This window comes from Aquarana catesbeiana, linkage group LG01 (assembly GCF_042186555.1).
Source record: "Aquarana catesbeiana isolate 2022-GZ linkage group LG01, ASM4218655v1, whole genome shotgun sequence".
NCBI lineage: Eukaryota > Metazoa > Chordata > Amphibia > Anura > Ranidae > Aquarana > Aquarana catesbeiana.
The window spans coordinates 563,688-707,866 of NC_133324.1; the positions used below are offsets into that span (position 1 = coordinate 563,688).

A 144,179-nucleotide genomic window follows, 5' to 3' on the forward strand; every position below is an offset into this window, starting at 1 on the left:
GTGACAGACGCCATGTTTAGGGGTCGTTTTCAGTCCACCTGCTGGCCCTCCTGGCCGACAGGTATGTGCTAGGAGTACTACCTTATGGTCCTCCGACCAGGAGGACCACGTTGCTGCAGCCTGTGGGTGGGCCCAGAAGCCTGTCTGGGGTCTACCACCGCGGCAGAGGAATGGTCCTAAGCTGTCTGTCCTACGGGAAGAAGCTGAACAACCGAGAAGATTCTAGGAGAGGACCCGTCATGGAAGGATCATGCAGAGTGCTGGTCTGGAGAAGGGCCTGGTGACTCAGTTGGAGGACGTATCCTGAAGTAATCCTACCAGACAGTACTGCAGGGTCGGCTTAAAGGTTCTAGTGCTGTGTTTGCTGTCCATCGTAAACCATTACATCCTGTGGCAGAGGATCGTACGGGTTTCTATTCCGATCAAGTCTGTGCCAGAGACTTTTGTTCGTGCTGCGTACTGGCTGCTAGACAAGTGAGAGAAACCTATCCAGACGGGCAAAGATTCAGCTCTAAATAGAGAGTACATTCATCTACAAGATTCCAATTCCTAATACTACACTAAGAAAAGGTATTTGAACTTCCCTGCAACTTTCCTTCTACCTCTTTCCTGCTACTTCCTTCAATTACGTTTATTAAAGCATTTGAAAACATACTCAAGTGTCCGGTGCCTACATTGTCTGGTATTAAACTCAACGGGACCCTAGACCCGGTTCTGGTGAAATTAAGGTAACGAAGGTGACAGTAACAGCCCGCTTTGAACCAGCAGCTCCACCGAGAGTTATTGCTACATGTGGGGGCTCGTCCGGGATTGTTAGCCGTCAACCTCCCGCAACCCTGAGAAGTATTTCACCGGGAGTTTACGTTCGAAGAAGTTTCTGTACTTTGTCATTTTTTTTAGGAGAAGAAGGGGTTAAAGTGCAGGACTTTATTTCTGACTGCGTAGGCTGCGGGTGAGAAGTAAAAGCCCGGGAACTACGTGATCAGAGGAACAAGTGGGAGGAGCCTAACCTACTTGTTACCGCGTGGGACGCGTGTGTGTGTGGCGCCAGAGAAGAAGAGAGGCCTCGTGATCGCGCTGAGAAGATCAGAGTGCAGCCATGTCTTCTTTTTCGTTGATACCGCCAATTATGGGACCGAAGATGTTCCCTATGAGTGCCGCTGCGGGTGCTATGCTGCCCGGAACCCTGGTGACAGATACCAGCATTCGTTTGAAGCCGCAGGGGAGGTTTGTGCTATACACAGTTGGAGATATTGAAGGGCTGGGCATGCTTTGCCACAAGTGTGAAGGACTGGCTATACATCTCCGTCCATTTGTCCGTTGTTTGCAGTGCGGAAAATATTTGTTCACAGTGGAGCAACCTACCATGTCGCCCCATGCTTATCGTGTGGATTGGGCTACAGGAATTGCCACAGTGGATACTGCCATTACTGCTGGAGAGCAACAGGCCGTGATCTCGTCTGCTATCGTGAGTGCTTCAGAGGAAGATGTCGCTGTTACCGATTCATCAGCGGATATCACTGTTATGTCTACATCTACTACGCCTACCCCCGTTGCACCTGTCCAGAGGAAGGTGGGATATGTGAAGGCTTCCTGCGACCGTGGTCGAGGCCTACCCCAGAGACTACCCGAACCGGAGCCGGAGGAATATATGGATCCGGAGAAGTTGACGTCAGGAACGGGTGAGAGTTCAAAGGGGAACATATTTGGGACTCTTCGTAAATATTTGCCAGCAGAGGAGTTGAGAGACTCGGAGATAAATTCCATGTCGGATCTCTCCGGTGATGATGATTTGTTTGAGACAATGTCACAGGAACTATTGTGGGCTCAGGGTGAAGATGTTGCTTCTGCCTTAACTTTCTCAGAGTGGACAGCCCTGGATTCTGGGAAGACATCACCTTGTGTGGAGCCGCACAGCACTACTAAAGAGACATTGTCTAAAGTCGGGTCTATGGTGAGCAAATCACTGAACTCTTGTGTGCCTCCTGGTTTGGGGAAAAATAGATCTTTGCCTAAACTTGCCCGTTTACAGAGAGTACTTACCAAATGTGTTGCCACAGAATATGGTCTGGAATTTCCCTATGTTACTTAAGAAATTATGTAGGAAATTGAGGCCAACCGGGAAGTGTGGTACAGTGAAGCTGTTTGGGACTATTTGTCTGTACCAAAACCTTTCGGGAAAACTGGATATTCTGTTGCTATGGATGAACGTTTCAGTGGATGTTTCCTACATTGGAACTATGGTCGGCACATCTATGCTGACAAAGTGGTCATTTGCAGACCTGGAAAAGATGACGTTGTGTATTTCATCACTACAGTGGATAAACTGGGAAAGAAACTGACATTACCAGATCCTCGGTTTTATTGGTGATTATGAACTAGAACTTTGGGGTATATAGTTAGAGAGCGTCATTCTTCTTTTGGAACGAGACTTTGCTCCTAAACTGTTTTAGTGAGGATACTGTACATATTTAGTGTGTGTCTAACTTTGTTTTTTTTCAGGAGCAACTGGACCTCCTATCAAGCTGTTATGGGGCGTACACACGGTCGGACTTTTCGTCTACAAAAGTCCGACGGACGCCGACGGACTAAAGCTGGCTGACAATCCGATCGTGTGTGGGCTTCTCCGGACTTTCAGCTGACTTTTTCAGGCTCAAATCCGACAGACTTTAGATTTGAAACATGCTTCAAATCTTTACGTCGTAACTACGACGGACCCCGAAATCCACTCGTCTGTGTGCTAGTCCGACGGACAAAAACCCACGCTAGGGCAGCTATTGGCTACTGGCTATGAACTTCCTTATTTTAGTCCGGTGTACGTCATCACGTACGAATCCGTCGGACTTTTGTGTGGTCGTGTGTAGGCAAGTCCGTTCGTTAGAAAGTCTGCCGCAAGTCCGCCGAAAGTCCGCCGGAAGTCTGTCGGACAGGCTGTCGGACTTTTGTAGACGAAAAGTCCGACCGTGTGTACGCCCCATTAGGCTTTTCAGCTAGATAGATAGTGGGACTTGTAACAGTTCTAAATGTGATTTCTTTTACGGATGTGAATATGTTGTTCTATAAATGTTAAAACTGTAATATTTCTATACTGTCTTTTCTTCCCCTTCATCCAAGTTTTTTTAAGTTCAAACACCTACTCTCAGGCTTGGGAGTTATTTTGACAGACGTTGAGGACAACGTCTATTGTAGTGGGGGGAGTATATAGCTCTGGTAGATTTCAATCTACTGCTGATAGGTAAATTTAGTGGGTTATCTGTTCATACATAGTCAGATTTGCCTCTGTTCCAGCTTGGCTGGGTTGCATGTAGTTCCACACTGTGCCTGTGGTTGTCGTTGTCGCCATGGGTCGGTGTTGGAAAGGCAACACGTTGAAGCGTATGGATGCTCCTCTGTCCCGGAGATAACTCGGTGGAGGTGGTCCTCCGAGTTGCATTCTGGGGGAGGGTATTTATGGGGCAGAGGGTTCGTTTTCGTTCCACCTGCTGGCTCTCCTGGCCGACAAGTATGTGCTAGGTGCACTACCTCATGGTCCTCCGACCGGGAGGCCCACGTTGCTGCGGCGTGTGGGTGGGCCCAGAAGCCTGTCTGGGGCCTACCACAGCGGCGAGGGAATGGTCCTGGGCTGTCTGTCCTATGTGAAGAGGCTGGACAACTGAGAAGATCCCAGGGGAGGACCCGTCATGGAAGGATCATGCAGAGCGCTGGTCTGGAGAGGGGCCTGGTGACTCAGTTGGAGGACGTATCCTGAAGTAATCTTACCACATAGTACTGCCGGGTCGGCCTAAAGGTTCTAGTGCTGTGTTTGCTGTCCATTGTAAACCAATTTATCCTGTGGCAGAGGATCGTACGGGTTTCTATTCCATTCAAGTCCGTGCCAGAGACTTTTGTTCGTGCTGCGTACTGGCTGCTAGGTTAGTGAGAGAAACCTATCCAGGCGGGCAAAGATTCAGCTCTAAATAGAGAGTACATTCATCTACAAGATTCTAATTCCTAATACTACACTAAGAAAAGGTATTTGAACTTCCCTGCAACTCTTCTTCTACCTCTTTCCTGCTACTTCCTTTAATCACATTTATTAAAGCATTGGAAAAGATACTCAAGTGTCCGGTGCCTACATTGTCTGGTATTAAACTCAACGGGACCCTAGACCCGGTTCTGGTGAAATTAAAGGTAACGAAGGTGACGGTAACAGCCCACTTTAAACCAGCAGCTCCACCGAGAGTTATTGCTACAGAAGTCTCTGTAATAAACATGTATTTTGCTGATATAAATCAATGTATGAGGTCTGTGTCTTCTGATGCTGAGGATCTAACAGCCTGATAATTACAACATATATAAGAGTATGTTTTCCCTTGTCCTGTCCCCCTATGGAGGACACTGCCTGCACTAAACTGCACGCCTATCACTCTGCTGCACATCCTTCTTCTCCCCTCCATGAAGAATACATAAAAAGAGGCTCACAAGGGAGAGAGCTGAGGGGTGTGGCTTCTTTTTCCTCTGGAGCTGCCTGAAATCAAAACATGGCAGCAGGGGAAGTGGGAGGGGTTGTAGCACAGGCACAGCCTGATTGGATAATACTGATCATGTGCTTAAAAGGATCCCTCCCTCCTTATGCTGCACAGGGCACAGGAGTGGAATCCTCTAGCCCTGCAACTGACATGCTGTTTGCGATCTCCATACACTGAGGGGCGGGCTGAGGGGCGGGCTGAGGGGCGGGCTACGGGGCGGGGAGTGTCACTGGTAGCAGCACACCCAGGCTAAAGTAAATATCTTCCCGAGGCAGCTGCTGATGAGGGTGCTATATGTGAAATTATGGGGGAGTTAAAGCACCCACCTGGCGCCACCCCTGTATCAGTGTTCCCAACAGCTCAGAGCCGGCATTGACAGCTCTCTCTCCCCTCCTTCCTCTCTCACACGGAATGATGAGAGAGGAGACACAGCCGATCTGCTCCTTCTCCCCTCTCCTGTGTGTGTACCATGGGAAGTGTGAGTTCATTGGCTTCACACTTGACTTCCCTCGAAGCACAAACAAGAGAGGAGAAGGAGCAGATCGGCTGTGTCTCCTCTCTCATCATTCCATGTGAGAGAGGAAGGAGGGGAGAGAGAGCTGTCAATGCCGGCGGCTCTGACGTCACTGGTTGCTAGATGCGAGGCGGCTCTAGTAACCAGTGGCTGGGAGTAGACACAGGAGGTGGAGGAGGAGCCGGAGCCAGCAATACGGCGGCTCAGTCTATACCTGTCCCCTGCATTCCCAGTGTCCATTTTTCTTAATTGGGGGGGCACAGTATAATGTTGGGGGGACCATGGCCCCCCTAGTGACACCACTGTTGCCCCTAGGTATTCCTGCACCATGTGAATCAGACGCTGGCGATGGTTGCTGGAACCAATCATACCTTGGGGCTGCAGACTAAAAAATTGTCTGAACGCATCGGTCAGACGGCCACCTTCTCCACCGCTCCTTCTTTGACTGACCGAAGCCTCAGCAATACGTTGTCCAGGAGGACCAGGATATTGTAACCTCCCAGGCTCTGGAAACGTGTTGCACAAACCTTTCTGCAAGGCCTCCCGAAGATGTTTCATCCTCTACTCCCTCTGCAATGGCAAAATAAGGTCCGCAACCTTACCCTTGTAACGTGGATCAAGGATGGTTGCCAGCCAGTAATGTTCCTTCCCCTTGATACCACAAATACGAAGATCCTTCCACAGGCTTTGCATGATCAGGGAGCCCATGCAGCGTAGGTTTGCTGAGGCATTTGGTCCAGAGTCCTCTGGGTCACCAAGGATGACATGATCCGCAGCCACCTCCTCCCAGCCACGTACAAGTCCATGGGTTTCTTGGGACTGTAAATGATCCCTTGAAGATTGCTGCTGATTCTGAGTGCCAGGCTCCACCTCCATGCTGACACAATCCTCCTCCTCCTTGTCCTCTTCCTGTGTGATCGGCGGGCACGCAGGAACACTGTCTGGATAAAGGGGGCCTTGAGAGGTAAGGAAGTCCTCCTCTTCCTCCCTCTGTTCTGCCTCAAGTGCCCTGTCCATTATTTCACGCAGCGTGTGCTCCAACAGGTGGACAAGGAGGACAGTGTCACTGATGCATGCACTGTCACTGCTCACCATCCTTGTGGCCTCCTCAAATGGTGACAGGACAGTGCATGCATCCCTGATCATGGCCCACTGGCGTGGGGAAAAAAAACAAGCTCCCCTGACCCTGTCCTGGTGCCATAGTCGCACAAGTACTCATTGATGACCCTCTGCTGCGTGTGCAGCCACTGCAGCATGGCCAAGGTTGAGTTCCACCAGGTGGGCATGTAACATATTAGGCGGTTCTTGGGCAGGTTAAACTCCTTTTGGAGGTCAGCCAGCTGAGCACTGGCATTATATGATCGGAGGAAATGCACACAGACTTTCCTGGCCTGCCTCAGGACATCCTGTAAGCCTGGGTACCTGCCCAAGAACCGCTGCACCACCAAGTTAAGGACATGAGCCAAACAGGGCACATGGATCATTTCTCCCTGTCGGAGGGCAGAGAGGAGGTTGGTGCCATTGTCGCAAACCACCATTCCTGCCTTAAGTTGGCGTGGCGCCAACCAGCTCTGAACCTGCCCCTGCAGAGCTGACAGAGCCTCAGCCCCAGTGTGGCTCCTGTCCCCCAAGCACACCAGCTCAAGTACCGCATGGCATCTTTTGGCCTGCATGCTTGCATAGCCCCTTGAACGCTTACGGAGCACCACTGGTTCCAAAGTCAAATCAGCACAGGAAGAGGCCATGGAGGAAGAAGAAGAGGAGGGGGTGGAGGAGAGAGGTGTGGCAGAATCACCACTAGTAGTATTTTGGAGGCGTGGTGGCAGAACAACCTCCAACACTACTGCACCTTGTCCTGCATCCTTCCCAGCTGCCAGAAGAGTCACCCAGTGCGCGGTGAAAGATAGGTAACGTCCCTGTCCATGCCTGCTGGACCATGAGTCAGCGGTAATATGCACCTTACCGCTGACCGCCCTGTCCAGCGAGGCCAAGACATTGCCTTCCACATGCCGGTAGAGAGCCGGAATCGCCTTCCGTGAGAAAAAGTGGTGTTTGGGAACCTGCCACTGAGGAACCGCACATTCCACAAACTCACGGAAGGGGGCAGAGTCTACCAGCTGAAAAGGCAGCAGTTGAAGTGCCAGCAATTTAGCCAAGCTAGCATTCAACCGCTGGGCATGTGGATGGCTGGGAGCAAACTTCTTTCGGCGGTGCAGCAGCTGGGGCAGGGAAATTTGCCCGGTACAATCTGACGTCAGTGTACTGATAGCAGATTGGCCACAAGTACTTGGCTGTGACACACCTAATTCTACACCTTCATTCCTCTCAGTGCAGGTCTCAGAGAGGACTGAAGGTATAGTGGGGTTGGAGATCTCAGCTGATGAGGAGCAAGGAGAGGTCCTCTTTGTTCTTTGGTGTGGGTCTTTTAGATACGCTTGCCAACGAACTGCATGGCAGGTCGACATATGTCTGGTCAAGCATGTGGTGCCCAAGCGGGAGATGTTTTGGCCATGAGAGATACGCTTGAGACATATGTTGCAAATATAAATAAACGCGAAAAGCCTCTGCGCTACTAAGATGTGTTCAAATAGTATAAGGTGTAAAATAATAAATGAAAACAGCTATCATATATTTGTGGAAAATCAAAGTGCAACCAAATAAATATATTAAACACCGTTTGCAGCAGGATCTAACAGTGTTCACATCACACTCATAAAAGCAAAAATATTAATTAATAAATGAAGTAATGAATCAATCCAGGGGGATTCATGAATAAATTACATTATATAAAAGTCAATATGGTGATAATCTTCTAATCAGATGTTTTTCAAATTAATGTCCAAAATGCTCCTTTGAAATAGGATTAGACAAATGACCACATCTTGCATGTGAGAGATATAAAATTCCATTAATAAGCTCACAGAACCCTCACCTCAATGTCTTTAATCAATACCATAGAGTTGTGTAAAGGAATCTATTCCAGCATCCACCACCAGGGGGTCCTCCGCTCCAGCCAGTAACGAACTTGAATGGAAGCCTTAGAACCACATCCTCATAATGTTCTTGTACTTCCGGGGGGGGGGAGAACAGAGAAGGGATGGGAGAAAAAGAGTACCCCAATAGTGTAGTATATTAAATATAAAGTGCTTTTATTAAATCGAAAAGCTGGACTCTTACATTGGAATAAACAAAGATAAGCTATAAAATCAAATCTCGTGGCATTTGAACGCCGTTCTCACGTCACTTCCGGTATCTAGTCAGCCTCCAGCCACTCCCTACGCGTTACGTCATCACGTGACTTCATCAGGGGATCCGGATTGGCTGTGGAAGCTTTGTTTATAACTAGTGAAACCGGAAATAGAAATACAATTATTGTTGTATTTGATGGTTATTACCTCAGGATGCAGTGATCGCCTCATTTCCAGTATATTACAATCTTAATTTTTAATTGGATATACGTTTATCTATTCTATTTTTTTTTGATAATTTTAACCTACTAAATACAGTATTTTTTAAGTTTTTATTTTTATTCTTATTTTATTTTAGTTGTATTTACATTTTTATTTTTATATTTTTTTATATTTATTCTATTTTTCTTTTTAGTTTATTTTCTATTTTTATTTTATTTTTGTATCTCTTACTTTTTCTCTTTTCTTTTTATTTAGTTTTTATTTTTATTTTATTTATTATTTTTTATTTTATATTTTTTCATTTTTTTAGTTTTTTCATTTTTTATTTATTTATTTTTAATTTTTTTATTTTTGGTTATTTCATTTCACCTTAATGTTTGTTTCTACTTCACTATCTCGTTTAAATTCATTGGACTATTTAATTATATATATTTTAATATCTGAGTTTACCATGACATTCAAACATTTTTTAGTAATAATTTTTTAGCTCTTATGTGTAATCCCAAACAGCGGAAGTAGCCATCTATGTGTGGGAAGGAGTCACACAATACCAGTAAATGAAACTCGGCTCTAATCTTTAGCTTGTATCAGTATATAATATCCTTAGTTTAGAACTGTCGCCAGTGAAGGTCTTTTTCTTTTGTTACTAAGAAAATGGCCGCTGTTAATATATGATAAGGGCTATAGGAAGATGGCCGTGATTGTTCAGCACAGCGGACCACAAGAAAATGGCCGTGGTTCTATTTCCGGTTTCACTAGTTATAAACAAAGTTTCCACAGCCAATCCGGATCCCCTGATGAAGTCACGTGATGACATAACGCGTAGGGGCGGGTGGCCGGAGGCTGACTAGATACTGGAAGTGACGTGAGAATGGCGTTCAAACGCCACAAGATTTGATTTTATAGCTTATCTTTGTTTATATGTAAGAGTCCAGCTTATCGATTTAATAAAAGCACTTTATATTTAATATACTACACTATTGGGGTACTCTTTTTCTCCCATCCCTTCTCTGTTCAGCACCAGCAATTGCCTTCAGGTAGCTTTAGCTGAACACTGTGCAGGGTACACACTACACTAACTGTAAATACTGCAGCTAATAGGACTAATAGGATCAGAAGAACACCAGCAATTTTCTTCAGGTAGCTGTAAATACTGTAACAAGACAAGCCTGCCTGTCAGTAGGAAGATAACAGGAACGGATCTAGCTAAACTGAATACAGTGTATATATATATATATGCAACACCTGGGATGCATATATATACACAATACACTGTAATTGCAGCTAACTGACTCACCTGCCTACTCTATCTAACTTAAATCAAATGACACTGTCTCTCTCTCCCTCTCTCTCTCTATCTGTCTCTCAATGCCGCAACACACTACACAGGGCGCCGTGCAGGCGGCCTTATATAGTGTGGGGCGTGTACTAAACCCCGAGCCATAATTGGCCAAAGCCACCTTGGCTTTGGCCAATTACAGCTCTCTGTACAGATGGCGCTGTGATTGGCCAAGCATGCGGGTCATAGTGTATGCTTGGCCAGTCATCAGCCAGCAATGCACTGTGATGCCGCAGTGAATTATGGGCCGTGACGCGCCACTCGGATTTGGAGCGAAAGGCCCATATCGTTTCAAATTCGGCGAGCGGACGGACACACGATGTTCGAGTCAAACTCGAAGCTCATCCTTAATCCCTAGGAGTCTTTTGTCTATTGATGGGCCCCCTCACCACCCCAGTCCATGGTGTGCAGGCAGTGAGGAGATGATGTGCTGTAACCTCTAGCAACCAGTGAGCAGTGTTACTGTACAGTAATCTCTAGCAACCAATCAACAAGCAGAAGTCATGTGCTGTAACCTCTTTAGCAACTAATCAGTGAACCGTAATGTGTGCTGTAACCTCTAGCAACCAGTCAGTGAGCAGCAATGATATGCTGTTACCTCTAGCAGCCAATCACAATCATTGCCTGATCTGATACAGTAAACTGATTTTGAGTCTAGCTGCTTATTATTGTATGTCTCAGAGCATGTGTAAAGAGAAATTGCATGGGTGGGGGGGCGAGAAAATTTTTGCCCAGGGTCCAATCAGTATTAAAGACGGCCCTGGACAAAAGAAAGGGTGACCCACCTTGGGGGGCATGGGAGCCCCTTGGAGTGTTGTCACATGAAAAGATAGGAGAAAATATTTACAGAAATGTGAGGGGTGTACTTACTTTTGTGAGATACTGTATATACATACACATACACACAATGTGAACCGTCTGCATTCCTATGTAGCAAAAAAGTCCAGCCGTCTCACCTTAGACATTTTTTATTTTTATTAATAACGCCCATGGGGATTATATGAAGCAGTGCAGATGATATGCGTACCCATCAACATATGGGGGATTCTAAGTAATTTTGTAGCAAAAAAATACTGAATTAAATAAAAAATAGTGTCAGAAAAATATAAAGATAAAATCATTATTATTATTATACAGGATTTATATAGTGCCAACAGTCTGCGCAGGACTTAACTTCATATGTAAACTGCCAATTTTAGAAAATGTTTGAACCAGATAAATAGGAACAAAAAATGTGAACAATTATAATAAAAAATATATATGTGAGATCAAGTCCTTTACATTTTTTTTTATATACTGTCACCAGTGCAGTACAGCTTCATCATGTGACTGATGTGGTCAGAGACACTGACTGGTGACAGTACGAAGAAAAAAAAACTATTAATCATTTTTTTGCAATTTTTTATTTATATTTTAATAATTTTTTTTTCTATTTTTTTTGGTAACACTCTATGACCAGAGCAATATGATGTTACCATAGTAACATTGTACTACTCTGGGGAAGTGATCAGAATTTTTCTTTTTTTTTTAACACATTATGATTGCTTTTAGCAGTGTATTAAATTGCTATAAGCAAGCATTTCATGGAATGAAATGGATTCAGTTTGTTTTCTTGTGATTTGTCAAAGCTAATCACATGGTACAGATGGGCTGTGATTGGCCCTGTCTGTATCATGTGATCACACTGACCAATCACAGCTAGCAACACAATTGTATACAATGGTTGGCTATAAAAGGAAGCCATCCATTGTGTAGAACCGTCATGTGATCTGCTGCGATTGGTCACAGCGATCACATGGTACCGGCAGCGAGCCGGTACACTGATCATCATTGGCCGTGTCTGGTGGACGCAGGCGGTGACAGATCGTGCCACCGCATGGCCCTGCACGGCGCACGATCCAGGAGGACGTCATATGATGTCCACCGGATCGATGAGAGGCCCGCCCAGCCTTCATCTTGTTATAGGCCCGGCGGGAAGTGGTTAAAAGTAGCGAATGTGCGCTTTTTTCCCCCCCTCGTGTATCCAGGGGAGACGCAGCTCTAGTTGATATAAGCTCCTTCTCCCGTGAATCTCTCACATACACCGGATTGGCCCAGAAAAAAGTAAGGTTTCTCATAGTGTAGCTAATTTATTGCAGTCTGCTTCCTGAAGACGTCATTGGGACGAAACACATTGAGACGGAGCTTCCAGGTAGTGAGGGTTTAGTATACATGCTAACTGTGTTTATGTATAATCGGAAAGGACTTGACATCCCATATATTTCTAATTATTATTGTTCACATTTTTTGTTTGTATTTGTCCAGATCACATATTTTATGAATTGGTAGTTTATATATTCATGAAGTTAATAAAAATTGCTTTAAATATTTAAATGAATATTATATTTTATATTTATTTAAGCACATGATCTATACTCTATACAGTTTGCTTATTGTGTGCTTTAATTGGTAACCACTAGCGCCCCCTATATTTCACATCGCCATAACAAAAAACATGCCGGGTGACCTGAGTCCCGAGCTCCGGGGTTAGATCTTTTTCTTATACACATTGGGGTTGGGGGGGTGTCGGGGTATGAAATATTCGAATGTTCGCTGCATGAATGTGACCAACATCCGCACAGCTGTATTCTGAGTAATCTGAATGTCTCCTATGATTGTCAGCGCCATCTAGTGGCCATAATGCATTTATTGATGTATTATGGCCACTAGATGGCGCCTACGATCATAGTGAAGGTTGAGGTGAGACAGGTCCTCATGTAACAAGTAAGGAGGACAGAGGAGTCTTTCTGGTGAATGGAGGGGGGGGTTATGCAGACCTCGGGGGTCACAGTAACCATCAGGCTTAGCCCTGAGTTATGACTTTTCCAGATACGAGATTGCTTGTGTTGGTCACCATCATTGTCCAGGTCCACCAGTCCGGTTGGTTGCAGCCTCACTCGCCTCCCACAGCTTCTTGTTGACAGCCGGATCCCGAGCCTTCTCCGAGGGAAGTTCAATCACACAGTCGCTGTCCACATACTGCCCATTCAGACCTTCGGCCTCCTCCGACACTGCACAGAATATGGTGCTGGCCGCCCCCTCCTCCGCTGACTACCATGGGGGGAGAAAAAGGAGAGTGAGTGGGGACATTATAGATCAGGATGAGACGGGACGGAGAATGGAGGAGGTGAGACGGGACGGGGAATGGAGGAGGTGAGATGGGACTGGGAATTTAGGAAGTTGTGATGGGACAAGGAACAGAGGGGGTTGAGATGGGACAAGAATGGAGCAGGTGAGATGGGACAAGAATGGAGGAGGTGAGACGGGACGGGGAATAGAGGGGATGAGACGGGATGGGGAATGGAGGAGGTGAGATGGGACGGGGAATGGAGGAGGTGAGATGGGACGGGGAATGGAGGAGGTGAGATGGGACGGGGAATGGAGGAGAGATGGGACGGGGAATGGAGGAGGTGAGACGGGACGGGGAATGGAGAGGGTGAGATGGGATGGGGAATAGAGGAGGTGAGATGGGACGGGGAATGGAGGAGGTGAGATGGGACGGGGAATGGAGGAGGTGAGATGGGACGGGGAATGGAGGAGAGATGGGACGGGGAATGGAGGAGGTGAGATGGGACGGGGAATGGAGGAGGTGAGATGGGACGGGGAATGGAGGAGGTGAGATGGGACGGGGAATGGAGGAGGTGAGATGGGACGGGGAATGGAGGAGGTGAGATGGGACCAGGAATGGAGGAGGTGAGATGGGACAGGGAATGGAGAAGGTGAGACGGGATGGAGAATGGAGGAGGTGAGATGGGACAGGGAATGGAGGAGGTGAGACGGGATGGGGAATGGAGGAGGTGAGACGGGACGGGGAATGGAGGAGGTGAGATGGGACGGGGAATGGAGGAGGTGAGATGGGACGGGGAATGGAGGAGGTGAGATGGGACGGGGAATGGAGGAGGTGAGATGGGACGGGGAATGGAGAGATGAGATGGTACGGGAAATTGAGGGGATGAGACGGGACAGAGAATGGAGGAGGTGAGATGGGATGGGGAATGGAGGAGATGAGATGGTGCGGGGAATGGAGGAGGTGAGATGGGACCGGGAATGGAGGAGGTGAGATGGGACGGGGAATGGAGGAGGTGAGATGGGGCGGGGAATGGAGGAGGTGAGATGGGATGGGGAATGGAGGAGGTGAGATGGGACGGGGAATGGAGGGTGTGACGGACCTGGCCGGGACAGAGGCTGTTGGAGAGGACTGGGTGCGGGCCTTTTGCCTTTTGATTATGGGCCCTAGCATTTGGGGGAATGGTGCTCTCTGTGAACTGTATGCCTGGGGACCCTGGGGTTGGTGTTACGTTGGATTCAGCTCCATGTCCCCCCAAAAACACACAGACTCTGGGAACCCTTTATATGCCATATTAGAATGGTGACTGATTTATACCGTTGGGACTCGTACTGTTAAATGCTAATGTCATCAATTCTGCTATAATGTGTTTATTGTAAATAAGTCTAGTGTGGCTCTAAGAGTCTTTTCACCCATTGTTGTTTGTGTTGATATAACTGTGTGAAGCTCGGTGACCACAAGTCTGGGCGAAAGGTCATGTCTCAGTCACCTAGGCTGTATAAAGGATTAGATAATTAGCTCATGTTAATTAAGTTACAGTTGTATTGTTAGAGGAGGTTCCAACGGCATATAAAGTCTTGTAACTTTGATTCATAATAGACAGTCCATGTTAGCAGTGAAGCAAGTGTCGCCTTGTTTTCTGCTCAGAGAGGTTGGAATACCTGATATCTGTATACAGACTGGGAGGAAGTGGTATATGATGGAAGCACTCAAGCGGAGTGTGGGATGTTCCGTGACATTGGTGGCAAGCAGCGGGAAAGCTTCCTGCAGTCTGGGACATCCAAACTTCCATCTGGATCCAAGGTCCAGATAGCAGGAGAGGAGAGGTACAGATACCAGCCGCCATGGATGAGGAATTCAGAAGGAGGTTGCGAGAGATGCAGATACAGCACAGAGGACCAGTATCGGAGCAGGTCCTGCTGGGATGGTGTGATTCTATTCGCTGCAAACTCTGGAAGGAAGCTCTAGCCCGTGAGCAGCGACACCAGGGAAAAGTTCTCCCCTCCATCGAGGAAAGGTACTGGTCGCAGTATGGACTGCGGGTGCGGTTTTTGGGAGAAAAACCACAGAAGAAGCAGACAGCTGAATTAAGCAGGCTGGTCTGGGCAGACATGAAGCTGGATGAGAGCTACAGAGCCCTCCGGTGGCATGTATCTCAAGCATGTCCCTGGATAGCGGATTGTCACGGGCATGGCCAGAGCGGAGGCTGTTGGAGAGGACTGTGTGCGGGCCTGTTGCCCACCGATTATGGGCCCTAGCATTTGAGGTGAATGAGAAATCCAGTCTGAACTGTATTAATCGGACTCAGTCATGTATATATTGTATGGGGACTCCTTACTGTATATTTGTGTCCCTGAAGAGGGAGGGGGGATTCCTCCAGCAGCCCCCTGCTGATAAGACTGATTCATTCTGCTGGGACACATCCTGTGAGGAGATGCTGGTGTTATCAACATGTGTTTATGTTAATTGAGAGAGCTGATCACATTAGCCACCAGCCCTGGCTAATAGACGAATGGTCTAGGCTGAGGAGGGGGGAGATTGTTGTTTGTATTGTTAATTGTATTAATGTGTGAAGCTCGGTGCCCACAAGACTGTCATCTGGTCTGGGTACATTTTGTAGTAAATTAGGTCATGTTAATTAGGTTAGCTTTGAGTCATCCCTGCTGTATAAAGGTCTGTGAGATCTCAAAATAAAGGTAGTTCTGATGTACTCCAAGACTGGTGTTGTCTAGTGTTTGGGGTTCCTATAGCCAGATCCATTGGACTTGTGTTCCAGAACTTAGGAAGCGGTATATGACGGAAGCACTCAAGCGGAGTGTGGGACGTTCCGTGACATTGGTGGCAAGCAGCGGGAAAGCTTCCTGAAGTCTGGGACATCCAAACTTCCATCTGGATCCAAGGTCCAGATAGCAGGAGAGGAGAGGTACAGATACCAGCCGCCATGGATGAGGAATTCAGAAGGAGGTTGCGAGAGATGCAGATACAGCACAGAGGACCAGTATCGGAGCAGGTCCTGCTGGGATGGTGTGATTCTATTCGCTGCAAACTCTGGAAGGAAGCTCTAGCCCGTGAGCAGCGACACCAGGGAAAAGTTCTCCCCTCCATCGAGGAAAGGTACTGGTCGCAGTACGGACTGCGGGTGCGGTTTTTGGGAGAAAAACCACACAAGAAGCAGACAGCTGAATTAGGCAGGCTGGTCTGGGCAGAGATGAAGCTGGATGAGAGCTACAGAGCCCTCCGGTGGCATGTATCCCAAGCATGTCCCTGGATAGCGGATGACAGCCCAACGGAAGGCTTAAGCTACGGCGGCTTGGGACTGTTGTTTGTGAAGCTGACAGGGGACCCTAACTTTGGGAGTGATTTGGAGCGGCGGGTGGACAAAATCATGGATTTCAGAGAAGGGCTACTGAACATTTCGGAAGTGCACTGGGCACAGGAAGATTTGGAGTTTCTGGCCGTTCAGGAATGGGAGCTAGAGATCGCCTACAGACGGCTGCTAGACATTGCTCAGTGCCAGGGCTGGGCTCCCTTTGCCTGGGACTATCAGGAAATACCAGCTGACAACCCTGAAATCCTGGCTGAAGAGTCGGCAATGTGGCAGAGCAATAGTGTGCTTTGCCAACCTGCCCCCACAGCTATGAAGGCGGAGGTCTTATGGCGGATGCAGCAAGTGCTGACTGACCTTGATGATCCTGTTTCTGCATGGGATGATCTTGGATGGAGGAATGTGCCTGTCCAGCAGCATGCCAGAGAATCTGCAGTGGAAAATCTGGAGATTGCCATCCCCAAAGCTGAAGTGCTGACAACAGGGCAGAGCTCTGCTAACCTCTGCCCAGAAATGATAGCATCTTCTGGGTTCCATGGACAGGAGATGGTGAACCTCCATCCCCAGACACCAGTTGCAGAGACAGGGGATTTGATAGACTTTTCTGCTGAGGAAGAACCGTCGGGTGAGCCCCCAGCAGAAGAGTTGGGATTAGGGCCAAACTTCATTGCGCTCTGCTCAGCACTGATGGCATCTTCTGAGTTCCACGGACAGGAGATGGTGAACCTCTATCCACAGACACCAGTTATAGAGGTAGGGGATTTAATAGACTTTTCTGCTGAGGAAGAACAACCTGATGAGCCTCCAGCAGAAGAGCTGCTATTGGGGCCAAACTTCACTGTGCTCTGCCCAGCACCAACAGCAGTATCTGTGGAGTTACAGGGAACTTCCCCAGTTGAAGCACCGGCAACCGGGCAGAGTGCTACCAACCTCTGGCCATCACCTGCAACAACTACAGAGTTCCAGGGAGGTGGGGCAGTCGGCCTCCCTCCCCAACAGGTAGCCAGAGCAGATGGTGTGGGGTTTCCAGCAGAAGGGCTGGCAACAGGGCCGAGGACTGCTGGACTCTGCCCTCAACTAACAGAGGATGGATTTTCTGTGAAGGTGGATGGGACTTCAGTCTCCACCTGTATACCCCAGGGATGGAGGGCAGTGGGCCCAGATCCCCAACAGCAGGATGGAGTGAGCCCAGACACCCTGTCTTCTCTCCAGCGGCAGAAAGGACTCCAGGGAGAAGGGCCAGTCCAGGCCTCTCCCCAGCGGCAGATATGTTCTCTGAGAGAGGCAGAGGTTGGCTGGGTGAGTAATACTCTGTTTGGAACAATTTATTTGGGGTACTGTGTGGGTACAGGCAGTAGAGGACTGGAACTATGGACTAACTTCGGAGTCAACCCATCTGGGGTCTCCTCCTGTGTTAGTCTCCTGCCGAAAGGGGAGAAATGTGACGGACCTGGTCGAGACAGAGGCTGTTGGAGAGGACTGGGTGCGGGCCTGTTGCCTTTTGATTATGGGCCCTAGCATTTGGGGGAACGGTGCTCTCTGTGAGCTGTATGCCTGGGGACCCTGGGGTTGGTGTTACTTTGGATTCAGCTCCATGTCCCCCCAAAAACACACAGACTCTGGGAACCCTTTATATGCCATATTAGAATGGTGACTGATTTATACCGTTGGGACTCGTACTGTTAAATGCTAATGTCATCAATTCTGCTATAATGTGTTTATTGTAAATAAGTCTAGTGTGGCTCTAAGAGTCTTTTCACCCATTGTTGTTTGTGTTAATTAACTGTGTGAAGCTCGGTGACCACAAGTCTGGGCGAAAGGGGAATGGAGGAGGTGAGATTGGACGGGGAATGGAGGAGGTGGGATGGGACGGGGAATGGAGGAGGTGAGATGGGACGGGTAATGGAGGAGGTGAGATGGGACCGGGAATGGAGGAGGTGAGATGGGACCGTGAATGGAGGAGGTGAGATGGGTTGGGGAATGGAGGAGAGATTGGACAAGGAATGGAGAAGGTGAGATGGAACGGGGAATTGAGGGGATGAGATGGGATGGGGAATGGAGGAGGTGAGATGGGACGGGGAATTGAGGGGATGAGATGGGATGGGGAATGGAGAAGGTGAGATGGAATGGGGAATGGAGGAGGTGAGATGGAACGGGGAATGGAGGAGAGATGGGAAATGAAGGAGGTGAGATGGGACGGGGAATGGAGGAGGTGAGATGGGACCGGGAATGAAGGAGGTGAGATGGGACGGGGAATTGAGGTGATGAGATGGGACGGGGAATGGAGGAGGTGAGATGGGACGGGGAATGGAGGAGGTGAGACGTAACGGGGAATAGAGGTGATGAGATGGGACCGGGAATGAAGGAGGTGAGATGGGACAGGGAATTGAGGGGATGAGATGGGACGGGGAATGAAGGAGGTGAGATGGGACGGGGAATGGAGGAGGTGAGACGTAACGGGGAATAGAGGTGATGAGATGGGACCGGGAATGAAGGAGGTGAGATGGGACAGGGAATTGAGGGGATGAGATGGGACGGGGAATGGAGGAGGTGAGATGGGACGGGGAATGGAGGAGAGATGGGACGGGGAATGGAGGAGCTGAGATGGGATGGGGAATTGAGGGGATGAGATGGGATGGGTAATGGAGGAGGTGAGATGGGACGGGGAATGGAGAAGGTGAGATGGGACGGGGAATGGAGGAGGTGAGATGGGACCGGGAATGGAGGAGGTGCGATGGGACGGGGAATGGAGGAGAGATGGGGCGGGGAATGGAGGAGGTGAGATGGGACGGGGAATTGAGGTGATGAGATGGGACAAGGAATGGAGAAGGTGAGATGGGACGGGGAATGGAGGAGGTGAGATGGGACCGGGAATGGAGGAGGTGCGATGGGACGGGGAATGGAGGAGAGATGGGGCGGGGAATGGAGGAGCTGAGATGGGACGGGGAATTGAGGGGATGAGATGGGATGGGGAATGGAGGAGATGGGATGGGGAATGGAGGAGGTGAGATGGGACGGGGAATGGAGGAGGTGAGATGGGACGGGGAATTGAGGGGATGAGACGGGACGCGGAATGGAGGAGGTGAGATGGGACCGGGAATGGAGGAGGTGAGACAGAACGGGGAATGGAGGAGAGATGGGATGGGGAATGAAGGAGGTGAGATGGGATGGGGAATTGAGGGGATGAGATGGGATGGGGAATGGAGGAGGTGAGATGGGACCGGGAATGGAGGAGGTGATACGGGACGGGTAATGGAGGAGGTGAGACGGGACGGGTAATGGAGGAGGTGAGATGGGACCAGGAATGGAGGAGGTGAGACGGAACGGGGAATGGAGGAGAGATGGGACGGGGAATGGAGGAGGTGAGGTGGAACGGTGAATTGAGGGAATGAGATGGGATGGGGAATGGAGGAAGTGAGATGGGACAGGGAATTGAGGGAATGAGATGGGATGGGGAATGGAGGAGGTGAGATGGGACGGGGAATAGAGGTGGTGAGATGGGATGGGGAATAGAGGTGGTGAGATGGGATGGGGAATGGAGGAAGTGAGATGGGACAGGGAATTGAGGGAATGAGATGGGATGGGGAATGGAGGAGGTGAGATGGGAATGGAGGAGGTGAGATGGGACGGGGAATTGAGGGGATAAGATGGGACGGGGAATGGAGGGGGCAAGACAGCCAGAAAACAGGGTGGACCTCATATCAGACATATATATCATAGAAGATGGAAATGAGAGACTCCACCAACCTTGAAGAAGAAGATTCCGATGACGTTGAAGATGGCTCGGAATAACAGGTTGTAGTGACGCATGACCTCCGTCATCACAATGCCGGGATTAACGCTGGTCACCGTCACACCTGAATTCATATCACATCGACATTTATAATTATCAACTTTTTGTATCAATATTGAATATTCTCTAAATTACTTTCTCCATATTTGTGCCACAAGAATGACTATACAGCTACATTTATTTGCTAATTCCCTCTAGCATTCTCTAGAATTGTTACATTGTATCTCAAAATAAGTATTCCTTATGCCCCCCAACTCCATCTAGTGGCCATAATGTAGTATTTTACTACCAGCCATAATAAAAGAACACTTCTTGTTGCTCAGTTCACACAGAACCAATGTACATGTAGAGCCTCTGGATGAATAATCGGAGTTCCCGGCTATGAGACACACATACATATCAATGTACAGAGTGGCCCCACCTGTAGGAAGCCCCACCCTCCTTTAGGCTGATGGCACACTTGCAGTCCTCTTACAGCGAGCATTTGCCATCTCCAAGATCACTGAAGAACGCAGGAAAGATGCCAGGTTGCTCACTTGCTGCTGAAAACGCTCCAAAATTTACCAGCGAGAGAGCGACGCCTTGCTCATCCTGACTCATACAGGTCGGTGGGCGGTTTACTGCCCCGTGTGTCCTCTAAATGTGTCACAAGTGTGACATCAGCCTTAAAGATACAGTAACATGCCAGAACAGGCCAGAGGTGCTCAAGGTCACCTAAGACTCCCAGTGTGTGTCCACTCAAGGTAGCTGTGTGTCAAGGTCGCTCAAGACCCCAGTGTGTGTCCAGTCAAAAATATTTTTTTGAGCACCAGCCACAACTGAGTGAAGGTCAAGGTCACTGAAGGCCCCAGTGTGTGTCCATTCAAAGTCATTGAAGGTCAAGGTTGCTTAAGGTCCCTGAAGACCCACAGTGTGTGTCCATTCAAGGTAGCTGAATGTCAAGGTCCCTGAAGACACCCAGCATTTGTCCACTCAAGATCGTTGAAAAACAAGATCGCTAAAAATCCCTGAAGACCCCCAGTGTGTGTCCATTCAAAACCGCTGAAGGTCAAGGTCACTTATGGGGTCGCTAAAGACCCCCAGTATGTGTCCACTCAAGGTTGCTGAAGGTCAAGGTCTCTGAAAATCCCCAGTGTGTGTCCATTCAAGATTGCTGAATGTCCAGGCCGCTTAAGATCCCTGAAGACCCCCAGTGTGTCCAGTCATGGTCGCTCAAGGTCTCTGAAGACCCCCCTAGATTTTTTTTTTACACTTTTTTGTATCAATTTTATTTTGATCATTTTTTTTTTTTACAGTTTAATGTCCCGACCTAGTAAAACTAGTGACCTGGAAAGTAATTATTTCTTTTTCAGCGCCCCCTCTTGTCTACCAGCCTGCCCCACGGGGGGCGCCACTCACCAGTGTTCTTCAGCCTTTCAGCCAGCTCTCTGGCACAGATGACGTTCATGAGTTTGGTGCATTTGTAGGTTTTGTGAACTTTCTGTTTCTCCAGGTTCTTCCCGTGCAGGTTGCTGGTGTCTATGTAGCCCTGTTTATGCAGGAAGGAAGCCAGGAAGACGATGCGGCTGGGTGCCGAACGTTTCATGAGATCTGCAGGGGAGGCAGAATACCAACAGTTATAATCTATGAATGTCACGGCCCTGAATTCTCATCACTATGTCCCAAAAATATCCAATATATGTATATCGAGAGGCAAGATCACTTAAAGGGTAACTCCACTTTGGTGGGAAAAAATAAAACAAACATAAAAATAGTATAACATATTGCTACATTGTCATTAAATGTTATTAGAAATGACCTTTCCTTTTCAATCTGTAATTTTCTGTAAATTGAATACAATATGGCAACCTAGAGGGTGTTCTGTGCACAGATGGTGTACGGACCGACCCCCAGATATATGACATTTCCTGCTTGTTTGATTGGCTCCTTGATTTTCTCAAGTCAGATTTTAGCCCAAGCCCCCCCCCCCGCAATAGGAATTTTCAGTTTTGGTGAGCTACTCCCCCAAGGGAGACCCTGCAGCTTTCTCACACTGAGAGTGCATTGGGTGATTATAATAAACCAGACCTTCCCAATCAGGAATCAGACCCTCTCATTGACAAATCAGACCCTCCCATTTATGAAATAGACCCTCCCATTTAAGAATATGACCCTCCAATTGACAAATCAGACCCTTCCATTAAGAAATCAGACCCTCCTATTTAGGAATTAGACCCCTCCTATTCAGGAATCAGATTCTCCCATTGAAAAAAAAGTCCCTCCCATTTAGAAATTAGACCTTCCCATTGAGAAGTGAGACCCTCCCATTGGGAAATCAAACACTCCCATTGAGAAATCAGACCCTCCCATTGAGAAATTAGACCCTCCCATTAAAAAATCAGATCCTCACAATTAGGAATTAGACCCCTCACATTTAGGAATTAGACCCCTCCCATTCAGGAATCAGACCCTCCCATTGAGAAATCAGACCCTCCCATTTAGGAAACAGACCCTCCCATTGAGAAATAAGACCCTCCCATTGAGAAATAAGACCCTCACATTTAGGAATTAGATCCCTCCCATTCAGGAATCGGACCCTCCCATTCAGAAATCAGACCCTCCCATTCAGGAATCAGACCCTCCCATTTAGGAAACAGACCCTCTCATTGAGAAGTCAGACCCTCCCATTGAGAAATCAGACCCTCACATTTAGGAATTAGACCCTCCCATTCAGGAATCAGACCCTCCCATTTAGAAATCAGACCCACCCATTTAGAAATCAGACCCTCCCATTTAGGAAACAGACCCTCCCATTGAAAAGACAGACCCTCCCATTGAAAAGACAAACTCTCCCATTTAGAAATCAGACCCTCCCATTTAGGAAACAGACCCTCCCATTGAAAAGACAGACCCTCCCATTGAAAAGACAAACTCTCCCATTTAGAAATCAGACCCTCCCATTTAGGAAACAGACCCTCTCATTGAAAAGACAGACCCTCCCATTGAAAAGACAGACCCTCTCATTTAGGAATTAGATGCCCCCCTGTCAGAAACCATGAATCAGACTGAGACAGAAGTACAGTTAAATCTCACTTGTTTAATAATAATAAAAAAAAGGTAAACATAGTCAAAACATAGCCAGAGTTCAGGACAAGCCAAAACGTCAGGGAGCCAGAGATGAGTGTAGTAGAACAGCAAGCAGGATCTGGAGCCAGAAGGAATGTCAGCCAAACAAGTCTCTAACAGGAACACAAGAGAGCATCTCTAGAGATGTGACCAAGGCGAAGGCAGAGATCATCTGGACTGGACGGCTTAGGTAGGCAGGACTGACGAGCAGGATCACCAACAGGAGAGTCACTGTGGAGAGATAGGAGCTGGCAATTAGCTGATAGCAGAGCGGCCAGCTCAGAGAAGGAAAGGCTGAGTCCAGCCCTGACAGTACCCCCTCCTCAATGACCCCTCCCCCCTCGGACAACCATCAGGCTTCAGGGGAAAATGTCTATAGAGATCACGGAGGAGGATAGGGGGATGTACGTCCGAGGATGAGACCCAAGAGCGTTCCTCCGGACCGTACCCTTTCCAATGCACCAGGTACTGTATGCGCCCACGGAACCTACGGAAGTCAACAATGGATTGTACTTCATACTCCTCACGGTTCTCAACCTGAACAGGGTGAGGAAGAGGCACCGAGGTGGTAAAGTGGTTGCAGACCAAAGGTTTTAATAAGGAGACATGAAATACATTTGAGATACGCATATTAGAAGGAAGGTCTAACATGTAAGTCACTGGGTTAATCTGCAAAGAATACAGAAAGGCCCAATAAACCGAGGTGCGAACTTCAGAGAGGTAACACGAAGTCGGAGGTTGCAAGATGACAGCCAGACCCTGTCCCCATACTTGTAGGAAGGCGCAGCAGGCATCTGCAGTCAGCATGGAGTCTGTACCTATCATTAGCATGACACAAAGCCTCCTGGACTTGTGCTCAAGTGGAACGAAGACCACAGAGATGCTCCTCTAACGCAGGAATACTCTGCAGAACAAATGAGTCAGGCAACATGGAAGATTGGAAACCATAATTCGCCATAATTGGGGAAGCAGAATTCAAGGCACTATTGTGAGCAAACTCCACCCACGGTAAGAGGTCTGACCAGTTGTTATGATGGTCAGAAATATAGCAACATAGGAATTGCTCCAAGGACTGATTGTCTCGATCTGCAGCCCCATTAGACTGCGGGTGATACACAGAGGAGAAAGCAAGCTGAATTCCTAACTGTGCACAAAAGGCTCGCCAGAACCGGGACACAAACTGACTACCCCTGTCCGAGACAATCACCTTGGGTAGCCGATGTAAGCGAAATATCTCCCGAGCAAAAATGGAAGCCAGTTCCTTAGAAGTGGGCAACTTCTTAAGTGGAATACAATGACAGTATGGAGCAGACAACATTCCCTGCGCTCAGGTGTTACATGAGGACAATTATTGGCAGTTCCATAAATACCCGACAAGACCTCACATGCTTGCCTTGGTATCTTTCTTCCTTGCGCCCTGACCCGTACCTGCGACCTGTATCCTGAACCCTGTAATCTGAGCCTGAGCCTGTACCTGATCCCATCCTGATCCTGTCCCTCCCGTGTTCCTGTTCCCTTGTAAGCCTGATCCCATCCATTATCTCCCTCTTCTGTCCTGCCCTTGTTCATTTGCCAATCCCCTGTGTATGACCCTGGCCTGGCTAACGTGTTTGATTTCGGTACTTCCCTTTGGCTGTATATATTATCTGTTGTCTGTGGGTTTCTGTTGGTTGGTTGAGCACTATTTGTATTTGGGGTGTTTACTTATTATATCACTTATCTTAAATAAACATTATTCTTATTCAATTTACATGCGTTTTGGTCACGCCTGTCCATGACACTGTATATCGACGGATGACTCAGCCCAAGAAAGGGTAACCGAAACCAGGGGCTGATCCTTCTGGATAACTGGGGATAAAACAACGGCACCTAAGGTCTGTCTATGACAGGACCTCAAGGTTCAGGCGTTCCCTGGACGGGTAGGACAATACTTCAAAAAGTGACCTGCCTGGCCACAATAAAGGCACAATCTCTCCCTCCTCCTAAGGGTTCTCTCATCCACAGAGAGATGCGTGAGGCCCAAGTGCATGGGTTCATCTTCATTGACCGACTCAGTACCAGGAGGCATGGGAGGTGAGGGAGGCACGGGTGGGACTGCAAAGCTCGAAGGCAAATGTACATGAGGCTTTTCCTTAAAAGAGAGTCTTTCTCTGAGTCTGGAGTCAATGAGGATGGCAAATGTGATCAACTTCTCCAGCTCAGTGGGTATATCTCGGGCTGCTATCTCATCCTTGATGGTATCTGAGAGACCATGAGAAAAAGCTGCCACGAGGGCCTCATTGTTCCTGCCAGAGTACGGAATTCAATGGCGTAATCTGCAACAGTTCTCGTACTCTAATGGACATGGAGCACTTGGCAGCAGAGGCGGAGCGTGCGGGAACGTCAAATACCCTTTCAAAGGAGGCCACAAACTCGGGGTAACTCAAGACAACAGGTTTTTGTGTCTCCCATAGAACGTTTGCCCAGGCCAAGGCTCTCTCAGAAACCAAAGATATCACAAAACCTACTGTAGCAATAACTCACGGTGGAGCTGCTGATTTAAAGCGGGCTGTTACCGTCACCTTTTTACCTGTAGTTTCACCAATACCAGATTTAGAGTCCACGTTGAGCGTATCATCTGACAATGTAGGCACCAGTCACTTTAGTACTTTTCCAATGCTTTAATGGGAGATAACTGGAAGAAGTAGCAGGAAAGAGGTAGAAGAAGAGTTGCAGGGAAGTTCAAATACCTTTTCTTGGTGTAGCACTAAGGAATTGAAATCTCAGGGATGAATGTATCTTCAGTTCAGGATTAAATCTTTGCCCACCCGGATAGGTCTCTCTCACTGACCTAGCAGCCGGAGGGCAGGACGAATAGAAAGTCTCTGCCACAGACTTGGGTAGAACAACTGTACGATCCTCTGCCACAGGATGTAATACAATCGGCGTAGTCTATGCCCTGCAATGTTCGTGCGGCATGATTTATGTAGGGAGAACAAAAGGGGAAATGCCCCAAATCACCAAAGGAGAAAAGGAAAATTACCTATACCACCATTTTAGGACAGTCCATAACACACAAGTGTCAGGTATGTCATTTTGGGGTCTAGAGAAATATAAAAAACACTGGAGGGGTAGCGATTGTGTCAGGACGCTTAGTTAAAGGAAATCTTGGTGGGTATATGAACTATGAACAGAGGACTGAATAAGGAATTTGATCTCAATTACTTCCTGGCCAACTTTTAATTTAATTTTATGGAATCCATTGTAGTACAATTAGATTGTATTTTAGGCGAGGAAGATGAGTAAGATCTGTACACATATATTTTATATTTTATATATATATATATATTTTATATTTTATAGTTTTCATAATTATACATTTTTATTTTTGTAACATTTCTAGATCTCCTATTTTTTGGTCCCTAATATGGGAGGCCAATTTTAAGGTTGGATAATTTTATAAACTTTCTTTGCTTTAAATAGGTGCGTAGTGTAAGCATTTAAATACTACATTGCTATATATAATAAAATTAAGAGAGATTATCATGGGATAGAGGCCAGTGTCAGGTCCCTGTGGTAATTCTATTTCAGTAGTTATCATTTTTTTCCACTAGGTGTCTCCCTTGTCAATAGAGATGGATATGTTTTGTTACTATTTGTTTAATATATACAAACTATGTTCTAATAGTTATAGTATTCCCCTCTCTATTTACATCTATAAGAGGAATCAATTTGCTATAGAATACATACACCTTAGGGTGTAATATAAACAGATCACCGTCAGTATTAGATTATAACAGGGGCTATGACAAAATGGCGGCGATCAGAGTTTCCAATACATTAATACAGCAGGGGCTACAAGAAAATGGAGTCACAGGCTAGTATATATAGTAAGCAAAAACGTCAGCCAATCAGTAATCCCAGAGGAAGTCACGAGATCTGTGACGAAACCGGTAGGAGGAGCCTGATTGTCTGACGTGTGGGAAGCAGGAAGTGATCTGGAGAGGAGGCATAGGATAGATTGAACGCTGAGGAACCGGGGCTGCAGATTCGGGATTCAGGTGACCCTATCCCCCCCTCACCACCACAGCATTACAGCACTTTACAAGCATTCTGTTAATATGTAAATGTGAGTTGTATGAACTTTGAGCGTTTTTTAGGATTAAACATTTTTTAGACGGTATCACACTATTGTATGCCTCTATTATTCTTCCTATGTGGCATATGCGAGGAGGCTGATTGGAAGTGACCAGGAGAAAACTGGTATCCTCTTAAAGCTGGGCTATTATCAGGAGCAGGAGGTGACCAGGGAGGAGTACCAGCACACAGCAGCCAGTCTACTTATAGGAGATAGAAGGATGGTCCAGGATATCTGCTGAAAACATCTTTGACTTATTTTCTAAGCCCTTAAGGTGAGGGTACAACTGAAGGGGGAGGAGTGCACATTGCATGAAGACACCTTATTACTTTATATGGACTGTGTTGATTATATTTATATCATTATGGACTGTGTGTGATTCACGGAGCACGAGCACTTTACATTATGATTGGATTATTATTTTACGAGCACTTTACATTATGATTGGATTATTATTTTACGAGCACTTTACATTATGATTGGATTATTATTTTACGAGCACTTTACATTATGATTGGATTATTATTTTACGAGCACTTTACATTATGATTGGATTACTATTTTACAAGCACTTTATATTATGATTGGATTACTATTTTACGAGCACTTTACATTATGATTGGATTACTATTTTACGAGCACTTTATATTATGACTGGATTATTTTGTAATTCACTGTTTTATGTTACACATATCATCCAGATTACTTTACAGCTTAGGTTGTGTTGATTGTTGGTTAGGAGTAGCGTGGCACATTTATATACACAGGACGTAGTAGTTTTAGATGAACAGCAACACAGTACCAGAACCTTTAAGCCGACCCGGCAGTACTATGCGGTAGGTTAACTTAAGATGCGTCCTCCAATTGAGCCACCAGGCCCCTCTCCAGACCAGCGCTCCGCATGGTCCTTCCATGACGGGTCCTCCCCTGGATTCTTCCCAATTGTCCGGCTTCTTCCCGCAGGACAGACAGCCCAGGACCATCTCTGCAGTAGTTGTATTAGACCCCAGACAGACTTCTGGGCCCACCCACACACTGCAGCAACGCAGTCCTCCGACGCGGAGGACCACGAGGTAGGACTCCTAGCACATACCTGTCGGCCAGGAGGGCCAGCAGGTGGAAAGAAAGAGACCAAGATATATGGCGTCTGTCCTTTAAATACCCCCTCCCAGAATGCACCGCAGGGGACAACCTCTGCCGAGTTACTTCTGAGAAAGAAGAGCACTCATATACTTCAGCTTGTTGCTTTCCAACACCGACCTACGGTGACAACAACACCCGCAGGCACAATGTGGAACTGCATGCAACACAGCCAAACTGGAACAGAGGCTAATTTAACAATAGATTGAATCTGAACTATGTACAGAACAGATGACCCACTAAATTTACATATAAGCGGTAGATTGAAAAAAATCTACCAGCGCTACATACAATCCCCACTACAATAGACGTTGTCCTCAACGTCTGCCAAACATAACTCTCAAGCCTGAGAGTAGGTATTTGAACTTTGAAAACTTGGATGAGAAAGAAGAAAGGCAGTAAGAAATGTTACAGCTTCAAACATTTATACAACATATTCACATCAGTAATGTCACAAAACCCCACTATCTCTCTAGCTGAAAAGCCTAACAGCTTGATAGGAGATCTAGTTGTTCCTGGAAAAAAAACAAAATGTACAAAAATGTACAGTAGCATCACTAAACAATTTAGGAGCAAAGCCTCATTCCCCAGAGAATGACACTTTCTTCCCCACATATTTTCCTTCTAATGAAAATGAACTAAAAGTAACTTGAAAAGTCCATCCCTATTTCGGAGAAAATTATATCTTTTCAGTAAAAGAAAATCCAGCTAGCAAAAGTCTTTGGATATAGAAGTGCTGAGGTGAATAAAGTCTCTTGACCACAGAGTTCTCTAAACCCTGACACTATCTGGCAATATACCCCAAAGTTCCTTTTTTTTTTCTTAGCAGAACAGAAGACAACAGTCTCTTTGCATAATCACCAATGAAACTGGGGATCTGGTGATGTCAGTTTCTTCCCCTGTTTATCCACGGTGGTGATAAAATAAACAATGTCATCTTTTCCAGGTCTGCAAATGACCACCTTGTCAGCATAGATGTGCCGACCATAGTTCCAATGCAGCAAACATCCATTGAAATGTTCATCCATAGTAGTAGAAAACCCAGTTCTCCGGAAAGGTTTTGGCACAGACAAATAGTCCCAAACAGCTTCACTGTACCACAGTTCCCGGTTGGCCTCAATTTCCTGCATAATTTCCTGAGTAACATAGAGAAACTCCAGACCATATTCTGTGGCAACACGTTTGGTGAGCACTCTCTGTAAACGGGCAAGTCTAGGTAAAGCTCTATTTTTCCCCAAACCAGGAGGCACACAAGAATTTGTTGATTTACTCACCATAGATCCAATGGGCATCGGCTCAAACTCAAGCAAACTAGCAACTTTAGACAATGTCTCTTTAGTAGTACTGTGCGGCTCCACACAAGGTGATGTCTTCCCAGAATCCATGGCTATCCATTCTGAGAAAGTAAGGGCAGAAGCAACATCTTCACCCTGAGCCCATAATAGTTCCTGTGACATTGTCTCAAACAAATCATCATCACCGGAGAGATCTGACATGGAATCTATCTTTGAGTCTCTCAACTCCTCTGCTGGCAAATATTTACAAAGAGTCCCAAATATGTTCCCCTTTGATCTCTCACCCGTTTCCTGACGTCGACTTCTCCGGATCCATATATTCCTCCGGCTCCAGTTCGGGTAGTCTCTGGGATAGGCCTCGACCACGGCCGCGGGAAGCCTTCACATATCCCACCTTCCTTGGGACAGGGGCAACGGAGATAGGTAGTAGAAGTAGAAATAAGAGTGATGACCACTGATGAAGCGGTAACAGCGACGTCTCCTTCGGGAACACTCACGGTAGCAGACCAGACCACGGCCTGCTGCTCTCTGTCACGGAACGTCCCACACTCTGCTTGAGTGCTTCCGTCATATACCGCTTCCTAAGTTCTGGAACACGAGTCCAATGGATCTGGCTATAGGAACCCCAAGAACTAGACAACACCAGTCTTGGAGTACATCAGAACTGTTTTTTATTTGAGATATCACACACATTTATACACCAGGCTGACTCAAAGCTAACCTAATTAACATGAGCTAATTATCTCATCCTTTATACAGCCTAGGTGGCTGAGACATGACCTTTCGCCCAGACTTGTGGTCACCGAGCTTCACACAGGAATATAAACACAATAGCTGGAGCTAATTACAATTAACAATACAAACATAACCTAATTAACCTAATTAACATGAGCTCCAATAGGAGTCGTCCCGTCTCCTACATTGTATAGAGGACAATGTGATCAGCTCATTCAATTTACACACATTACCATAAACATCAACACAGGGTTAATTAGAACAAACAACAATGAGTTGAATACCCTTAGAACCTAGACTAAACTTATTTACATTAAACCCATTATAGCTGACATCAGACAGGTGAGTGGAGTTGATGACACCAGCATCTCCTCACAGGATGTGTCCCAACAGTATAATTCAGTCTTATCATTCTAATATGGCATATAACGGGTTCCAGAGTCTGTGTGTTTTGGGGGGACATGGAGCTGAATCCAAAGTAACACCAACCCCAGGGTCCCCAGGCATACAGCTCACAGAGAGCACCATTCCCCCAAATGCTAGGGCCCATAATCGGTGGGCAACAGGCTTGCATACAGTCCTCTCCAACAGCCTCTGTCCCGGCTAGGTCTGTGACACTCTCCAGCAGTAATGACAGCAGTTTCCACTGTGGCGGTCCCTGTAGCCCAGTCCACACGATAAGCACGGCGCGACATGGTAGGTTGCTCCACTGTGAACAAATATTTTCCGCACTGCAAACATTGGACAAATGGACAGAGATGTATGGCCAGTCCTTCACACTTGTGGCAAAGCATGCTCAGCCCTTCAATATCTCCAACAGTGTATAACACAAACCTCCCCTGCGGCTTCAAACGAATGCCGGTATCCATCAGCAGGGTTCCAGTTAGCATAGCACCCGCAGCGGTACTTGTAGGGAACATCTTGGACCCCATAATTGACGGTACCAATGGAAAAGAAGACATGATTGTACTCTGATCCTCTCAACATGATCACGAGGCTTCTCTTCTCCTTTGGCGCCAGACACACACACACGTGTCTCGCGCAGTAACAAGTAGATGTGGCTCCTCCCACTTGTTCCTCTGATCACGTAGCTCCCAGGCTTTTACTTCTCGCCCGCAGCCTACGCAGTCAGAAATGTGATCCTGTAATTTAACCCCTTCTTCTCCTGGAGAAAGTGACAAAGTCCAAAAACCTCTTTTAACATAGACTCCTGGTGAAATACTTCTCAGGGCTGCTTAGGGCAACGGCAAACAATCCCGGACGAGCCCCCACATGTAGCAATAACTCACGGTGGAGCTGCTGATTTAAAGCGGGCTGTTACCGTCACCTTTTTACCTGTAGTTTCACCAATACCAGACTTAGAGTCCACGTTGAGCGTATCATCTGACAATGTAGGCACCAGTCACTTTTGTACTTTTCCAATGCTTTAATGGGAGATAACTGGAAGAAGTAGCAGGAAAGAGGTAGAAGAAGAGTTGCAGGGAATTTCAAATACCTTTTTCTTGGTGTAGCACTAAGGAATTGAAATCTCAGGAATGAATGTATCTTCAGTTCAGGATTAAATCTTTGCCCGCCCGGATAGGTCTCTCTCACTGACCTAGCAGCCGGAGCGCAGCACAAATAGAAAGTCTCTGCCACAGACTTGGGTAGAACAACTGTACGATCCTCTGCCACAGGACGTAGTAGTTTTAGATGAACAGCAACACAATACCAGAACCTTTAAGCCGACCCGGCAGTAGGTTAACTTAAGATGCGTCCTCCAATTGAGCCACCAGGCCCCTCTCCAGACCAGCGCTCCGCATGATCCTTCCATGACGGGTCCTCCCCTGGATTCTTCCCAATTGTCCGGCTTCTTCCCGCAGGACAGACAGCCCAGGACCATCTCTGCAGTAGTTGTAGTATTAGACCCCAGAAAGACTTCTGGGCCCACCCACACGCTGCAGCAACGCAGTCCTCCGGCCCGGAGGACCACGAGGTAGGAATCCTAGCACATACCTGTCGGCCAGGAGGGCCAACAGGTGGAAAGAAAGAGACCAAGAAATATGGCATCTGTCCCTTAAATACCCCCTCCCAGAATGCACCGCAGGGGACAACCTCTGCCGAGTTACTTCTGAGAAAGAAGAGCACTCATATACTTCAGCTTGTTGCTTTCCAACACTGACAATGACACCTGCAGGCACAATGTGGAACTGCACGCAACACAGCCAAACTGGAACAGAGGCTAATTTAACAATAGATTGAATCTGAACTATGTACAGAACAGATGACCCACTAAATTTACATATAAGCGGTAGATTAAAAAAATCTACAAGCGCTACACTACTTTGCTTCTGTCTGTGGGAAACGCCTGAGCAACATCTCAAAGTATCGCAACCTGGTTGAGAAACGCTCTGCATTGGACTGGATCGCCCCCAAATCACTGGGGAAGCGGAGCGGAACCAGACATACCTCTTATAGAGGTAATACTCGAGGCGGGTGCCTGCACAGAGACTGGAGCAGCAGCAGGGACGGCCTGCAACTCAGGTTGTACCGGAGCAGCCACAGTGGGAGATTCCAGGTGAGCCGTGCGACTCAGGAGTGTTTGTAAAGCCATGGCAAACTGATCCATGCGGTGATCCTGGTCATCAAATCTGGAAAAAATATTACCAACAAGTGGATTGACTGTATCTTCTGAATTCATGAGAAATAAGAGCCTTCCATTTAGGAATTAGGCCCTTCCCATTCAGAAATCAGACCCTCCCATTGACAAATCAAACCCTCCCATTGACAAATCAGACCCTCCCATTGACAAATCAAACCCTCCCATTGACAAATCAGACCCTCCCATTGACAAATCAGACCCTCCCATTGACAAATCAAACCCTCCCATTGACAAATCAGACCCTCACATTGACAAATCAAACCCTCCCATTGACAAATCAGACCCTCACATTGACAAATCAAACCCTCCCATTGACAAATCAGACCCTCCCATTGACAAATCAGACCCTCCCATTGACAAATCAAACCCTCCCATTGACAAATCAGACCCTCCCATTTAGGAATTAGACCCCTCCCATTAAGAAATCAGACCACCCCATTGAGAAATCAGGCCCTCCCATTGACAAATCAAACCCTCCCATTTAGGAATAAGACCCTCCTATTGAGAAATAAAACCCTCCCATTAAGAAATCTGATCCTCTCCTTTAGGAATTAGACCCTTCCATTTAGGAATTATGCCCCTCCCATTCAGAAATCAGACCTTCCCATTGACAAATCAAACCCTCCCATTGACAAATCAAACCCTCCCATTTAGAAGTCAGACCTTCTTATTCAGAAATCACACCCTCCCATTCAGAAATCAGACCCTCTCTTTGAGAAATAAGACCCTCCCATTTAGTAATTAGACCCTCCCATTTAGGAATTAGACCCTCCCATTCAGGAATCAGACCCTCCCATTGAGAAATCAGACCCTCCCATTTAGGAAGTAGACTCCTCCCACTGAGAAATCAGACCCTCCCATTGAAAACTCAGACCCTCCCATTGAGAAATGAGACCCTCCCATTTAGGAATCAGACCCTCCCATTGAGAAATGAGACCCTCCTAATTAGGAATTAGACCGTCCCATTGAGAAATTAGACTCTCCCATTTTGGGATCAGACCCTCTCATTGAGAAATTAGACCCTCTCATTTAGGAATTAGACCCCTCCCATTTAGGGATCAGACCCTCTCATTGAGAAATTAGACCCTCCCATTTAGGAATTAGACCCCTCTCATTCAGACTCGGTCAGCAGAGGACATAGAGAAAACAAACAGCTTATTTCTTCAGAGGAACAAGAGGTAGGGATCTGCTTCAAAGTTTGTTAAAGTCCCGGCAGTGGACATCGGTCTCCAGGAGGTGTCAGAGATTTAGAGTTGAATATTATTTTGAAGGTTACTTCAATATGTCTGACATAGAGAAAAGTCATTTTGCTGTGTATGTATTTCTATTCTGAATTCCTATGTCAGTATGTTAGGAGGAGTTATGTATCTTACTATACATCCAACCATATATGGAGAGTGGGTGTTCTTCTCGTACTTTACATACCAGTATAAAGGATACAAGGTTTAGAAGGTTGGTTAGAAAGAGATAAGGAAGGAAGGAACCTAGACTCTGGAAGAATGGAACATCTGATATATATATATATATCTCTCTTTCTCCTTCTGATGATCTGAAGCCATACCTGATGTCACCAGATGTCACTACTCAAGTCTTGTCTTGTTTTGTGAAGAATAAACACCTTTTTCTTAAGTATCCTACAAGCTGAGGGTTCTTCAGTTCTACTATGAAACAAATATCTAACAGGAGGGGGGTGTCTTTTTCACGACCAAAGTGGAGTTACCCTTCAAGCTTCCAGATTCAGATAAGCCCCCCGCCCACAGACCCCCACAGACTACCGGGCAAGGGTTCTGGGGTAGAGGCCCTTGTCCTCATCAACATGGGGACAAGATGCTTTGGGGTGGGGAGGGTGGGGAGGCCCACCCCAAGGCAAGGCACCTGAGGGCATGTGACCTGGTATGGTTGGGGGGGCTCGTTTGCCCCCCCCTTGCCTGGCCTACCAGGCTGCATGCTTGGATAAGGGTCTGTATGGATTTGGGGCGGACCCCACACCTTTTTTTTTTTTTTTTTAAATGGCAAGGGGTTCCCCTTAAAATCCACCCCAGACCCCAAGGGCCTGGTATGGATTGCCTTTTTTTCTAGTTTTTCTATTGCCATCAAGGCTTTTTTTTTTCATGCAGCTGTCAGTGGAGAAGCCCGCTGACAGCTGATAACTCATTCGTTGTTAAGGACGCCACTTCCCGAGCCACTTCTTAACAACCGGCAACTATTCACTGTGCAACTAACACCCTGCTCGGCCCGAACAGTTCACCCATCTCTAGTCATCAGTCTGCTGCAGGCAGGAGGAAGCCTTTCCTCAGTCTCCTCCCTCTCCCCCAGTGACTTTGTCTGGGCTGAAATTATGTCATCAGTGGGCTGCAGGCAGGAGGTAGCGTTTCCTTAGTCTACCCTCCCCCAGTGACTTTGTCTAGGCTGAAATGTAGTCATCAGTCGGCTGCAGGCAGGAGGAAGCTTTTCCTCAGTCTCCTCCCCCTCCCCCAGTGACTTTGCCTAGTCTGAGATGATGTCATCAGTCGGCTGCAGGCAGGAGGAAGCGTTTCTTCAGTCTACCCTCCCCCAGTGACTTTGTCTAGGCTGAAATTTAGTCATCAGTCGGCTGCAGGCAGGAGGAAGCGTTTCCTCAGTCTCCCCTCCCCCAGTGATCAGACTGCAACATTGTAACTTTTAGGAAGTGACAAGGTGAGTGCCGGCAGCAGGGGCTGATCTGTGTCAGACGTTTGTTATTTCTCCCTGGATGGTGGCTGCACAGAGGATGTACGTAGGAAGGATGGCAGGACTTACCCACAAGCAGGTTGGTGAGCAGGAAAGGGCCCAGGTGGTTGGTGGCATAGGTGGCCTCCAGTCCCTCCGATGTTATGGCGCGGGGCATTCCTAGAAGGGAACATCAATCTCTTAATAAGCCGTTTAAGAAAAAATCATAGAAGACTCCAAGCAGATTTCTCATTACACCGACTAGAGATGTGTGTTTTACTCATCATCGCCTCCTTCAGGACACAGTTCAGTTACCAGGCTTAAATATTCCCAGCAATCCCACAACATAGGGGCAGTCTATGGAGACAAGGAAGACCCATCCAATGAGCGGCTCTAATTTCAGGCTACATGCACCCCGTTCATTCTGAGTTCATCCCTCCTCAGTGCATTGCAGGACATGTTCTGCAGATATTCCAATTCAACAAAAGTTGCTTCCTAAGGATCTACTGCACTGGAGGTGTGAGCCTGATTGGCAGGAATTGTTTCCAATGACAGCCCGGGGGACTGATCATGTGATGATTGTAATAGTAGACTAGTAGTAGAATAGTAGTCAGTTGACTGGTATGACCCATCTCTGTGTCTACAGACGCCAATAGAGATCTGCAATACGAGGTCCGGCATAAAGTCCACCAGAATATTGCCCTAAAGTGGAACTCTAAGCCCAAACCAGAGAAAAGAAATGTGTACATTGGAAGGGGGACACCCCACCCTCCCGGGGTCACCGTGCCCTATATCTGTACCTGACACTCCGGCGTTATTCACCAGGATGTCCAGTCTCTTCTCATTGCGTAGTATGCGGTCAGCGAAGGCCCGGACGGAGGACATACTGCTGGTGTCCAGGATCTCCAGGACCACATTCCGGTTCCCCGTCTCCCTCTGGATCTCTTCCAGAGCTTTCTGACCGCGTTCCCGACTGCGACACGCCAAGATGACCCGACCGTTCCTCCGGGCAAAGTCCAAAGCTACGCACTTCCCAATGCCTGAAAACCAATGCAGAGAGTTATTACTGACACTGGGGGGGGGGCACCATGTACAGGACACTGGAGGGATGGGGGCACCATGTACCAGACACTGGGGGGATGGGGCACCATGTACAGGACACTGGGGGGATGGGGGCACCGTGTACAGGACACTGGGGGGATGGGGGCACCATGTACCAGACATTGGGGGGATGGGGGCACCGTGTACAGAACACTGGGGGGATGGGGGCACCATGTACAGGACACTGGGGGGAAGGGGACACTGTGTACAGGACACTGGGGGGGATGGGGGCACCATTTACAGGACACTGGGGGGGGGATGGGGGCACCATTTACAGGACACTGGGGGGGGATGGGGGCACCATTTACAGGACACTGGGGGGGATGGGGGCACCATTTACAGGACACTGGGGGGGATGGGGGCACCATTTACAGGACACTGGGGGGGATGGGGGCACCATTTACAGGACACTGGGGGGGATGGGGGCACCATTTACAGGACACTGGGGGGGGATGGGGGCACCGTGTACAGGATACTGGGGGGGATGAGGGATGTGTGTACCGGACAGTGGGGGGATGTGTGCACCGCGTACCGGACACTGGGGAGATGTGGGTGTATCGGAACCATCCCACACTCCGCTTGAGTGCTTCCGTCAGTCTGAACATAGATATCAGATATTATATTAGCATATTGCAACCAAGAACTAGGCAGTACTCGTTTAGCTGCTAAACTGGAACTCTTTAGTTGTGAGGCTGATCACATTATCATATGCAAACGCAACTTTATATAGAGGTATAATTAACTTTATATAGAGGTATAATTAACACTATAAACATTAAGTTAATTGAACTAGCCACCTAGACAATCGGGGATCTCATTCCAGGTCAGACTTGCCGGCATCGAGCTCACAAAGTACAATACACATTATTACAAGTGTAAACACATCCCCACAGTACTTTGCTAGCAGACAATAGGTGTGTTAATTAGCACAATTAACAATGGGTGAAAGACAGGTGGCCTGATCTGATGAGATTACCATCTCGTCACGGTCCCTACCGTGCCTTGCAGAGGGCCAGGCGTGGTCACACCCCATGTGGCTCTGGGTGGTATTGAACTCATGACTGTCTGTTCTTGCTCCTGTTTCTTTACCTCTGAGCCACACCTCAGGTCTATTCAGCCAGCTTTCCAGCCATGCCTAGTTTATCATGAAGTACTGTGGGCGATACTCTGTACATGTCACTCCTGGATCAGCTGAGGCAGGTTACCTAATTAGCTGGGTATAAATCCCTGTCTCACTCTGAGGGTGTTGTCAGTTCATTTTCTCATGTTTGCCAAGTGTTCCTGTCTTCTGTTGCCGTGTTCCAGTGTTCCAAGACTGACCCCGGCTTCAGACCCCGGCCTTGTTTATCGTTATCCTGACTTCTGGAATCCCTGACTGTGGCTTTACCTCGACTATCCCTTGGATATTCTTGTCAAGCCCCCGTGCACAGATTCACAGCCCAGGTAGCTTATCTCTTTGTTACCTTGGGCTGTGTGTATCTGCAAGGGTGAGCGTACATCTCTGCACCATGGACTCCAACCTAGGTAAGCCCTTACATAATGAACTGACCAACATGGAGGTCTGCAGAGATGTACAAGATGCTCACCTCCCTTGCTCTGCAAGTCTCCAGCCTGGGCCAGACCGTTGCTGAGTTGCAGCAAGAAGTCTTCTTGTTTAAAGGCACAGTACGCCCAACCCTGGAACCTGCATGTCCGGAACCATTTGTTGTGATGCCTGAGAAGTTTGATGGGAATCGTGCATCATTCTTGAACTTTAGGATGGATTGCGAGCTGTTGTTCGCTCTTAAGCCTAGGACCTATGCCTCTGACTTTATAAAGGTTGGCGCATCCATCAACCTGCTCACTGGGCTAATCAAGATATGGGCTTTTAAGCTATTACAGGAGAGGAGTCCAGTCTCGGACAGCTGAGAGGCTTTTATGTTTGCTCTGGACTCTTATATTACAGTTTTTAAGAAAACCAGTGTTCCCAAGTCTGCCCCTAGTTCACGTGGCCTACGGGTACCCAGGGACAGGAATACCCTGTACAGATATGACTCCAGGCCATCCCAGTCTGTGCCAAGTTATGAAGCCCTAACCCCTCTAAACCTAGACACTCCTGAGGTTTTACCCACTCCTACCCTGGATGATGTGGAACCCATGGAGATCGGGTTCATCCGGTCCAAGCTGTCTAAGAGAGAGAGAGCGGAGGAGAGGCTGTGGACTATTGTGGAGTAAGAGGTCACCTTATCTCTCTCTGCCCAACTCGTCCACCTCAGCCAAAGTTTCTGCAAGTGGGTACTACTAGTATCCTTCCTGCCACCCCTGAATCTTTGCCTACTATCCAGCTTGAAGTTCCTGTGCCCCAGTCTGATGTTCCGGAACCTGCTGCACAGTCTGATGTTCCTGTGCCGGTGTCCCCGCTTGAAGTTCCTGTTCCTGTGTCCCCGCTACCTCCTGACTGTACGTATGGTATGCCTCGAATGGCACCTGAGGGCTTTGTCAGTTCATTTTCTCATGTTTGCCAAGTGTTCCTGTCTTCTGTTCCAGTGTTCGGACCCTGGCTTTGTTTATCGTTATCCTGACTTCTGGAATTCTGCGGCTTTACCTCGACTATCCCTTGGCTATTCCTGTCAAGCCCCCCTGCACAGATTCACAGCCCTGGTAGCTTATCTCTTTGTTACCTTGGGCTGTGTGTATCTGCAAGGGTGAGCGTACATCTCTGCACCATGGACTGCAACCTAGGTAAGCCCTTACACATCTGCTTTGAGTTTTCCCAGTGATGAGCAGTCATGGCTGGTAACATGGATGGATCCCGGTCTAGACTCCTAGAGTCTGTGTGTTCTGGGGAGACATGAAATGGAATCAGAAACAAGACCACTCCACGGATCCCCCAGCCATACACCTTCTTGGTCCTCTCCAAAAGCCCCTGTCCCGGCTAGGTCTGTCACAGTGTCACAGTGTGCACCGTGTACTGGACACTGGGGGGTGGCTGCACCGTGTACCGGACACTGGGGAGATGGGGGCACCGTGTACCGGACACTGGGGAGATGGGGGCACCGTGTACTGGACACTGGGGAGATGGGGGCACCGTGTACCAGACACTGGGGAGATGGGGGCACCGTGTACTGGACACTGGGGAGATGGGGGCACCGTGTACCAGACACTGGGGGGATGGGGGCACCGTGTACCGGACACTGGGGGGATGGGGGCACCGTGTACCGGACACTGGGGAGATGGGGGCACCGTGTACCGGACACTGGGGAGATGGGGGCACCGTGTACTGGACACTGGGGAGATGGGGGCACCGTGTACTGGACACTGGGGAGATGGGGGCACCGTGTACCAGACACTGGGGAGATGGGGGCACCGTGTACCAGACACTGGGGAGATGGGGGCACCGTGTACCGGACACTGGGGAGATGGGGGCACCGTGTACTGGACACTGGGGAGATGGGGGCACCGTGTACCGGACACTGGGGAGATGGGGGCACCGTGTACCAGACACTGGGGAAATGGGGGCACCGTGTACAGGACACTGGGGAGATGGGGGCACCGTGTACTGGACACTGGGGAGATGGGGGCACCGTGTACTGGACACTGGGGAGATGGGGGCACCGTGTACCGGACACTGGGGGGATGTGTGAATTATGTACCGGACACTGGGGGGGGTGTTACATAGTTACATAGTAGATGAGGTTGAAAAAAGACACAAGTCCATCAAGTCCAACCTATGTGTGTGATTATATGTCAGTATTACATTATATATCCCTGTATATTGTGTGATTATATGTCATATTACATTATATATCTCTGTATGTTGTGTGATTATATGTCATATTACATTATATATCTCTGTATGTTGTGTGATTATATGTCATATTACATTATATATCTCTGTATGTTGTGTGATTATATGTCATATTACATTATATATCTCTGTATGTTTTGTGATTATATGTCATATTACATTATATATCCTGTATGTTGTGTGATTATATGTCATATTACATTATATATCCTGTATGTTGTGTGATTATATGTCATATTACATTATATATCTCTGTATGTTGTGTGATTATATGTCATATTACATTATATATCCTGTATGTTGTGTGATTATATGTCATATTACATTATATATCTCTGTATGTTGTGTGATTATATGTCATATTACATTGTATATCCCTGTATGTTGTGTGATTATATGTCATATTACATTATATATCTCTGTATGTTGTGTGATTATATGTCATATTACATTATATATCTCTGTATGTTGTGTGATTATATGTCATATTACATTATATATCCTGTATGTTGTGTGATTATATGTCATATTACATTATATATCTCTGTATGTTGTGTGATTATATGTCATATTACATTATATATCCTGTATGTTGTGTGATTATATGTCATATTACATTATATATCCTGTATGTTGTGTGATTATATGTCATATTACATTATATATCTCTGTATGTTGTGTGATTATATGTCATATTACATTATATATCTCTGTATGTTGTGTGATTATATGTCATATTACATTATATATCTCTGTATGTTGTGTGATTATATGTCATATTACATTATATATCTCTGTATGTTGTGTGATTATGTGTCATATTACATTATATATCTCTGTATGTTGTGTGATTATATGTCATATTACATTATATATCTCTGTATGTTGTGTGATTATATGTCATATTACATTATATATCCTGTATGTTGTGTGATTATATGTCATATTACATTATATATCCTGTATGTTGTGTGATTATATGTCATATTACATTATATATCTCTGTATGTTGTGTGATTATATGTCATATTACATTATATATCCTGTATGTTGTGTGATTATATGTCATATTACATTATATATCCTGTATGTTGTGTGATTATATGTCATATTACATTATATATCTCTGTATGTTGTGTGATTATATGTCATATTACATTATATATCTCTGTATGTTGTGTGATTATATGTCATATTACATTATATATCTCTGTATGTTGTGTGATTATATGTCATATTACATTATATATCTCTGTATGTTGTGTGATTATATGTCATATTACATTATATATCTCTGTATGTTGTGTGATTATATGTCATATTACATTATATATCTCTGTATGTTGTGTGATTATATGTCATATTACATTATATATCCTGTATGTTGTGTGATTATATGTCATATTACATTATATATCTCTGTATGTTGTGTGATTATATGTCATATTACATTATATATCTCTGTATGTTGTGTGATTATATGTCATATTACATTATATATCCTGTATGTTGTGTGATTATATGTCATATTACATTATATATCTCTGTATGTTGTGTGATTATATGTCATATTACATTATATATCTCTGTATGTTGTGTGATTATATGTCATATTACATTATATATCCTGTATGTTGTGTGATTATATGTCATATTACATTATATATCTCTGTATGTTGTGGTCGTTCAGGTGATTATCTAATAGTTTCTTGAAACTATCGATGCTCCCCGCTGAGACCACCGCCTGTGGAAGGGAATTCCACATCCTTGCCGCTCTTACAGTAAAGAACCCTCTACATAGTTTAAGGTTAAACCTCTTTTCTTCTAATTGTAATGAGTGGCCACGAGTCTTATTAAACTCTCTTCTGCGAAAAAGTTTTATCCCTATTGTGGGGTCACCAGTCCGGTATTTATATATTGTGGGGTCACCAGTCCGGTATTTGTATATTGTGGGGTCACCAGTCCGGTATTTGTATATTGTGGGGTCACCAGTCCGGTATTTATATATTGTGGGGTCACCAGTCCGGTATTTATATATTGTGGGGTCACCAGTCCGGTATTTATATATTGTGGGGTCACCAGTCCGGTATTTGTATATTGTGGGGTCACCAGTCCTGTATTTATATATTGTGGGGTCACCAGTCCGGTATTTATATATTGTGGGGTCACCAGTCCGGTATTTATATATTGTGGGGTCACCAGTCCGGTATTTATATATTGTGGGGTCACCAGTCCGGTATTTATACAATGAAATCATATCCCCTCTCAAGTGTCTCTTCTCCAGAGAGAATAAGTTCAGAGCTCACAACCTTTCCTCATAACTAAGATCCTCCAGACCCTTTATTAGCTTTGTTGCCCTTCTTTGTACTCGCTCCATTTCCAGTACATCCCTCCTGAGGACTGGTGCCCAGAACTGGACAGCATACTCCAGGTGCGGCCGGACCAGAGTCTTGTAGAGCGGGAGAATTATCGTTTTATCTCTGGAGTTGATCCCTTTTTAATGCCAATATTCTGTTTGCTTTGTTAGCAGCAGCTTGGCATTGCATGTCATTGCTGAGCCTATCATCTACTAGGACCCCCAGGTCCTTTTCCATCCTAGATCCCCCCAGAGGTTCTCCCCCCAGTCTATAGATTGCATTCAGATTTTTACCACCCAAATGCATTATTTTACATTTTTCTACATTGAACCTCATTTGCCATGTAGTCGCCCCTCCCCCATTAATTTGTTCAGGTCTTTTTGCAAGGTTTCCACATCCTGCGGAGAAGTTATTGCCCTGCTTAGCTTAGTATCGTCTGCAAATACAGAGATTGAACTGTTTATCCCATCCTCCAGATCGTTTATGAACAAATTAAATAGGATTGGTCCCAGCACTGAACCCTGGGGGACCCCACTACCCACCCCTGACCATTCTGAGTACTCCCCATTTATCACCACCCTCTGAACTCGCCCTTGTAGCCAGTTTTCAATCCATGTACTCACCCTATGGTCCATGCCAACGCACCTTATTTTGTACAGTAAACGTTTATGGGGAACTGTGTCAAATGCTTTTGTAAAATCCAGATACACCACGTCTACGGGCCTTCCTTTATCTAGATGGCAACTCACCTCCTCATAGAAGGTTAATAGATTGGTTTGGCAAGAACGATTCTTCATGAATCCATGCTGATTACTGCCAATGTGGCACCGTGTACCGGACACTGGGGAGATGTATGCACCATGTATCTGGGTCTCACTGGTTTTCTCCAGACTTTTCTGGACAGTAGATGTGGATTCCTGGGTCTCACTGATTTTCTCCAGACTTCTCTGGACAGTAGATGGGGGGTACCTGGGTCCCCCTGGTTTTCTCCAGACTTTTCTGGACAGTATATAAATCAATAAGTCGCGCTACAAACTAAAAATGGCAACTGGCAAATGCCTAACAAGCCTCATAGAGATATGGGGATAAATAATAATCACTATATAGATGAATATTATAAATAAATATTATAAGAGTGCTGAGCAGTATAAATACACACTTTAAGGTTAACCCAAACTAAATGCTATTAGTTAGGTGGGACACAGATAACAATGACTATGTCCAAAAAAAAAAAACAATATTGCAAGACCCAATCAATGACAGGTGAGTATCTCCAGTAACTTGTAGGAAAAATGGTGTGACAAATCAGTGAGAAAAAAAACTATAGTGTAATAAATAAGGGAAAATGGTATAGAATAATAATAACAATAATCCCAAAGAAAAGTCCGTGGCTCAACACAAACAATAATAATAAAAGTCCATCCGTGTGAAATTAAAATATATAAAAATGACTTGTCTCCAAGTGCTCTGTGGATATTATAACAGGATCTTGCTGTAGTGAAAAAATAGAGTGCGTAGACAGACCTCCACCTCTTGAGAAAAATTTCTGCCTCTTACCAGATAAAAATGGTCTCTTAATTACAGGAGACCCAGGGAGCGGATGGCTGCAACCCCAGCCAGGGATCTTTAAAGCAGGCACTCAGCGTCCAGGGACTCTCTCCCACCAGCCTCCGAAAATAGGGAAATATCACCTTGTCCTGTGCCAGGGTTTTGCACAGAGCAGCCTCAATCCTCCTCTTTTCGGGGTCCACGCCGGCGCTTCTGGCTCCTCATTCCTGTGTTATCTGTGTCCCACCTAACTAATAGCATTTAGTTTGGGTTAACCTTAAAGTGTGTATTTATACTGCTCAGCACTCTTATAATATTTATTTATAATATTCATCTATATAGTGATTATTATTTATCCCCATATCTCTATGAGGCTTGTTAGGCATTTGCCAGTTGCCATTTTTAGTTTGTAGCGCGACTTATTGATTTATATATTATTCATGGTTTACTACTTTTTTAGTCGCAGCTTATATTAATTAGTGTAAGCGCAATTTTTGTCTTTACTTTTCTGGACAGTAGATGTGGATTCCTGGGTCTCACTGATTTTCTCCAGACTTCTCTGGACAATAGATGGGGGTACCTGGGTCTCACTGGTTTCCTCCAGACTTCTCTGGACAATAGATGGAGGTACCTGGGTCTCACTGATTTTCTCCAGACTTCTCTGGACAATAGATGGGGGTACCTGGGTCTCACTGGTTTCCTCCAGACTTCTCTGGACAATAGATGGAGGTACCTGGGTCTCACTGATTTTCTCCAGACTTCTCTGGACAATAGATGGGGGTACCTGGGTCTCACTGGTTTCCTCCAGACTTCTCTGGACAATAGATGGAGGTACCTGGGTCTCACTGATTTCCTCCAGACTTCTCTGGACAGTAGATGGGGATACCTGGGTCTCACTGGTTTCCTCCAGACTTCTCTGGACAGTAGATGGGGGTACCTGGTGTGACAGACTCACCCGGGACAGAGGCTTTTGGAGGGGAATGAATGCTAGCCTCTTACCTACCGACTATGGACCCTGGTATTTGAGGGAGCTACAAGCATTTAGGAAGATTTCCTATTATGTAATGTAATGCAAAAGGGCATTATTAAGGAGGCCATGATGGTCTCTGCCAGCTTGGGGCTCAGTGGACAGATGTATGTGAAAACAAAACTGGTTAATGAGATCTGGAAAGCCCTCGGTCTTCTGTTGTGTAGGAGGGGGGAGATCACTGTTTGTACTGTTAATTGCATAGCTTCCAACTGTCCATGATTTGGAGGGACTGTCCCTGATTTGGAGCAATGTCCCTCTGTCCCTCATTCCTCCTCATTTGTCCCTCATTTTGATCTGATCTATATAGTTGTACATAAAATGCACTTTTTATCTTTTAAAAAGTGTTTCCTAATGCTAGACCTTTCATCCAAATTCGAAATTGCTGCATTTGTAAGTTTTAAAAGCCAGTATAAAGGAATAGTAGTGGTAAAAAAAAGCACTTGTGGATTTATATAACCTTTTTTTTTGGTTAATTCTCCTTTAAGGGGGTGTGGCAGGGGGCGTGTCCTATGCCTACATACATTTGCTAGTAGGTGTCCCTCATTCCCATCTCAAAATGTTGGGAGGTATGTTAATTGTGCTAATTAACACACCAATTGTCTGCTAGCAAACTACTGTGGGGATGTGTTTATACTTGTAATAATGTGTATTGTACTTTGTGAGCTCGATGCCGGCAAGTCTGACCTGGACTGAGACCTCTGAGTGTCCAGGTGGCTAATTGTTTGATTAACTTAATGTTTATAATGGTAATTATATTTCTGTATACAGTTGTGTTTGCAATGATAATGTGATCAGCCTCACCTGAGTGTGTAGTGTATAAAAAGCTTGTATTCTTTCCAATAAACAATTCTTATTCTGGTTTGTTCTAAAACTGGTATTGCCTAGTTCTTGGGGTAACTATAGCCAGATTCACTGGTCTCGTGTCCCTTAGCTTGGGAAGCAATTTCTTGGCGGAGATACCCAGTCAGGGTGGCCAGAGTCCATCACATTGGTGGCAAGCAGTGGGAGGCTTCCTGAAGTCTGGGACATCCAAACATCCTCCAGGATCCAAGATCGGGATAGCAGACTTCAGTCACCCCAGCAGAGATATGCACCTGAGAATTCCTGGGACTGCTGCGGATCATTCTTTCAGCATTCTCCAGGACTGTCTGTGGATGAATACCTGGAGCTCAGGCAGCAGATTCAGGCAGGGCTGAAATGGAGACCTCCAGGTCGCCGGTATACACCAGGGAAGTGCTTTCCAATTCCAGAGCAACGGGCCAGTAACCAACGGAAGTTGCGGATGGCATTCCTGGGAGAGCGGCCCCAGGAGCAATGGGTGACTGAGTTGGACAGGCTGGTACAGCAGGAGATAGAGCTGGACAATCGATATCGGGCTCTGCAATGGCTTGTAGAGCAGGAATATTTAGGGGATACAACAGAATGCTCTCCGGGGGATATGACTTTGGCGGCCCTGGCTTGCTGTGGGCGAGCCTTACAAATGTTTGTGTTTGGCGATGAAGGGGAACCTACCCTTGAGGACCTGCAAGAATACAGAGAGGCTATGCTCAGTCTTGTAGGGGTCTCAGAGCTTAAACCTGATCTGGATTATTTGCTAAGGAAAGAACAGCACCTGGAAAGGGAATAGAGGGAACTGCTAGAACACGTTCATGAGCGTGCTCCAGAATCGGCAGCAGAAACTCCGGAGATTGCTGTCCCCAAATCTGAAGCGCTGACAACCGGACAGAGGGTCCAAGACCTCTGCCCCACACCCGCGGCAGTTCCAGAGGCCCAGGGTGAAAAGCTGGTGGTCACTCCCCATCAGCAGTTCAAAGACTTGAGAGAAGAGGTGGTCGTTCTTCTCCCTCCCTAGCCACAGATCACAGAAAGCATGGAGTTAATTGATTTTTCATCAGAGGATGTTATGGATGATGAGTCACCTGCCAAAGTGTTGGCACTGGGCCAAAGTGCCACCAGCTTATGCCCTGGACATTTAGCAATTCCAGAGATTGGGGATTTAATAGACTTTTCTGTAGAGGAGGAACCACCTAGCAAACCTCCAGCAGATATGCTGGCAGCAGGACAGAGTACTATAGACCTCTGCTCCACACCCGCGGCAATTCCAGAGGCCCAGGGTGAGAAGGTGGTGGTTTCGGAAGGTGGAGATGCAGGGAGGAGAGGCAGCCATTCCCCCTCCCCAGCAAGGATCTGTGCACCTGGGAAACAGTGACAGAGAAATGTCGTCCCAGCAGCCAGATGAGGGTATGGGAGATGGAGCACCCGGCTCATATCCCCAACAGCAGCTATACAGTTCAGGGGAGAAGGGAGAGGAGGTTGTCGTCCTCCCTCCCCAACAGTCAGCCAGGGTGGAGGAAATTGTGCTCCCTCCCTAACAGTTAGCCGCAGTGAATTATGTGGGGTCCCCAGCACAAATGCTGGCAACAGGGCAGAGTGCTACCAACCTCTGCCCAGCACCGGCAACAACTGCAGAATTCCAGGGAGCCAGGGCAGTCGACCCCTGTCCCCAGCGACAAGCTGATGAAGTTAGGCTTCTACACCTAGCTGGAGTGCTGCCAGCCGGACAGAGAGTCAATCACCTTTGCCCCACACCTACTGATGGCAACTTTTTCCTGTGGCCAAGAATGGAAACCAGGTTGACCGACTATGTGGGTTCACTCTGCCCTCAACTAACAAAAGATGGATTTCCTGTGGTAGTGGATGGGACTACGGTCTCCACCTGTATACCCCAGAGATGCTGGGCAGTCAGCCCAGTTCCCCAACAGCATGACAGAGTGAGTCCAGCCACCCTGTCTTCTCTCCAGTGGCTGAAAGGGCTCCAGGAAGAAGGGCCAGTCTGCACTTCTCTTCAGCGGTGGGTATGCTCTACGAGAGAGGCAGAGGTTGGCTGGGTGAATAATGCTCTGTTCGGGACAATTTGTTTGGGATACTGTGTGGGTATGGGCATTGGGGGACTGGGGGCTCCTTTTGTGTTTAGTCTTCTGCTGAAAGGGGAGAATTGTGACAGACTCACCCGAGACAGAGGCTTTTGAAGGGGACTGAATGCTAGCCTCTTGCCTACTGACTATGGGCCCTGGCATTTGAGGGAGCTACAAGCATTTAGAAAGATGTCCTGTTATATAATGCAAAAGGACATTATCACCCACTTGCTTACTAGGCACTTAAACCCCTTTCCTGCTCAGGCCAATTTTCAGCTTTTAGTGCCGTCACTTTGTGAATGACAATTGCGTGGTCATGCAATGCTGTACCCAAATGACATTTTTATCATTTTTTTTTCCCACAAATAGAGCTTTCTTTTGGTGGTATTTAATCACTGCTGGGTTTTTTATTTGTTAAAAGACCGAATTTAACACACCTATTGTCTGTCTGATAGCAAAGGGATGCGTTTACACTTGTAATAATGTGTATTGTACTTTGTGAGCTCGATGCCGGCAAGTCTGACCTGGAATGAGACCTCTGAGTGTCCAGGTGGCTAATTGTTTAGTTAACTTAACATTTATAGTGTTAATTATATTTCTGTATACAGTTGTGTTTGCATATGATAATGTGATCAGCCTCATCTGAGTGTGTAGTGTATAAAAAGGTCTGTATTCTTGTTCAAAAAACAGTTCTTATTCTGGTTTGCTCCAAGACTGGTATTGCCCAGTTCTTGGGGTAACTATATCCAGAATCACTGGTCTTGTGTTACAGAGTTTGGAAAGTAGCTTCTTGGCGGAGATACCCAGTCAGGGTGTCCAGAGTCTGTTACACCTGGGTCCCACTGGTTTCCACCAGACTTTTCTGGACAGTAGATGGGTGTACCTGGGTCCCACTGGCTTCTTTCAGACTTCTCCAGACAGTAGATGGGATTACCTGGGTCCCACCAGACATTACCGGACAGTAGATGGGGGTATCTGAGTCCCACTGGTTTCCACCAGACCTCTCCAGAGTAGATGGGGGTACCTGGGTCCCACTGGTTTCCACCAGACTTCTCCAGACAGTAGATGGGCTTATTTGGGTCCCACCAGACATTACCAGACAGTAGATTGGGGTACTCGGGTCTCACTGGTTTCCACCAGACCTCTCCAGAGTAGATGGGGGTACCTGGGTCCCACTGGTTTCCTCCAGACTTCTCAGGACCGTAGATGGGTGTACCTGGGTCCCACTGGTTTCCTCCAGGCATCACCAAACAGTACATGGGTGTACCTGGGTCCCACTGGTTTCCTCCAGACTTCTTAGGACAGTAGATTAGTGTACCTGGGTCCCACTGGTTTCCTCCAGACTTCTCAGGACAGTAGATGGGTGTACCTGGGTCTCACTGGTTTCCTCCAGGCATCACTGAACAGTGCATGGGTGTACCTGGGTCCCACTGGTTTCCTCCAGATCTGTGCTGATGGCACTGCTGGATATCTTCAGATATGAAAGGGATAGGAAGCATGATGTGTCTTTCATTTGCTGGCCAACCACTTTCTGGGTTTCGCCTTGACTGCCTGATACCCAGACACATAATTCAGCCCGGACTGTGGCTTCCGGGGCAGGGTTGCTGACTGCAGTTGTAAGCCGAGAGTGCCTCTTACACTTTCTCACACTGGACAGTCCCTCCCCCCCTCTCTGCATGGACTGGAGAGGAGAGAGAGAGCTGATCTGCTCCTCCTCCAGATCCTCTCTTCCTGTGTGTGCCCCACCCACACTCCAATACTGCCAGTGCTGTGCTTCAGAAAGGGGATGTGGATGGGAAGTTTAAATCCCAGCAACCGCAGCTACATCCTGGAGAGATGCCTGAGCCTCCACTAGTGTATACTAATGTAAAGGGGGCTCTGATATAAGGGGTGCTCTGTGGGCTCTGATGTAAGTGGGGGCTTTGGTGAGCAGAGACCCCCTTACATCAGAGTTTCCCTTTACACCAGAGTCCACAATATTCTCCTTTATATCAAAACCCCCTTAAATTAGAGTTCCCCTTTACATTGCAGTCCACAAAAACCTGGCGGATTCAGATCCAAAGGGGGGGAACTCTGCGGATCCAGATCCAAAGAGGGGAACTCTGCAGATCCAGATCCAAAGGGGGGTACTCTGCGGATCCAGATTCAAAGGGGGAACTCTTGTGATTACCTCCATATGATTTAATTACAATATATATGTATAGTGTATAATAAAAAAATAAAAGAAATTGCTGTGCGCCGCTAAAGTGTTCGGGTTTGGCTGAAAGAAAAGGTGGCAACTCTACTCTACACTCCTCAACATTGCCCGTTTCTTTGTTCTTCTTGAAAAAACCTGAACAGCACATCTTAAACCCCCAGTCTGCTGTGAAATCTTTGCCTGGGAGAGACCTTTGATATTTCTACTGGCACGCAGTCATGTTGGAACAGGAAGGGTTCACCCCCAAACTGTTCCCACAAAGTTGGGAGCATGATGGAATATATATATATAAATGCGTGTGGAGTATTCTTGTTGTGTGAGTTGTCATTGACCTTTGGAGTGTCAGCTCCGGCCACACACTCACCAGTTTATCTCTCGGCGACCATGAACTTGTGTGCCAGGTGATGTCATTGTGATTTCCTGACGCCTCTCGTTTCTCCACCCAGTCCACAGGCACTATACACGGGGAGGATGGGAGTCCCCTCTCCTTCTCCTGGAAGTCAGGCCTGCTCATCCAGGAGTTAACTCAACTTCCAACAGCAGGAAAAACCTGTATGTCCTGCGCCACTGCAGATGGTGGTGCTACACAGGATCTTGGTATTTGTTACAATGAAATTGAAACTGGTTACACAATGATAATATATAAAAAAAATAAATCCCCCCCCACAGAGGATCTCAGCCCCAGCTCCCCCAATATTCCCGGAATCACTCCATGATAATCATCCTCACGGAATTGTCACATCCATTCACAATCACAGGCACCCTCCTTGGTGCACATAAAATCTGAATGGTTGGATGATTATTATAGGAGACGTGCGGTGTGCGCAGTGATGGAATGCTGCGTTGTATAGAAGACGTGCGGTGTGCACAGTGATGGAATGCTGCATTGAATTAGAGACGTGCGGTGTGCACAGCAACGGAATGCTGCGTTGTATAGGAGACGTGCGGTGTGTGCAGTGAAGGAATGCTGCGTTGTATAGGAGACGTGCGGTGTGCGCAGTGAAGGAATGCTGCGTTGTATAGGAGACGTGCAGTGTGCGCAGTGATGGAATGCTGCGTTGTATAGGAGACGTGTGGTGTGCACAGTGATGGAATGCTGCATTGTATAGGAGACGTGCGGTGTGCACAGTGATGGAATGCTGCGTTGTATAGGAGACGTGCGCTGTGTGCAGTGATGGAATGCTGCGTTGTATAGGAGACGTGCGGTATGTGCAGTGATGGAATGCTGCATTGTATAGGAGACATGCGATGTGCGCAGTGAAGGAATGCTGCGTTGTATAGGAGACGTGCGGTGTGCGCAGTGATGGAATGCTGCGTTGTATAGGAGACGTGTGGTGTGCGCAGTGATGGAATGCTGCATTGTATAGGAGATGTGTGGTGTGCACAGTGAAGGAATGTGCGTTGTATAGGAGACGTGCGGTGTGCGCAGTGATGGAATGCTGCATTGTATAGGAGATGTGTGGTGTGTGCAGTGATGGAATGCTGCGTTGTATAGGAGACGCGCGGTGTGTGCAGTGACGGAATGCTGCGTTGTATAGGAGACATGCGGTGTGCGCAGTGATGGAATGCTGCGTTGTATAGGAGACGCGCGGTGTGTGCAGTGACGGAATGCTGCGTTGTATAGGAGACATGCGGTGTGCGCAGTGATGGAATGCTGCGTTGTATAGGAGACGTGCGGTGTGCGCAGTGGCGGAATGCTGCGTCGTATAGAAGACGTGCAGTGTGCACAGTGATGGAATGCTGCATTGAATTGGAGACGCGCGGTGTGCGCAGTGACGGAATGCTGCATTGTATAGGAAACGTGCTGTGTGCGCAGTGAAGGAATGCTGCATTGTATAGGAGACGTGTAGTGTGCGCAGTGAAGGAATGCTGCGTTGTATAGGAGGCGTGCGGTGTGCGCAGTGATGGAATGCTGTGTTATATAGGAAACGTGCGGTGTGCGCAATGATGGAATGCTGCGTTATATTGTAAACGTGCGGTGTGCACAGTGACTTAATTCTGAATTGTATAGGAGACATGCAGTGTGCGCAGCGATGGAATGCTTAGTTGTAAAGGAGACGTGTGCAGTGATGGAATGCTGCGTTGTATAGGAGACGTGCGGTATGTGAAGTGAAGGAATGCTGCGTTGTATAGGAGATGTGTAGTGTGCGCAGTGAAGCAATGCTGCGTTGTATAGGAGATGTGCGGTGTGCGCAGTGATGGAATGCTGCGTTGTATAGGAGACGTGCGGTGTGCGCAGTGATAGAATGCTGCGTTATATTGGAAACGTGCGGTGTGCACAGTGACTGAATTCTGTGTTGTATAGGAGACATGCGGTGTGCGCAGCAATGGAATGCTTAATTGTAAAGTAGACGTGTGCTGTGTGCAGTGATGGAATGCTGCATTGTATAGGAGACGTGCAGTGTGGGCAGTAAAGGAATGCTTAGTTGTAAAGGAGACGTGCTCTGTGTGCAGTGATGGAATGCTGCATTGTATAGACGTGTAGTGTGCGCAGTGATGGAGTGCTGCGTTGTATAGGAGACATGCGGTGTGCGCAGTGACGGAATGCTGCGTTGTATAGGAGACGTGCGGTGTGCGCAGTGATGGAATGCTGCGTTGTATAGGAGACGTGCGGTGTGCGCAGTGAGGGAATGCTGTGTTGTATAGGAGACGTGCGGTGTGCGCAGTAAAGAAATGCTGCCTTGTAAAGGAGACGCGTAGTTTGCGCAGTGATGGAATGCTGTGTTGTATAGGAGACAAGCGGTGTGCGCAGTCATGGAATGCTGCATCGTATAGGAGATGTGCGGTGTGCGCAGTGATGGAATTCTGCGTTGTATAGGAGACGTGTGGTGTGCGCAGTCATGGAATGCTACGTTGTATAGGAGACGTGTGCACAGTGATGGTATGTAGTGTTGTATAGGAGATGTGAGGTGTGCACAGTGATGGTATGCAGTGTTGTATAGGAGATGTGAGGTGTGCATTGTGATGGAATGTAGTGTTGTATAGGAGACATGCGGTGTGCGCAGTGACGGAATGCTTAGTTGTAAAGGAGACGTGTGCTGTGCACAGTGATGGAATGCTGCGTTATATAGGAGATGTGCGGTGTGCGCAGTGATGGAATGCTGCGTTGTATAGGAGACGTACGGTGTGCGCAGTGATGGAATGCTGCGTTGTATAGGAGACGTGCGTTGTGCGCAGTGATGGAATGCTGCACTGTATAGGAGACGTGCGGTGTGCGCAGTGATGGAATGCTGCGTTGTATAGGAGACGTGCAGTGTGCGCAGTGATGGAATGCTGCGTTGTATAGGAGACGTGCGTTGTGCGCAGTGATGGAATGCTGCACTGTATAGGAGACGTGCGGTGTGCGCAGTGATGGAATGCTGCGTTGTATAGGAGACGTGCGGTGTGCACAGTGATGGAATGCGCCGTTGTATAGGAGACGTGCGCTGTGATGAAATGCTGCGTTGCATAGGAGACGTGCGGTGTGCGCAGTGATGGAATGCTGCGTTGTATAGGAGACGTGCGGTGTGCGCAGTGATGGAATGCTGCATTGTATAGGAGACGTGCGGTGTGCGCAGTGATGGAATGCTGCGTTGTATAGGAGACGTGCGGTGTGCACAGTGATGGAATGCGCCGTTGTATAGGAGAGGTGCGGTGTGCGCAGTGATGGAATGCTGCGTTATATTGGAAATGTGCGGTGTGCACAGTGACTGAATTCTGCGTTGTATAGGAGACATGCCGTTTGCGCAGCGATGGAATGCTTAGTTGTATAGGAGATGTGCGCTGTGCGCAGTGATGAAATGCTGCGTTGTATAGGAGACATGCGATGTGCGCAGTGATGGAATGCTGCGTTATATAGGAGATGTGTAGTGTGCGCAGTGAAGGAATGCTGCGTTGTATAGGAGACGTGCGGTGTGTGCAGTAATGGAATGCTGCGTTGTATAGGAGACGTGCGGTGTGTGCAGTAATGGAATGCTGCATTGTATAGGAGACGTGCGGTGTGCGCAGTGACGGAATGCTGCGTTGTATAGGAGACATGCGATGTGCGCAGTGATGGAATGCTGCGTTATATAGGAGACGTGTAGTGTGCGCAGTGAAGGAATGCTGCGTTGTATAGGAGACGTGCGGTGTGTGCAGTAATGGAATGCTGCGTTGTATAGGAGACGTGTGGTGTGTGCAGTAATGGAATGCTGCATTGTATAGGAGACGTGCGGTGTGCGCAGTGACAGAATGCTGCGTTGTATAGGAAATGTGCAGTGTGCGCAGTGACGGAATGCTGCGTTATATAGGAGACGTGCGGTGTGCGCAGTGATGGAATGCTGCATTGTATAGGAGACGTGCGGTGTGCGCAGTGATGGAATGCTGCATTGTATAGGAGACATGCAGGGTGTGCAGTGATGGAATGCTGTGTTGTATAGGAGAGGTGTGGAGTGCGCAGTGATGAAATGCTGCGTTGTATAGGAGACGTGCGGTGTGCACAGTGAAGGAATGCTGCGTTGTATAGGAGACGTGTAGTGTGCGCAGTGAAGGAATGCTGCGTTGTATAGGAGACGTGTAGTGTGCGCAGTGAAGGAATGCTGCTTTGTATAGAAGACGTGCGGTGTGCGCAGTGATGGAATGCTGCGTTGTATAGGAGACATGCGGTGTGCGCAGTGATGGAATGCTGCGTTGTATAGGAGACGTGCGGTGTGCGCAGTGATGGAATGCTGTCTTGTATAGGAGATGTGGGTTGTGCGCAGTTATGGAATGCTGCGTTGTATAGGAGACGTGCGGTGTGTGCAGTGATGGAATGCTGCGTTGTATAGGAGACGTGCGGTGTGCGCAGTGATGGAATGCTGCGTTGTATAGGAGACGTGCGGTGTGTGCAGTGATGGAATGCTGCATTGTATAGGAGACATGCGGTGTGCGCAGTGATGGAATGCTGCGTTGTACAGGAAACGTGCGGTGTGCGCAGTGATGGAATGCTGCGTTGTATAGGAGACGTGCGGTGTGCGCAGTGATGGAATGCTGCATTGTATAGGAGAGGTGCGGTGTGCGCAGTGATGGAATGCTGCGTTGTATAGGAGACATGCGGTGTGCGCAGTGATGGAATGCTGCGTTGTACAGGAGACGTGCGGTGTGCGCAGTGATGGAATGCTGCGTTATATTGGAAACGTACGGTGTGCACAGTGACTGAATTCTGCGTTGTATAGGAGACATGCCGTTTGCGCAGCAATGGAATGCTTAGTTGTATAGGAGACGTGCGCTGTGCGCAGTGATGAAATGTTGTGTTGTATAGGAGACGTGCGGTATGTGCAGTGATGGAATGCTGTGTTGTATAGGAGACATGCGATGTGCGCAGTGATCGAATGCTGCGTTGTATAGGAGACGTGTAGTGTGCGCAGTGAAGGAATGCTGCGTTGTATAGGAGACGTGCGGTGTGTGCAGTAATGGAATGCTGCATTGTATACGAGATGTGCGGTGTGCGCAGTGACGGAATGCTGCGTTGTATAGGAGATGTGCGGTGTGCGCAGTGATGGAATGCTGCGTTGTATAGGAGATGTGCGGTGTGCGCAGTGATGGAATGCTGCGTTGTATAGGAGATGTGCGGTGTGCGCAGTGATGGAATGCTGCGTTGTATAGGAGATGTGCGGTGTGCGCAGTGATGGAATGCTGCATTGTATAGGAGACGTGCGGTGTGCGCAGTGATGGAATGCTGCGTTGTTTAGTAGCCATGCGGTGTGCGCAGTGATGGAATGCTGCATTGTATAGGAGACGTGCGGTGTGCTCAGTGATGGAATGCTGCGTTGTATAGGAGACGTGTGGTGTGCGCAGTGATGGAATGCTGCGTTGTATAGGAGACGCACGGTGTGCGCAGTGATGGAATGCTGCGTTGTATAGGAGACGTGCGTTGTGCGCAGTGATGGAATGCTGCACTGTATAGGAGACGTGCGGTGTGTGCAGTGATGGAATGCTGCGTTGTATAGGAGACGTGCGGTGTGCACAGTGATGGAATGCTGCATTATATAGGAGACGTGCGTTGTGTGCAGTGATGGAATGCTGCACTGTATAGGAGACGTGCGGTGTGCGCAGTGATGGAATGCTGCGTTGTATAGGAGACGTGCGGTGTGCACAGTGATGGAATGCGCCGTTGTATAGGAGACGTGCACTGTGATGAAATGCTGCGTTGCATAGGAGACGTGCGGTGTGCGCAGTGATGGAATGCTGCGTTGTATAGGAGACGTGCGGTGTGCGCAGTGATGGAATGCTGCATTGTATAGGAGACGTGCGGTGTGCGCAGTGATGGAATGCTGCGTTGTATAGGAGACGTGCGGTGTGCACAGTGATGGAATGCGCCATTGTATAGGAGAGGTGCGGTGTGCGCAGTAATGGAATGCTGCGTTGTATAGGAGACATGCGGTGTGTGCAGTGATGGAATGCTGCGTTGTACAGGAGACCTGCGGTGTGCGCAGTGATGGAATGCTGCGTTATATTGGAAACGTGCGGTGTGCACAGTGACTGAATTCTGCGTTGTATAGGAGACATGCCGTTTGCGCAGCGATGGAATGCTTAGTTGTATAGGAGATGTGCGCTGTGCGCAGTGATGAAATGCTGCGTTGTATAGGAGACATGCGATGTGCGCAGTGATGGAATGCTGCGTTATATAGGAGATGTGTAGTGTGCGCAGTGAAGGAATGCTGCGTTGTATAGGAGACGTGCGGTGTGTGCAGTAATGGAATGCTGCGTTGTATAGGAGACGTGCGGTGTGTGCAGTAATAGAATGCTGCATTGTATAGGAGACGTGCGGTGTGCGCAGTGACGGAATGCTGCGTTGTATAGGAGACATGCGATGTGCGCAGTGATGGAATGCTGCGTTATATAGGAGATGTGTAGTGTGCGCAGTGAAGGAATGCTGCGTTGTATAGGAGACGTGCGGTGTGTGCAGTAATGGAATGCTGCGTTGTATAGGAGACGTGCGGTGTGTGCAGTAATGGAATGCTGCATTGTATAGGAGACGTGCGGTGTGCGCAGTGACAGAATGCTGCGTTGTATAGGAGATGTGCGGTGTGCGCAGTGACGGAATGCTGCGTTATATAGGAGACGTGTGGTGTGCGCAGTGATGGAATGCTGCATTGTATAGGAGACGTGCGGTGTGCGCAGTGATGGAATGCTGCATTGTATAGGAGACATGCAGGGTGTGCAGTGATGGAATGCTGCGTTGTATAGGAGAGGTGTGGAGTGCGCAGTGATGAAATGCTGTGTTTTATAGGAGACGTGCGGTGTGCACAGTGAAGGAATGCTGCGTTGTATAGGAGACGTGTAGTGTGCGCAGTGAAGGAATGCTGCGTTGTATAGGAGACGTGTAGTGTGCGCAGTGAAGGAATGCTGCGTTGTATATAAGACGTGCGGTGTGCGCAGTGATGGAATGCTGCGTTGTATAGGAGACATGCGGTGTGCGCAGTGATGGAAAGCTGCGTTGTATAGGAGACGTGTGGTGTGCGCAGTGATGGAATGCTGTGTTGTATAGGAGATGTGGGTTGTGCGCAGTTATGGAATGCTGCGTTGTATAGGAGACGTGCGGTGTGCGCAGTGATGGAATGCTGCGTTGTATAGGAGACGTGCAGTGTGCGCAGTGATGGAATGCTGCGTTGTATAGGAGACATGCGGTGTGTGCAGTGATGGACTGCTGCGTTGTATAGGAGACATAAGGTGTGCGCAGTGATGGAATGCTGCGTTGTACAGGAAACGTGCGGTGTGCGCAGTGATGGAATGCTGCGTTGTATAGGAGATGTTCGGTGTGCGCAGTGACGGAATGCTGCGTTATATAGGAGACGTGCGGTGTGCACAGTGATGGAATGCTGCATTGTATAGGAGACGTGCGGTGTGCGCAGTGATGGAATGCTGCGTTGTATAGGAGACATGCAGGGTGTGCAGTGATGGAATGCTGCGTTGTATAGGAGAGGTGTGGAGTGCGCAGTGATGAAATGCTGCGTTGTATAGGAGACGTGCGGTGTGCGCAGTGATGGAATGCTGCATTGTATAGGAGACGTGCGGTGTGCGCAGTGATGGAATGCTGTGTTGTATAGGAGACGTGCGGTGTGCGCAGTGATGGAATGCTGCGTTGTATAGGAGACGTGCGGTGTGCACAGTGATGGAATGCTGCGTTGTATAGGAGACGTGCGGTGTGCACAGTGATGGAATGCTACGTTGTATAGGAGACGTGCGGTGTGCACAGTGATGGAATGCTGCATTGTATAGGAGAGGTGCGGTGTGCGCAGTGATGGAATGCTGCGTTGTATAGGAGACATGCGGTGTGCGCAGTGATGGAATGCTGCGTTGTACAGGAGACGTGCGGTGTGCGCAGTGATGGAATGCTACGTTATATTGGAAACGTATGTTGTGCACAGTGACTGAATTCTGCGTTGTATAGGAGACATGCCGTTTGCGCAGCGATGGAATGCTTAGTTGTATAGGAGACGTGCGCCGTGCGCAGTGATGGAATGCTGCGTTGTATAGGAGACGTGCGGTGTGCACAGTGATGGAATGCGCCGTTGTATAGGAGAGGTGCGGTGTGCGCAGTAATGGAATGCTGCGTTGTATAGGAGACATGCGGTGTGTGCAGTGATGGAATGCTGCGTTGTACAGGAGACGTGCGGTGTGCGCAGTGATGGAATGCTGCGTTATATTGGAAACGTGCGGTGTGCACAGTGACTGAATTCTGCGTTGTATAGGAGACATGCCGTTTGCGCAGCGATGGAATGCTGAGTTGTATAGGAGATGTGCGCTGTGCGCAGTGATGAAATGCTGCGTTGTATAGGAGACATGCGATGTGCGCAGTGATGGAATGCTGCGTTATATAGGAGATGTGTAGTGTGCGCAGTGAAGGAATGCTGCGTTGTATAGGAGACGTGCGGTGTGTGCAGTAATGGAATGCTGCGTTGTATAGGAGACGTGCGGTGTGTGCAGTAATGGAATGCTGCATTGTATAGGAGACGTGCGGTGTGCGCAGTGACGGAATGCTGCGTTGTATAGGAGATGTGCGGTGTGCGCAGTGACGGAATGCTGCGTTATATAGGAGACGTGCGGTGTGTGCAGTGATGGAATGCTGCATTGTATAGGAGACGTGCAGGGTGTGCAGTGTTGGAATGCTGCGTTGTATAGGAGAGGTGTGGAGTGCGCAGTGATGAAATGCTGTGTTTTATAGGAGACGTGCGGTGTGCACAGTGAAGGAATGCTGCGTTGTATAGGAGACGTGTAGTGTGCGCAGTGAAGGAATGCTGCGTTGTATAGCAGACGTGTAGTGTGCGCAGTGAAGGAATGCTGCGTTGTATAGAAGACGTGCGGTGTGCGCAGTGATGGAATGCTGCGTTGTATAGGAGACATGCGGTGTGCGCAGTGATGGAATGCTGCGTTGTATAGGAGACGTGCGGTGTGCGCAGTGATGGAATGCTGTGTTGTATAGGAGATGTGGGTTGTGCGCAGTTATGGAATGCTGCGTTGTATAGGAGACGTGCGGTGTGCGCAGTGATGGAATGCTGCGTTGTATAGGAGACGTGCAGTGTGCGCAGTGATGGAATGCTGCGTTGTATAGGAGACATGCGGTGTGTGCAGTGATGGACTGCTGCGTTGTATAGGAGACATGCGGTGTGCGCAGTGATGGAATGCTGCGTTGTACAGGAAACGTGCGGTGTGCGCAGTGATGGAATGCTGCGTTGTATAAGAGATGTTCGGTGTGCGCAGTGACGGAATGCTGCGTTATATAGGAGACGTGCGGTGTGTGCAGTGATGGAATGCTGCATTGTATAGGAGACGTGCAGGGTGTGCAGTGTTGGAATGCTGCGTTGTATAGGAGAGGTGTGGAGTGCGCAGTGATGAAATGCTGTGTTTTATAGGAGACGTGCGGTGTGCACAGTGAAGGAATGCTGCGTTGTATAGGAGACGTGTAGTGTGCGCAGTGAAGGAATGCTGCGTTGTATAGCAGACGTGTAGTGTGCGCAGTGAAGGAATGCTGCGTTGTATAGAAGACGTGCGGTGTGCGCAGTGATGGAATGCTGCGTTGTATAGGAGACATGCGGTGTGCGCAGTGATGGAATGCTGCGTTGTATAGGAGACGTGCGGTGTGCGCAGTGATGGAATGCTGTGTTGTATAGGAGATGTGGGTTGTGCGCAGTTATGGAATGCTGCGTTGTATAGGAGACGTGCGGTGTGCGCAGTGATGGAATGCTGCGTTGTATAGGAGACGTGCAGTGTGCGCAGTGATGGAATGCTGCGTTGTATAGGAGACATGCGGTGTGTGCAGTGATGGACTGCTGCGTTGTATAGGAGACATGCGGTGTGCGCAGTGATGGAATGCTGCGTTGTACAGGAAACGTGCGGTGTGCGCAGTGATGGAATGCTGCGTTGTATAGGAGATGTTCGGTGTGCGCAGTGACGGAATGCTGCGTTATATAGGAGACGTGCGGTGTGCGCAGTGATGGAATGCTGCATTGTATAGGAGACGTGCGGTGTGCGCAGTGATGGAATGCTGCGTTGTATAGGAGACATGCAGGGTGTGCAGTGATGGAATGCTGCGTTGTATAGGAGAGGTGTGGAGTGCGCAGTGATGAAATGCTGCGTTGTATAGGAGACGTGCGGTGTGCGCAGTGAAGGAATGCTGCATTGTATAGGAGACGTGCGGTGTGCGCAGTGATGGAATGCTGTGTTGTATAGGAGACGTGCGGTGTGCGCAGTGATGGAATGCTGCGTTGTATAGGAGACGTGCGGTGTGCACAGTGATGGAATGCTGCATTGTATAGGAGAGGTGCGGTGTGCACAGTGATGGAATGCTGCATTGTATAGGAGACGTGCGGTGTGCACAGTGATGGAATGCTGCATTGTATAGAAGAGGTGCGGTGGAATGCTGCGTTGTATAGGAGAAATGCGGTGTGCGCAGTGATGGAATGCTGCGTTGTACAGGAGACGTGCGGTGTGCGCAGTGATGGAATGCTACGTTATATTGGAAACGTATGTTGTGCACAGTGACTGAATTCTGCGTTGTATAGGAGACATGCCGTTTGCGCAGCGATGGAATGCTTAGTTGTATAGGAGACGTGCGCCGTGCGCAGTGATGAAATGCTGTGTTGTATAGGAGACGTGCGGTATGTGCAGTGATGGAATGCTGTGTTGTATAGGAGATGTGCGGTGTGTGCAGTGATGGAATGCTATGTTGTATAGGAGACATGCGATGTGCGCAGTGATGGAATGCTGCGTTGTATAGGAGACGTGTAGTGTGCGCAGTGAAGGAATGCTGCATTGTATAGGAGACGTGCGGTGTGTGCAGTAGTGGAATGCTGCATTGTATACGAGATGTGCGGTGTGCGCAGTGACGGAATGCTGTGTTGTATAGGAGATGTGCGGTGTGCGCAGTGATGGAATGCTGCGTTGTATAGGAGATGTGCGGTGTGCGCAGTGATGGAATGCTGCGTTGTATAGGAGATGTGCGGTGTGCGCAGTGATGGAATGCTGCGTTGTATAGGAGATGTGAGGTGTGCACAGTGATGGAATGCTGCGTTGTATAGGAGATGTGCGGTGTGCGCAGTGATGGAATGCTGCATTGTATAGGAGACGTGCGGTGTGCGCAGTGATGGACTGCTGCGTTGTATAGTAGTCATGCGGTGTGCGCAGTGATGGAATGCTGCATTGTATAGGAGACGTGCGGTGTGCGCAGTGATGGAATGCTGCGTTGTATAAGGAGACGTGCGGTGTGCGCAGTGATGGAATGCTGCATTGTATAGGAGACGTGCGGTGTGCGCAGTGATGGAATGCTGCGTTGTATAGGAGACGTGCGGTGTGCGCAGTGATGGAATGCTGCGTTGTATAGGAGACGTGTGGTGTGCACAGTGATGGAATGCTGCATTGTAACTCTTGGTGATATTGGGATATTCCACATATCTCAGGTTTAGGTGTGGAATGTCGTGGGTTACGGGTGAATGGGGGGTACAGACAAGTTCCAGCGTGCTGAAGTCCATGGAGGAGAAGCGACACTCGGCTGACGCTCGCCTCGCTCTCTCTCTGCTCCGGTCGCACTCACCTGTGTTGGCTCCGGTCACGATGGCGGTTTTCCCAGTCAGGTCCACACGGCACTTTTTAGGGTCCCACCTGCCCTTCTTCTGCATGTGGAGGATCACCGCCAGGACCAGAGAGCACAGGAACCACACCGGGTGACTGAGGAGGGACAGCATGTCCATGGCACTGAGGGGTGGGGGGGACTGCAACTACTGTCCACTGACACGCAGCACTAAATACCAAACATCTGGCTGCACCGTCCCCCTATCATTCCCAATAGTCACTGTACTACACTACTGCTACGTGAGCGCTCCTCTCTCTACATATTGACACTCAGGAGGAGACAACCGCACACACCTACTCTATACCACCCTCAGGGTCCTAGTGCCTGCAGCACACCAAAACCAGAAATATCACATATTGTAGCTCACTGATCATTAGATGCGGCGGCTGCGTTCGTTTTCTCTTTGCAAGCTTTTTTTTCCCCCCTTTGTTTTCACCTGGTGATCTGCCCAGTAACACACCTCCCCCACATCTAAGAATTGGTAGGGTGCAATATAATAAATGTTTGATTTTGGGTTTAACCTAATCCCGCCCCTTTTGATGGACGCAGTATCAGACCCCGCCCACCTTTACAAACTTGCTAATTAAACTCACACCGAGCTGTCCCCTGATACGGGATGTTCTCAGCCTCACCCCGAGCAAAGATTTTCCAGCTTGCTGGACTACAAAGTGCCAGCAGACTGAGAGCGATGGGCGCTGGGTTGGGATAACAACGCAGTTATCCCCTCCAAATCAATCACCGCCAGCAGATATTGAAGCTTATTGGTTTTCAAAAGAGATATACATGAACATCAACTTCACATGTAATATATGAAACAGATATGCAGGAGAAATCCAACATTGTCTTAGTCTTACATGTTAGAACCAACTGGTGAGAATTGTAGGTACCATCAAGTATGATGGGGAGTACCGTAGGGTGTAACGTTATGGGTATTGGGGTCTGTACATAGATCGTTCTGTCTAACTATTACACCACTCAGGTATATCTGTAGCTTGTTGTATTAGATCATATTGAGCTATTCGGATCTTCCTCTTCTTGTAGAGGTGTTGTGATGTTGAATCTTGAAGGGTGTTGTTGAGGTATTAGTGGGTGTCATGTGTATTGGCATCGGGGTGTGTTGGTGCTGAATCTTTTAAGGGGAGTCCATTGCTGGGCTTTTTATCTTCATGGTTGTCAGTTATACTGGGTTCGCTTGGGTCTGTGGTCCGCTTTGTTCATATGTGATAATGGTCTGTGGGATTGTGGTCTTCGGACCTCTAACAATCCCCATGAATAACTGTAGCGAGACTGACAGGTGGTATGGAAGATTGAGACTCTCTGGGGGGGGGGTGTAGAGAGTCTGTCATGGGAGCAGTTCGGGGATGTGTTATTCTCTCCATCAGGGGTCCCTCAGTGGAGAATTGGGGGGGGGGGGTAGATTGGATGGTTCCCTGCGCGTGGCACATTACTCAGGCTTGGTGGGCAACTCATAGGGTTTTTGTCCCTATCAAGGGTATGTATTCTGAGGAGTACCACGTAGGCTACTTAGGTAGAGTAGAGGAATGTAAGTGGTAGGGAGGAGTGAGGGCTATGGGAGAGTAAGGGTGTGTAGGGGGTTCTCTGTCCTTCACCTCCGCGATCTTGTCGTCTATCGGCAGAGTGTACTAAGCTAGTAGGTTGGAGTATTCTGCTGATGTTTGGAAATGTTGCCAGCAAGCCGTTTTCCGATATTTGGTGGATGTATCGTGAACCTGATGGACCAGGTTCTCCATTTCCGCTACTCTGTTCATGCGCTTAATCCATTCCGCTATGGTAGGTGGGTTAGGAGATTTGCAGTGTGCTGGAATACACATTTTTTGCGGCATTTAGTAGGTGTAGGGCCAGTGAGCGGTGGTACGTTTTTTTTGGTATGGAGGAATGGTGTAAAAGTGTTTGGGCTGGCGAGAAATCCAATTGGAATGTGGGGATTTGGATCGTGAGGCGGTGGATTTCTTTCCAGAATTGTTGGGTTAGGAGACATTCCCACCATATGTGAAGGAGAGCCTACCTTCGCAGAGGAGCATCTCCAACAGGTGGGGGGAATCGTGGGGTTAATTTTGTGTAGTTTGAGGGGGGGTTTGTACCATCTGGAAAATAGTTTAAAGCCATTTATGAGTATATTTTTTTCCCAGTCCTCTTCTGAGAGGTTGATGTCGAGGTCTTTTTCCCATTTCGTGCTCACTATGTTGGACTTAGGGTTGCGCTCTGCAAAGAGGATGGCGTATATGGTGGAGATCAGATGTCATTGGGATTCTGTGTTGGTACAGAGCATTTCGAATTGGGTGTGTTGTCTCAAAAAGTCAGAGCGTGATAGGGAGTCATTAAGAAAGTGTCGGAGTTTCATATATGTCCAGAACGGGAAATGTTGTCCGGACATCTGTGCAGAGAGTGTGGTTAGCAGTAGAAAAGTGTCTCCAGAGAAGAGGTTTCCTGCTCTCGCATCGGTGTGGGGCCTTAGTTTGGTAAGAAAAGTGTGATCATTACCTGGTGGAAAATCCGGGTTTTGATGGTCAGAGGACCTGGTGAGAAGGATATTTTAAATTGGTGACCTGTTTTTTTTTTTTTTTAAAGATTTGCTGTGTGTTGCCAATTAACAGGTGTTGTTTGCATTGTTGAGGAATGTGGGTAGAGGCTGTCCAGGGCAGTTGGCGGAGTGGTATAGGTGTGAATGCGTGTTCAATATTAATCCATGCTTTAGAATGTGCATGGGTGTTCCAGTCTACGACTCTTGTTAATTGACATGCCCAATGGTATTTGTAGATGTCCAGTAGTCCTAGGCCACCTTTCAATTTTGGTCATGTCAGTCTGTCAAAGCTCAGTCTGGGTCGCGATTTGCCCCATATAAATTCCCTACAGGATTTTCCATATGAGGCAAAAAAGGCTTGGAGTAATTTTATAGGAATCGTCTGTAGAACGTAAAGTAGTTTCAGTTGGATATTCATTTTAATAACTGAGGTTCTACCGAACCACGAAAAAAGTCCCGTCGACCACGATTTCAGGTCTTTCTTTATATTTTAAAGGATTGGGATATAGTTTTTGCTGTATAAGTCGGATAGTCGGGCGGGTAATTGGATTCCAAGGGAAGTAATCGAATTTGGTTTCCATCTGGATGGGAAGTTTGATTGGCATTGCGTTTGGGTCTCCTTTGTTAAGGAGATATTCAGCACTTCCGATTTTGAAAAGTTTATCCGTAGGTTGGACAAATTGTCAAACAGGGTCAGGTCTTTAAGTAAATTGAGTATCGTAACGTGTGGTTCTTTTAAAAACAGGAGAATGTTGTCTGCAAAGACCGCTAGCTTGTACGTAGTTTTAGAGATCGAAATGCCTTTGATATCTGGGTTTTCCCTTATGCGAGTGAGAAGAGGTTCTAGTGTGAGGATGGATATTAACGGGGAGAGAGGGCAACCCTGGCGTGTTCCTTTTGAGATGGAGAAGGCATTTGACAGGTGGCCATTGACTCGTACTTTAGCTGTCGGACCTGCGTAGAGTGCTAGAATGAATTGTAACATACGGTCACGTACGCCAATCATCTTGAGAACTTCCGCTATGAAGTCCCGTGCCACTCTGTCGAATACCTTCTCCGTGTCCAAGGAAAGAAAGCATGCATGTTGGTGTGTCGAAGTTAGCCATTTGTGTATATTGATTGCTTTTCTGGTGTTGTCTCTTGCCTCTCTCCCTGGAGAGAGGCAAGAAATTAGGTTGGGTAGTAGGGGTAGGAGTCGGTTGGCTAAAATTTTTGCGTACATTTTAAGATCCATGTTCAATAGTGAGATTGGCCTATAGTTGGAAACTACCGCTGGGTCCTTATTCGGTTTTCGGGATTACAGTAATGCGTGCTGAAAGGAGGTCTCGGGGTGGTGGGTTGTCTGAGGAGAGGGAGTTAAATGCATTAAGGAAGTGTGATTTAAGTGTCTCTATAAATGCTTTGTAATACCCTGCCGTCAGACCACCCGGACCTGGGCTTTTGCCTGGTTTTAATTGTTTGAGTACGAAGTCTAATTCATCCGCCCACAGTGGTTGTTCCATGGTCGTGGCTTCCGATTCGGATAGGGGTTTGGGAGAGGAAATCTCTGATCAGGTGGAGTCTTGTCTCTTCGTCTGTCTGGGTCGCGTTTGCCTTAAGATTATAAAGCTGTGTGTAGTACTGGACGAAACTGATCCGCTATTTGGTCGTCAGTTTATTCCCCGAAGAATTGTTTATGTAGTGTATCGTCGTTGCTGCTTTTTTCTCACGGAGCGCCCTGGCTAGAAGTCTACCTGCTTTGTTTGCGTATTCGTAGAACATTTTTTGTGATAAAACTGTAGTTCTGTTTTTTTTTTTTTATTTAATTTGTCTACCAGTTCTGCCCTAGCCTGGATGAGTCCTTGTAGGGAGGAAGTCGCTTTTGGGTCTGTTTATGTGCCCTTTCTAGCTCGTGAATGCGTCTCGTTAGTTTTGTGATGTGGGCTTGTTTTTCCCGTCTTCTTTTGGCGGAAAGTGCAATTAGTTCTCCTCATATAGTGCATTTGTGAGCCTCCCATTTTGTCATCGGGGAAATGTCTGGAGAATCCTTTTCTCAGGAAATGTTGTACCAGTTGATTGTGTATGATAGGAGCTATCCGGGTGTCTGTGAGCAGCGACGGGTCTAAGCGCCATATCGAGGATTTTGACTGTGAATTCTACGGTCATGGTAATTGGATGGTGGTCTGATAAAAACATTGGCTCTATGGTGGCTGTAGTAAGTATCTTTGTGATAGGAATAAATAGTCGAGTCTGGAGTATCGGCCATGCGGGGCTGAATAGAAAGTGTAGTCCTTAACATTAGGATTTAGCGTGCGCCATAAATGGTGTAGTGTCAGCTCTTGGAGGTGTTTTTTTATTGCACGTGGTGCTTTAAAGGGTAACTTGGGTGTGCCGGATGATGTGTCATGCAAGGGTTAAGTGGGACATTGAAATCTCCTCCTACTATCAAGGTGCCTTCCTGGAATGATGCGAGTCTTTGTAAGGTATACCTGAGGAAAGGTACTTGTTTAACATTGGGGGCGTATATATGTTTGCTAGGGTAAGACGTTTACCAAGCAAAGAGCCCTTAATAAACATGAATCGACCTTCCTCATCAAGGTAGGAGTCTGATACTTGAAATGGGCAGTGTCTCACGAAGAGGATAGAGACCCCTTTTGATCTGGATACCCCATTGGTTGCATGTATGGCCGTTGGGAAGTGGGTATTTGATAGTTTAGGGGTGGAGTCCACTTTAAAGTGCGTTTCTTGGGGGAATATGATGTCAGCTTTGTTTTTGCGCATGGAAAGGAGAACCTGAGAGCGTTTTTCAGGGATGTTAAGGCCTCGCACGTTTTAGGGAGACTATCTTAGTAATGCCTTTGGTTCGCTTGGTAGTTGGTCTAGCCATCTTGGGGTGCGATGTGGTGTGATCGGTACACTACCCCTCCGCTAGATCACCAATATCCACTGGGTTTCTATCGGAAGAGGGCGGCTGAGATTCTGGAGACGTGAGTCGGGGACTGGCCTAGGGATGCGTAGCTGGTTCGAGACCCAAGTGGAGCGCTAGGGGGAGGAAGGGGGGGATTGAGAAGAGATATAAAGCAGTAGACAGGGACAAGGGAGGTGAGATGGTCGGGTTGGAGCTTCGTCTAGTTGAGTGGTCGATGCTAGGGAGCTCAGTAACGTTTCCGGTGACTCGCGAGGCCTGCTCGCTTGTCTGACTTAGTTGTGCACCTATCAGAAGGTGTATCTGGATCCAGTCAATGGTGTAGGTTATTGGTTAAGCTAGGCGAGTATGGGCAGAACCTGATACCACTGCATGGGGGAGAGATGGGCACTGGTGAAGTAAAGCAACCTATCTAACGGGGTCGTGTCCCGCTGACAGAGGGAGCAATAAGTGTTCTGTAGGGAAGGTTTGAGTAAAGCTTGTGTACGGTATAGGTTGGGAATGTGAAACCTCAGTGTGGTCCAATGGATTATAGGAGAAGCCTAGAGGCTTTGGTGGGAGTATGTTTACTGCTTAGCAGAATTGTTTATGGATTTAAGTGGTAGGGTAGTGTGGTGACGTCACTTGCAACAAAACATTATTAGTGTTAGTGCTGTGAGATTTGTCGTTTTCCAAGCACTAACCTTTTGGAACTAAAAAAAATATTAGCCTCACTTAGAGGCGAACATTGCATGCTGAGGAACTCGAAGAACAAAAGAATATAAACCATGAAACAAAGAACCTGAAACATGAAACATGAGAGCATTAGAACAGTAGAGAATCGAAAAGCATTGAACTAGAGGAACACCTTATGGGACCTGCAAGGCTCGATTCTACATTTTTATGTATTGTTTATACCCTTACAGTAAGTGCTTGATGCCTGGGGGTTGTCCTTGTGTCTTTGAGGAATATACTTCCAGTCAGTGTGAGGCTTTTGTTGCCTCTATGTGATATTGCCGAGGTCAGTGTTGTTAGTCAGTGTTGATTGGTGTCGGGTCTCATTTTATATAGCTGTCTTAGTCGTTCAAATTGCCTGGTGCAATTTATTGAAGCGGGTTGTGTCTTTGGTTAGTAACTACTCATCAGAGGTGAGGGCTATCCCTCCCTCTAGGAAGTGTGGACATTGCTTGACACGTGTAGGTGGTGGTTGGGATAATCGTGTGTGTGTTGCCTGGGCGTTGTTGTTTGAACGGCCGAGCTGGTCGTTCAGAGAGTCTTAGTGAGCTGTTGGCGGGGGCAGTCGGCAAAGGGACTGCGTGTTTTCGTCCTGGGATATCCATATGGATCTAGGGCGTGCTCCATAGCTCCCAACTGTCCCTGATTTTGAGGGACTGTCCCTGATTTGGAGCAATGCCCCTCTGTCCCTCATTCCTCCTCATTTGTCCCTCATTTTGCCCCTGTAGAGTTGATAATAAACCTTTCATCTGATTTCTAAATTGCTGCATTTGTAAAGTCCAAAAGCCAATATAAAGGAATAGTAGTGGTAAAAAAAGCACTTGTGGGTTTAACCAATTTTGGCAAGGGGTGTGTCCTATGCCTGAATACTTTTGCTGATAGGTGTCCCTCATTCCCATCTCAAAAAGTTGGGGGGGTATGTGTGCCCTCAGGGTTGAGCCCTGTTTGGGCAGGGCTGCCTTCCATGTTGCTCTCACTCTCTTACAAGTGGAACAGCTATAGCCCGTCCCCTCTAGAGTGGTATGTCATGGGGGTATTGTGTGGTCTTCATATATAGGATGGGACATAATCAGTCCGAAATCATTGAAGGTCTAATAAACAACATAGATTGTTCATGCTTATCTATTATAGTAGCCTGCTAAACACCTTGCATGTTTCAGAGGGAGGGGCTTGGATGATCACCCGCTGGATAAGCTTTCTAGCGGTGATTGTGACGGGAGTCAGTGTTGGGCGCAGGGTGACCAAGAAAAGAATGACCCCTGAGAATATGATTGGATTACTTAAAATGGGACAATAATATTTATCCACAATATCTCCCAGGATATATGTAGAGACTATTCTTGGTTTGTTTGATTCTGAACTCAACATGTTAGTTGAGAGATCTGATCACATTGGCCTCTAGAACCAGGTAGGAGCCGGACCGTCTACTCATACTGTAGTTTGTTGCCTACTAGGCTGAGGATGGGGGGAGATCACTGTTTGTATTGTTAATTGTAATTAGCTCCTGCTATTGTATGAAGGAGTCCTGTGTTTATACTAATGTGTGAAGCTCGGTGACCACAAGTCTGTCCTAAAGGTTATGTCTCTGAGTCACCTAGTCTGGGTAAATGATTTGGTAATTTAGCTCATGTTAATTAGGTTTCTGGTTATAGTTATATTGTTAGAGTAATATGAGCAGGAGGGGGGAACCTCCTCTCTAACTGTATAAAAAGACTCGTAATTTTGGTTCTAATAAAGAGTCTGATTCCTGTTTGACCCTCCGTACAGAGCCTCGTCTCATACTTGGGGGGAGAATTATTCATATGGGTTTCTTGTTCGACTGATTGGAGTGTTCTGTAGCTGCCTTTGTGTTCAGAAATGGAATGTCCTAAACGGCTTTAACCCCTTTCATACTTGGGGTGTTGTTACAGACTGGATTTGTCTTTAATCTCTGGCGATACTAGTTAATCACTGTGTGGTGGCACGATCAGGATAAAGGGCGTCCAGTACACGAAGTTTGCCTACCGCACGCTGTGAGCGGTGTCTCGCCTTGTGTGTATCTGGCTGTGCCCGTGGCTCATGACCCTGGCGGAGTGGGGGTGGCTAGCAGGTTGTGCTAGTCTGTGCTATATTAAGGAGCGTTTCACCGTCTGAACCCGTCCCTCCGATATATTATGAGCTAACCCATGCCTAACAAAGCAAGATAACCACATTGACCTGTACATATATTTATGGCTCTTCTAAGCCCATAATAGGGGTTACTTGGATGGTCGAGGTAACGTCGGTCTGGGGTATTGCCATTGGAGGTGGAAAAGGGGTTACAGCCCTATCCGGTAGATGTAAGTGTGAGCCAGTGGCTGGAGTGAGTAAACTGCTTGGCCAGTCTGGTGTGGTCCTTTTCGAGGGAAGCTGTAGTTTGCTTACCGGGACCCAGGAAAGGAGACATCCAGGGGATTGCTGTTGCTGTCTATGCGGGCATTCAAGCAGATGACCAGGGTATAAGTATGTGGGCACAAGTTTGCATGAACGTATAAGAAAAAATACTAAAGCGCTGATGTGGATGTGTGTAGATGGTGAGAAATCACTAGATGATGAAAGCTGCAACCAATTTGATAGTGCTGTGACACCGTGACTGAAAACCAAATAAGGATCGTTTGACACCGTGACTGAAAACCAAATAAGGATCATTTAAATTGAAATGATCCTTATTTGGTTTTCAGTCACGGTGTCACAGCACTAACAAGTTAGCAGGAGCCTTGACACCGGGTGTAAAAAGAGGATATCAGGCGGGCTTTGAATGTAATAACAGGGGCAAGGTGGTATGAAGAAGAACAGGGGTGAGCTAAGAACTTAGCTGATCGGTGAATGATCATTTGACGGTTTCAATCACTTCATGATCCAGCTGAGCGCTGCGTGTACGCGGTGGTTTCGTCGGGCTGCTGTTGGAAAGTGGATGTGTTGCAGGGTGTTGCGATCTTGCCTCAGAGGGTGATCGATGTCTGCGATAGCGGGCGTCTTGGGTCTCCATCGGTTCGGTCTTGGAAGGCGTCGGTTGTGCAGTAGGAGGTCGGAATTCCGCATAGCACTTCTGTGAGCGGGATCTCCAGCGTATCACATGACTGGTGTATAGCTGATTTTCGTGTGCTCCCCTTAACCAAAACCCATTCCACTACTTGCCTTACCTTACTTATTAAAATGATCACACCACACCTTCTGGATTAAATGCCCATCCGGCCCCTTTATTAACAAATAACAATTTTTATAAAAATAAACTCAATTTAAATATATATATAAAACAGAACTATATATAACACTTATAATAAACCCCAACTTTTTTAAACTCCTGCTCTGTCTGAGGTCCGTGAAGGAAGGTATACCTACCGCATCGGCTGCACCACCACCACAGTATCCTTGGCCCCTAGCCGTGATCCCACTAGCACAGGGATGAACTAATGGCACCTTCATACCACTGCAGCCCCATAGTTGCCAACATTGCAAAAAAAAAAGTGGGACACTTTTATGGTTGTAGGCGGAGCCGTATAGTAATTAGGGGGCGGGGCATGCGTTTGCAGGCGTAGCTTAGCAAAAAAAAATAAAACTGCGGCGTGCGAAGCGAGCCGCAGCGAAAAATGGGCATGGTTTATGCAAAATAGTGGCTTAAATGGGCGTGGCTCAAAGGGGGTGTGGTTAGAGTCTGGGATGAATAAGGGATGGAGAGGGAAAGGGGGGAAGAGGGATGGAGGGACAGCAGCCCCAGATCCTACACAACAATAGAAATATGTGTATTCTAGAAAGTTTAACAATCAGCAGATAAAGATACTCCAAACACCTGGTGTTAGCTCTTTAATCATCCCAGCACCATGATTGTTATGGTGTCAGGATGATTGAAGCGCATTATTTCTACTATTACTATTGTAATACAAAATGAAATCATTCAACTCACCATAATGCTGAATCAGTGGGATCCCTGAGCGTGTCACTAGCCACGTTGCCTGCCACAAGCAAAGTCCTTCCTTGCATCAGGGGTCCCCAGCAGAGTCTGTCCTTGTATCAGGTGCCCCCCGGCATAGTCCCTCCTTGCTTCTGGTGTCCCCAGCAGAGTCTGTCCTCGTATCAGGTGCCCCCCGACAGAGTCCCTCCTTGCATCAGGTGCCCCCAGCAGAGTCAGTCTTTACACCAGGTGTTCCCAGCCTCAGTCCTTAAATCAGTGTCCCAGGCAGAGCCATAGTTACCCCCCCCCGTACATAGTTACCCCTTCCCCCTGCACAGAGTTTCCCTTCTCCCCCTAGTTACCCCCCTGTACATAATTACCCTCCTGTGCATAGTTACCCCCCCTGTACATAGTATCCCCCCTGTACATAGTTAACCCCCCTCCTGTAAATAGTTAACCCCCCTCCTGTAAATAGTTAACCCCCCTCCTGTATACAGTTTACCCTCCCCTATCCTGTACATAGTTAACCTCCCCCTCCTGTATATAGTTACCCCCCTGTACATTAAAGTTAAATAGCTGCAGAGACAAGAGCCAGTGGCATCACTACAGCTGGTGTCACCTGGTGCGAAAAAAAAAATTTGTGTCACCCCCCTCCACCAACTATGGTCCCCCTTCAGTACAGACCCCCCTCCCTCAGTAAAGACCCCCCCACTAAGTACAGACCGCCCCTCTCAGCAGTATAGATCCTCCTTCCTCAGTACAGACCCCCCCACTAAGTACAGACCTCCTCCTTCATCAATTTAGACCCCCCCTCAGTATAGACCCCCCCCTCATCAGTATAGACCTACTCAGTACAGACCCCTCTCAGTGCGGTTCCCCCATCTATCAGTATAGACCCCCTCAGTGCAGACCCCCCTCCATCAGTACAGACCCCCCCACTAAGTACAGACCTCCTCCTTCATCAATTTAGACCCCCCTCAGTATAGACCCCCCCTCATCAGTATAGACCCACTCAGTACAGACCCCTCTCAGTGCGGTTCCCCCATCTATCAGTATAGACGCCCTCAGTGCAGACCCCCCTCCATCAGTGCAGACCCCCCTCCATCAGTGCAGACCCCCTCAGTGCGGTCCCCCCTCCATCAGTGCAGACCCCCTCAGTGCAGATCCCCCCCTCCATCAGTGCAGACCCCCCTCCATCAGTGAAGACCGCTTCAGTGCAGATCCCCCTCCATCAGTGCAGATCCCCTCCATCAGTGCAGACCCCCCTCCATCAGTGCAGACCCCCTCAGTGCAGTCCCCCCTCCATCAGTGCAGACCCCCTCAGTGCAGATCCCCCTCTCCATCAGTGCAGACCCCCCTCCGTCAGTGCAGACCCCTTCAGTGCAGATCCCCCTCCATCAGTGCAGACCCTCCTCAGTGCAGATCCCCTCCATCAGTGCAGACTCCCTCAGTGCAAATCCCCCCTCCATCCGTGCAGACCCCCCTCCATCCGTGCAGACCCCCCTCCATCAGTGCAGATCCCCTCAGTGCAGATCCCCCTCCATCAGTGCAGACCCCCTCAGTGCAGACCCCCCTCCATCAGTGCAGATCCCCTCCATCAGTGCAGACTCCCTCAGTGCAGATCCCCCCTCCATCCGTGCAGACCCCCCTCCATCCGTGCAGACCCCCCTCCATCAGTGCAGATCCCCTCAGTGCAGATCCCCCTCCATCAGTGCAGACCCCCTCAGTGCAGACCCCCCTCCATCAGTGCAGACCCCTCTCCATCAGTGCAGACCCCCCTCCATCAGTGCAGACCCCCTCAGTGCAGATCCCCCTCCATCAGTGCAGATCCCCCTCCATCAGTGCAGACCCCCCCCATAACTCCCCCCAGCACATGACATGTCCATTAGAGCAGACAGTGGGACTGACTGGCAGCACTACGGCCCCTGGGAGGAACTGGTACCTTTCCTCTCTCTTGATGGGCCGATTGTGTTTGTGCTGTGTCTGGCCGCCGGTGTCCGGTGCCGTGTGTTCAGTGGAGAGGGGAGGGGCCGATCCGTGCAGCTAAAGAAGCCGATTCATTGGCTTCTCGGATCGAGCCCCCTTCCTCTCTCCACTGAACACTAGGGGGAAGATCTAGCGGCCATTTTGCTGGAGCCAGCTGTTCAGAAAATAAAATAAAAACCAAACATTCCCGATTTTCCCGAAAATCCCGATTCGGGACAGCCTCCGATCGGGACGAGGGTCCCAAAATCCGGATTGTCCCGGGAAAATCGGGACTGTTGGCAACTATGCAGCCCGATGACCGGTAGCCCATTATTTCCAGCTAGGGAGGGTACCATACCGAGATAGGTCCAACCCTCCCCACACCATGTCCTGTTTACCTTCCACCATTCCAACCTACACGAACCAGAGACCCATGCCCAATGACCCAAATACACACATCTTACATTTCAAGCAACCAAACAACAGGGAGGGCGGGAAAAATCCTTACCTATACCTCTCACTGCATCTGCTGCCCCACAAATGACTAACCCCTCCCCTCTGCAGGGTCAAAATTAACTTTACACTCCTCCCCCTGACCAATCCAAAAACACCCCTTCCCCTTTCTCCTGAACACTTCCCATGTCAACATCCTGTGCACCCACTACAGCTGCCCCCAGTCATGTTCACCCTCCACCTAAGGTTCCCTTTTCATTCTGGGCTTGTTCTGAAGTGTTGTAGGTCTTCTGGGACTCTAAGGAGCGCGGTGCGGCCTTGTGTAGATGCGGACAGGCCGAAGGGAAACTTCCATCTATAAGTGATACTGTAAGAGTCCAGGGCTTACTACGTATGCACCAATGGCGTGTTGCTGGAAGAGGAAATCTGTGCCAACTGAGCATGCGCCAAAGACGCCTCACTGCGCCAACCAGCACCTGCGCAGAAGACCTGATGGAAAAAGGCAGGAAAATGGGCAGGACGCGCACAGGAAGTGACCTCAACTTGATGGAAAAAGGTGGGAAAATGCCCAGGAGGCGCACAGGAAGTGACATCAACCTTGATTGAAAAAGGTGGGAAAATGCCCAGGAGGCGCACAGGAAGTGACCTCAAACTTCCCTATCTAAGCCCAGCCCAGACACTGCCAAATTGCTGGATTATCTTTAGTCCCCCCTTGTTCCTGGTCTAGTGTGTGATCTGTCTGAACCTGTTGTGGCCTGGAAACCTATTTGACTTCTCTTGATTGCTGCTTGCCATTGACCTCGGATTTGTACCTTGACCATTCTACTTCTTTGCCCCTTTTGTAGCTGCCAGATTGGAACCGACCCCGGCTTCGATCTCGACCATTCTTCTTCTGATTAACCCTTTTATACTTCGTTGCCAAACTGGACTGGACCTCGGCTCGGATCTCGGACTAAGGCTTGCACGGTGCTCTGCACCCCTGGCACCCGTGCCACTCGGTGTCTACCAAGTCTCTGTCTCCATCTCCAGAGGCTTCAAGGACCCGAGGTGCAAGGGAGGCCTCCCCACTACTTCGGTCTCACCTCAGGTACGTGGCCCTCGTGACAGACACCTTTTGTGCAAAGCACTGCTAAGATGGTCGCAGTTCCCTTCCTGCTCTGTAGCGTGATGCTGGAGAGGTCCTGGAACAGACGGAGCTCTGAGCCGTTGTGTAATAGGCTTTTCCTTAATATCTCTACTTTGAGGTGATAGTCCACTATGCAGCATACTATGTCTCTAGGTGGGTCTGATTCTTTGCCCTTTGGTCGCAGGGCACAGTGGATGCACTCCATGTTGATCGGAGCGTCATGAGGCCTATCCAGCAGAGTATTGAATAGGCCTGTTACCTCAGCCTGTAGTTCATCTGTTTCAATGTTTTCCGGGAGGAGTCTCAGATGCAGATTGTGGCATCTGCCACGATTGTCCAAGTCCTCCACGTGGCGGTTTATTTCTCGGAGTTGCCGGGTGTGGGTGTCCAGGACCTGGTGAGCTCGGCGGATCGCTGTGGAGTGTTGTGCTGCCGTTTTTTCCACTGCCTGAACTCTCCCTGCGATTGCTCGGATGTCGATCCGGAGGTCCGTGATCGCTGCCGTCAGGGTATCCTTTATGTCCACTGTCACGGAGCGGAGATCATTCAGGCTGGGGTGTTGGTGAGAACAATTTCTCCATTAGTGGACTCGGTTTGTGAGGAAGGAGCGGTCCCTCTAGACAGGTTGGCAGGCCGATGAGGGTCTTCTGGAGGTTGGGATGACGCCATATTGCCTGTCTGGGTCCGGAACATCTCTGAATGTTTTGGCTCAGTCTTTCTGACAAATCGGGGGGCGGGGGGACGAGAACAGGATGCCGGGGAGCTTCGTGATGAGGTTCCCATGTTTTCCGGGTAAGAGGGCGATCGAATAACCTCCGTTACACTCAGAAGTCTAACTCTGTCAGTGGGAGCTGTCAAGTTAAGCAGCCATCTTCCACGAGGTCAACCCCCCCCCCCCCCGCCAGCAGATATTTATCATGAATATCTCCACTTGCTGATCGCTCACACTACATTTACTGCAGGCGGGCGGCATGTGCATCATTTTCCCTGTACAGACACAGGGGGGCGCTGCACACCCGCTAAGGCGTGAACACAGCGGAGTGCGGATCCCGATACTCGGGGTGATCATGTGATCAAAATGTCAAGCAATAGGATTCACAACAGCTTTGCTTCCTTTACTAGTGAGCTGTGATTGGTCCACAACTATCACATGGTACCTGGGCCAATCACAGCACCCTGTATCATGTGATTAGCTGTAGCCAATCACCGGTGATCACAGCCGTCATGAACTTAACCATTCATGACAATTGAAAGCATTGCTGGTGCAACGATCTTCACTGTACCAGCAATCAAAGTGTAAAAAAACAAAAAAAAAAGCTGATCACCCCCCCAGAGTAGTACATTGTTACTATGGTGACACTGAACTACTCTGATGAACACACTGACCGATCGGCGGCTCTCCCTGTCAGGGGGGGTCTGTGCTGATAATCAGCACATTGATTATCAGCACAGCCCCCATCAGATGTGCCCATCAGCTTCCAATCAGTGCATCATCAATAATGTCTGTCAGTGCCAATCAGTGCCCACCACAGTGCCAATCAGTGCCCATCCCTGTGCCAATCAGTGCCCACCACAGTGCCAATCAGTGCCCATCCCTGTGCCAATCAGTGCCCATCCCTGTGCCAATCAGTGCCCACCACAGTGCCAATCAGTGCCCATGCCTGTGCCAATCAGTGCCCAGCAGTAACACCTGTCAGTACCTCATCAGTGCCATCTATTAGTATCCATCTGTCCAAACAGCCTGTTATCTGTGTCAGGAAAAACAGCGGCATCTTGTGGCCAAACAGCAGAATGACAGTTAAATATTTAATTGTAAACAAACAGTGTTCAGACAATGAGAGCTGCTTCCCATCTTACAGTGATACGCTGCATCTGGCGGCAAGTGACAAGCTCAGATTCCCACCGATTCTGCATTATGATGAGCTGAACTATTTCATGATATATTACAATGTGGTAATAGAAATAATGTGATTTGATCATCCTGACACCATATCTAGCATGGTGTGGGGATGATTTATGTGCCAACACCAGCCATTCACCCGATAAATCACGCCACATTCCCTGTCATCCCTGAGACTACATTGCCCCCCCCCCTCATGTTTTAGGGTGAAGTTGGGTGTCCCTAAATGGCAGTTTGAAAATGTGGTCACCCTACCGCGGGCGCCAAGGAAGAAGGTGGGTGGAGAGGAGACACTGCCTGGAGAGTGAAGATCATGCCAGTCCCTGCTGCTTGCTGCCGGGCACCGGAGGAGGCGCCGATGTGGGTGGAGGCAGCGGTACAGCACTAACCCGCGGGTGGCCTGGCGGCTGGTCAGTGCTGCGGGTGGTCTAGTGACTGGTCAGTGCTGTGGGTGGTCTAGTGACTGGTCAGTGCTGTGGGTGGTCTAGCGGCTGGTCAGTGCTGTGGGTGGTCTAGCGGCTGGTCAGTGCCGTGGGTGGTCTAGTGACTGGTCAGTGCCGTGGGTGGTCTAGCGGCTGGTCAGTGCCATGGGTGGTCCGGTGGCTGGTAAGTGCCGCGGGTGGTCTAGCGGCTGGTCAGTGCCGCGGGTGGTCCGGCGGCTGGTCAGTGCTGCGGGTGGTCTAGTGACTGGTCAGTGCCGTGGGTGGTCTAGCGGCTGGTCAGTGCCATGGGTGGTCCGGTGGCTGGTAAGTGCCGCGGGTGGTCCAGGGTCAGTGCCCCGGGTGGTCAGTGCAGCACCGCCCGGCAGAGGGGGGGTTGGTTGCATGTTTGCCCTCCCCAAAAGGAGAACCCACCAGCTGCCAATGACCAGTCCAGACTGTGTTTATTACAGAGCACGCAGCATGGGCCACCAAACCAGAAAGTGCTGCTGTATTTTGCTGCTTGATGGGCTCATTTTGGGCCTGGTTCACATGTATGTGGTTTGGCGGCCCACATTTGCGCATGCACAGCAGCCAATGCATTTGAATGGGCTGCCGTGCCTGTGTTTCCTGCAGAAAAAAAAGGTGCATGCAGCATTTTAAAAATGCAGTGGCCTTGAAATCCATTCTGCTTTTGCACCATGTGACTTACCTGCGGTTCCTGCACCGGCAAACTTGCTGTGTTTTTAGATGCATGGGCCACACTTTTAAAAACACAGAGCGTTTGTGTGCAGGAACCGCAGGTAAGTCACATGATGCAAAAGCAGAATGGATTTCAAGGCCACTGCATTTCTAAAATGCTGAATGCACCTTTTTTTTTTTTTCTGCAGGAAACGCAGGCACGGCAGCCCATTCAAATGCATTGGCTGCTGTGCATGCGCAAATGTGGGCCGCCAAACCACATACATGTGAATGTGTGATGTGAGAATGTCTGCAATGTAATGGGGCGCTGTGATGTGATAAGGGGTGTGATAAGGGGTTCTGTGATGCGATGAGGGGTGCTGTGATGTGATGAGGGGTGATGAGATGAGGGGCGCTGTGATGAGATGAGGGGCGCTGTGATGCGATGAGGGGCGCTGTGATGCGATGAGGGGCGCTGTGATGCGATGAGGGGCGCTGTGATGCGATGAGGGGCGCTGTGATGCGATGTGGGGCGCTGTGATGCGATGAGGGGCGCTGTGATGCGATGAGGGGCGCTGTGATGCGATGTGGGGCGCTGTGATGCGATGAGGGGCGCTGTGATGTGATGAGGGGCGCTGTGATGAGGGGCGCTGTGATGCGATGAGGGTGTCATATACCAGATGTGACCAGAACTGTGTGACTGCAACAGAGTGAACCAGACAGAAATCCTTTATTAAGGAAAATGCATATAAATGTGAACACACCACCAATACAGAGAGTACAAAGAGTCAACAACCAAACAATCAGTGATAATAAACCAACCAGCATATGTAGGAAGAGGGAGAACCAGAACCGTAGTCAGGCCAGGCCGGGGTCATAGACAGGAGATCAGTAGATGGGAAGGGAGATAACCAGGACAAGAGAGGATGGAAGATCACAGGAGGGACGGGTCAGGTACAAGGCTCAGGGTCCAGGTAACAGACAGGAATCAGGATCAACAGGTTCCAGGAATCAGGAAAACAGGATACAGGTCAGGGCCATATAAGTCTGCACTTGCCGGGTATTTATACTGCAGCTGCTAATTAAAGTCAGGTGTCACCTGTCTACAGAGGGGAATACCTGCTCCATACTGCCAGGATTCCTCTGCTGGTGGACGCCAGTACTGCGGCCCAAAGGTGACAGAATACCAGCAGGAAAAAGCTCTTCTGACAGCTCCAAACTGCCAGGAGACACCTGCTGGTGGACCTCAGTACTGCACGCCAAATGATTAATATTACCAGCGGAGGAGACCTTTTCTGACAGTACTCCCCCTCGAAGGAGCGACCTCCGGACGCTCCAACTAGCCGTTGCTGGGGAAAGTCCATGGTATCCAGCCGGGCAGTGAACACCAGGCTGGGCAGCAAGCAGTGGCACATCAGGCTGGGTAGCGGGCAGGAACACGTCAGGCTGGGCAGTGGGCAGGAACACACCGGGCTGGGCAGCGGGCAGGAACACACCAGGCTGGGCAGTGGACAGGAACACACCGGGCTGGGCAGAAGACAGGAACACACCAGGCTGGGCAGTGGACAGGAACACACCAGGCTGGGCAGTGGACAGGAACACATCAGGCTGGGCAGAAGACAGAGGCACATAAGGCTGGGCAGCGGACAGGAACACATCAGGCTGGGCAGCGGACAGGAATACTTCAAGCTGGGCAGCAGGCACGGGCACTTCAAGCTGCGCAGCAGGCACATCAGGCTGGGCAGCAGGCATGGGCACTTCAAGCTGGGCAGCGGGCAGGAACACACCAGGCTGGGCAGCGGGCAGGAACACACCAGGCTGGGCAGCGGGCAGGAACACACCAGGCTGGGCAGCGGGCAGGAACACACCAGGCTGGGCAGCGGGCAGGAACACACCAGGCTGGGCAGCGGGCAGGAACACACCAGGCTGGGCAGCGGGCAGGAACACACCAAGCTGGGCAGCGGGCAGGAACACACCAAGCTGGGCAGCGGGCAGGAACACACCAGGCTGGGCAGCGGGCAGGAATACTTCAAGCTGGGCAGCAGGCACGGGCACTTCAAGCTGGGCAGCAGGCATGGGCACTTCAAGCTGGACAGCAGGCACGGGCACTTCAAGCTGGACAGCAGGCACGGGCACTTCAAGCTGGGCAGCAGGCACGGCCACTTCAAGCTGGACAGCAGGCACGGCCACTTCAAGCTGGACAGCAGGCATGGGCACTTCAAGCTGGGCAGCAGGCACGGCCACTTCAAGCTGGACAGCAGGCATGGGCACTTCAAGCTGGGCAGCAGGCACGGCCACTTCAAGCTGGGCAGCAGGCACGGCCACTTCAAGCTGGGCAGCAGGCACGGCCACTTCAAGCTGGGCAGCAGGCACGGCCACTTCAAGCTGGGCAGCAGGCACATCAAGCAGGGCAGCAGGCACAGGCACTTAAAGCTGGGCAGCAGGCACATTAAGCTGGGCAGCAGGCACATCAGGCTGGGCAGCAGGCACATCAGGCTGGGCAGCATGCACGGGCACTTCAAGCTGGGCAGCAGGCACTTCAAGCTGGGCAGCAGGCGCATCAGGCTGGGCAGCAGGCACAGGCACGTCAAGCTGGGCAGCAGGCACATCAAGTGGGGTAGCAGGCACATCAAGCGGGGCAGTGGGCACGGGCACTTCAGGCTGGAAGGTGGGCTCATCAGGCTGGAAGGTGGGCTCATCAGGCTGGAGAGCGGGCACATCAGGCTGGAGAGCGGGCACATCAGGCTGGAGAGCCGGCACATCAGGCTGAAGAGCCGGCACATCAGGCTGAAGAGCCGGCACATCAGGCTGAAGAGCCGGCACATCAGGCGGAAGAGCCGGCACATCAGGCTGGAACACTGGCACCTCCGGCTGGAACACTGGCACCTCCGGCTGGGCAGCAGGCATGGGCACTTCAAGCTGGGCAGCGGGCAGGAACACACCAGGCTGGGCAGCGGGCAGGAACACACCAGGCTGGGCAGCGGGCAGGAACACACCAGGCTGGGCAGCGGGCAGGAACACACCAGGCTGGGCAGCGGGCAGGAACACACCAGGCTGGGCAGCGGGCAGGAACACACCAAGCTGGGCAGCGGGCAGGAACACACCAAGCTGGGCAGCGGGCAGGAACACACCAGGCTGGGCAGCGGGCAGGAACACACCAGGCTGGGCAGCGGGCAGGAATACTTCAAGCTGGGCAGCAGGCACGGGCACTTCAAGCTGGGCAGCAGGCATGGGCACTTCAAGCTGGACAGCAGGCACGGGCACTTCAAGCTGGACAGCAGGCACGGGCACTTCAAGCTGGGCAGCAGGCACGGCCACTTCAAGCTGGACAGCAGGCATGGGCACTTCAAGCTGGGCAGCAGGCACGGCCACTTCAAGCTGGGCAGCAGGCACGGCCACTTCAAGCTGGGCAGCAGGCACGGCCACTTCAAGCTGGGCAGCAGGCACGGCCACTTCAAGCTGGGCAGCAGGCACATCAAGCAGGGCAGCAGGCACAGGCACTTAAAGCTGGGCAGCAGGCACATTAAGCTGGGCAGCAGGCACATCAGGCTGGGCAGCAGGCACATCAGGCTGGGCAACATGCACGGGCACTTCAAGCTGGGCAGCAGGCACTTCAAGCTGGGCAGCAGGCGCATCAGGCTGGGCAGCAGGCACAGGCACGTCAAGCTGGGCAGCAGGCACATCAAGTGGGGTAGCAGGCACATCAAGCGGGGCAGTGGGCACGGGCACTTCAGGCTGGAAGGTGGGCTCATCAGGCTGGAAGGTGGGCTCATCAGGCTGGAGAGCGGGCACATCAGGCTGGAGAGCGGGCACATCAGGCTGGAGAGCCGGCACATCAGGCTGAAGAGCCAGCACATCAGGCTGAAGAGCCGGCACATCAGGCTGAAGAGCCGGCACATCAGGCGGAAGAGCCGGCACATCAGGCTGGAACACTGGCACCTCCGGCTGGAACACTGGCACCTCCGGCTGGAAGGCGGGGTACCAGGACATCAGGCTGGAAAGTGGACATCAGGACATCGAACTGGATAACAAGCACTGGGACGTCAGACTGGATAACAAGCACTGGGACGTCAGACTGGATAACAAGCACTGGGACGTCAGACTGGATAACAAGCACTGGGACATCAGACTGGATAACAAGCACTGGGACGTCAGACTGGATAACAAGCACTGGGACGTCAGACTGGATAACAAGCACTGGGACGTCAGACTGGATAACAAGCACTGGGACGTCAGACTGGATAGCAACAACTGGGACGTCAGACTGGGTAGCAAGCACTGGGACGTCAGACTGGGTAGCAACAACTGGGACGTCGGACTGGATAGCAAGCACTGGGACGTTGGACTGGGTAGCAAGCACTGGGACGTCAGACTGGGTAGCAAGCACTGGGACGTCGGACTGGATAACAAGCACTGGGACGTCGGACTGGATAACAAGCACTGGGACGTCAGACTGGATAACAAGCACTGGGACGTCGGACTGGGTAGCAAGCACTGGGACGTCGGACTGGATAACAAGCACTGGGACGTCGGACTGGATAACAAGCACTGGGACGTCAGACTGGATAACAAGCACTGGGACGTCGGACTGGGTAGCAAGCACTGGGACGTCGGACTGGATAACAAGCACTGGGACGTCGGACTGGATAACAAGCACTGGGACGTCAGACTGGATAACAAGCACTGGGACGTCAGACTGGATAACAAGCACTGGGACGTCAGACTGGATAACAAGCACTGGGACGTCAGACTGGATAACAAGCACTGAGACATCAGACTGGATAACAAGCACTGGGAAGTCAGACTGGATAACAAGCACTGGGACGTCAGACTGGATAGCAACAACTGGGACGTCAGACTGGGTAGCAAGCACTGGGACGTCAGGCTGGATAACAAGCACTGGGACGTCAGACTGGGTAGCAAGCACTGGGACATCAGATTGGGTAGCAAGCACTGGGACGTCAGACTGGGTAGCAAGCACTGGGACGTTGGACTGGGTAGCAAGCACTGGGACGTCGGACTGGGTAGCAAGCACTGGGACGTCAGACTGGATAACAAGCACTGGGACGTCAGACTGGATAACAAGCACTGGGACGTCGGACTGGATAACAAGCACTGGGACGTCGGACTGGATAACAAGCACTGGGACGTCAGACTGGATAACAAGCACTGGGACATCAGACTGGATAACAAGCACTGGGACGTCGGACTGGATAGCAAGCACTGGGACGTCAGACTGGATAACAAGCACTGGGACGTCAGACTGGATAACAAGCACTGGGACGTCAGACTGGATAACAAGCACTGGGACGTCAGACTGGATAGCAACAACTGGGACGTCAGACTGGATAACAAGCACTGGGACGTCAGACTGGATAACAAGCACTGGGACGTCAGACTGGATAACAAGCACTGGGACGTCAGACTGGATAACAAGCACTGGGACGTCAGACTGGATAACAAGCACTGGGACGTCAGACTGGATAACAAGCACTGGGACGTCAGACTGGATAACAAGCACTGGGACGTCAGACTGGATAACAAGCACTGGGACGTCAGACTGGATAACAAGCACTGGGACGTCAGACTGGATAACTAGCACTGGGACGTCAGACTGGATAACAAGCACTGGGACGTCAGACTGGGTAACAAGCACTGGGACGTCAGACTGGATAACAAGCACTGGGACGTCAGACTGGATAACAAGCACTGGGACGTCGGACTGGATTGGATTAGCTGGTGCGGAGGGTTACTGGCAGGATCGTCTTGGTTGGAAAAAACTTTTGTTTTTTCTTTGGCTTATCCACTGAAGCTCTGTAGGTGAGGGGTGCAGCAGACTGGAAAGGAGGATTGGGATATGGTGGAGAAGAGATAACAATAGCTGGAGGAAGTTCCTGTGGGTTTGTAGGCAGCTGAGAAGAGTCAGGTGGGTTGAATGCAGGATAGGTACAGGGAGCAGAGACCGGATAGGAGTATTTGGTTGGCAGCAATGTATACTGAGCTGCAACTGAGGTTGACATGGGTGATGGGGAAACATACATTTGGGTAGGCTGGTGTTTGGTGGCAGAGGTGGTTTGTTTGGCTGGAGCTGATTGCACCATGTCAGACCATGCCCAGAGTATAGGTTGTACAAATTGTGCTTTTAAATCTCCCTGTCTAACAAAAGACTGAGCAGACACAATGCACTCCGCAATCACCTGTGGGGAACAGGCTGAATAGTGCTCACAAAAATCGGCTGGATGATCTTCAAAAAGCCACACTAGGGATACAACCTGATTCATATCAAAAGGAGGAGTGAAATCATCACGGCCCTCTGGAATACAGGGCAGGGCAGCTCAGTACAGATCAAAGGCTGCACCTCCCCAAACAATATATAACCCTGATCGACCAGGGAGTGAGCCGAACGTATAGTGGCAAACAACTGATCACTAGACCATCCTTTCAGAGCCTGGCGGCAATAATCACCACTTTCAGATGCCAGCAGAGAAAAATAAATCACCTCATTGGCATTCATGTTTGCAACCAACTGAATCAAAATGGTTCCCCTGTGCAGTCACTTCTGGTCAGGGATGTCCCCGATATTCTGTCATATACCAGATGAGGGGCGCTGTGATGAGATGAGGGGCGCTGTGATGCGATGAGGGGCGCTGTGATGAGATGAGGGGCGCTGTGATGAGATGAGGGGCGCTGTGATGAGATGAGGGGCGCTGTGATGAGATGAGGGGCGCTGTGATGAGATGAGGGGCGCTGTGATGCGATGAGGGGCGCTGTGATGAGATGAGGGGCGCTGTGATGCGATGAGGGGCGCTGTGATGCGATGAGGGGCGCTGTGATGCGATGAGGGGCGCTGTGATGAGATGAGGGGCGCTGTGATGCGATGAGGGGCGCTGTGATGAGATGAGGGGCGCTGTGATGCGATGAGGGGCGCTGTGATGCGATGAGGGGCGCTGTGATGAGATGAGGGGCGCTGTGATGCGATGAGGGGCGCTGTGATGCGATGAGGGGCGCTGTGATGAGATGAGGGGCGCTGTGATGCGATGAGGGGCGCTGTGATGAGATGAGGGTGTCATATACCAGATAAGACCAGAACTGTGTGACTGCGACAGAGTGAACCAGACAGAAATCCTTTATTAAGGAAAATGCATATAAATGTGAACACACCACCAATACAGAGAGTACAAAGAGTCAACAACCAAACAATCAGTGATAATAAACCAACCAGCATATGTAGGAAGAGGGAGAACCAGAACCGTAGTCAGGCCAGGCCGGGGTCATAGACAGGAGATCAGTAGATGGGAAGGGAGATAAACAGAACAAGAGAGGATGGAAGATCACAGGAGGGACGGGTCAGGTACAAGGCTCAGGGTCCAGGTAACAGACAGGAATCAGGATCAACAGGTTCCAGGAATCAGGATAACAGGATACAGGTCAGGGCCATATAAGTCTGCACTTGCCGGGTATTTATACTGCAGCTGCTAATTAAAGTCAGGTGTCACCTGTCTACAGAGGGGAATTACCTGCTCCATACTGCCAGGATTCCTCCGCTGGTGGACGCCAGTACTGCGGCCCAAAGGTGACAGAATACCAGCAGGAAAAAGCTCTTCTGACAGCTCCGAACTGCCAGGAGACACCTGCTGGTGGACCTCAGTACTGCACACCAAATGATCAATATTACCAGCGGAGGAGACCTTTCCTGATAGAGGGGTCCTGTGATGTGATAAGGGGTCCTGTGATGTGATAAGGGGTCCTGTGATGTGATAAGGGGTCCTGTGATGTGATAAGGGGTCCTGTGATGTGATAAGGGGTTCTGTGATGTGATAAGGGGCGCTGTGATGTGATGAGGGGTCCTGTGATGTGATAAGGGGTTCTGTGATGTGATAAGGGGTCCTGTGATGTGATAAGGGGTCCTGTGATGTGATAAGGGGTGCTGTGATGTGATAAGGGGCACTGTGATATGATAAGGGGTTCTGTGATGTGATAAGGGGTCCTGTGATGTGATAAGGGGTCCTGTGATGTGATAAGGGGCACTGTGATGTGATAAGGGGTCCTGTGATGTGATAAGGGGTCCTGTGATATGATAAGGGGTCCTGTGATGTGATAAGGGGTTCTGTGATGTGATAAGGGGTCCTGTGATGTGATAAGGGGTCCTGTGATGTGATAAGGGGTCCTGTGATGTGATAAGGGGTCCTGTGATGTGATAAGGGGCACTGTGATATGATAAGGGGTCCTGTGATGTGATAAGGGGTCCTGTGATGTGATAAGGGGCACTGTGATATGATAAGGGGTCCTGTGATGTGATAAGGGGTTCTGTGATGTGATAAGGGGTCCTGTGATGTGATAAGGGGTCCTGTGATGTGATAAGGGGTCCTGTGATGTGATAAGGGGCACTGTGATATGATAAGGGGTACTCTGATGTGATAAGGGGTCCTGTGATGTGATAAGGGGCACTGTGATGTCATAAGGGGTCCTGTGATGTGATAAGGGGCACTGTGATGTCATAAGGGGTCCTGTGATGTGATAAGGGGCGCTGTGATGTGATAAGGGGTCCTGTGATGTGATAAGGGGCACTGTGATGTGATAAGGGGTCCTGTGATGTGATAAGGGGTCCTGTGATGTGATAAGGGGCACTGTGATGTGATAAGGGGTGTGATAAGGGGCACTGTGATGTGATAAGGGGTCCTGTGATGTGATAAGGGGCACTGTGATGTGATAAGGGGTCCTGTGATGTGATAAGGGGTCCTGTGATGTGATAAGGGGTCCTGTGATGTGATAAGGGGCACTGTGATGTGATAAGGGGTCCTGTGATGTGATAAGGGGCACTGTGATGTGATAAGGGGTGCTGTGATGTGATAAGGGGCACTGTGATGTGATAAGGGGTCCTGTGATGTGATAAGGGGTCCTGTGATGTGATAAGGGGTACTGTGATGTGATAAGGGGTACTCTGATGTGATAAGGGGTCCTGTGATGTGATAAGGGGTCCTGTGATGTGATAAGGGGTCCTGTGATATGATAAGGGGTTCTGTGATGTGATAAGGGGTACTCTGATGTGATAAGGGGTCCTGTGATGTGATAAGGGGTTCTGTGATGTGATAAGGGGTACTCTGATGTGATAAGGGGTCCTGTGATGTGATAAGGGGTTCTGTGATGTGATAAGGGGTCCTGTGATGTGATAAGGGGTCCTGTAATGTGATAAGGGGTGCTGTGATGTGATAAGGGGTCCTGTGATGTGATAAGGGGTCCTGTGATGTGATAAGGGGTCCTGTAATGTGATAAGGGGTGCTGTGATGTGATAAGGGGTCCTGTGATGTGATAAGGGGTGCTGTGATGTGATAAGGGGCACTGTGATATGATAAGGGGTCCTGTGATGTGATAAGGGGTCCTGTGATGTGATAAGGGGCACTGTGATATGATAAGGGGTCCTGTGATGTGATAAGGGGTTCTGTGATGTGATAAGGGGTCCTGTGATGTGATAAGGGGTCCTGTGATGTGATAAGGGGTCCTGTGATGTGATAAGGGGCACTGTGATATGATAAGGGGTACTCTGATGTGATAAGGGGTCCTGTGATGTGATAAGGGGCGCTGTGATGTCATAAGGGGTACTGTGATGTGATAAGGGGCACTGTGATGTGATAAGGGGTCCTGTGATGTGATAAGGGGCACTGTGATGTGATAAGGGGTCCTGTGATGTGATAAGGGGTCCTGTGATGTGATAAGGGGCGCTGTGATGTGATAAGGGGTCCTGTGATGTGATAAGGGGCACTGTGATATGATAAGGGGTGTGATAAGGGGCACTGTGATGTGATAAGGGGCACTGTGATGTGATAAGGGGTGTGATAAGGGGCACTGTGATGTGATAAGGGGCACTGTGATGTGATAAGGGGTGTGATAAGGGGCACTGTGATGTGATAAGGGGTCCTGTGATGTGATAAGGGGTCCTGTGATGTGATAAGGGGCACTGTGATATGATAAGGGGTGTGATAAGGGGCACTGTGATGTGATAAGGGGCACTGTGATATGATAAGGGGTGTGATAAGGGGCACTGTGATGTGATAAGGGGCACTGTGATGTGATAAGGGGTGTGATAAGGGGCACTGTGATGTGATAAGGGGTCCTGTGATGTGATAAGGGGCACTGTGATGTGATAAGGGGTCCTGTGATGTGATAAGGGGTCCTGTGATGTGATAAGGGGTCCTGTGATGTGATAAGGGGTCCTGTGATGTGATAAGGGGTACTCTGATGTGATAAGGGGTACTCTGATGTGATAAGGGGTCCTGTGATGTGATAAGGGGTCCTGTGATGTGATAAGGGGTCCTGTGATGTGATAAGGGGTCCTGTGATGTGATAAGGGGTTCTGTGATGTGATAAGGGGTACTCTGATGTGATAAGGGGTCCTGTGATGTGATAAGGGGTAGTGGTTGGGTTGGTGTAAAAAGTAAGCCCTTTGGATAACACAGACTTGATCAGTAGTGAGGGCGTGTGAGGAAAGATTGATGACATTGGGTTGTGGTCAGGGGAGATGTGGTGTAGAAAAGGTGGCTGTTTAGTCGAAGGAGCCAGAGGGTTCCCCAAGTTTTTTAGATAGATTTAAAGGCTCTCTTGGAGGAAAATGACTCCAGAGATTTAATCGATACTATTGACCTTGAGGCCATACTCAAGGAAATAGATGATCCATCGATCAATACTACCAAGCTGACCACACAATCCAAACTCAAGAAAAAAAGAAAAAAAAAAAAAAAAAAATCGGACATATATCCCCCCAGCAGTTCCAATCACGGAATTACTACATTTTTGAGGCTAACATGTCAGGAAATAAGACCCCTTGATACCTCAACGGATCCACACAGTAATTTAACTCCTGAGGAAACAACAACCCTAAAAAATCTATCCTGCAATCTTAATACAACAATAAAGCCTTCAGATAAAGGAGGCAAAATTGTCCTGATGGACAATGAAAAATACATACTAATGTGAAATAAGGTTCTGACCAATTCTGTTTGGTACCCACCAATCAGACCCGAAACAATTAAGGTCTTTAATGAGGACTTCTACCTATTGATGGTTAGTGCATTCCATAATAATGTGATTTCGAAACAACTGTGGAATTTTGTCCACACAGCTTTCCCAAAAACAGCTACATTCTACTCTCTTCCGAAGATCCACAAAAATGAAGTGGATCCTCCAGGAAGACCCATTGTCTCTGGCAATGGTGCCATCACCGAAAACTTATCTAGAGTGGTAGACAAACACTTAAGACCCTTTGTTATGGCCTTACCTTCCTATATCAGAGACACTATCCATCTGCTGCAACTCATTGATGGAACCCAAGTATTGAACAAATCCATGTTAGTCACCGCAGATGTGGAATCCCTTTACAGTTCCATACCTCACAACCAAGGGATAGCCTGCATCAGTAGGATACTGTCTCAGACTAGCCAACATGAGGATTCTTTCAATGAGTTTATCATACTTTCTCTTGAGTACATTTTAAAGCACAATGTTTTTTGCTTCAATGGTCAACATTTCCTCCAGGTACAGGGAGTGGCCATGGGCACAAGCTGTGCCCCTGGCTACACCAACCTGTACCTGGGGGGAATGGGAGCGTACGATTTTTGGGGATGAGGATCTCTCTCGTCCATATGTCTATATGTGGCACAGGTACATAGATGACATCTTCATCCTCTGGGATGGTCCACCCACCATGTTGCTTGACTATTTGGCTGCCCTGAATATAAGCGGATTTAATCTACAGTTTACTATGCTATCTAATCAATCTAGGATTACCTTTTTAGATGTTGAAATTTATAAAGACACCAACAACTTACTATCATGCAAATTATTCAGAAAACCTACTGCAGGCAACACGATCTTACACTCTTCAAGCTTCCATCTTCGACCCTTGGTGAACTCAGTTCCCTATAGCCAATACCTTTGCACTAAACTCAATTGTTTCAACAACATAGACTTCAAACACGAGGCTAAAAACCTAAAGAGACGCTTATTATAAAGAGGCTATAGCCACAAATGTTTGAAAAAAGCATTCAATCGAGTCAACAACATGAATAGACATGATTTACTCTACCCACAAGAAAGATAATACCACATCCCATGCGCATACTCGTCACTTACTCCAATGAACACTGTAAAGTTAAACAAATATTTCAGAAATACTGGCACGTTTTGGCCTCTGACCCTATGATAGGATCCTAGGTTCCTCCAACCCCCCTGGTTACATACAGGCGTGCTTGTTCTGTTGGGGATCTACTAGTCAAAAGTGAATGCAAGGGTTCCATGCGTGGCAATCCTTGCAGGCTTCTAGTGCTTGTAATCATTGCCGCTTCATGGAAAACATACGTCTACCCAATGGTTGGACGTTCCCCCCGAGACATTTCACTAACTGCCAGACCACATTAATAGTATACATGCTATTTTGTGACTGTGGCTGCTATTACATAGGAAAGACCACCCAAAACTTGTGGAAAAGAGTTTACCGTCATGTCCTAGCTATGAAAAAACAGTAACCGAGATCTCCCTCTAGGTAGGCATGTGGCCCTAGTACATCATGGCCGCTTTCCTGACATCAAAGTCCTGGTGTTGGACCGTATACATCCGAGCCCTCGTGGTGGTGATCTTAACAAGATTCTCCTCCAACGGGAGCTCAGATGGATCTCAGATTTCAAACGATACCGTACTTCCTGGCTTGAATGAGTCCTTCAATTTTAAGCCCTTTCTAGAGGCTTTGAAAAAGATCTGTAGTTGTATACATGTTTCTACAATTTGTGACAACTACGGATTTTTGTCCATTTGGGTCTGCCACTATGGACTTCTTTCTTTCTCTCTGTCCTTCTCTGCCTCCCATGCATTATAACTATAATTTTTCCTGTCTTCATTTTTATGTCTATTATATGTATATATAATATATGTACTTTGATGTCCTTTGCTTTCTTCAATACATTTGTTGAATTATCAAATTATCCGCCGATCGGCTCTCCCTGTCAGCGCGAACTGAGGAATGCCATTTACCAGCACTTCCTGGTTCACGCAATGATCAGCTGTGATTGGTCAGCCTCCGTCAGAGGCTCCTTACTACGATCGGAGATGCAGTGTGTCAGACTAACAAACAACACCTCCGATCGCCACGCTGCGGGCCCCCGCGGGAGCGCGCTGGCATGTTATCCTGCTGGACGTCATATGACCCCCAATGAGGATAACGGAACCCCTGCCCGGCCGTCAATCTGCTATAGGCCAGGCGGGAAGTAGTAAATCTCAGTATAAATACAGCTGTTCTGTGAAGCCCTCAGAGGTTTGTTAGAGAACCTTAGTGAACAAACAGCATCCTGAAGGCCAAGGAACACACCAGACAGGTCAGGGATAAAGTTGTGGAGAAGTATAAAGCAGGGTTAGGTTATAAAAAAATCTCTCAAGCTTTGAACATCTCACGGAGCTCTGTTCAATCCATCATCGGAAAATGGAAAGAGTATGACACAACTGCAAACCTACCAAGACATGGCCGTCCACCTAAACTGACCGGCCGGGCAAGGAGAGCATTCATCAGAGAAGAGCCAAGAGGTCCATGGTAACTCTGGAGGAGCTGCAGAGATCCACAGCTCAGGTGGGAGAATCTGTCCACAGGACAACTATTAGTCGTGTTCTCCACAAATCTGCCCTTTATGGAAGAGTGACAAGAAGAAAGACATTGGAGAAAGAAAGTCATAAGAAGTCCTGTTTGTAGTTTGTGAGAAGCCAATTCTCAGTGTTCCCCCTTATATCAGATTCCTCTCCGTACATCAGAGTTCTCAGTGTTCCCCCTCATATCAGATTCCTCTCCGTACATCAGAGTTCTCAGTGTTCTCCCTTATATCAGATTCCTCTCCGTACATCAGAGTTCTCAGTGTTCTCCCTTATATCAGATTCCTCTCCGTACATCAGAGTTCTCAGTGTTCCCCCCTTATATCAGATTCCTCTCCGTACATCAGAGTTCTCAGTGTTCCCCCTCATATCAGATTCCTCTCCGTACATCAGAGTTCTCAGTGTTCCCCCTCATATCAGATTCCTCTCCGTACATCAGAGTTCTCAGTGTTCCCCCTCATATCAGATTCCTCTCCGTACATCAGAGTTCTCAGTGTTCCCCCTTATATCAGATTCCTCTCCGTACATCAGAGTTCTCAGTGTTCCCCCTCATATCAGATTCCTCTCCGTACATCAGAGTTCTCAGTGTTCTCCCTTATATCAGATTCCTCTCCGTACATCAGAGTTCTCAGTGTTCCCCCTTATATCAGATTCCTCTCCGTACATCAGAGTTCTCAGTGTTCCCCCTTATATCAGATTCCTCTCCGTACATCAGAGTTCTCAGTGTTCCCCCTTATATCAGATTCCTCTCCGTACATCAGAGTTCTCAGTGTTCCCCCTTATATCAGATTCCTCTCCGTACATCAGAGTTCTCAGTGTTCCCCTCATATCAGATTCCTCTCCGTACATCAGAGTTCTCAGTGTTCCCCCTCATATCAGATTCCTCTCCGTACATCAGAGTTCTCAGTGTTCCCCCTTATATCAGATTCCTCTCCGTACATCAGAGTTCTCAGTATTCCCCCTTATATCAGATTCCTCTCCGTACATCAGAGTTCTCAGTGTTCTCCCTTATATCAGATTCCTCTCCGTACATCAGAGTTCTCAGTGTTCCCCCTTATATCAGATTCCTCTCCATACATCAGAGTTCTCAGTGTTCCCCCCTTATATCAGATTCCTCTCCGTACATCAGAGTTCTCAGTGTTCCCCCTTATATCAGATTCCTCTCCGTACATCAGAGTTCTCAGTGTTCCCCCTCATATCAGATTCCTCTCCGTACATCAGAGTTCTCAGTATTCCCCCTTATATCAGATTCCTCTCCGTACATCAGAGTTCTCAGTGTTCCCCCTTATATCAGATTCCTCTCCGTACATCAGAGTTCTCAGTGTTCTCCCTCATATCAGATTCCTCTCCATACATCAGAGTTCTCAGTATTCCCCCTTATATCAGATTCCTCTCCGTACATCAGAGTTCTCAGTATTCCCCCTTATATCAGATTCCTCTCCGTACATCAGAGTTCTCAGTGTTCTCCCTCATATCAGATTCCTCTCCGTACATCAGAGTTCTCAGTGTTCTCCCTCATATCAGATTCCTCTCCGTACATCAGAGTTCTCAGTGTTCCCCCTTATATCAGATTCCTCTCCGTACATCAGAGTTCTCAGTATTCCCCCCTTATATCAGATTCCTCTCCGTACATCAGAGTTCTCAGTGTTCCCCCTTATATCAGATTCCTCTCTGTACATCAGAGTTCTCAGTGTTCCCCCTTATATCAGATTCCTCTCCGTACATCAGAGTTCTCAGTGTTCTCCCTTATATCAGATTCCTCTCCGTACATCAGAGTTCTCAGTGTTCCCCTCATATCAGATTCCTCTCCGTACATCAGAGTTCTCAGTGTTCCCCCTCATATCAGATTCCTCTCCGTACATCAGAGTTCTCAGTGTTCTCCCTTATATCAGATTCCTCTCCGTACATCAGAGTTCTCAGTGTTCCCCCTTATATCAGATTCCTCTCCGTACATCAGAGTTCTCAGTGTTCCCCCTTATATCAGATTCCTCTCCGTACATCAGAATTCTCAGTGTTCCCCCTCATATCAGATTCCTCTCCGTACATCAGAGTTCTCAGTGTTCCCCCCTTATATCAGATTCCTCTCCGTACATCAGAGTTCTCAGTGTTCCCCCTCATATCAGATTCCTCTCCGTACATCAGAGTTCTCAGTGTTCCCCCTTATATCAGATTCCTCTCCGTACATCAGAGTTCTCAGTGTTCCACCTTATATCAGATTCCTCTCCGTACATCAGAGTTCTCAGTGTTCCCCCTTATATCAGATTCCTCTCCGTACATCAGAGTTCTCAGTGTTCCCCCTTATATCAGATTCCTCTCCGTACATCAGAGTTCTCAGTGTTCCCCCTTATATCAGATTCCTCTCCGTACATCAGAGTTCTCAGTGTTCTCCCTTATATCAGATTCCTCTCCGTACATCAGAGTTCTCAGTGTTCCCCCCCTTATATCAGATTCCTCTCCGTACATCAGAGTTCTCAGTGTTCCCCCCTTATATCAGATTCCTCTCCATACATCAGAGTTCTCAGTGTTCCCCCTTATATCAGATTCCTCTCCGTACATCAGAGTTCTCAGTGTTCCCCCTTATATCAGATTCCTCTCCGTACATCAGAGTTCTCAGTGTTCCCCCTTATATCAGATTCCTCTCCGTACATCAGAGTTCTCAGTGTTCCCCTCATATCAGATTCCTCTCCGTACATCAGAGTTCTCAGTGTTCCCCCTTATATCAGATTCCTCTCCGTACATCAGAGTTCTCAGTGTTCTCCCTTATATCAGATTCCTCTCCGTACATCAGAGTTCTCAGTGTTCCCCCTTATATCAGATTCCTCTCCGTACATCAGAGTTCTCAGTGTTCCCCCTTATATCAGATTCCTCTCCGTACATCAGAGTTCTCAGTGTTCCCCCTTATATCAGATTCCTCTCCGTACATCAGAGTTCTCAGTGTTCTCCCTCATATCAGATTCCTCTCCGTACATCAGAGTTCTCAGTGTTCTCCCTTATATCAGATTCCTCTCCGTACATCAGAGTTCTCAGTGTTCTCCCTTATATCAGATTCCTCTCCGTACATCAGAGTTCTCAGTGTTCCCCCTTATATCAGATTCCTCTCCGTACATCAGAGTTCTCAGTGTTCTCCCTTATATCAGATTCCTCTCCGTACATCAGAGTTCTCAGTGTTCCCCCTTATATCAGATTCCTCTCCGTACATCAGAGTTCTCAGTGTTCCCCCTTATATCAGATTCCTCTCCATACATCAGAGTTCTCAGTGTTCCCCCTTATATCAGATTCCTCTCCGTACATCAGAGTTCTCAGTGTTCCCCCTTATATCAGATTCCTCTCCGTACATCAGAGTTCTCAGTGTTCCCCCTTATATCAGATTCCTCTCCGTACATCAGAGTTCTCAGTGTTCCCCCTCATATCAGATTCCTCTCCGTACATCAGAGTTCTCAGTGTTCTCCCTTATATCAGATTCCTCTCCGTACATCAGAGTTCTCAGTGTTCCCCCTTATATCAGATTCCTCTCCGTACATCAGAGTTCTCAGTGTTCTCCCTTATATCAGATTCCTCTCCGTACATCAGAGTTCTCAGTGTTCCCCCTCATATCAGATTCCTCTCCGTACATCAGAGTTCTCAGTGTTCCCCCTCATATCAGATTCCTCTCCGTACATCAGAGTTCTCAGTGTTCTCCCTTATATCAGATTCCTCTCCGTACATCAGAGTTCTCAGTGTTCTCCCTCATATCAGATTCCTCTCCGTACATCAGAGTTCTCAGTGTTCCCCCTTATATCAGATTCCTCTCCGTACATCAGAGTTCTCAGTGTTCCCCCTTATATCAGATTCCTCTCCGTACATCAGAGTTCTCAGTGTTCCCCCTCATATCAGATTCCTCTCCGTACATCAGAGTTCTCAGTGTTCCCCCTTATATCAGATTCCTCTCCGTACATCAGAGTTCTCAGTGTTCTCCCTCATATCAGATTCCTCTCCGTACATCAGAGTTCTCAGTGTTCCCCCTTATATCAGATTCCTCTCCGTACATCAGAGTTCTCAGTATTCCCCCCTTATATCAGATTCCTCTCCGTACATCAGAGTTCTCAGTGTTCTCCCTTATATCAGATTCCTCTCCGTACATCAGAGTTCTCAGTGTTCTCCCTTATATCAGATTCCTCTCCGTACATCAGAGTTCTCAGTGTTCCCCCTTATATCAGATTCCTCTCCGTACATCAGAGTTCTCAGTGTTCCCCCTTATATCAGATTCCTCTCTGTACATCAGAGTTCTCAGTGTTCCCCCTTATATCAGATTCCTCTCCGTACATCAGAGTTCTCAGTGTTCTCCCTTATATCAGATTCCTCTCCGTACATCAGAGTTCTCAGTGTTCCCCTCATATCAGATTCCTCTCCGTACATCAGAGTTCTCAGTGTTCCCCCTCATATCAGATTCCTCTCCGTACATCAGAGTTCTCAGTGTTCTCCCTTATATCAGATTCCTCTCCGTACATCAGAGTTCTCAGTGTTCCCCCTTATATCAGATTCCTCTCCGTACATCAGAGTTCTCAGTGTTCCCCCTTATATCAGATTCCTCTCCGTACATCAGAATTCTCAGTGTTCCCCCTCATATCAGATTCCTCTCCGTACATCAGAGTTCTCAGTGTTCCCCCCTTATATCAGATTCCTCTCCGTACATCAGAGTTCTCAGTGTTCCCCCTCATATCAGATTCCTCTCCGTACATCAGAGTTCTCAGTGTTCCCCCTTATATCAGATTCCTCTCCGTACATCAGAGTTCTCAGTGTTCCACCTTATATCAGATTCCTCTCCGTACATCAGAGTTCTCAGTGTTCCCCCTTATATCAGATTCCTCTCCGTACATCAGAGTTCTCAGTGTTCCCCCTTATATCAGATTCCTCTCCGTACATCAGAGTTCTCAGTGTTCCCCCTTATATCAGATTCCTCTCCGTACATCAGAGTTCTCAGTGTTCTCCCTTATATCAGATTCCTCTCCGTACATCAGAGTTCTCAGTGTTCCCCCCCTTATATCAGATTCCTCTCCGTACATCAGAGTTCTCAGTGTTCCCCCCTTATATCAGATTCCTCTCCATACATCAGAGTTCTCAGTGTTCCCCCTTATATCAGATTCCTCTCCGTACATCAGAGTTCTCAGTGTTCCCCCTTATATCAGATTCCTCTCCGTACATCAGAGTTCTCAGTGTTCCCCCTTATATCAGATTCCTCTCCGTACATCAGAGTTCTCAGTGTTCCCCTCATATCAGATTCCTCTCCGTACATCAGAGTTCTCAGTGTTCCCCCTTATATCAGATTCCTCTCCGTACATCAGAGTTCTCAGTGTTCTCCCTTATATCAGATTCCTCTCCGTACATCAGAGTTCTCAGTGTTCCCCCTTATATCAGATTCCTCTCCGTACATCAGAGTTCTCAGTGTTCCCCCTTATATCAGATTCCTCTCCGTACATCAGAGTTCTCAGTGTTCCCCCTTATATCAGATTCCTCTCCGTACATCAGAGTTCTCAGTGTTCTCCCTCATATCAGATTCCTCTCCGTACATCAGAGTTCTCAGTGTTCTCCCTTATATCAGATTCCTCTCCGTACATCAGAGTTCTCAGTGTTCTCCCTTATATCAGATTCCTCTCCGTACATCAGAGTTCTCAGTGTTCCCCCTTATATCAGATTCCTCTCCGTACATCAGAGTTCTCAGTGTTCTCCCTTATATCAGATTCCTCTCCGTACATCAGAGTTCTCAGTGTTCCCCCTTATATCAGATTCCTCTCCGTACATCAGAGTTCTCAGTGTTCCCCCTTATATCAGATTCCTCTCCATACATCAGAGTTCTCAGTGTTCCCCCTTATATCAGATTCCTCTCCGTACATCAGAGTTCTCAGTGTTCCCCCTTATATCAGATTCCTCTCCGTACATCAGAGTTCTCAGTGTTCCCCCTTATATCAGATTCCTCTCCGTACATCAGAGTTCTCAGTGTTCCCCCTCATATCAGATTCCTCTCCGTACATCAGAGTTCTCAGTGTTCTCCCTTATATCAGATTCCTCTCCGTACATCAGAGTTCTCAGTGTTCCCCCTTATATCAGATTCCTCTCCGTACATCAGAGTTCTCAGTGTTCTCCCTTATATCAGATTCCTCTCCGTACATCAGAGTTCTCAGTGTTCCCCCTCATATCAGATTCCTCTCCGTACATCAGAGTTCTCAGTGTTCCCCCTCATATCAGATTCCTCTCCGTACATCAGAGTTCTCAGTGTTCTCCCTTATATCAGATTCCTCTCCGTACATCAGAGTTCTCAGTGTTCTCCCTCATATCAGATTCCTCTCCGTACATCAGAGTTCTCAGTGTTCCCCCTTATATCAGATTCCTCTCCGTACATCAGAGTTCTCAGTGTTCCCCCTTATATCAGATTCCTCTCCGTACATCAGAGTTCTCAGTGTTCCCCCTCATATCAGATTCCTCTCCGTACATCAGAGTTCTCAGTGTTCCCCCTTATATCAGATTCCTCTCCGTACATCAGAGTTCTCAGTGTTCTCCCTCATATCAGATTCCTCTCCGTACATCAGAGTTCTCAGTGTTCCCCCTTATATCAGATTCCTCTCCGTACATCAGAGTTCTCAGTATTCCCCCCTTATATCAGATTCCTCTCCGTACATCAGAGTTCTCAGTGTTCTCCCTTATATCAGATTCCTCTCCGTACATCAGAGTTCTCAGTGTTCTCCCTTATATCAGATTCCTCTCCGTACATCAGAGTTCTCAGTGTTCCCCCTTATATCAGATTCCTCTCCGTACATCAGAGTTCTCAGTGTTCCCCCTTATATCAGATTCCTCTCCGTACATCAGAGTTCTCAGTGTTCCCCCTTATATCAGATTCCTCTCCGTACATCAGAGTTCTCAGTGTTCCCCCTGATATCAGATTCCTCTCCGTACATCAGAGTTCTCAGTGTTCTCCCTCATATCAGATTCCTCTCCGTACATCAGAGTTCTCAGTGTTCCCCCTCATATCAGATTCCTCTCCATACATCAGAGTTCTCAGTGTTCCCCCTTATATCAGATTCCTCTCCGTACATCAGAGTTCTCAGTGTTCCCCCCTTATATCAGATTCCTCTCCGTACATCAGAGTTCTCAGTGTTCCCCCTTATATCAGATTCCTCTCCGTACATCAGAGTTCTCAGTGTTCCCCCTTATATCAGATTCCTCTCCGTACATCAGAGTTCTCAGTGTTCCCCCTTATATCAGATTCCTCTCCGTACATCAGAGTTCTCAGTGTTCCCCCTTATATCAGATTCCTCTCCGTACATCAGAGTTCTCAGTGTTTCCCTCATATCAGATTCCTCTCCGTACATCAGAGTTCTCAGTGTTCCCCCTTATATCAGATTCCTCTCCGTACATCAGAGTTCTCAGTGTTCCCCTCATATCAGATTCCTCTCTGTACATCAGAGTTCTCAGTGTTCCCCCCTTATATCAGATTCCTCTCCGTACATCAGAGTTCTCAGTGTTCTCCCTTATATCAGATTCCTCTCCGTACATCAGAGTTCTCAGTGTTCCCCCTTATATCAGATTCCTCTCCGTACATCAGAGTTCTCAGTGTTCCCCCTTATATCAGATTCCTCTCCGTACATCAGAGTTCTCAGTGTTCCCCCTTATATCAGATTCCTCTCCGTACATCAGAGTTCTCAGTGTTCTCCCTTATATCAGATTCCTCTCCGTACATCAGAGTTCTCAGTGTTCTCCCTTATATCAGATTCCTCTCCGTACATCAGAGTTCTCAGTGTTCTCCCTCATATCAGATTCCTCTCCGTACATCAGAGTTCTCAGTGTTCCCCCTTATATCAGATTCCTCTCCGTACATCAGAGTTCTCAGTATTCCCCCTTATATCAGATTCCTCTCCGTACATCAGAGTTCTCAGTGTTCTCCCTTATATCAGATTCCTCTCCGTACATCAGAGTTCTCAGTGTTCTCCCTTATATCAGATTCCTCTCCGTACATCAGAGTTCTCAGTGTTCCCCCTTATATCAGATTCCTCTCCGTACATCAGAGTTCTCAGTGTTCCCCCTTATATCAGATTCCTCTCCGTACATCAGAGTTCTCAGTGTTCCCCCTTATATCAGATTCCTCTCCGTACATCAGAGTTCTCAGTGTTCCCCCTGATATCAGATTCCTCTCCGTACATCAGAGTTCTCAGTGTTCTCCCTCATATCAGATTCCTCTCCGTACATCAGAGTTCTCAGTGTTCCCCCTCATATCAGATTCCTCTCCATACATCAGAGTTCTCAGTGTTCCCCCTTATATCAGATTCCTCTCCGTACATCAGAGTTCTCAGTGTTCCCCCCTTATATCAGATTCCTCTCCGTACATCAGAGTTCTCAGTGTTCCCCCTTATATCAGATTCCTCTCCGTACATCAGAGTTCTCAGTGTTCCCCCTTATATCAGATTCCTCTCCGTACATCAGAGTTCTCAGTGTTCCCCCTTATATCAGATTCCTCTCCGTACATCAGAGTTCTCAGTGTTCCCCCTTATATCAGATTCCTCTCCGTACATCAGAGTTCTCAGTGTTTCCCTCATATCAGATTCCTCTCCGTACATCAGAGTTCTCAGTGTTCCCCCTTATATCAGATTCCTCTCCGTACATCAGAGTTCTCAGTGTTCCCCTCATATCAGATTCCTCTCTGTACATCAGAGTTCTCAGTGTTCCCCCCTTATATCAGATTCCTCTCCGTACATCAGAGTTCTCAGTGTTCTCCCTTATATCAGATTCCTCTCCGTACATCAGAGTTCTCAGTGTTCCCCCTTATATCAGATTCCTCTCCGTACATCAGAGTTCTCAGTGTTCCCCCTTATATCAGATTCCTCTCCATACATCAGAGTTCTCAGTGTTCCCCTCATATCAGATTCCTCTCGTACATCAGAGTTCTCAGTGTTCTCCCTTATATCAGATTCCTCTCCGTACATCAGAGTTCTCAGTGTTCCCCCTTATATCAGATTCCTCTCCGTACATCAGAGTTCTCAGTGTTCTCCCTTATATCAGATTCCTCTCCGTACATCAGAGTTCTCAGTGTTCTCCCTTATATCAGATTCCTCTCCGTACATCAGAGTTCTCAGTGTTCCCCCTTATATCAGATTCCTCTCCGTACATCAGAGTTCTCAGTGTTCCCCCTTATATCAGATTCCTCTCCGTACATCAGAGTTCTCAGTGTTCCCCCTTATATCAGATTCCTCTCCGTACATCAGAGTTCTCAGTGTTCCCCCTTATATCAGATTCCTCTCCGTACATCAGAGTTCTCAGTGTTCCCCCTTATATCAGATTCCTCTCCGTACATCAGAGTTCTCAGTGTTCCCCCTTATATCAGATTCCTCTCCGTACATCAGAGTTCTCAGTGTTCCCCCTTATATCAGATTCCTCTCCGTACATCAGAGTTCTCAGTGTTCCACCCTTAGATTAAGGTTCCCAGAGCATCCCTTATGTTAGAGTCCCCAGAGTTCTCTCTTACATCAGAGTCTGCAGAGTCCCCCCTTACAGTGAAAGGGAATTCTGTGAGTTCAGGAAAAAGCAGAGCTCTGTAGATTCAGATGTAAAGCGGAACTCTGTGGATTCAGATGTAAAAGGGGAACTCTGTAGATTCAGATGTAAAGGGGAGCTCTGTAGATTCAGATGTAAAAGGGGAACTCTGTGGACTCTGATGTAAAGGGGAGCTCTGTAGATTCAGATGTAAAAGGGGAACTCTGTGGATTCAGATGGAAAAGGGGAACTCTGTAGATTCAGATGGAAAAGGGGAACTCTGTGGACTCTGATGTAAAGGGGAACTCTGTGGATTCTGATGTAAAGGGGAACTCTGTGGACTCTGATGTAAAAGGGGAACTCTGTGGACTCTGATGTAAAAGGGGAACTCTGTGGACTCTGATGTAAAAGGGGAACTCTGTGGACTCTGATGTAAAGGGGAACTCTGTGGATTCTGATGTAAAGGGGAACTCTGTGGATTCTGATGTAAAGGGGAACTCTTGTTACTAACTTCATATGATTAGGAATGTTATTTAATTGCAAAATATATGTATAGTTATACTATTAAAATTGCTGTGCGCCACTAAAGTGTTTGGGTTTGACTTGAAGAAAAGGTGGCACCCTACCTGTACAGCCCTGGCCAAGCTGACCGGCATCTGCTCTGAGGCAACTCTTCCCAACCAAGTAAAGCAACCTGAAACAGGCCGCCCAACACCCCCCTCTTTTTTCCCTTGTTACCGGGGGGCACCTGCTGACATCCCAGGGAAACAAGTGAAACCTACCTGAATGGAACCAGCAGTGCCTACCCAAGTGCCTTCAAGATTAAACATGGTAACAGTACCCGTGATAGTGATGAGAAACGGTGCCACTCGTGAGTCCAAAGTATGATGGTGTCGGACATTGGTAGTGACATGAAACGGCGGTAGCGATGATACAAATGTAGAAATGACATGAATGGAGACCAGTATGTAGTAGGGGCGATGCCCGTATGGAAACACCAGTTTGCCCGGAGCCCCTCGTAGTTTCTGTACCCAGCCGATAGTGAAATGGACTGGAGGTTGTTACCTTGTATTGTATGGAGGCACCTTTCTGGCCACTTGAGCTTCCAGTCAGACTACCAGATGACACATTTTAAATGGAATGCCCAGAAAGGTGTTTTGTTTAGGTGGCTGAGAGGTAGTGATCACGTCAGGTGATGGTGTTGCAGCACCAGAAATGTATGCCGGAGGTGGCACAGGCAGTAAACTCCTCGGTAACCCTTAACCATGGACCTGAGGGAAGAACATCCCCCCCCTTACCTGCCCCGTCACGTAAACAAAGCTTCCGACTGGACCGCGAGGACGCCGCTCGTCCTGGAAAAACCCACTACACGCTTTTGTGTTAATAAGCACCCATTTCGTCTAAAGGTATAATGTATCCTACCTATCACTCTATTTCCCGCATATCTCCAAGATAAACAGACATGACCACCACCAGTGCCGGTGTTCTGCCGAGAAAGTTCCGCTCGGCGGATAAGGACCCCCCTCTACTGCGCAGGCGCTGCGTCTGTGCAGTAGGATCCGGCGTGAATAGCTGAAAATCAGCTGTAGACGGCGCCTGTAAGAGGGCCCCTCGCTTCGCTCGCCACGCTTCGGGCACGGCTTCGCTTCGCTCGGCTCTTTTTGATTCCCCCTCTAGGTCCACTTGGATGGTGGGGAAGGAACCTGAACCCAGAGCGCAGGCGCCGTGTACAGCTGATTGAAGAGTTTGAGCTTCGGCTATCTCCGGCGGCTGATAGTAGTTCATACTGCGCAGGCGCTGCGCCTGCACAGTACAGGGGGGTCCTTATCCGAGGGAACTTTCTCAGCAAGACACTGGGACAAGGTCATCCGCTGTCCAGGGTGAAGATGAAAAACTGCCCCCCCCCCCCCCCCCCGTGGAAAGCTACAGCGCCTACAGACGATGGGATCTATACTAATGCATCAGTGACAGTGCATTAACCCCCTTCCTGCTGCATGTTACCAATACCATTACTAATTAAGCAAACTCCCCTCAGAGACTGCAGACATGATACAGGAGATCAATGCAGTCTCACCAGTGCCCATCAAATGCAGCCTACCGCTGTGCCCATCAATGCCGCCTCACTATGCCCATAATCACAGCCTCTCTGTGACCATAATCGCAGCCTCTCTGTGACCATAATCGCAGCCTCTCTGTGACCATAATCGCAGCCTATCTGTGCCCATAATTGCAGCCTCTGTGACCATAATCGCAGCCTCTCTCTCTGTGACCATAATCGCAGCCTATGTGACCATAATCGCAGCCTCTGTGATCATAATCGCAGCCTCTCTCTCTGTGACCATAATCGCAGCCTCTCTGTGACCATAATTGCAGCCTCTGTGACCATAATTGCAGCCTCTGTGACCATAATCGCAGCCTCTCTCTCTGTGACCATAATCGCAGCCTCTCTGTGACCATAATTGCAGCCTCTGTGACCATAATCGCAGCCTCTGTGACCATAATTGCAGCCTCTGTGACCATAATCGCAGCCTCTCTCTCTGTGACCATAATCGCAGCCTCTGTGACCATAATCGCAGCCTCTCTCTCTGTAACCATAATCGCAGCCTCTGTGACCATAATCGCAGCCTCTGTGACCATAATTGCAGCCTCTGTGACCATAATCGCAGCCTCTCTCTCTGTGACCATAATCGCAGCCCCTGCGACCATAATCGCAGCCTCTCTCTCTGTGACCATAATCGCAGCCTCTGTGACCATAATCGCAGCCTCTGTGACCATAATCGCAGCCTCTCTCTCTGTGACCATAATCGCAGCCTCTCTCTCTGTGACCATAATCGCAGCCTCTGTGACCATAATTGCAGCCTCTGTGACCATAATCGCAGCCTCTCTCTCTGTGACCATAATCGCAGCCTCTCTCTCTGTGACCATAATTGCAGCCTCTGTGACCATAATCGCAGCCTCTGTGACCATAATCGCAGCCTCTGTGACCATAATCGCAGCATCTCTCTCTGTGACCATAATCGCAGCCTTTGTGACCATAATCGCAGCCTCTCTGTGCCCATAATTGCAGCCTCTGTGACCATATTCGCAGCCTTTCTCTCTGTGACAATAATCGCAGTCTCTCTCTCTGTGACCATAATCGCAGCCTCTCTCTCTGTGACCATAATCGCAGCCTCTGTGACCATAATCACAGCATCTCTCTCTCTGACCATAATCGCAGCCTCTGTGACCATAATCGCAGCCTCTGTGACCATAATCACAGCATCTCTCTCTGTGACCATAATCGCAGCCTTTGTGACCATAATCGCAGCCTCTCTGTGCCCATAATTGCAGCCTCTGTGACCATAATCGCAGCCTCTGTGACCATAATTGCAACCTCTCTCTCTGTGACCATAATGGCAGCCTCTCTCTCTGTGACCATAATCACAGCCTCTGTGACCATAATTGCAGCCTCTGTGACCATAATCGCAGCCTCTCTCTCTGTGACCATAATCGCAGCCTCTGTGACCATAATCGCAGCCTCTCTCTCTGTAACCATAATCGCAGCCTCTGTGACCATAATCGCAGCCTCTGTGACCATAATTGCAGCCTCTGACCATAATCGCAGCCTCTCTCTCTGTGACCATAATCGCAGCCTCTGTGACCATAATCGCAGCCTCTCTCTCTGTGACCATAATTGCAGCCTCTGTGACCATAATCGCAGCCTCTGTGACCATAATCGCAGCATCTCTCTCTGTGACCATAATCGCAGCCTCTCTCTCTGTGACCATAATCGCAGCCTCTGTGACCATAATCGCAGCCTCTGTGACCATAATCGCAGCCTCTGTGACCATAATTGCAGCCTCTGACCATAATCGCAGCCTCTCTCTCTGTGACCATAATCGCAGCCTCTGTGACCATAATCGCAGCCTCTCTCTCTGTGACCATAATTGCAGCCTCTGTGACCATAATCGCAGCCTCTGTGACCATAATCGCAGCATCTCTCTCTGTGACCATAATCGCAGCCTCTCTCTCTGTGACCATAATCGCAGCCTCTGTGACCATAATCGCAGCCTCTGTGACCATAATCGCAGCATCTCTCTCTGTGACCATAATCGCAGCCTCTCTCTCTGTGACCATAATCGCAGCCTCTGTGACCATAATCGCAGCCTCTGTGACCATAATTGCAGCCTCTGTGACCATAATCGCAGCCTCTGTGACAATAATTGCAGCCTCTGTGACCATAATCGCAGCCTCTCTCTCTGTAACCATAATCGCAGCCTCTGTGACCATAATCGCAGCATCTCTCTCTGTGACCATAATCGCAGCCTCTCTCTCTGTGACCATAATCGCAGCCTCTCTCTCTGTGACCATAATCGCAGCCTCTGTGACCATAATCGCAGCCTCTCTCTCGGTGACCATAATGGCAGCCTCTCTCTCTGTGACCATAATCGCAGCCTCTGTGACCATAATCGCAGCCTCTGTGACCATAATCGCAGCCTCTCTCTCGGTGACCATATTTTCAGCCTCACTTTGCCAATGAATGCAGACTCACCATATCCTGCCCTGGATGCATCACACAGCCGACATCTCCTGCAGCGCTGTGTGTCACACAGCTGGGTCTGTGTGTGTGTTCGGCGGCATAACAAGGTCCCGCCCCCCTAGACTGGCTCGTGTGATAGGCACTGATTCAATCTGCTACCACATGAGCCAGTCTATGGGGGCGGGTCCTTTTTACGGCGCCGCCAAACACACACACAGACCCAGCTGTGTGACACACAGCGCTCCCGGCGCTGTGTGTCAAACAAGAGGAGGAGGTGGGAGGGGAGCGCTGCAGCCACAGATCAAAGCGGTCTGTAGCGTGGCCTCTACTGCGCCCCCCTTCCTCCAGTAAATAATCCCACCCAGGGCATCCGCCCCTTCCGCCCCCCCATGTACCGGCACTGACCACCACTAACGTCCTCATCTCAGCACAACTGCCCCACCACCGAGCACCGCACTGACTCTTTTATTCATTGACAACAAAGGCAATAACAAACAGGAAGTCCTGGCCCCAACAGCCAATTCTTTCCTCCAGGGGAAATTACCTCACAGGATATGAAAAACACAGGATGTGACCTCACAGGATGTGACCTCACAGGATATGACAACACAGGATGTGACCTCACAGACTATGGCCTCACAGGATATGACCTGACAGGACGTGACCTCACAGGATATGACAACACAGGATGTGATCTCGCAGGATATGGCCTCACAGGATATGACCTCGTAGGACGTGACCTCACAGGATATGACCTCACAGGATATGACAACACAGGATGTGACCTCACAGGATATGACCTCACAAGACGTGACCTCACAGGACATGAATGTCAACACAGGAAATCCTTCCAGCAGAATGAATTTATCCCTTTCATAAATAATGCTGTGTACACATGACCGGACTTTCGACGGACTGAACTCCGAAGGACTTTCCGACAGACTTTCAACGAAGTTACGACAAAACAGATTTGCCTACACACGATCACACCAAAGTCCAACGGATTCGTACATGATGACGTACGACCAGACTAAAATAAGGAAGTTCATAGCCAGTAGCCAATAACTGCCCTAGCGTCGGCTTTAGTTCGTCGGACTAGCACACAGACGAGCAGATTTTTCGAACGGACTCGAATCTGTCGGGAAGACTTGAAACATGTTCCAAATCTAAAGTCCATCTGATTTTCTACAGAAAAGGTCCGCTGAAGGTCCGATGAAGCCCACACACGGTCAGATTGTCCGAGGGATTCGTTCGGAATAAGACTATTTCTGACATTTGGTGTTTACAAGTTAAAATCTGTATTTTTTACTAGAAAATTACTTAGAGCCCCCAAACATTATATATATATATATATTTTTAGGAGAGAATCTAGAGAATAAAATGGCGATTGTTGCATTATTTTATATCACACGGTATTTTTGCAGCAGTGTTTTAAACGCAACTTTTTGGGAAAAGGGACACATTCATGAATTTTAAAAAAACTAAACAGTAAAGTTAGCCAAATTTTTTTGTATAAGGTGAAAGATGATGTTACACCGAGTAAATTGATACCAAACATGTCATGCTTTATAATTGCACACACTCATGGAATGGCGACAAACTACGGTACCGAAAAATCTCCATAGGCGAGGCTTTAATTTTTTTTTACGATTACCAGGTTAGAGTTACAGAGGAGGTCTAGTGCTAGAATTATTGCTCTCGCTCTAACGACCGCGGCGATACCTCACATGTGTGATTTGAACACCGTTTACATATGCGGGCGCGACTTCTGTATGCGTTTTCTTTGCTGCGCGAGCTTGCAGGGATGGGGGCGCTTTAAAATTTTTTTTTTCTTATTTATTTTATTTATTTTTACATTATTAAATTGTGTTTTAAAAAATGTGATCACTTTTATTGCTGTCACAAGGAATGTAAACATCCCATGTGACAGTAATAGACGGTGACAGGTCCTCTTTATGGAGAGATCTGGGGTCTATAATGAATGTAAACATCCCATGTGACAGTAATAGAAGGTGACAGGTCCTCTTTATGGAGAGATCTGGGGTCTATAATGAATGTAAACATCCCATGTGACAGTAATAGGAGGTGACAGGTCCTCTTTATGGAGAGATCTGGGGTCTATTATGAATGTAAACATCCCATGTGACAGTAATAGGAGGTGACAGGTCCTCTTTATGGAGAGATCTGGGGTCTATAATGTAAACATACCATGTGACAGTAATAGACGGTGACAGGTCCTCTTTATGGAGAGATCTGGGGGTCTATTAAGAATGTGAACATTCCATGGGACAGTAATAGGAGGTGACAGGTCCTCTTTATGGAGAGATCTGGGGTCTATAATGAATGTAAACATCCCATGTGACAGTAATAGGAGGTGACAGGTCCTCTTTATGGAGAGATCTGGGGTCTATAATGAATGTAAACATCCCATGTGACAGTAATAGGTGGTGACAGGTCCTCTGTATGGAGAGATCTGGGGTCTATAATGAATGTAAACATCCCAGGTGACAGTAATAGGAGGTGACAGGTCCTCTTTATGGAGAGATCTGGGGTCTATAATGAATGTAAACATCCCATGTGACAGTAATAGGTGGTGACAGGTCCTCTTTATGGAGAGATCTGGGGTCTATAATGAAAGTAAACATCCCATGTGACAGTAATAGGAGGTGACAGGTCCTCTTTATGGATAGATCTGGGGTCTATAATGAATGTAAACATCCCATGTGACAATAATAGGGGGTGACAGGTCCTCTTTATGGAGAGATCTGGGGTCTATAATGAATGTAAACATCCCATGTGACAATAATAGGGGGTGACAGGTCCTCTTTATGGAGAGATCTGGGGTCTATAATGAATGTAAACATCCCATGTGACAGTAATAGGAGGTGACAGGTCCTCTTTATGGATAGATCTGGGGTCTATAATGAATGTAAACATCCCATGTGACAGTAATAGGGGGTGACAGGTCCTCTTTATGGAGAGATCTGGGGTCTATAATGAATGTAAACATTGCATGTGACAGTAATAGGAGGTGACAGGTCCTCTTTATGGAGAGATCTGGGGTCTATAATGAATGTAAACATCCCATGTGACAGTAATAGGCGGTGACAGGTCCTCTTTATGGAGAGATCTGGGGTCTATAATGAATGTAAACATCCCATGTGACAGTAATAGGAGGTGACGGGTCCTCTTTATGGAGAGATCTGGGGTCTATAATGAATGTAAACATCCCCTGTGACAGTAATAGGAGGTGACAGGTCCTCTTTATGGAGAGATCTGGGGTCTATAATGAATGTAAACATCCCCTGTGACAGTAATAGGAGGTGACAGGTCCTCTTTATGGAGAGATCTGGGGTCTATAATGAATGTAAACATCCCATGTGACAGTAATAGGTGGTGACAGGTCCTCTTTATGGAGAGATCCGGGGTCTATAATGAATGTAAACATCCCATGTGACAGTAATAGGTGGTGAGAGGTCCTCTTTATGGAGAGATCTGGGGTCTATAATGAATGTAAACATCCCATGTGACAGTAATAGGAGGTGACGGGTCCTCTTTATGGAGAGATCTGGGGTCTATAATGAATGTAAACATCCCCTGTGACAGTAATAGGAGGTGACAGGTCCTCTTTATGGAGAGATCTGGGGTCTATAATGAATGTAAATATCCCCTGTGACAGTAATAGGAGGTGACAGGTCCTCTTTATGGAGAGATCTGGGGTCTACAATGAATGTAAACATCCCATGTGACAGTAATGGGAGGTGACGGGTCCTCTTTATGGAGAGATCTGGGGTCTATAATGCATGTAAACATCCATGTGACAGTAATAGGAGGTGACAGGTCCTCTTTATGGAGAGATCTGGGGTCTATAATGAATGTAAACATCCCATGTGACAGTAATAGACGGTGACAGGTCCTCTTTATGGAGAGATCTGGGGTCTATAATGAATGTAAACATCCCATGTGACAGTAATAGGAGGTGACGGGTCCTCTTTATGGAGAGATCTGGGGTCTATAATGTAAACATCCCATGTGACAGTAATAGGAGGTGACAGGTCCTCTTTATGGAGAGATCTGGGGTCTATAATGTAAACATCCCATGTGACAGTAATAGGAGGTGACAGGTCCTCTTTATGGAGAGATCTGGGGTCTATAATGAATATAAACATCCCATGTGACAGTAATTGGAGGTGACAGGTCCTCTTTATGGAGAGATCTGGGGTCTATAATGAATGTAAACATCCCATGTGACAGTAATAGGAGGTGACGGGTCCTCTTTATGGAGAGATCTGGGGTCTATAATGTAAACATCCCATGTGACAGTAATAGGGGGTGACAGGTCCTCTTTATGGAGAGATCTGGGGTCTATAATGAATGTAAACATCCCATGTGACAGTAATAGGAGGTGACAGGTCCTCTTTATGGAGAGATCTGGGGTCTATAATGAATGTAAACATCCCATGTGACAGTAATAGGAGGTGACAGGTCCTCTTTATGGAGAGATATGGGGTCTATAATGAATGTAAACATCCCATGTGACAGTAATAGACGGTGACGGGTCCTCTTTATGGAGAGATCTGGGGTCTATAATGAATGTAAACATCCCATGTGACAGTAATAGGAGGTGACAGGTCCTCTTTATGGAGAGATCTGGGGTCTATAATGTAAACATCCCATGTGACAGTAATAGGAGGTGACAGGTCCTCTTTATGGAGAGATCTGGGGTCTATAATGAATGTAAACATCCCATGTGACAGTAATAGGAGGTGACAGGTCCTCTTTATGGAGAGATCTGGGGTCTATAATGAATGTAAACATCCCATGTGACACTAATAGGAGGTGACAGGTCCTCTTTATGGAGAGATCTGGGGTCTATAATGAATGTAAACATCCCATGTGACAGTAATAGACGGTGACAGGTCCTCTTTATGGAGAGATCTGGGGTCTATAATGAATGTAAACATCCCATGTGACAGTAATAGACGGTGACAGGTCCTCTTTATGTAGAGATCTGGGGTCTATAATGAATGTAAACATCCCATGTGACAGTAATAGGAGGTGACAGGTCCTCTTTATGGAGAGATCTGGGGTCTAAAATGAATGTAAACATCCCATGTGACAGTAATAGGAGGTTACAGGTCCTCTTTATGTAGAGATCTGGGGTCTATAATGAATGTAAACTTCCCATGTGACAGTAATAAGAGGTGACAGGTCCTCTTTATGGAGAGATCTGGGGTCTATAATGAATGTAAACAACCCATGTGACAGTAATAGGAGGTGACATGTCCTCTTTATGGAGAGATCTGGGGTCTAAAATGAATGTAAACATCCCATGTGACAGTAATAGGAGGTTACAGGTCCTCTTTATGTAGAGATCTGGGGTCTATAATGAATGTAAACATCCCATGTGACAGTAATAGACGGTGACAGGTCCTCTTTATGGAGAGATCTGGGGTCTATAATGTATGTAAACATCGCATGTGACACTAATAGGAGGTGACAGGTCCTCTTTATGGAGAGATCTGGGGTCTATAATGAATGTAAACATCCCATGTGACAGTAATAGAAGGTGACAGGTCCTCTTTATGGAGAGATCTGGGGTCTATAATGAATGTAAACATCCCATGTGACAGTAATAGGAGGTGACAGGTCCTCTTTATGGAGAGATCTGGGGTCTATAATGAATGTAAACATCCCATGTGACAGTAATAGGGGATGACAGGTCCTCTTTATGGAGAGATCTGGGGTCTATAATGAATGTAAACATCCCATGTGACAGTAATAGGAGGTGACAGGTCCTCTTTATGGAGAGATCTGGGGTCTATAATGAATGTAAACATCCCATGTGACAGTAATAGACGGTGACAGGTCCTCTTTATGGAGAGATCTGGGGTCTATAATGTAAACATCCCATGTGACAGTAATAGGTGGTGACAGGTCCTCTTTATGGAGAGATCTGGGGTCTATAATGAATGTAAACATCCCATGTGACAGTAATAGGTGGTGACAGGTCCTCTTTATGGAGAGATCTGGGGTCTATAATGAATGTAAACATCCCATGTGACAGTAATAGGTGGTGACAGGTCCTCTTTATGTAGAGATCTGGGGTCTATAATGTAAACATCCCATGTAACACTAATAGGAGGTGACAGGTCCTCTTTATGGAGAGATCTGGGGTCTATAATGAATGTAAACATCCCATGTGACAGTAATAGGAGGTTACAGGTCCTCTTTATGGAGAGATCTGGGGCCTATAATGAATGTAAACATCCCATGTGACAGTAATAGACGGTGACAGGTCCTCTTTATGGAGAGATCTGGGGTCTATAATGAATGTAAACATCCCATGTGACAGTAATAGGAGGTGACAGGTCCTCTTTATGGAGAGATCTGGGGTCTATAATGAATGTAAACATCCCATGTGACAGTAATAGGAGGTGACAGGTCCTCTTTATGGAGAGATCTGGGGTCTATAATGAATGTAAACATCCCATGTGACAGTAATAGGAGGTGACAGGTCCTCTTTATGGAGAGATCTGGGGTCTATAATGAATGTAAACATCCCATGTGACAGTAATAGGAGGTGACAGGTCCTCTTTATGGAGAGATCTAGGGTCTATAATGAATGTAAACATCCCATGTGACAGTATTAGGAGGTGACGGGTCCTCTTTATGGAGAGATCTGGGGTCTATAATGTAAACATCCCATGTGACAGTAATAGGGGGTGACAGGTCCTCTTTATGGAGAGATCTGGGGTCTATAATGTATGTACACATCGCATGTGACACGAATAGGAAGTGACAGGTCCTCTTTATGGAGAGATCTGGGGTCTATAATGAATGTAAACATCGCATGTGACACTAATAGGAGGTGACAGGTCCTCTTTATGGAGAGATCTGGGGTCTATAATGAATGTAAACATCCCATGTGACAGTAATAGGAGGTGACAGGTCCTCTTTATGGAGAGATCTGGGGTCTATAATGAGTGTAAACATCCCATGTGACAGTAATAGGAGGTGACAGGTCCTCTTTATGGAGAGATCTGGGGTCTATAATGAATGTAAACATCCCATGTAACAGTAATAGGAGGTGACAGGTCCTCTTTATGGAGAGATCTGGGGTCTATAATGAATGTAAACATCGCATGTGACACTAATAGGAGGTGACAGGTCCTCTTTATGGAGAGATCTGGGGTCTATAATGAATGTAAACATCCCATGTGACAGTAATAGACGGTGACAGGTCCTCTTTATGGAGAGATCTGGGGTCTATAATGAATGTAAACATCCCATGTGACAGTAATAGGAGGTGACAGGTCCTCTTTATGGAGAGATCCGGGGTCTATAATGAATGTAAACATCCCATGTGACAGTAATAGGTGGTGACAGGTCCTCTTTATGGAGAGATCTGGGGTCTATAATGAATGTAAACATCCCATGTGACAGTAATAGGAGGTGACAGGTCCTCTTTATGGAGAGATCTGGGGTCTATAATGAATGTAAACATCCCATGTGACAGTAATAGGAGGTGACAGGTCCTCTTTATGGAGAGATCTGGGGTCTATAATGAATGTAAACATCCCATGTGACAGTAATAGGAGGTGACAGGTCCTCTTTATGGAGAGATCTGGGGTCTATAATGAATGTAAACATCCCATGTGACAGTAATAGATGGTGACAGGTCCTCTTTATGGAGAGATCTGGGGTCTATAATGAATGTAAACATCCCATGTGACAGTAATAGGGGGTGACAGGTCCTCTTTATGGAGAGATCTGGGGTCTATAATGTAAACATCCCATGTGACAGTAATAGGAGGTGACAGGTCCTCTTTATGGAGAGATCCGGGGTCTATAATGAATGTAAACATCCCATGTGACAGTAATAGGTGGTGACAGGTCCTCTTTATGGAGAGATCTGGGGTCTATAATGAATGTAAACATCCCATGTGACAGTAATAGACGGTGACAGGTCCTCTTTATGGAGAGATCTGGGGTCTATAATGAATGTAAACATCCCATGTAACAGTAATAGGAGGTGACAGGTCCTCTTTATGGAGAGATCTGGGGTCTATAATGAATGTAAACATCCCATGTGACAGTAATAGGAGGTGACATGTCCTCTTTATGGAGAGATCTGGGGTCTATAATGAATGTAAACATCCCATGTGACAGTAATAGGAGGTGACATGTCCTCTTTATGGAGAGATCTGGGGTCTATAATGAATGTAAACATCCCATGTGACAGTAATAGGAGGTGACATGTCCTCTTTATGGAGAGATCTGGGGTCTATAATGAATGTAAACATCCCATGTGACAGTAATAGACGGTGACAGGTCCTCTTTATGGAGAGATCTGGGGTCTATAATGAATGTAAACATCCCATGTGACAGTAATAGGAGGTGACAGGTCCTCTTTATGGAGAGATCTGGGGTCTATAATGAATGTAAACATCCCATGTGACACTAATAGGAGGTGACAGGTCCTCTTTATGGAGAGATCTGGGGTCTATAATGAATGTAAACATCCCATGTGACAGTAATAGGAGGTGACAGGTCCTCTTTATGGAGAGATCTGGGGTCTATAATGAATGTAAACATCCCATGTGACAGTAATAGACGGTGACAGGTCCTCTTTATGGAGAGATCTGGGGTCTATAATGAATGTAAACAACCCATGTGACAGTAATAGGAGGTGACATGTCCTCTTTATAGAGAGATCTGGGGTCTAAAATGAATGTAAACATCCCATGTGACAGTAATAGGAGGTTACAGGTCCTCTTTATGGAGAGATCTGGGGTCTATAATGAATGTAAACATCCCATGTGACAGTAATAGACGGTGACAGGTCCTCTTTATGGAGAGATCTGGGGTCTATAATGAATGTAAACATCCCATGTGACAGTAATAGAAAGTGGCAGGTCCTCTTTATGGAGAGATCTGCGGTCTATAATGAATGTAAACATCCCATGTGACAGTAATAGGAGGTGACAGGTCCTCTTTATGGAGAGATCTTTGTCTATAATGAATGTAAACATCCCATGTGACAGTAATAGGAGGTGACGGGTCCTCTTTATGGAGAGATCTGGGGTCTATAATGTAAACATCCCATGTGACAGTAATAGGGGGTGACAGGTCCTCTTTATGGAGAGATCTGGGGTCTATAATGAATGTAAACATCCCATGTGACAGTAATAGGAGGTGACAGGTCCTCTTTATGGAGAGATCTGGGGTCTATAATGAATGTAAACATCCCATGTGACAGTAATAGACGGTGACAGGTCCTCTTTATGGAGAGATCTGGGGTCTATAATGTAAACATCCCATGTGACAGTAATAGGAGGTGACAGGTCCTCTTTATGGAGAGATCTGGGGTCTATAATGAATGTAAACATCCCATGTGACAGTAATAGGAGGTGACAGGTCCTCTTTATGGAGAGATCTGGGGTCTATAATGAATGTAAACATCCCATGTGACAGTAATAGATGGTGAAAGGTCCTCTTTATGGAGAGATCTGGGGTCTATAATGAATGTAAACACCCCATTTGACAGTAATAGGGGGTGACAGGTCCTCTTTATGGAGAGATCTGGGGTCTATAATGTAAACATCCCATTTGACAGTAATAGGAGGTGACAGGTCCTCTTTATGGAGAGATCTGGGGTCTATAATGAATGTAAACATCCCATGTGACAGTAATAGGAGGTGACAGGTCCTCTTTATGGAGAGATCCGGGGTCTATAATGAATGTAAAGATCCCATGTGACAGTAATAGGTGGTGACAGGTCCTCTTTATGGAGAGATCTGGGGTCTATAATGAATGTAAACATCCCATGTGACAGTAATAGGAGGTGACAGGTCCTCTTTATGGAGAGATCTGGGGTCTATAATGAATGTAAACATCCCATGTGACACTAATAGGAGGTGACAGGTCCTCTTTATGGAGAGATCTGGGGTCTATAATGAATGTAAACAACCCATGTGACAGTAATAGGAGGTGACATGTCCTCTTTATGGAGAGATCTGGGGTCTAAAATGAATGTAAACATCCCATGTGACAGTAATAGGAGGTTACAGGTCCTCTTTATGGAGAGATCTGGGGTCTATAATGAATGTAAACATCCCATGTGACAGTAATAGACGGTGACGGGTCCTCTTTATGGAGAGATCTGGGGTCTATAATGAATGTAAACATCCCATGTGACAGTAATAGACGGTGACAGGTCCTCTTTATGGAGAGATCTGGGGTCTATAATGTATGTAAACATCCCATGTGACAGTAATAGGAGGTGACAGGTCCTCTTTATGGAGAGATCTGGGGTCTATAATGAATGTAAACATCCCATGTAACAGTAATAGGAGGTGACAGGTCCTCTTTATGGAGAGATCTGGGGTCTATAATGAATGTAAACATCCCATGTGACAGTAATAGGAGGTGACAGGTCCTCTTTATGGAGAGATCCGGGGTCTATAATGAATGTAAACATCCCATGTGACAGTAATAGGAGGTGACAGGTCCTCTTTATGGAGAGATCCGGGATCTATAATGAATGTAAACATCCCATGTGACAGTAATAGGAGGTGACAGGTCCTCTTTATGGAGAGATCCGGGGTCTATAATGTATGTAAACATCCCATGTGACAGTAATAGGAGGTGACAGGTCCTCTTTATGGAGAGATCTGGGGTCTATAATGAATGTAAACATCCCATGTAACAGTAATAGGAGGTGACAGGTCCTCTTTATGGAGAGATCTGGGGTCTATAATGAATGTAAACATCCCATGTGACAGTAATAGGAGGTGACAGGTCCTCTTTATGGAGAGATCCGGGGTCTATAATGAATGTAAACATCCCATGTGACAGTAATAGGAGGTGACAGGTCCTCTTTATGGAGAGATCCGGGATCTATAATGAATGTAAACATCCCATGTGACAGTAATAGGAGGTGACAGGTCCTCTTTATGGAGAGATCTGGGGTCTATAATGAATGTAAACATCCCATGTGACAGTAATAGGAGGTGACGGGTCCTCTTTATGGAGAGATCTGGGGTCTATAATGAATGTAAACATCCCATGTGACAGTAATAGGAGGTGACGGGTCCTCTTTATGGAGAGATCTGGGGTCTATAATGTAAACATCCCATGTGACAGTAATAGGGGGTGACAGGTCCTCTTTATGGAGAGATCTGGGGTCTATAATGTAAACATCCCATGTGACAGTAATAGGAGGTGACAGGTCCTCTTTATGGAGAGATCTGGGGTCTATAATGAATGTAAACATCCCATGTGACAGTAATAGGAGGTGACATGTCCTCTTTATGGAGATATCTGGGGTCTAAAATGAATGTAAACATCCCATGTGACAGTAATAGGAGGTGACAGGTCCTCTTTATGGAGAGATCTGGGGTCTATAATGAATGTAAACATCCCATGTGACAGTAATAGGAGGTGACAGGTCCTCTTTATGGAGAGATCTGGGGTCTATAATGAATGTAAACATCCCATGTGACAGTAATAGGAGGTGACAGGTCCTCTTTATGGAAAGATCTGGGGTCTATAATGTAAACATCCCATGTGACAGTAATAGGAGGTGACAGGTCCTCTTTATGGAGAGATCTGGGGTCTATAATGAATGTAAACATCCCATGTGACAGTAATAGGAGGTGACAGGTCCTCTTTATGGAGAGATCTGGGGTCTATAATGAATGTAAACATCCCATGTGACACTAATAGGAGGTGACAGGTCCTCTTTATGGAGAGATCTGCGGTCTATAATGAATGTAAACATCCCATGTGACAGTAATAGGGAGTGACAGGTCCTCTTTATGGAGAGATCTGGGGTCTATAATGTAAACATCCCATTTGACAGTAATAGGAGGTGACAGGTCCTCTTTATGTAGAGATCTGGGGTCTATAATGAATGTAAACATCCCATGTGACAGTAATAGGAGGTGACAGGTCCTCTTTATGGAGAGATCCGGGGTTTATAATGAATGTAAAGATCCCATGTGACAGTAATAGGTGGTGACAGGTCCTCTTTATGGAGAGATCTGGGGTCTATAATGAACGTAAACATCCCATGTGACAGTAATAGGAGGTGACAGGTCCTCTTTATGGAGAGATCTGGGGTCTATAATGAATGTAAACATCCCATGTGACACTAATAGGAGGTGACAGGTCCTCTTTATGGAGAGATCTGGGGTCTATAATGAATGTAAACATCCCATGTAACAGTAATAGGAGGTGACAGGTCCTCTTTATGGAGAGATCTGGGGTCTATAATGTAAACATCCCATGTGACAGTAATAGGGGGTGACAGGTCCTCTTTATGGAGAGATCTGGGGTCTATAATGAATGTAAACATCCCATGTGACAGTAATAGGAGGTGACAGGTCCTCTTTATGGAGAGATCTGGGGTCTATAATGAATGTAAACATCCCATGTGACAGTAATAGACGGTGACAGGTCCTCTTTATGGAGAGATCTGGGGTCTATAATGTAAACATCCCATGTGACAGTAATAGGAGGTGACAGGTCCTCTTTATGGAGAGATCTGGGGTCTATAATGAATGTAAACATCCCATGTGACAGTAATAGGAGGTGACAGGTCCTCTTTATGGAGAGATCTGGGGTCTATAATGAATGTAAACATCCCATGTGACAGTAATAGATGGTGAAAGGTCCTCTTTATGGAGAGATCTGGGGTCTATAATGAATGTAAACACCCCATTTGACAGTAATAGGGGGTGACAGGTCCTCTTTATGGAGAGATCTGGGGTCTATAATGTAAACATCCCATTTGACAGTAATAGGAGGTGACAGGTCCTCTTTATGGAGAGATCTGGGGTCTATAATGAATGTAAACATCCCATGTGACAGTAATAGGAGGTGACAGGTCCTCTTTATGGAGAGATCCGGGGTCTATAATGAATGTAAAGATCCCATGTGACAGTAATAGGTGGTGACAGGTCCTCTTTATGGAGAGATCTGGGGTCTATAATGAATGTAAACATCCCATGTGACAGTAATAGGAGGTGACAGGTCCTCTTTATGGAGAGATCTGGGGTCTATAATGAATGTAAACATCCCATGTGACACTAATAGGAGGTGACAGGTCCTCTTTATGGAGAGATCTGGGGTCTATAATGAATGTAAACAACCCATGTGACAGTAATAGGAGGTGACATGTCCTCTTTATGGAGAGATCTGGGGTCTAAAATGAATGTAAACATCCCATGTGACAGTAATAGGAGGTTACAGGTCCTCTTTATGGAGAGATCTGGGGTCTATAATGAATGTAAACATCCCATGTGACAGTAATAGACGGTGACGGGTCCTCTTTATGGAGAGATCTGGGGTCTATAATGAATGTAAACATCCCATGTGACAGTAATAGACGGTGACAGGTCCTCTTTATGGAGAGATCTGGGGTCTATAATGTATGTAAACATCCCATGTGACAGTAATAGACGGTGACAGGTCCTCTTTATGGAGAGATCTGGGGTCTATAATGTATGTAAACATCCCATGTGACAGTAATAGGAGGTGACAGGTCCTCTTTATGGAGAGATCTGGGGTCTATAATGAATGTAAACATCCCATGTGACAGTAATAGGAGGTGACAGGTCCTCTTTATGGAGAGATCCGGGGTCTATAATGAATGTAAACATCCCATGTGACAGTAATAGGAGGTGACAGGTCCTCTTTATGGAGAGATCCGGGATCTATAATGAATGTAAACATCCCATGTGACAGTAATAGGAGGTGACAGGTCCTCTTTATGGAGAGATCCGGGGTCTATAATGTATGTAAACATCCCATGTGACAGTAATAGGAGGTGACAGGTCCTCTTTATGGAGAGATCTGGGGTCTATAATGAATGTAAACATCCCATGTAACAGTAATAGGAGGTGACAGGTCCTCTTTATGGAGAGATCTGGGGTCTATAATGAATGTAAACATCCCATGTGACAGTAATAGGAGGTGACAGGTCCTCTTTATGGAGAGATCCGGGGTCTATAATGAATGTAAACATCCCATGTGACAGTAATAGGAGGTGACAGGTCCTCTTTATGGAGAGATCCGGGATCTATAATGAATGTAAACATCCCATGTGACAGTAATAGGAGGTGACAGGTCCTCTTTATGGAGAGATCTGGGGTCTATAATGAATGTAAACATCCCATGTGACAGTAATAGGAGGTGACGGGTCCTCTTTATGGAGAGATCTGGGGTCTATAATGAATGTAAACATCCCATGTGACAGTAATAGGAGGTGACGGGTCCTCTTTATGGAGAGATCTGGGGTCTATAATGTAAACATCCCATGTGACAGTAATAGGGGGTGACAGGTCCTCTTTATGGAGAGATCTGGGGTCTATAATGTAAACATCCCATGTGACAGTAATAGGAGGTGACAGGTCCTCTTTATGGAGAGATCTGGGGTCTATAATGAATGTAAACATCCCATGTGACAGTAATAGGAGGTGACATGTCCTCTTTATGGAGATATCTGGGGTCTAAAATGAATGTAAACATCCCATGTGACAGTAATAGGAGGTGACAGGTCCTCTTTATGGAGAGATCTGGGGTCTATAATGAATGTAAACATCCCATGTGACAGTAATAGGAGGTGACAGGTCCTCTTTATGGAGAGATCTGGGGTCTATAATGAATGTAAACATCCCATGTGACAGTAATAGGAGGTGACAGGTCCTCTTTATGGAAAGATCTGGGGTCTATAATGTAAACATCCCATGTGACAGTAATAGGAGGTGACAGGTCCTCTTTATGGAGAGATCTGGGGTCTATAATGAATGTAAACATCCCATGTGACAGTAATAGGAGGTGACAGGTCCTCTTTATGGAGAGATCTGGGGTCTATAATGAATGTAAACATCCCATGTGACACTAATAGGAGGTGACAGGTCCTCTTTATGGAGAGATCTGCGGTCTATAATGAATGTAAACATCCCATGTGACAGTAATAGGGAGTGACAGGTCCTCTTTATGGAGAGATCTGGGGTCTATAATGTAAACATCCCATTTGACAGTAATAGGAGGTGACAGGTCCTCTTTATGTAGAGATCTGGGGTCTATAATGAATGTAAACATCCCATGTGACAGTAATAGGAGGTGACAGGTCCTCTTTATGGAGAGATCCGGGGTCTATAATGAATGTAAAGATCCCATGTGACAGTAATAGGTGGTGACAGGTCCTCTTTATGGAGAGATCTGGGGTCTATAATGAACGTAAACATCCCATGTGACAGTAATAGGAGGTGACAGGTCCTCTTTATGGAGAGATCTGGGGTCTATAATGAATGTAAACATCCCATGTGACACTAATAGGAGGTGACAGGTCCTCTTTATGGAGAGATCTGGGGTCTATAATGAATGTAAACATCCCATGTAACAGTAATAGGAGGTGACAGGTCCTCTTTATGGAGAGATCTGGGGTCTATAATGAATGTAAACAACCCATGTGACAGTAATAGGAGGTGACATGTCCTCTTTATGGAGAGATCTTGGGTCTAAAATGAATGTAAACATCCCATGTGACAGTAATAGGAGGTTACAGGTCCTCTTTATGGAGAGATCTGGGGTCTATAATGAATGTAAACATCCCATGTGACAGTAATAGACGGTGACGGGTCCTCTTTATGGAGAGATCTGGGGTCTATAATGAATGTAAACATCCCATGTGACAGTAATAGACGGTGACAGGTCCTCTTTATGGAGAGATCTGGGGTCTATAATGTATGTAAACATCCCATGTGACAGTAATAGGAGGTGACAGGTCCTCTTTATGGAGAGATCTGGGGTCTATAATGAATGTAAACATCCCATGTAACAGTAATAGGAGGTGACAGGTCCTCTTTATGGAGAGATCTGGGGTCTATAATGAATGTAAACATCCCATGTGACAGTAATAGGAGGTGACAGGTCCTCTTTATGGAGAGATCCGGGGTCTATAATGAATGTAAACATCCCATGTGACAGTAATAGGAGGTGACAGGTCCTCTTTATGGAGAGATCCGGGATCTATAATGAATGTAAACATCCCATGTGACAGTAATAGGAGGTGACAGGTCCTCTTTATGGAGAGATCTGGGGTCTATAATGTATGTAAACATCCCATGTGACAGTAATAGGAGGTGACAGGTCCTCTTTATGGAGAGATCTGGGGTCTATAATGAATGTAAACATCCCATGTGACAGTAATAGGAGGTGACATGTCCTCTTTATGGAGATATCTGGGGTCTAAAATGAATGTAAACATCCCATGTGACAGTAATAGGAGATGACAGGTCCTCTTTATGGAGAGATCTGGGGTCTATAATGAATGTAAACATCCCATGTGACAGTAATAGGATTTGACAGGTCCTCTTTATGGAGAGATCTGGGGTCTATAATGAATGTAAACATCCCATGTGACAGTAATAGGAGGTGACAGGTCCTCTTTATGGAGAGATCTGGGGTCTATAATGTAAACATCCCATGTGACAGTAATAGGAGGTGACAGGTCCTCTTTATGGAGAGATCTGGGGTCTATAATGAATGTAAACATCCCATGTGACAGTAATAGGAGGTGACAGGTCCTCTTTATGGAGAGATCTGGGGTCTATAATGAATGTAAACATCCCATGTGACACTAATAGGAGGTGACAGGTCCTCTTTATGGAGAGATCTGGGGTCTATAATGAATGTAAACAACCCATGTGACAGTAATAGGAGGTGACATGTCCTCTTTATGGAGAGATCTGGGGTCTTAAATGAATGTAATCATCCCATGTGACAGTAATAGACGGTGACAGGTCCTCTTTATGGAGAGATCTGGGGTCTATAATGTAAACATCCCATGTGACAGTAATAGGAGGTGACAGGTCCTCTTTATGGAGAGATCTGGGGTCTATAATGAATGTAAACATCCCATGTGACACTAATAGGAGGTGACAGGTCCTCTTTATGGAGAGATCTGGGGTCTATAATGAATGTAAACATCCCATGTAACAGTAATAGGAGGTGACAGGTCCTCTTTATGGAGAGATCTGGGGTCTATAATGAATGTAAACAACCCATGTGACAGTAATAGGAGGTGACATGTCCTCTTTATGGAGAGATCTTGGGTCTAAAATGAATGTAAACATCCCATGTGACAGTAATAGGAGGTTACAGGTCCTCTTTATGGAGAGATCTGGGGTCTATAATGAATGTAAACATCCCATGTGACAGTAATAGACAGTGACGGGTCCTCTTTATGGAGAGATCTGGGGTCTATAATGAATGTAAACATCCCATGTGACAGTAATAGACGGTGACAGGTCCTCTTTATGGAGAGATCTGGGGTCTATAATGTATGTAAACATCCCATGTGACAGTAATAGGAGGTGACAGGTCCTCTTTATGGAGAGATCTGGGGTCTATAATGAATGTAAACATCCCATGTAACAGTAATAGGAGGTGACAGGTCCTCTTTATGGAGAGATCTGGGGTCTATAATGAATGTAAACATCCCATGTGACAGTAATAGGAGGTGACAGGTCCTCTTTATGGAGAGATCCGGGGTCTATAATGAATGTAAACATCCCATGTGACAGTAATAGGAGGTGACAGGTCCTCTTTATGGAGAGATCCGGGATCTATAATGAATGTAAACATCCCATGTGACAGTAATAGGAGGTGACAGGTCCTCTTTATGGAGAGATCTGGGGTCTATAATGTATGTAAACATCCCATGTGACAGTAATAGGAGGTGACAGGTCCTCTTTATGGAGAGATCTGGGGTCTATAATGAATGTAAACATCCCATGTAACAGTAATAGGAGGTGACGGGTCCTCTTTATGGAGAGATCTGGGGTCTATAATGAATGTAAACATCCCATGTGACAGTAATAGGAGGTGACGGGTCCTCTTTATGGAGAGATCTGGGGTCTATAATGTAAACATCCCATGTGACAGTAATAGGGGGTGACAGGTCCTCTTTATGGAGAGATCTGGGGTCTATAATGTAAACATCCCATGTGACAGTAATAGGAGGTGACAGGTCCTCTTTATGGAGAGATCTGGGGTCTATAATGAATGTAAACATCCCATGTGACAGTAATAGGAGGTGACGTGTCCTCTTTATGGAGATATCTGGGGTCTAAAATGAATGTAAACATCCCATGTGACAGTAATAGGAGGTGACAGGTCCTCTTTATGGAGAGATCTGGGGTCTATAATGAATGTAAACATCCCATGTGACAGTAATAGGAGGTGACAGGTCCTCTTTATGGAGAGATCTGGGGTCTATAATGAATGTAAACATCCCATGTGACAGTAATAGGAGGTGACAGGTCCTCTTTATGGAGAGATCTGGGGTCTATAATGTAAACATCCCATGTGACAGTAATAGGAGGTGACAGGTCCTCTTTATGGAGAGATCTGGGGTCTATAATGAATGTAAACATCCCATGTGACAGTAATAGGAGGTGACAGGTCCTCTTTATGGAGAGATCTGGGGTCTATAATGAATGTAAACATCCCATGTGACAGTAATAGGGAGTGACAGGTCCTCTTTATGGAGAGATCTGGGGTCTATAATGTAAACATCCCATGTGACAGTAATAGGAGGTGACAGGTCCTCTTTATGGAGAGATCTGGGGTCTATAATGAATGTAAACATCCCATGTGACAGTAATAGGAGGTGACAGGTCCTCTTTATGGAAAGATCTGGGGTCTATAATGTAAACATCCCATGTGACAGTAATAGGAGGTGACAGGTCCTCTTTATGGAGAGATCTGGGGTCTATAATGAATGTAAACATCCCATGTGACAGTAATAGGAGGTGACAGGTCCTCTTTATGGAGAGATCTGGGGTCTATAATGAATGTAAACATCCCATGTGACACTAATAGGAGGTGACAGGTCCTCTTTATGGAGAGATCTGCGGTCTATAATGAATGTAAACATCCCATGTGACAGTAATAGGGAGTGACAGGTCCTCTTTATGGAGAGATCTGGGGTCTATAATGTAAACATCCCATTTGACAGTAATAGGAGGTGACAGGTCCTCTTTATGTAGAGATCTGGGGTCTATAATGAATGTAAACATCCCATGTGACAGTAATAGGAGGTGACAGGTCCTCTTTATGGAGAGATCCGGGGTCTATAATGAATGTAAAGATCCCATGTGACAGTAATAGGTGGTGACAGGTCCTCTTTATGGAGAGATCTGGGGTCTATAATGAACGTAAACATCCCATGTGACAGTAATAGGAGGTGACAGGTCCTCTTTATGGAGAGATCTGGGGTCTATAATGAATGTAAACATCCCATGTGACACTAATAGGAGGTGACAGGTCCTCTTTATGGAGAGATCTGGGGTCTATAATGAATGTAAACATCCCATGTAACAGTAATAGGAGGTGACAGGTCCTCTTTATGGAGAGATCTGGGGTCTATAATGAATGTAAACAACCCATGTGACAGTAATAGGAGGTGACATGTCCTCTTTATGGAGAGATCTTGGGTCTAAAATGAATGTAAACATCCCATGTGACAGTAATAGGAGGTTACAGGTCCTCTTTATGGAGAGATCTGGGGTCTATAATGAATGTAAACATCCCATGTGACAGTAATAGACGGTGACGGGTCCTCTTTATGGAGAGATCTGGGGTCTATAATGAATGTAAACATCCCATGTGACAGTAATAGACGGTGACAGGTCCTCTTTATGGAGAGATCTGGGGTCTATAATGTATGTAAACATCCCATGTGACACTAATAGGAGGTGACAGGTCCTCTTTATGGAGAGATCTGCGGTCTATAATGAATGTAAACATCCCATGTGACAGTAATAGGGAGTGACAGGTCCTCTTTATGGAGAGATCTGGGGTCTATAATGTAAACATCCCATTTGACAGTAATAGGAGGTGACAGGTCCTCTTTATGTAGAGATCTGGGGTCTATAATGAATGTAAACATCCCATGTGACAGTAATAGGAGGTGACAGGTCCTCTTTATGGAGAGATCCGGGGTCTATAATGAATGTAAAGATCCCATGTGACAGTAATAGGTGGTGACAGGTCCTCTTTATGGAGAGATCTGGGGTCTATAATGAACGTAAACATCCCATGTGACAGTAATAGGAGGTGACAGGTCCTCTTTATGGAGAGATCTGGGGTCTATAATGAATGTAAACATCCCATGTGACACTAATAGGAGGTGACAGGTCCTCTTTATGGAGAGATCTGGGGTCTATAATGAATGTAAACATCCCATGTAACAGTAATAGGAGGTGACAGGTCCTCTTTATGGAGAGATCTGGGGTCTATAATGAATGTAAACAACCCATGTGACAGTAATAGGAGGTGACATGTCCTCTTTATGGAGAGATCTTGGGTCTAAAATGAATGTAAACATCCCATGTGACAGTAATAGGAGGTTACAGGTCCTCTTTATGGAGAGATCTGGGGTCTATAATGAATGTAAACATCCCATGTGACAGTAATAGACGGTGACGGGTCCTCTTTATGGAGAGATCTGGGGTCTATAATGAATGTAAACATCCCATGTGACAGTAATAGACGGTGACAGGTCCTCTTTATGGAGAGATCTGGGGTCTATAATGTATGTAAACATCCCATGTGACAGTAATAGGAGGTGACAGGTCCTCTTTATGGAGAGATCTGGGGTCTATAATGAATGTAAACATCCCATGTAACAGTAATAGGAGGTGACAGGTCCTCTTTATGGAGAGATCTGGGGTCTATAATGAATGTAAACATCCCATGTGACAGTAATAGGAGGTGACAGGTCCTCTTTATGGAGAGATCCGGGGTCTATAATGAATGTAAACATCCCATGTGACAGTAATAGGAGGTGACAGGTCCTCTTTATGGAGAGATCCGGGATCTATAATGAATGTAAACATCCCATGTGACAGTAATAGGAGGTGACAGGTCCTCTTTATGGAGAGATCTGGGGTCTATAATGTATGTAAACATCCCATGTGACAGTAATAGGAGGTGACAGGTCCTCTTTATGGAGAGATCTGGGGTCTATAATGAATGTAAACATCCCATGTGACAGTAATAGGAGGTGACATGTCCTCTTTATGGAGATATCTGGGGTCTAAAATGAATGTAAACATCCCATGTGACAGTAATAGGAGATGACAGGTCCTCTTTATGGAGAGATCTGGGGTCTATAATGAATGTAAACATCCCATGTGACAGTAATAGGATTTGACAGGTCCTCTTTATGGAGAGATCTGGGGTCTATAATGAATGTAAACATCCCATGTGACAGTAATAGGAGGTGACAGGTCCTCTTTATGGAGAGATCTGGGGTCTATAATGTAAACATCCCATGTGACAGTAATAGGAGGTGACAGGTCCTCTTTATGGAGAGATCTGGGGTCTATAATGAATGTAAACATCCCATGTGACAGTAATAGGAGGTGACAGGTCCTCTTTATGGAGAGATCTGGGGTCTATAATGAATGTAAACATCCCATGTGACACTAATAGGAGGTGACAGGTCCTCTTTATGGAGAGATCTGGGGTCTATAATGAATGTAAACAACCCATGTGACAGTAATAGGAGGTGACATGTCCTCTTTATGGAGAGATCTGGGGTCTTAAATGAATGTAATCATCCCATGTGACAGTAATAGACGGTGACAGGTCCTCTTTATGGAGAGATCTGGGGTCTATAATGTAAACATCCCATGTGACAGTAATAGGAGGTGACAGGTCCTCTTTATGGAGAGATCTGGGGTCTATAATGAATGTAAACATCCCATGTGACACTAATAGGAGGTGACAGGTCCTCTTTATGGAGAGATCTGGGGTCTATAATGAATGTAAACATCCCATGTAACAGTAATAGGAGGTGACAGGTCCTCTTTATGGAGAGATCTGGGGTCTATAATGAATGTAAACAACCCATGTGACAGTAATAGGAGGTGACATGTCCTCTTTATGGAGAGATCTTGGGTCTAAAATGAATGTAAACATCCCATGTGACAGTAATAGGAGGTTACAGGTCCTCTTTATGGAGAGATCTGGGGTCTATAATGAATGTAAACATCCCATGTGACAGTAATAGACAGTGACGGGTCCTCTTTATGGAGAGATCTGGGGTCTATAATGAATGTAAACATCCCATGTGACAGTAATAGACGGTGACAGGTCCTCTTTATGGAGAGATCTGGGGTCTATAATGTATGTAAACATCCCATGTGACAGTAATAGGAGGTGACAGGTCCTCTTTATGGAGAGATCTGGGGTCTATAATGAATGTAAACATCCCATGTAACAGTAATAGGAGGTGACAGGTCCTCTTTATGGAGAGATCTGGGGTCTATAATGAATGTAAACATCCCATGTGACAGTAATAGGAGGTGACAGGTCCTCTTTATGGAGAGATCCGGGGTCTATAATGAATGTAAACATCCCATGTGACAGTAATAGGAGGTGACAGGTCCTCTTTATGGAGAGATCCGGGATCTATAATGAATGTAAACATCCCATGTGACAGTAATAGGAGGTGACAGGTCCTCTTTATGGAGAGATCTGGGGTCTATAATGTATGTAAACATCCCATGTGACAGTAATAGGAGGTGACAGGTCCTCTTTATGGAGAGATCTGGGGTCTATAATGAATGTAAACATCCCATGTAACAGTAATAGGAGGTGACGGGTCCTCTTTATGGAGAGATCTGGGGTCTATAATGAATGTAAACATCCCATGTGACAGTAATAGGAGGTGACGGGTCCTCTTTATGGAGAGATCTGGGGTCTATAATGTAAACATCCCATGTGACAGTAATAGGGGGTGACAGGTCCTCTTTATGGAGAGATCTGGGGTCTATAATGTAAACATCCCATGTGACAGTAATAGGAGGTGACAGGTCCTCTTTATGGAGAGATCTGGGGTCTATAATGAATGTAAACATCCCATGTGACAGTAATAGGAGGTGACGTGTCCTCTTTATGGAGATATCTGGGGTCTAAAATGAATGTAAACATCCCATGTGACAGTAATAGGAGGTGACAGGTCCTCTTTATGGAGAGATCTGGGGTCTATAATGAATGTAAACATCCCATGTGACAGTAATAGGAGGTGACAGGTCCTCTTTATGGAGAGATCTGGGGTCTATAATGAATGTAAACATCCCATGTGACAGTAATAGGAGGTGACAGGTCCTCTTTATGGAGAGATCTGGGGTCTATAATGTAAACATCCCATGTGACAGTAATAGGAGGTGACAGGTCCTCTTTATGGAGAGATCTGGGGTCTATAATGAATGTAAACATCCCATGTGACAGTAATAGGAGGTGACAGGTCCTCTTTATGGAGAGATCTGGGGTCTATAATGAATGTAAACATCCCATGTGACAGTAATAGGGAGTGACAGGTCCTCTTTATGGAGAGATCTGGGGTCTATAATGTAAACATCCCATGTGACAGTAATAGGAGGTGACAGGTCCTCTTTATGGAGAGATCTGGGGTCTATAATGAATGTAAACATCCCATGTGACAGTAATAGACGGTGACAGGTCCTCTTTATGGAGAGATCTGGGGTCTATAATGAATGTAAACAACCCATGTGACAGTAATAGGAGGTGACATGTCCTCTTTATGGAGAGATCTGGGATCTTAAATGAATGTAAACATCCCATGTGACAGTAATAGGAGGTGACAGGTCCTCTTTATGTAGAGATCTGGGGTCTATAATGTAAACATCCCATCTAACACTAATAGGAGGTGACAGGTCCTCTTTATGGAGAGATCTGGGGTCTATAATGAATGTAAACATCCCATGTGACAGTAATAGGGGTGACAGGTTCTCTTTATGGAGAGATCTGGGGTCTATAATGAATGTAAACATCCCATGTGACAGTAATAGGAGGTTACAGGTCCTCTTTATGGAGAGATCTGGGGTCTATAATGAATGTAAACATCACATGTGACAGTAATAGAAGGTGACAGGTCCTCTTTATGGAGAGATCTGGGGTCTATAATGAATGTAAACATCCCATGTGACAGTAATAGGAGGTGACAGGTCCTCTTTATGGAGAGATCTGGGGTCTATAATGAATGTAAACATCCCATGTGACAGTAATAGGAGGTGACAGGTCCTCTTTATGGAGAGATCTGGGGTCTATAATGAATGTAAACATCCCATGTGACAGTAATAGGAGGTGACAGGTCCTCTTTATGGAGAGATCTGGGGTCTATAATGAATGTAAACATCCCATGTGACAGTAATAGGAGGTGACGGGTCCTCTTTATGGAGAGATCTGGGGTCTATAATGTAAACATCCCATGTGACAGTAATAGGGGGTGACAGGTCCTCTTTATGGAGAGATCTGGGGTCTATAATGTATGTAAACATCGCATGTGACACTAATAGGAGGTGACAGGTCCTCTTTATGGAGAGATCTGGGGTCTATAATGAATGTAAACATCGCATGTGACACTAATAGGAGGTGACAGGTCCTCTTTATGGAGAGATCTGGGGTCTATAATGAATGTAAACATCCCATGTGACAGTAATAGAAGGTGACAGGTCCTCTTTATGGAGAGATCTGGGGTCTATAATGTAAACATCCCATGTGACAGTAATAGGAGGTGACAGGTCCTCTTTATGGAGAGATCTGGGGTCTATAATGTAAACATCCCATGTGACAGTAATAGGAGGTGACAGGTCCTCTTTATGGAGAGATCTGGGGTCTATAATGAATGTAAACATCCCATGTGACAGTAATAGGCGGTGACAGGTCCTCTTTATGGAGAGATCTGGGGTCTATAATGAATGTAAACATCCCATGTAACAGTAATAGGAGGTGACAGGTCCTCTTTATGGAGAGATCTGGGGTCTATAATGAATGTAAACATCCCATGTGACAGTAATAGACGGTGACAGGTCCTCTTTATGGAGATATCTGGGGTCTAAAATGAATGTAAACATCCCATGTGACAGTAATAGGAGGTGACAGGTCCTCTTTATGGAGAGATCTGGGGTCTATAATGAATGTAAACATCCCATGTGACAGTAATAGGAGGTGACAGGTCCTCTTTATGGAGAGATCTGGGGTCTATAATGAATGTAAACATCCCATGTGACAGTAATAGGAGGTGACAGGTCCTCTTTATGGAAAGATCTGGGGTCTATAATGTAAACATCCCATGTGACAGTAATAGGAGGTGACAGGTCCTCTTTATGGAGAGATCTGGGGTCTATAATGAATGTAAACATCCCATGTGACAGTAATAGGAGGTGACAGGTCCTCTTTATGGAGAGATCTGGGGTCTATAATGAATGTAAACATCCCATGTGACACTAATAGGAGGTGACAGGTCCTCTTTATGGAGAGATCTGCGGTCTATAATGAATGTAAACATCCCATGTGACAGTAATAGGGAGTGACAGGTCCTCTTTATGGAGAGATCTGGGGTCTATAATGTAAACATCCCATTTGACAGTAATAGGAGGTGACAGGTCCTCTTTATGTAGAGATCTGGGGTCTATAATGAATGTAAACATCCCATGTGACAGTAATAGGAGGTGACAGGTCCTCTTTATGGAGAGATCCGGGGTTTATAATGAATGTAAAGATCCCATGTGACAGTAATAGGTGGTGACAGGTCCTCTTTATGGAGAGATCTGGGGTCTATAATGAACGTAAACATCCCATGTGACAGTAATAGGAGGTGACAGGTCCTCTTTATGGAGAGATCTGGGGTCTATAATGAATGTAAACATCCCATGTGACACTAATAGGAGGTGACAGGTCCTCTTTATGGAGAGATCTGGGGTCTATAATGAATGTAAACATCCCATGTAACAGTAATAGGAGGTGACAGGTCCTCTTTATGGAGAGATCTGGGGTCTATAATGTAAACATCCCATGTGACAGTAATAGGGGGTGACAGGTCCTCTTTATGGAGAGATCTGGGGTTTATAATGAATGTAAACATCCCATGTGACAGTAATAGGAGGTGACAGGTCCTCTTTATGGAGAGATCTGGGGTCTATAATGAATGTAAACATCCCATGTGACAGTAATAGACGGTGACAGGTCCTCTTTATGGAGAGATCTGGGGTCTATAATGTAAACATCCCATGTGACAGTAATAGGAGGTGACAGGTCCTCTTTATGGAGAGATCTGGGGTCTATAATGAATGTAAACATCCCATGTGACAGTAATAGGAGGTGACAGGTCCTCTTTATGGAGAGATCTGGGGTCTATAATGAATGTAAACATCCCATGTGACAGTAATAGATGGTGAAAGGTCCTCTTTATGGAGAGATCTGGGGTCTATAATGAATGTAAACACCCCATTTGACAGTAATAGGGGGTGACAGGTCCTCTTTATGGAGAGATCTGGGGTCTATAATGTAAACATCCCATTTGACAGTAATAGGAGGTGACAGGTCCTCTTTATGGAGAGATCTGGGGTCTATAATGAATGTAAACATCCCATGTGACAGTAATAGGAGGTGACAGGTCCTCTTTATGGAGAGATCCGGGGTCTATAATGAATGTAAAGATCCCATGTGACAGTAATAGGTGGTGACAGGTCCTCTTTATGGAGAGATCTGGGGTCTATAATGAATGTAAACATCCCATGTGACAGTAATAGGAGGTGACAGGTCCTCTTTATGGAGAGATCTGGGGTCTATAATGAATGTAAACATCCCATGTGACACTAATAGGAGGTGACAGGTCCTCTTTATGGAGAGATCTGGGGTCTATAATGAATGTAAACAACCCATGTGACAGTAATAGGAGGTGACATGTCCTCTTTATGGAGAGATCTGGGGTCTAAAATGAATGTAAACATCCCATGTGACAGTAATAGGAGGTTACAGGTCCTCTTTATGGAGAGATCTGGGGTCTATAATGAATGTAAACATCCCATGTGACAGTAATAGACGGTGACGGGTCCTCTTTATGGAGAGATCTGGGGTCTATAATGAATGTAAACATCCCATGTGACAGTAATAGACGGTGACAGGTCCTCTTTATGGAGAGATCTGGGGTCTATAATGTATGTAAACATCCCATGTGACAGTAATAGACGGTGACAGGTCCTCTTTATGGAGAGATCTGGGGTCTATAATGTATGTAAACATCCCATGTGACAGTAATAGGAGGTGACAGGTCCTCTTTATGGAGAGATCTGGGGTCTATAATGAATGTAAACATCCCATGTGACAGTAATAGGAGGTGACAGGTCCTCTTTATGGAGAGATCCGGGGTCTATAATGAATGTAAACATCCCATGTGACAGTAATAGGAGGTGACAGGTCCTCTTTATGGAGAGATCCGGGATCTATAATGAATGTAAACATCCCATGTGACAGTAATAGGAGGTGACAGGTCCTCTTTATGGAGAGATCCGGGGTCTATAATGTATGTAAACATCCCATGTGACAGTAATAGGAGGTGACAGGTCCTCTTTATGGAGAGATCTGGGGTCTATAATGAATGTAAACATCCCATGTAACAGTAATAGGAGGTGACAGGTCCTCTTTATGGAGAGATCTGGGGTCTATAATGAATGTAAACATCCCATGTGACAGTAATAGGAGGTGACAGGTCCTCTTTATGGAGAGATCCGGGGTCTATAATGAATGTAAACATCCCATGTGACAGTAATAGGAGGTGACAGGTCCTCTTTATGGAGAGATCCGGGATCTATAATGAATGTAAACATCCCATGTGACAGTAATAGGAGGTGACAGGTCCTCTTTATGGAGAGATCTGGGGTCTATAATGAATGTAAACATCCCATGTGACAGTAATAGGAGGTGACGGGTCCTCTTTATGGAGAGATCTGGGGTCTATAATGAATGTAAACATCCCATGTGACAGTAATAGGAGGTGACGGGTCCTCTTTATGGAGAGATCTGGGGTCTATAATGTAAACATCCCATGTGACAGTAATAGGGGGTGACAGGTCCTCTTTATGGAGAGATCTGGGGTCTATAATGTAAACATCCCATGTGACAGTAATAGGAGGTGACAGGTCCTCTTTATGGAGAGATCTGGGGTCTATAATGAATGTAAACATCCCATGTGACAGTAATAGGAGGTGACATGTCCTCTTTATGGAGATATCTGGGGTCTAAAATGAATGTAAACATCCCATGTGACAGTAATAGGAGGTGACAGGTCCTCTTTATGGAGAGATCTGGGGTCTATAATGAATGTAAACATCCCATGTGACAGTAATAGGAGGTGACAGGTCCTCTTTATGGAGAGATCTGGGGTCTATAATGAATGTAAACATCCCATGTGACAGTAATAGGAGGTGACAGGTCCTCTTTATGGAAAGATCTGGGGTCTATAATGTAAACATCCCATGTGACAGTAATAGGAGGTGACAGGTCCTCTTTATGGAGAGATCTGGGGTCTATAATGAATGTAAACATCCCATGTGACAGTAATAGGAGGTGACAGGTCCTCTTTATGGAGAGATCTGGGGTCTATAATGAATGTAAACATCCCATGTGACACTAATAGGAGGTGACAGGTCCTCTTTATGGAGAGATCTGCGGTCTATAATGAATGTAAACATCCCATGTGACAGTAATAGGGAGTGACAGGTCCTCTTTATGGAGAGATCTGGGGTCTATAATGTAAACATCCCATTTGACAGTAATAGGAGGTGACAGGTCCTCTTTATGTAGAGATCTGGGGTCTATAATGAATGTAAACATCCCATGTGACAGTAATAGGAGGTGACAGGTCCTCTTTATGGAGAGATCCGGGGTCTATAATGAATGTAAAGATCCCATGTGACAGTAATAGGTGGTGACAGGTCCTCTTTATGGAGAGATCTGGGGTCTATAATGAACGTAAACATCCCATGTGACAGTAATAGGAGGTGACAGGTCCTCTTTATGGAGAGATCTGGGGTCTATAATGAATGTAAACATCCCATGTGACACTAATAGGAGGTGACAGGTCCTCTTTATGGAGAGATCTGGGGTCTATAATGAATGTAAACATCCCATGTAACAGTAATAGGAGGTGACAGGTCCTCTTTATGGAGAGATCTGGGGTCTATAATGAATGTAAACAACCCATGTGACAGTAATAGGAGGTGACATGTCCTCTTTATGGAGAGATCTTGGGTCTAAAATGAATGTAAACATCCCATGTGACAGTAATAGGAGGTTACAGGTCCTCTTTATGGAGAGATCTGGGGTCTATAATGAATGTAAACATCCCATGTGACAGTAATAGACGGTGACGGGTCCTCTTTATGGAGAGATCTGGGGTCTATAATGAATGTAAACATCCCATGTGACAGTAATAGACGGTGACAGGTCCTCTTTATGGAGAGATCTGGGGTCTATAATGTATGTAAACATCCCATGTGACAGTAATAGGAGGTGACAGGTCCTCTTTATGGAGAGATCTGGGGTCTATAATGAATGTAAACATCCCATGTAACAGTAATAGGAGGTGACAGGTCCTCTTTATGGAGAGATCTGGGGTCTATAATGAATGTAAACATCCCATGTGACAGTAATAGGAGGTGACAGGTCCTCTTTATGGAGAGATCTGGGGTCTATAATGAATGTAAACATCCCATGTGACAGTAATAGGAGGTGACAGGTCCTCTTTATGGAGAGATCCGGGATCTATAATGAATGTAAACATCCCATGTGACAGTAATAGGAGGTGACAGGTCCTCTTTATGGAGAGATCTGGGGTCTATAATGTATGTAAACATCCCATGTGACAGTAATAGGAGGTGACAGGTCCTCTTTATGGAGAGATCTGGGGTCTATAATGAATGTAAACATCCCATGTGACAGTAATAGGAGGTGACATGTCCTCTTTATGGAGATATCTGGGGTCTAAAATGAATGTAAACATCCCATGTGACAGTAATAGGAGATGACAGGTCCTCTTTATGGAGAGATCTGGGGTCTATAATGAATGTAAACATCCCATGTGACAGTAATAGGATTTGACAGGTCCTCTTTATGGAGAGATCTGGGGTCTATAATGAATGTAAACATCCCATGTGACAGTAATAGGAGGTGACAGGTCCTCTTTATGGAGAGATCTGGGGTCTATAATGTAAACATCCCATGTGACAGTAATAGGAGGTGACAGGTCCTCTTTATGGAGAGATCTGGGGTCTATAATGAATGTAAACATCCCATGTGACAGTAATAGGAGGTGACAGGTCCTCTTTATGGAGAGATCTGGGGTCTATAATGAATGTAAACATCCCATGTGACACTAATAGGAGGTGACAGGTCCTCTTTATGGAGAGATCTGGGGTCTATAATGAATGTAAACAACCCATGTGACAGTAATAGGAGGTGACATGTCCTCTTTATGGAGAGATCTGGGGTCTTAAATGAATGTAATCATCCCATGTGACAGTAATAGACGGTGACAGGTCCTCTTTATGGAGAGATCTGGGGTCTATAATGTAAACATCCCATGTGACAGTAATAGGAGGTGACAGGTCCTCTTTATGGAGAGATCTGGGGTCTATAATGAATGTAAACATCCCATGTGACACTAATAGGAGGTGACAGGTCCTCTTTATGGAGAGATCTGGGGTCTATAATGAATGTAAACATCCCATGTAACAGTAATAGGAGGTGACAGGTCCTCTTTATGGAGAGATCTGGGGTCTATAATGAATGTAAACAACCCATGTGACAGTAATAGGAGGTGACATGTCCTCTTTATGGAGAGATCTTGGGTCTAAAATGAATGTAAACATCCCATGTGACAGTAATAGGAGGTTACAGGTCCTCTTTATGGAGAGATCTGGGGTCTATAATGAATGTAAACATCCCATGTGACAGTAATAGACAGTGACGGGTCCTCTTTATGGAGAGATCTGGGGTCTATAATGAATGTAAACATCCCATGTGACAGTAATAGACGGTGACAGGTCCTCTTTATGGAGAGATCTGGGGTCTATAATGTATGTAAACATCCCATGTGACAGTAATAGGAGGTGACAGGTCCTCTTTATGGAGAGATCTGGGGTCTATAATGAATGTAAACATCCCATGTAACAGTAATAGGAGGTGACAGGTCCTCTTTATGGAGAGATCTGGGGTCTATAATGAATGTAAACATCCCATGTGACAGTAATAGGAGGTGACAGGTCCTCTTTATGGAGAGATCCGGGGTCTATAATGAATGTAAACATCCCATGTGACAGTAATAGGAGGTGACAGGTCCTCTTTATGGAGAGATCCGGGATCTATAATGAATGTAAACATCCCATGTGACAGTAATAGGAGGTGACAGGTCCTCTTTATGGAGAGATCTGGGGTCTATAATGTATGTAAACATCCCATGTGACAGTAATAGGAGGTGACAGGTCCTCTTTATGGAGAGATCTGGGGTCTATAATGAATGTAAACATCCCATGTAACAGTAATAGGAGGTGACGGGTCCTCTTTATGGAGAGATCTGGGGTCTATAATGAATGTAAACATCCCATGTGACAGTAATAGGAGGTGACGGGTCCTCTTTATGGAGAGATCTGGGGTCTATAATGTAAACATCCCATGTGACAGTAATAGGGGGTGACAGGTCCTCTTTATGGAGAGATCTGGGGTCTATAATGTAAACATCCCATGTGACAGTAATAGGAGGTGACAGGTCCTCTTTATGGAGAGATCTGGGGTCTATAATGAATGTAAACATCCCATGTGACAGTAATAGGAGGTGACGTGTCCTCTTTATGGAGATATCTGGGGTCTAAAATGAATGTAAACATCCCATGTGACAGTAATAGGAGGTGACAGGTCCTCTTTATGGAGAGATCTGGGGTCTATAATGAATGTAAACATCCCATGTGACAGTAATAGGAGGTGACAGGTCCTCTTTATGGAGAGATCTGGGGTCTATAATGAATGTAAACATCCCATGTGACAGTAATAGGAGGTGACAGGTCCTCTTTATGGAGAGATCTGGGGTCTATAATGTAAACATCCCATGTGACAGTAATAGGAGGTGACAGGTCCTCTTTATGGAGAGATCTGGGGTCTATAATGAATGTAAACATCCCATGTGACAGTAATAGGAGGTGACAGGTCCTCTTTATGGAGAGATCTGGGGTCTATAATGAATGTAAACATCCCATGTGACAGTAATAGGGAGTGACAGGTCCTCTTTATGGAGAGATCTGGGGTCTATAATGTAAACATCCCATGTGACAGTAATAGGAGGTGACAGGTCCTCTTTATGGAGAGATCTGGGGTCTATAATGAATGTAAACATCCCATGTGACACTAATAGGAGGTGACAGGTCCTCTTTATGGAGAGATCTGGGGTCTATAATGAATGTAAACATCCCATGTGACAGTAATAGACGGTGACAGGTCCTCTTTATGGAGAGATCTGGGGTCTATAATGAATGTAAACAACCCATGTGACAGTAATAGGAGGTGACATGTCCTCTTTATGGAGAGATCTGGGATCTTAAATGAATGTAAACATCCCATGTGACAGTAATAGGAGGTGACAGGTCCTCTTTATGTAGAGATCTGGGGTCTATAATGTAAACATCCCATCTAACACTAATAGGAGGTGACAGGTCCTCTTTATGGAGAGATCTGGGGTCTATAATGAATGTAAACATCCCATGTGACAGTAATAGGGGTGACAGGTTCTCTTTATGGAGAGATCTGGGGTCTATAATGAATGTAAACATCCCATGTGACAGTAATAGGAGGTTACAGGTCCTCTTTATGGAGAGATCTGGGGTCTATAATGAATGTAAACATCACATGTGACAGTAATAGAAGGTGACAGGTCCTCTTTATGGAGAGATCTGGGGTCTATAATGAATGTAAACATCCCATGTGACAGTAATAGGAGGTGACAGGTCCTCTTTATGGAGAGATCTGGGGTCTATAATGAATGTAAACATCCCATGTGACAGTAATAGGAGGTGACAGGTCCTCTTTATGGAGAGATCTGGGGTCTATAATGAATGTAAACATCCCATGTGACAGTAATAGGAGGTGACAGGTCCTCTTTATGGAGAGATCTGGGGTCTATAATGAATGTAAACATCCCATGTGACAGTAATAGGAGGTGACGGGTCCTCTTTATGGAGAGATCTGGGGTCTATAATGTAAACATCCCATGTGACAGTAATAGGGGGTGACAGGTCCTCTTTATGGAGAGATCTGGGGTCTATAATGTATGTAAACATCGCATGTGACACTAATAGGAGGTGACAGGTCCTCTTTATGGAGAGATCTGGGGTCTATAATGAATGTAAACATCGCATGTGACACTAATAGGAGGTGACAGGTCCTCTTTATGGAGAGATCTGGGGTCTATAATGAATGTAAACATCCCATGTGACAGTAATAGAAGGTGACAGGTCCTCTTTATGGAGAGATCTGGGGTCTATAATGTAAACATCCCATGTGACAGTAATAGGAGGTGACAGGTCCTCTTTATGGAGAGATCTGGGGTCTATAATGTAAACATCCCATGTGACAGTAATAGGAGGTGACAGGTCCTCTTTATGGAGAGATCTGGGGTCTATAATGAATGTAAACATCCCATGTGACAGTAATAGGCGGTGACAGGTCCTCTTTATGGAGAGATCTGGGGTCTATAATGAATGTAAACATCCCATGTAACAGTAATAGGAGGTGACAGGTCCTCTTTATGGAGAGATCTGGGGTCTATAATGAATGTAAACATCCCATGTGACAGTAATAGACGGTGACAGGTCCTCTTTATGGAGAGATCTGGGGTCTATAATGAATGTAAACATCCCATGTGACAGTAATAGGAGGTGACAGGTCCTCTTTATGGAGAGATCTGGGGTCTATAATGAATGTAAACATCCCATGTGACAGTAATAGACGGTGACAGGTCCTCTTTATGGAGAGATCTGGGGTCTATAATGAATGTAAACATCCCATGTGACAGTAATAGGAGGTGACAGGTCCTCTTTATGGAGAGATCTGGGGTCTATAATGAATGTAAACATCCCATGTGACAGTAATAGGAGGTGACGGGTCCTCTTTATGGAGAGATCTGGGGTCTATAATGTAAACATCCCATGTGACAGTAATAGGGGGTGACAGGTCCTCTTTATGGAGAGATCTGGGGTCTATAATGTATGTAAACATCGCATGTGACACTAATAGGAGGTGACAGGTCCTCTTTATGGAGAGATCTGGGGTCTATAATGAATGTAAACATCCCATGTAACAGTAATAGGAGGTGACAGGTCCTCTTTATGGAGAGATCTGGGGTCTATAATGAATGTAAACATCCCATGTGACAGTAATAGGAGGTGACAGGTCCTCTTTATGGAGAGATCCGGGGTCTATAATGAATGTAAACATCCCATGTGACAGTAATAGGAGGTGACAGGTCCTCTTTATGGAGAGATCCGGGATCTATAATGAATGTAAACATCCCATGTGACAGTAATAGGAGGTGACAGGTCCTCTTTATGGAGAGATCTGGGGTCTATAATGTATGTAAACATCCCATGTGACAGTAATAGGAGGTGACAGGTCCTCTTTATGGAGAGATCTGGGGTCTATAATGAATGTAAACATCCCATGTAACAGTAATAGGAGGTGACAGGTCCTCTTTATGGAGAGATCTGGGGTCTATAATGAATGTAAACATCCCATGTGACAGTAATAGGAGGTGACAGGTCCTCTTTATGGAGAGATCCGGGGTCTATAATGAATGTAAACATCCCATGTGACAGTAATAGGAGGTGACAGGTCCTCTTTATGGAGAGATCCGGGATCTATAATGAATGTAAACATCCCATGTGACAGTAATAGGAGGTGACAGGTCCTCTTTATGGAGAGATCTGGGGTCTATAATGAATGTAAACATCCCATGTGACAGTAATAGGAGGTGACGGGTCCTCTTTATGGAGAGATCTGGGGTCTATAATGAATGTAAACATCCCATGTGACAGTAATAGGAGGTGACGGGTCCTCTTTATGGAGAGATCTGGGGTCTATAATGTAAACATCCCATGTGACAGTAATAGGGGGTGACAGGTCCTCTTTATGGAGAGATCTGGGGTCTATAATGTAAACATCCCATGTGACAGTAATAGGAGGTGACAGGTCCTCTTTATGGAGAGATCTGGGGTCTATAATGAATGTAAACATCCCATGTGACAGTAATAGGAGGTGACATGTCCTCTTTATGGAGATATCTGGGGTCTAAAATGAATGTAAACATCCCATGTGACAGTAATAGGAGGTGACAGGTCCTCTTTATGGAGAGATCTGGGGTCTATAATGAATGTAAACATCCCATGTGACAGTAATAGGAGGTGACAGGTCCTCTTTATGGAGAGATCTGGGGTCTATAATGAATGTAAACATCCCATGTGACAGTAATAGGAGGTGACAGGTCCTCTTTATGGAGAGATCTGGGGTCTATAATGTAAACATCCCATGTGACAGTAATAGGAGGTGACAGGTCCTCTTTATGGAGAGATCTGGGGTCTATAATGAATGTAAACATCCCATGTGACAGTAATAGGAGGTGACAGGTCCTCTTTATGGAGAGATCTGGGGTCTATAATGAATGTAAACATCCCATGTGACACTAATAGGAGGTGACAGGTCCTCTTTATGGAGAGATCTGCGGTCTATAATGAATGTAAACATCCCATGTGACAGTAATAGGGAGTGACAGGTCCTCTTTATGGAGAGATCTGGGGTCTATAATGTAAACATCCCATGTGACAGTAATAGGAGGTGACAGGTCCTCTTTATGGAGAGATCTGGGGTCTATAATGAATGTAAACATCCCATGTGACACTAATAGGAGGTGACAGGTCCTCTTTATGGAGAGATCTGGGGTCTATAATGAATGTAAACATCCCATGTGACAGTAATAGACGGTGACAGGTCCTCTTTATGGAGAGATCTGGGGTCTATAATGAATGTAAACAACCCATGTGACAGTAATAGGAGGTGACATGTCCTCTTTATGGAGAGATCTGGGGTCTTAAATGAATGTAAACATCCCATGTGACAGTAATAGACGGTGACAGGTCCTCTTTATGGAGAGATCTGGGATCTATAATGTAAACATCCCATGTGACAGTAATAGGAGGTGACAGGTCCTCTTTATGGAGAGATCTGGGGTCTATAATGAATGTAAACATCCCATGTGACAGTAATAGATGGTGACAGGTCCTCTTTATGGAGAGATCTGGGGTCTATAATGAATGTAAACACCCCATGTGACAGTAATAGGGGGTGACAGGTCCTCTTTATGGAGAGATCTGGGGTCTATAATGTAAACATCCCATTTGACAGTAATAGGAGGTGACAGGTCCTCTTTATGTAGAGATCTGGGGTCTATAATGAATGTAAACATCCCATGTGACAGTAATAGGAGGTGACAGGTCCTCTTTATGGAGAGATCCGGGGTCTATAATGAATGTAAAGATCCCATGTGACAGTAATAGGTGGTGACAGGTATTCTTTATGGAGAGATCTGGGGTCTATAATGAACGTAAACATCCCATGTGACAGTAATAGGAGGTGACAGGTCCTCTTTATGGAGAGATCTGGGGTCTATAATGAATGTAAACATCCCATGTGACACTAATAGGAGGTGACAGGTCCTCTTTATGGAGAGATCTGGGGTCTATAATGAATGTAAACATCCCATGTAACAGTAATAGGAGGTGACAGGTCCTCTTTATGGAGAGATCTGGGGTCTATAATGAATGTAAACAACCCATGTGACAGTAATAGGAGGTGACATGTCCTCTTTATGGAGAGATCTTGGGTCTAAAATGAATGTAAACATCCCATGTGACAGTAATAGGAGGTTACAGGTCCTCTTTATGGAGAGATCTGGGGTCTATAATGAATGTAAACATCCCATGTGACAGTAATAGACGGTGACGGGTCCTCTTTATGGAGAGATCTGGGGTCTATAATGAATGTAAACATCCCATGTGACAGTAATAGACGGTGACAGGTCCTCTTTATGGAGAGATCTGGGGTCTATAATGTATGTAAACATCCCATGTGACAGTAATAGGAGGTGACAGGTCCTCTTTATGGAGAGATCTGGGGTCTATAATGAATGTAAACATCCCATGTGACAGTAATAGGAGGTGACAGGTCCTCTTTATGGAGAGATCTGGGGTCTATAATGAATGTAAACATCCCATGTGA

The 144,179-nt window shown here is 46.9% G+C and overlaps 1 protein-coding gene across 1 annotated transcript; it reads right to left on the reverse strand.

Annotated features, from left to right (window-relative positions):
* Positions 1-10,723: 10,723 nt before the first annotated feature.
* On the reverse strand, positions 10,724-63,019 carry LOC141129298 (retinol dehydrogenase 14-like). The gene is made up of 6 exons (XM_073617248.1): positions 62,680-63,019; positions 36,517-36,756; positions 35,807-35,896; positions 21,394-21,585; positions 19,950-20,059; positions 10,724-12,861 (listed from the first exon to the last, which is right to left on the reverse strand). Exons 1-6 carry the CDS (start codon positions 62,834-62,836, stop codon positions 12,667-12,669), a joined length of 984 nt encoding a protein of 327 aa, XP_073473349.1. The 5' UTR covers positions 62,837-63,019; the 3' UTR covers positions 10,724-12,666.
* Between the last annotated feature and the right edge of the window lie 81,160 nt (positions 63,020-144,179).

Excerpts from the sequence above, each read along its gene's own strand:
- LOC141129298 (XM_073617248.1), bottom strand. The coding sequence starts at position 62,836 with ATGGACATGCTGTCCCTCCTCAGTCACCCGGTGTGGTTCCTGTGCTCT. Across the intron at positions 35,897-36,516 it reads GAATAACGCCGGAGTGTCAG|GAATGCCCCGCGCCATAACA; the intron begins GTACAGATATAG and ends GTTCCCTTCTAG. Across the intron at positions 20,060-21,393 it reads TGAAAGGCTGAAGAACACTG|GTGTGACGGTGACCAGCGTT; the intron begins GTGAGTGGCGCC and ends ATATGAATTCAG.